The following is a 117214-nucleotide window of genomic DNA, read 5'->3' as shown; positions in this document are numbered from 1 at the left end:
ATGATCCAGAATCAGATCCGGAGGCTGAAATAAATTGAACAGGGGAAGCAACAACAGCAGGACGTCCGTCTCTGTGGTATGTACTGTATTTAGTGGCCTGTCAACATTTGTGTGTTTACTCGCAGTTTTTGAGGACATGATTCGGTTTATGGACTATTGTATGCGACTAAACCTTAGCAGTAGCAAGCAAAACGGTTTTGCACGTCAGACTAGTGTAACGTTATACATAGAACAACAATGGAGTATCGTTAGTGCATTTGCATATATAAGACGTGTTGCACGGACTAGTGGATCTGCTGCACCTTGAGAGCAGTGTTTATGGGCGGTGTGCATTTAGTCACGCGCGCGCACCTTTCCGGGAGAAGAGCCCATACGGCCCATACAAGGACCTTCCGCTCTATCGACGTCAAGCGGACCCATACTCGAAAAAAACTCTAGCTCTGATATTTCATATCACGGCACATGTATTGGGGTGTACGATATGATGATGTGATGTGGAGTAAGATTCATTCACATTAATAATTACATGACAATTTGTAAGATTCTTCTTCTTATTATTATGATTTTTATTCTTAATGACGCTTGTTATTTAGAAGAAGAATGTCGTTTTTATTGATTTTATTATTATTTAAAAGAAGAAGGTCATTTTTATTATTTTGTCAGTCTGAATTATTTTAGTCCCAGTCCGTGCGCAGCTGCCGGGCCAGACGGGCCTGAAACGTCAGATAAAGCGCACATGCTCGCGACTGTAGGAATCATTAGCCTACTTATCAAATGCTTTGGTAAAGTCACACAAATTAAACATTGACGTTCATGTTGCACAAAAATAAACACTGAATGTTGTTGTTGTGGTTTTTAACAGTGGGTCATATAGCATATCTTGTCTGTGCGTTTTGTGGTGTTAGGAACTGCTTTTCTGCGCATTTTCCCACTAACTCAAACGTGCGTACACCACCTCCTGAGCTGGCGTAGGATTTGAGCGTGCCGTACGCCAAATGGGATTTGGGTGTACGCAAGGAGTTTGGTTCTTACAGCTTAGACGTGTATTGAGAGATGCTAGACTTGTAAGTTTATACAGTTTTGTAAGGTACGTCGTAAGTTTATAACTCCACTGAAATCGCCGTAAGGTCGTAACGCCACTGAAATCTCCATGCTAAGCAAGCGTTCACAATAAAAAAAATAATCTGCAGTTTTACCCGTTTTTAAACGTATTACATATGAGAAATAATGTAATATTTCCCAGCTAAATTCTCAGCTGTAATATATCAATAATTGCGCACACAGCGCGATTCTACTAGCGGCAGTTAGAGTCTCGTAAACAAACCCACACACATTATGATTGATGTGTACCTTGTAAAATGTTTTATCATTCATGTAAAATGTGTACCTTGAATACAATCTAAGTCGGTTTGGATGAAAGTGTCTGCCAAATGCATAAATGTAAATGATTAATCATATAAAAAAAAGAAAAAAAAGACAAGATTATTGTGGGAATATTTTTGTATTTTCAAAATACTAATTACTTGTATTTTATTTAAATACATTTTTCACATCAGTATTTTACATTTCACGAATCAGTATTTGTAGTTTGTAACAAAATAGGTTTTGTTGTATCTCTGTACCTAGTACCTCTGATTACAACAATATCTATATACCTATCTATCTCCGTCCGTCCAAAACATTTATCCAACTTTATTGTAATGTTGTCCTTATCCACAGGAGTTGTTACTGACGATTCATACTGCATATTTCAGCCAGGTCAAAGGTAGAGAAGGTCATGAGGGCAGGTGACAGCAGGTGAGTGACATTCATGGTAAGAGGAAATATTGGATTCTATACATCTAAGTTACAGTGGTTAGGTAGCGTAATACGTTTAAATAATGTTTAATTATAGCTCAATACCAAACACACACACACACACACACACGTTTGTTTTTGTGAAATGTGGGGACATCCTATAGGCATGCAATGGTTTTTATACCGTATTTTCTATCTATTTTTCTATTTTCACTGCCCCTACCAGAAAATCTACCCATCATAGGAAACATTCTGCATTTTTACTTTCTCCAAAAAAATAAATAAAAAAAATTGTATGATTTATAAGCATTGGGACATGGCCAATGTCCTCATATTTTCACTCTCTTCTTGTCATACCCATGTCATTATATTATATTTCAAAAAACATTAAACTAGTTTATGCAACTGATTTGACAACTAGTTCAACATTTTTGTATGTAATGACTCAAGCAATGAAATGAGGGCTATACATTTTATATGGAATGACTATTCAGCATTCACAAGTATAGTTCATTTTGACTGACATGACATAAGCAAATGATAATGTTATAAAACACCTGAGTTGTATGAAAGCAATTGATGCATGTCCAAAAGTATTTGTATTTGTTGGAAGGAATGAGAAACTGCTACTATGATGTGCACAAATGACTGAATGTTGTGGAGGTTGAACTAACTGTTGTGCAAATGTAAATAGTGATGTAAGAAATGCACCAAAGCGACTGAGACGAACTGTAAAATAAAACTATTGTCTATTTTTAACAATAATGTGCAGTAATTTAGCTGCATATTACAATGTTGTCCCTAAATAATGGCAGTCTGTAGGGGTCAGTAAAGTGTCACAGCAAAACATATATGATAACTTCCAAAATGTCATTGCAGATGTTTGCAAAATATTTTAAATTAGCGTTTACTGTCATGAGTTGTTTAATGATAATACACACAAATCAGCCTCATTATATGCAGCCATTACTGTAATATGAGGCAGGGGGGAAAAAGAAGAAAAATACAGATATTGCTTTTATTAGAAAAATCGTCCTTTATTTGTATTTTCAACACACTTTACAGTACTGAACAGTGAAAGAAAAAAATATACTGGTATATATTTATATATTTGTGTTTTTATATATAGCTGTTTGCTTATTAAATGCATTTTATTCACAAAATGACAACTCAGTTCTCTCAGAAGAAAACCTTTCATAAAAATAATATAATATAAAATAACTTGGACACATTATACACATTACAGCAATATAATGTACAAATATTACAATCATTTTCCTGTGTTTTCTTTTTCATTTATATTATTACCATAACTTGTGAACAAGTAACATATTATTTAAAGCCCAGAGAATAATTTCATTGGAGAGTCTCATGAGGCATGACTTAAAAGTACGAAGAAAAACTATTCTCTGATTAAGCCACGTCATCGTTCTGACTGTCTCTTGGTCATTAACCTCACAGAAGTATTTAAAACCCCTATTAAAAGCCTTTACAGTGCAGATTATTGACACAGAGTAGCTGATGTTACTCAGAGCTTTAGCAGGAAATGGCATTGAGGACCAAAAAGACGACGTTTGGACTGGGCCATTTCAAGTGCTCCCTCTGTGCCATGCTATACCATTACCCTTGATATCAGCCAACACCTTCCATCAGAAAAAAATAAAGTGCTGGTAAAGACACGTTTTAGAAATAACTGATGATTAGTCTGTTTTCCAATACAATTCAAATATTCACATTTAAAGGTGAAGGGGGATAGACTAAAATCCCCCAAATGAATGGCAGGGGAGATGACAGGAGAAAGAAAGGGGAAGGTTGAGGGTGCTTATGAGATTCCACAATTCAACTACAGTTCATTACAACTAAAAGTGATTCATTGTGACAGTGATTGATTCTGAGAGATCTCAAATTTACAATTCAACATTACAGTATATACAAAACAAGCAGTGATTCGTCTACTATTTATATTAGATAGTAGTTTTGATTTTTAAACCGTCAAACCAGAATGATACAAAAATAAAAACTGTACACAAACTGTTCAAAGAAAACACTTGTTTTTTCCTTTTGATATCCAAAAAGAATGGCAGCAAGGAATTAATTTTAATAATTTCTTAATAAGAAACAATTGCTACAGTGTCGTGTTAAAATGGCAAATATTATTTGTTAGTGTAGTGCTCACAACATTAACGAAAAGCCACACAACAAAGCATTCTAAGGTAAGACAGGCAAATGTAATGGGAATGTTATTAGTTTGCACAAACCAGTCGCGTAACCCTGGGTTTTGTGAAAATGCATTTAATTTCCGAACATTTATACCATGACATCCTCTAGTACAGTTATCATACATGTACCGGTATGGCCGCAATTACTGCTCTGACAGACACAGACTTGTGTAAAGCTAAGCTACTGACCAGCAGAAACCAGCTTATCATTTTTCAACAAGGATGCTTGCAAACGCTGCCTCCCAATGTAGCAACAATTGGTTTATTCAACTGAAATTAAACCAAACTAAAAGGTTCTGAGATGAGAGAGAGGCAATATTGCAAATCTAACATCAACCTGAGAACTCTCTCGTTCCCTTACTTTCCGTCTCTCTCTTTCTCCCTTAAAAGTTGGTGAAAAGTCAAATAGACATCACAAAATATGCCGGACATAAAACACATTAGAGCAACAGTTTATTTTTGTGGTATGACCTGCTTTCTCTGTCTGTACTGTCTATAGTGACTTTGCCATGCAGAAAAAACTACCCTACACCTCCAGGTGGAGCTATTGTGTATTCACAGACATTTAGCAAGGCATATAGACATGGAACAAATAGTCTGTGATATAATGCCAACATATTATTATTTCACAATGTGACAGGTGGAAACCCTGCAGTTGACATTAAGGCAAATAAGCATCAAACTCAATATGCTGCATGTGGCTCCCTTTATCTCTCTCCAGCATCTAAACACCAATGTCTTTCTCTCTCAGATCCTTCTCTCACTATCGTCTCTTTTAGCCCACGATTAATGCTTCTCCAACTTATCAGCTAAGCACTCATTCCTTTGGCAAAACATAATGTAGTGTTTTGGTGTAGACAGAGAATGTATTCCCAGCGTGAGTGGGTGAAGGTGAGAGAGTATGTGTGAATATGTGCTGCAATTGAGGAGACTGTTACTTTTACAAATTTGGCAGGAATGGATGTAGCAAAACAAAAAAAAGAAGACAAAACATATGTTTCAAAGCGTCACATGGCTTTTCCTCGGAAAGTGACTATCATTAATTATTCACATGGAAAGTGAGGGCAGTCCATGAGCGGTGGTGACGGCGATAAATCCTAATCTAGGCCCTAAATGCCTCGGTTGGCTTAAAAGCAACTAAGGGAGACTAAAAGATGAGAGCAGAAGTTATCACAAAGACAACGCAAACACTCAGTGCCGGGCCGGCACAAACCATAATCGATGGAGATAGATTGCTTAAAATGAGAAAAGGACAATCAAAAATGAAGACAAAAGCAGACACTCCTGTCCCATTATGCATTGCTTCACAACAGCTCCAGAGTTGAAGCTGGTGGTTCAGAAAGGCACACAGCCATCTTGCACTGGTAGCACTCCTGGGTAAAGGGTAAGAGGGGGTGGGACCAACTAACAAATCGTTTTCGACATCCTTATCCCTCCACAGTTTTTTGGACCGCAGACGTTATCTCATTTCTCCCGGCAGATGCAACTGTGTTCTCGCTATGACAGAAATTGAAAAAAAGTCTCTCAGATTTCTCTCAATACGGGAATTCTGAGGATTTAAGTCCCTGTTAGAAAGCTTTAAAAGCTGATTATTGACACTGATGCTCCTTTTTGAGATGGCTTTTTCCCAAAGAGATTCCTTTCAGATCCAGGCCCCCTGAACACATACACAGACACACAGCCATGTGTTTGCATGTACTTTGTGGTATTGTTATTTTAGACTGAATTTCACGTCCGTCTGTGAATGTGTGTATGCGTATGTGTGAAAATTCCAGAGTGCTACACTGACGTAATGGCCCTTTACAAACCCCACCATAATTCTGTTTCTCCATCAAACTTCAACCTCACTGCTGGATGGACTCCAGCTCACACTCATAATCTACAGTTTCTGTGTTAAATACTTCTCTGATATCAATATTTTTTGTTCCCTTTTTGAAAAATAAAATAAAATGTCTTATTGGGTTGGTACACAAGACTTAATCTGTTTATGGTCTAGCTATCAGAAACAGAAGAGTCCTATGTGAACCGTAGAGCGTAGGGACAGAGTTTCTGAAGCATGGCCCCAACTTGGCCCTCTGGGCCAGACAACTGTTCCCCAAAGTCGTGCGTATTACGTGTCATCGGTAGGAGAGGACGACTTCTCCTCTTCTGTCTCCTCCACAGGGCTCTCATCAGACTGTCTCTCGTCCTCCTCCTCGACTACTGACTGAACCTGCAGTCGCCTCCGTCCCGACCTCTCTACCACTACCTCTGTCACCTCCTCCCCGTCCTCCATTTTTTCTTCTGCCTCGTCCTCCTCAGCTTCCACTGCCTCCTCATCTTCTTTGTTTGCCTCCTGACCATGGCTGCCTATGTGGTTATGACTGGGAGCAACGACCTGTCCTGTTTCTCCCTCCAGCGTTAGTTGAAACTGGAATCTGCTCGTGCATGATTCAAGCTCGTTATCTGGGCCGTCGGGCGGTGGTGACGGGCTCTGGGGAATGGTGCTTTGGTACCAGTCCCGGTTGTCCTCAAGGGTGTCCAAAATTTCCTGAGCATCAGGGTGGACTAAGTCCCCCCAGGTCTCCCACAAAGGATGCACAATATAATCGATAAAGCCCACCTAAATCAGCAAACCAAACATAGAGAGAGACTCTTTAGCAGCAGCTTATGTCAGGTTGAGAATTTATGTTTGTGTGGGTGTTTATATGTGTACCTGACTCTTTTCCACGGACGCAGTGTGTTTGTCACACATGGGGCTGATTTCCATCCCACGCTCTCGCTCTTTATCGCCCTGCCGGAAGAACTCCTCCATAATGCGCTCAGTCCACTGCCTGTACACTGCCAGTGGCTTTGTTGGGTTACTAAGGTCAGCACAGTGCACCATGTTCCTCAGGACCTACACACACACACACACACACACACACACACACACACACACACACACACACACACACACACACACACACACTTATGACTAAGACGTTTCTCTTTTTCTGTTCTACACTTGCAGACCCATGTCATTTTTGACATTATTGTTTAAACTGTTTTGTTGTAAAGAATATTATAAAGAAACACTTTTTTGGTAATCACCTGTATTCGGTCATTATAATGGTCCAGCATCAGCACTCCTGAACTGGTCACTTTCTTGGTCTCCACCATAGTCTTAAGATCGGCCAGTAAGCTCATATGCTTTGACATGTCTGTTGCTAGAACCTAAGAAGACAAGCAGCACCATTTGCACAGGATGTAAATGTGTGGAAATGAAATTGTAAAAAAATATATACATAGAAAAAAAACTGATTTTCAGTGCAGTGTGCTTCTTACCATGTCAATCACCAGCTTGCGCAGACTCTGCCGTTGCCTTTTGGTGAGGTTCTGAAAGATGTCACAGTTCTCCTCATGCAAAAGCTTGAAGCCTACAGCAAGGTGGTGGTTCTCCAGTACAGATTCATCGTTGTACATTAATGCCAGTTCTGAGTCTGTAAAACAGAGCAGATCAGGTTATCACTGGATTTCATGGTTCAGATTGCCCACTGGGCCCTGGCTAGTTTAAAAAAGTTTTTGGCCAATACGGAATACTGAAAAGTAGGGGTGTGATGAGACACTAGGGATGCAACAATACAGTTAGTCCACGATTCAATACATACCTCGGTTTTTAACCACGGTTTTTCGGTTCTGTTTGTTTAGTATTCTATTCTTAGGCGACAGGAACAGAAAAAGTTAAGGAGAAAATGTTTTTATTGCAATACTCTTTCTTTATTTCACTTAAAAGACTTGAAAACAAACCCTTACTTAAACTTAAAACTTTACTTAAAGGGTTGCTTCAGCGATTAGCATATGGCTTTGTATTAGTAGAAACCCTGGAGTATATTCAAATGATTGTGCTTTCTTCCCTCATATCCCTCCTTTGAACCTGCGCATGGGAGATGGGAGATCACACTCAGCTCGCCGGGACAGCTCAGCTCGCAGCTACAGGCACTCATATAAACGGAGCTATGGTGAGCAATGTAAGTCTTTTAACTTCTCAAAATAATTTCTATGAAAGTTAAGCTTGCAAAGACATGAACTGAAACGCGCCAGACTGAACTCGCATTGTGAATGTATGCCGCGAGTGTAGTCGCGATTACCTCAGCTCTCATCAAGAGAGCTCAGCTCATTTATCTGACTCCTGCAGTTAGTGCTCAGTGCTGTGATACAGGGCAGCGAAGCATTCTGGGAATTGTAGTCTTTCATCCCCATGCAGACAAAAATACATTTTCTGTCTTTTCTCAGTCTAGAAGACACCAAATTCAAAAATAATTTCACATTTCTACTACATTGATGACCCGGTTTAAATACAGATTCATCTTCCCAGCGTTGAAGTACCCCTTTAAAAAACCCTTGCACACATTCCCGGCGTATTGTATAATATAAAATAAATATATATAAAGATTTACAGTGGCAGCTCAGAGATGTACAGTAGCATTTAATTATGAATTTGAATGAATAAATGTAGGCTAAAATTAAAACGACATATCCTTCAACAACATTGATTAAAAGCTACTGTATTAAAGGTGTTTTTATTTTATTTATTAAAATCATTTTAGAGGTGAACTGCCCCTTTAAGGACAGCGTGTACGCTGCTGTCAATTGAAGACCTGCTCGCATCTCAAAGACACACACAATTTTACTTTCACTTTAGACATAACCGATTGTGTTTATATGTTAACCTTGTGTGTATTTCACAGTATTAGCACAGTAAGACTGTCCAGTAATCGCATGTGTTTGACAGACGTTTAGTGTGCGCGCTCAATGCAAAACTGAAATGTTTAACCGGCAAGGCTTTAAAACGCGGCTAACTTTAGAGCATATGACTGGTTATTTGCTCATATCAGCGCATAGACTCACAGGCACACTCAAACAGAGCCGAAATAAACTGAAAGAAATATTTCAAACGGAGAGAAATGGAAATAATTAATTAAATGCAAAAACGAAAAGAAAAAAATCGAAATTCACCAGCGGATATTGAACTGTGAATGCCATACCGAACGGTTCAATATTATATTGAGTATTGTGGCATCCCTATGAGACACTAATTTCACGAGACGAGACAAGATAAGATTTTTACATAGTATTTTTAAGAAATCCTCAGTGATGAATTCATGAATAGAAAAATAGTTTGCAGGTGCATTTGAAATGTTTTAACTAATCAGCTTGTAATGAATGTCATTTCATTTCTACTAATTATTGAGTATTAATTATCATACAGTAAAAGACAACAATCACAGTAAAGGTTTTGAAAAAAACTCAACTGACTGGCTTCTCTCCTGTATGATTGAACCTTGGAACTGTACTGAACATCTTCCCACAAATTGTTCATAGATGCATTCATAATGCATTCAAAGATATTAAATGCAAACAATAACCTTAATCAAAGTACTCAATATTCAAAGTGCAAAGAGAGACCAAATACTTATTGCTATATTTGATATTGAGCTAAGAGATGGTTACAACTTACAGTTTTTCTCAATTGCTAAAACACTAAACCCTATTGTCTGAACCAAATGCTCAGTTGCCTGAACCCACTGATTAAATCAATCACTCTTTTGGCAAAATCATAAGCACTTTTCACCTGTTTGGACACAACTTGCAGATTGATCTCATGAAATGGCGTATATATGACACGCCAATTCGTATGCCATTTTGGCGTGCTATCAATACACATAATCGCTTTTAAGCCATTTCGTTCTATCCCCCTATACTGCCCCTACCCCTTAACCTACCCGTCACAAAAAACATTCTGCATTTTTACGTTTCACAAAAACATTATTTAGTATGTTTGTAAATCCATTTACATTGTGGACACACAAACACACAAAAATGGTTCGTTTCGGCGTAGACATACACGCGGAATCACACGGCATAGATATACACGCTGAGATGATATTTCGTTTCAGTGTAGACATTCATACTGAATCACACGGCGTAGACATACACGCGCATAGCTCAAAATGCGTACAGATAACACGCCACTTGGATTTAGAAAGTGCCATGTATGTTTACGCAAAGTCAAAATGTCATGTTGCAACTTGCCAACACATTTTCATTGTGATGCAACCCTGCTGCATAATGGTGAGCACAGGTGACAAAAGTCAAACACAATTAAAGCACAGATGTCACCACTTGAACACAACAACTCAAAATTGATCACACTTCTGGCTAATGATGTGAAGGAACATATACAGTAAGCCAGTTCAGAGAGCACTGGTTTGTGAGGCCCTACAATGGATACAAATCTGAGAGGAGGAGTACTGTACACAAGTGGCAAACACATAAGATTTCTGTTTTGTCTTTTTGTACAAGTGCTAAATGCACAGTTTTTTTTTTTTTTTTTTTTTTTTTTTTTTGCAACAATCATTTAGCCTACGGTGAAGTTTGGTTTTGCAAGAAGACTTGCAAAGTCTTTAAACAAAAAAACAAAACTGTTTAAAACAAAACTGACAACAGTCATGTCTGGTGTAGACACAGTGTTAATTAATTAGTTAAACTAAAATAAAAGACACATGAAAATGGGGTGGCAGAGTAGACAATAAATGGAATGTTTGAGGAACTGCACGTGTCCTCAATTTCTCTTGAACCTTTATTTAAAGGGCATATTGCAGGTTACATTTTTTAAATTAATATATAACCTTTATGGAAATACAAAATTAAAAGTTAATGCAGGATATAAAGTGTTTTAAAAAGACATGAGAGCACAAATGTTGTAGATAAATTGACCGCTTTTTGACGTTTTTTTTTTTACATTGCATCATTTTGCATCACGAGAGGGAGTTGTTTGCTGGGCTCTGCGTTGCCTCAGTGCAGAGTAGTTTGTTATTCAGTAGGAATCTGTGTTTTCTGTATTTTTATAATTTTTAAATTATCATCGTCATGGTAAATTTGGTAAACTCTAGCCTGTCAGGACATAGAGTCCACAGATTTCCCAACAAGAAAAATTACGCTGATATCTTTGTGCCTGGGAGGAGACGGGACATCACTTCTGCATAGGGGTTGAAGGACTTCCGATTTTTTAAAGTCGACATTTATTTGATGAATTCCAAATTGACGTTGACTAGTTGCTGAGAGGCGAACATGGATTTTCTTGTAAACCGGACAGCTATGGCATATGGCACAGCACTGCCCATAAGGTTATTGGTCCTACATAACAGCTTTTGTATCAGTTCTTTTGTCTTATGGTCGTTATATTTCTCACATATTTCTGCTCGTTCTTAATAAGATACAGATAAAGTAGTACTACAAATATTACACGTATATGAATGCATTAGTGAGTGCTTGTGTGTGATTTTGAACTGGCTTTTTAAAAAAAGAAATACTGTTGTCTGAGGTCAATTAATGACATTTGTATGTTTTTTACATTAAAAAAACATCATTAGTAATAGGCTATTTTCTACACTGGTTTTGAGGCTCTCTTCTGAACGCTGGGTTTTGATGGGCGTGCCGCACTGGAGACTTGGAAGTAAACTTAGAAGTCAGTTCCCTTTATCGAGGGAACTCGCACTGCGTCATCGTAGATGACACATCGGGGAACGCCCTCGGCGTGACGCTGCTGAGTTCATATCAAAAAAGTCCAATCTTGATTGGTGTTGCGTAATGACGTAACGAGTGACGGCATACCCGGAGGTATAAAGGGACGCCGGCACAAGCAAACGCAGCTTCCTGCTTTCAGCGGTCGCGCTCTGTGTTCTGTCTGTCTATTTGGTGTTGTTTGTCCCGTAGGGCTTATTATATCATTAGATATGGCGAGCGAGCAGTTCAGACGGTGTGTGCCTCCCTGTCCGCGCTTTATTTCGGGCACGGACACACACCAGCTCTGTGTGCAGTGTCTCGGCGTGCAGCACGCCCGGGCCGCTCTCGAGGGAGCGGCTTGCGGCGAATGTGATAAGCTGCCGCTGAGAGTACTGCGCTCGCGGCTGGCGGTCTTTGACGAGGCCGGTCAGCCTCGCGAGCCTCGCGGTTCTGGTCCCGCTGTTGCCGAGGCAGAGCGGCGCCGCAGGTCGTGGGGCTCGCAGCTGGATCTGTCAGCGGGATTAGGGAATGTTGAGGCATCTCTCTCTTCCTCTGACGATTCAGAGGATCTTCCGCCACGTGTGGAAGCCCGCGCTGCGGCTTCTTCCCGCGAGGCGGAGGATCAGGTGCTCATGCTGTCCGATTCCGAGGGATCGTTGACAATGAGCACCGAAGCAGGCGCAGTGGGGCAGTCGCCACCCCACTCGCAGGCTATGGAGGAGCTCGTGAAGGTCTTGACTCGCGCTGTGGCCAAGCTGAGCTTAGATTGGCCACAAGAGGAAGTGCACGTCCAGCCGCCAAGCAAGCTGGACGAGCGCTTCTTCAAGCGTCGAGCCCAGCCTCCACGCCGGGGTCTGCCGTTTTTCCCCGACCTGCACAGTGAGCTGTGCAGGGCGTGGGAGAAACCCTTCTCAGCACGTTTGACTACGCCCCCTGCACTTGACTTCGCTAACGTGCTGGGAGCGTCTGAGAAGGGATATGTTGCGCTGCCGAGGGTAGAAGAGGCGCTCGCGGGCCACCTCTCTCCCGAGACAGCAGCTTCATTGAAGACCCCGGCATTGCCCTCGAAACCATGCTGAGAGACTTCGAAGCTGGTGGCGAGGGCATATAGTGCGGCTGGTCGCGCTGGTGGGTGCCTGCACACTCTTGCGGTTCTGCAGGCCTACCAAGCGGACGTGCTGAAGGAGCTCGATGAGGGCGAGGGTCCCTCTCCGGAGGATGTGACTGAGCTGAGGAAGGCAGCGGATTTGTCTCTTCGTGTCACCAAACAAGCGGCCCGTGATATCGGCCGCTCCATGGCGGGTTTGGTGTGCGCGGAGAGGCATCTCTGGCTGAACCTGTCGGGGATCAGGGAGAGAGACAGACACTTTCTCCTTGATTCCCCGGTTTCGCCTTCTGGCCTTTTCGGCGGCGCTGTGAGCACCGTCGTCGAGAGGTTTCAGGAGGTGAAAAAGCAGGCTGCCGCTCTCAGCCAGTTCATCCCTCGCCGCTGGGGCTCCTCCAGCAAGGCTGCCTCGAGCGGGCAGTCTCGGCCAGCAGAGGGCTCCTCGCACCGTGAGGTGCAGAAGCAGAGCGTCGCTTCTCGTGCCCCTCCTGAGGGAGCTTGGCAGAAGAAGCGACGCTCTCGCGGGAAGTCTTCAAAGCCGAAGACCGACCTGAGGGAGGTTATTCAGGCCAAGAAGGCTTCCAAGCGGTCCTAGCTGCGGCAGGACCGCTGAGAGCTGTCCCCCACGGGGCGGAGCGACCGAGGTCGTTCTCCCCCCGAGGCTCTCGGGAAATCGATGTTGTGCTCTCGCAGTCAAAAGGGCTCCGGACCACGTCGTTTCCCCATGTTCGCGCGCGGCTCTGGCCAGCACATATAAAATCTGCGGCAGAGCAGCGACTGCGTTCACACACCGAAAATCTGCCTCGATTAGTCCCTGCCGGTTATCCGCTTCAGGGGGTCGAGGCAGAGGTTCGGTTGATACCCCAGACCAGCCTCGAGAGGCTGGTCCCCTTATCAGAGTATCTCGGCGCATGGTCATGCCTTCCGAATATCTCTGTGTGGGCCCTGCGCACTGTAGAACGGGGATACAGACTGCAGTTCAGAGTTCCCCCCCCCGAAATTTGGGGGGATAGTCTGGACAGTGGTCGGTCCCGAGCAGGTGGGGGTAATGGGGCAGGAAGTACGCTCTCTGCTGGAAAAAGGGGCGATAGAAAGGGTCCCCCCGCCAGAAAGGGAGGTCGGGTTCTACAGCCGGTACTTCATAGTCCCCAAGAAGGATGGGGGGTTGCGTCCAATATTAGATCTCAGGCTTCTGAATCGGTCTCTGAGGAGATACAGGTTCAGGATGCTAACCATTCCTGTTATCGTGAGTCAGATCCAGTTCGAGGACTGGTTCGTCACGATAGATCTAAAGGACGCTTACTTCCATATTTCCATCCTTCCCAGTCACAGGAAGTTCCTGAGGTTCGCTTTCGGGGGCGAAGCGTTCCAATATCGGGTCCTTCCCTTTGGCCTAGCCTTGTCACCTCGCACCTTCACGAAGTGCATGGATGCAGCCCTGGCTCCGCTAAGACTCCAGGGCATCCGGGTACTGAATTATATCGACGACTGGTTGATCATGGCCAGGTCGTACGATATGGCAGTTCAGCATCGAGATGCTGTTCTAGCACACATGACGTGTTTGGGGTTGAGACTCAACGCGAAAAAGAGCACGTTGACGCCCTCCCAGAGAATTACGTTCCTGGGAATAGTGTGGGACTCGGTAACGATGCGGGCACACATGTCACCCGCACGTATCGAGACCATACGGGCGGAGGTCTCAAGTATAAGGTTGGGCCACAGCATCACTGTCAAACAGTTCCAGAGACTGGTGGGTCTCATGGCAGCAGCGTCCAGTGTGATTCCGCTCGGCCTGCTCCACATGAGACCGCTACAGTGGTGGCTGAGAACCAAGGGGTTTTCTCCGAAGGGGAATCCCTTTCGTATGATCAGGGTAATGCGCAAATGCATTCGTTCCCTGGTTATATGGAAGAAACCTTGGTTTCTGTCCCTGGGGCTAGTATTGGGAGCATCGTGTTGCCGGAAAACCGTTTCAACAGATGCATCCCTTACTGGTTGGGGCGCGGTCATGGAAGGCCGAGGGGCGAGAGGTCCTTGGACAGCCCAGCATGCTTCATGGCACATCAACTGCCTAGAGATGCTGGCTGTCTGGAAAGCTCTGAGGAGTGTTCTCGAGGACCTTCGCGGCCACCATGTCCTGATACGATCCGACAACACTGCCGTGGTATCGTATCTAAATCATCAGGGGGGTCTGAGATCGCGCCCTCTGTACAGACTGGCGCATCAGGTCCTCCTGTGGTCCCACGGGAAACTGTCTTCTCTCAGGGCAGTTTATATCCCGGGGGACCAGAACCAGGGAGCAGACATCCTGTCGAGGCAGGGGCTGAGGCCCGGGGAGTGGCGTCTCCATCCAGAGGTGGTGGAGGCCATATGCGAGAGGTTTGGCCGAATGGAAGTGGATTTGTTTGCGTCTCGAGAGACGACCCACTGTCCACTTTGGTTCTCCCTCAGGCATCCGGCTCCGTTGGGCCTGGATGCCATGTCACAGGCGTGGCCGAGGCTACGTCTGTACGCATTTCCCCCGATTGCTCTGCTCCCGGGAGTTCTGGAGCGGGTTCGCCGGGAAGGCATTCGCCTGCTTCTGATAGCACCCCGGTGGCCGACCAGGGTATGGTTCTCCGACATTATGGACCTGCTAGACGACCTTCCATGGCAGATTCCTCTGAGGAGGGATCTGTTGACTCAGGCGGGGGGCTCGATATTTCACCCCCAGCCAGAGTTATGGAACCTGTGGGCTTGGCCCCTGAGGGGGCAGAGCTCATAGAGGAAGGGCTGTCAGCAGGTGTCGTGGAGACTATACTCAGCTCCAGGGCTCCTTCCACCAGGAAGCTGTACAACTTGAAGTGGAGAGTGTTCTCCATATGGTGTAGAGACCGTGAAGTAGACCCAGTGAACTGCGCTGTGGCTTCAGTACTGGAGTTTCTGCAAGATCGGTTTTCCGCCGGGCTTACCCCGTCCACACTTAAGGTGTATGTGGCAGCGATAGGAGCTTTCCACGCACCATTAGGTGAAGGACCTCTGGGGAGGCACCATCTGGTTGTACGGTTCCTCCGAGGAGCGCGGAGGATGAGACCTGTGGCTCGTTCTAGGATCCCTGCGTGGGATCTGGCAGTGGTTCTCGAAGGGTTGGTTGAGGCCCCCTTCGAACCGCTGGAGTTGGCCTGGGCCAAGAACCTCACGCTTAAGGTAGCTTTTCTCTTAGCCATCACCTCTCTGAGGAGGGTGGGGGACCTTCAGGCATTGGCAGTAACACCCAATTGCTTGGAGTTTGCCCCAGGCAACGTGAAAGCTATCTTGCGGCCGACCCCGGGATACGTCCCCAAGGTACCGTCTAATGCGGTACGGTCGGTGGTTCTCCAGGCTTTTCATCCCCCGCCTCATGTGACGGCAGATGAGGGCAGGCTTCACCTCCTCTGCCCGGTGCGGGCATTGAGGATTTATTTGGAGAGGTCTGCCCAGTGGAGGAAGTCAGACCAGTTGTTAGTGTGCTTTGGTCCACCTAGGAAGGGGCTGCCTGCAGCGAAACAGACAATTAGTAACTGGATTGTCCAGGCAATAGCCACGGCCTATCAGGTGCGCAACTTGCCTTCACCTATAGCCGTGAGGGCTCATTCTACCAGGGGCATGGCCTCCTCGGTAGCCCTCCTTTCCGGAGCTTCTCTGCAAGAGATTTGCGAGGCGGCTGGGTGGGCCACACCGCATACCTTCGTGAGGTATTATAGTCTGCACCTCCCGGCGACGCCAGGCGCTAGGGTGCTCGCCCCCTGATTATGCACTCCGGTTCATGTCATGGGGTGCAAGATAGGCGAGGACTAGTGGGTACTCGTTCCCCGATGTGTCATCTACGATGACGCAGTGCGAGTTCCCTCGATAAAGGGAACGTCTCGGGTTATGAATATAACCCATGTTCCCTGAGAGGGAACGAGACACTGCGTCTCGTAGCCCCGCCTATCTACAGAGCGGCCCGCTTCATAGCAGTAAGCTGCGTTTGCTTGTGCCGGCATCCCTTTATACCTCCGGGTATGCCGTCACTCGTTACGTCATTACGCAACACCAATCAAGATTGGACTTTTTTGATATGAACTCAGCAGCGTCACGCCGAGGGCGTTCCCCGATGTGTCATCTACGATGACGCAGTGTCTCGTTCCCTCTCAGGGAACATGGGTTATATTCATAACCCGAGACGTTTTCTATACATACATGCACTAACATTTGTATAGAATTTATGTACAAATAGCTTATTTTGTTTACATTTTAAGTGTTTTTATGACAAAAATGCAATACCCCACCCATTGGTAACACTATATGGTATTTGGTACGAGGGCCCAGCAAGATGGTGTGTACCATCTTTATAAAAGATGTTTATAAAAGCTTTTCTTTGACTAACAAGAAAGTTTTCAGCTCTGAAACTTACTGGATATTATTAAATTACTATGACCTTTTATATATCAAAAGCTCAAGGGAAAGTTGATTTCTCAATTCATCACCCCTTTAATTTAACCTGCCAGTGTCTCTACTAATAGTGAAGCTGTGATATTTATAAATAAAAGTGAAAAGTGAATTCTATGAATTCTAGTTTTGAATAGTTATAAAGATATTTATGCCACAACTTTTCAGTTTCTAAACTATTTTATTGATAAATCACAGAACAGTGTTGACAATACATTTCTGTGCTATTGAAAGGTTTTGTGTGTCATTTTTAACTGTTGTAAACAGAGCATGCGTGTCAGGAAATTGCTTATCCTGCTGCGCCCTCTATAGGCCAGTTACTAGTCGACGTCAAGCTTAAAGCGTTATGGCAGAGCATTAAAGTCGACTAGTCGATTAGTCGAATAATCGGTGCAACCCCTACTTCTGCATCTGCTTCAAAAAAACTACGGGAAAAATGCTGTGGTGTGTAACGTTCACTTTAGACCGGAGGATTATCATCCTGGCGTTATGATTGAGTCACATGATGCTATAATAGAGTCAAAATGACGTTGTTCCTGGGAAGTTATTAGGTCATGCAAGACAATGCCAGGCTTCATTCTGCACATGCTATATAACAGAGCGGTTTTGTAGACTGTCTACACCTGCAGTCCATATCTGTCTCCTATTGAAAATAATGCCCATCATGAAAAGAAGAATCAGACATTCGTGCTATCCTAAACCAGTTCTCAGATGTCCAACTTATCAAAATGAACATCATATTGTTTTGACATGTATTTTTCTTTCATACATTTGTCAAATGATCCAGGGCTGCATTTCTCAAAAGCAATGTGAGCTAAATTGATCGTGGAAACCATTGGTGCAAACGGTTCTACAATCTACTTGAGCTTACAATGCTTTTGGGAAACACAGCCCAGGATGAAAAAAATAAAAATAAATGTAGACTTACTGGTGTTGATGAGGAACTGGTTGGAAACTCCAGGGTGGTCTACATCATGAATGGCAGCAGCGAACAATGCAGCCAGGATTTCAAGATCAGTGAAAACAGCCTGGTGGGAAGATGCAGTAGTTAAGTGGTCATTATGTATAGTTTCAGTGCTGACTTTGAAATCTGATTTCAGATTTTGAAACGTTTTGCTTCTGAATGGACACTGACTGTCCCATGTTAGCATATACTCACGTCCAGAGCTGGTGTGGAGAGCAGCACATGTGTTGACTGTGTGACATCAGCAGCATGCAGGCTGTTGTGATAGGCCACGTTGGCATGGTAGTGGTCTTCCAGTGTCATTACATAGGTGATAAACGTCTCCACTGGGATCCGAAATGTCTTCAATAGATCCCTTTCCTTTAAGGCATTAAAGAACGTAGACAGAACATACTGCATGGTCAATATAAAGGATGAAGAGGTTTGCCATTATAACTAGTAGGGCTGGGTAACGATACTGATTTGCTGATTTGGTTAGATTCGGATTGATAAGCTCTCATTTTGATTCCAGTTTCATTTTGATTTGACTGAAATTAGTTAGATATATTTTCGGTTTTAATGTCTATTATGCTCACATATAGTATGATCAAATACTGCTAATGTTTATAAAAGTGCAGTGTACAGATTTTTTTCCACATTACAAGTTTTTTGCATCACATTTATAACAGACTACAAACTCACAATCACAAATCTTCCAACTTAACAAAAAAAATTACATAAAAAAAAAAAAAACTATCTAGTTAAGTGAGTTAGTTCAGCAGAATGCTGTGGCATGTGAAAGATGGGAAGTAAAAACATATTTCCACATAGCCCCTGAAAATAGGCATTGAGTTTAAGATTTGGGGACTTTAAGAATCAATATTGTGATTGTCCAAATGGAGATAATAGAAAAATCAATATTTTTACCCATCCTTAATAATGAGTACACAAAACCACAGTGACATCTTTGCATCTGGAATTTTTCAGAAGAACAGAAACATTTCTATCAAAAAACAGCGACCACACACCTGGAAGATAGCAAACATGATGCAACTTAGAGGTCTGTTATTGGAGTACTCAGCCACATGAAAGATATTAAGGCCCCACTTGTTTAAATCATTCAGCTCCTGTAAAGATAGAGTAAATTCAATTTAAACTAATCGATTCTATAATCAAACTTTTTTAATAGCCATAGTAGTAATGGGGGAGGAAAGTATGAAGGTGTTGGGAAAGTATGAGTGGTGACTGTACCCTAGCCAGTGCATCCTCCTGCTCGGTTTTGACCCCAAAGCGGGGCATGGCTGCACTAGTGAGGCTAGAGCTGTGTGTAAGCTTCTTGACACCGCTGATGTGAGACATTGGTTTCTCTCGCTCCCGGAGCGTAGGAGAGGGAATCTCCACCTCATTCTGCTTGTCTGGGACACAACAAATGCATGAACTTTTAGTAGATGATAGCGGCTTTTCAAATCAGTAAGCATAGATGGTTTCAGAGCAGTGAATGTACTCTACTATAACCTACTGCAATGTTAAAACTTAGTTTCTGCACTTTTGAAAACAAAAACAAGGCTGAGATGTACAAAGCAGAGCCTGAGCAGACTCAGTTACCTAGGAAAGTAGTGGAGATGTATTCGGACACCTGGTTCCCAGAGCGGCTCATCTCAGACAGATGAGACAGTTCCCTGTTTAACATCCTCTTAAACTAGAGATCAGAAAAGGGAAAATAGGGATAGATAGACAGGGAAGAGAGGAGAGTTATAACTATATAGGAGATTGTAATAATGCAGAAAATGGGACATTTTTAGTCTATCTGAAAATAAATTAACATGTATTAGATCATCACATAGTAACATGTCAAAAGGCATAGTTTACCCCAAAATTAAATCACCAAGAATGTTGAGTTCCAAACAACATTAGGCCCCACTGACTTTCATTGTATTGACAAAAACATTTATCAAAATATGTTTCATGTTCCAAAGAAGCAATAATCGTACTGGTTTAAAACGACAGGCGGGTGAATAAATGAGGACAGAATTTACATTTTTGGGTGAACTGTTCTATTAAGGCTTATATTATTAGTTCTGATTGTTACTTTTGCCTTACTGCAAAACTCAACAAAGCATATAGGCATATGACATATGTTGAAAACATCTGAAGTATGTTTATCTTATATAGGTTATATAGAGCTTGTGCTTATAAAGCGTGCAGATATTTACATGCAAATAAACCTAAGGCATTTCTAGTGTTGTAGCTGTAACATTGTGTGGATAGAGGAAGGGCCTGTCTTTAATTAAATTCTAATTAAGTAATGGCCATCGGGGAGAACATTGTGGAATGATCTTTCACATCTCTGCAAACCATTGCTGAACAAAAAAAAGAAAAGAGAGCTTTGTAACAAAATTAGTTGTTTATAAAAACCAACCAAAATACGCATGTGCCTCAAATGACTGAAATTGTGCAACTTCAGCAGATAACACGAGACAACTACACTGTCACAGCACGACTCCGATAAGACCCCTGGTCTGTCCCACCAACTGGTCCTTCACACATTACAATCTCCATGGAAACCAGCAGGTTTCCTTAGCAACTGCCTCCTCACAGTCCCTCCTGCAGCATGATGGGAGTGAGGCGATGGGTTGGGTGACAATCTGAGAGAGTAGGCAGGTGTCTGTCTCTGACCTCCTCCAAGGTCAACACTCTCTGTATCACTCTCTATCTATTCTGTTCTCCTCCATTCTGTCTTTACCTCTCTCTTTAAACCCTCCTTTTCCTTTCCTGTCTCTTTTCATCTCTGTCCTCCACATTCTATCTTTTTTCTAATGCAATCACACTCTGCAGTCATATTTGTCCATTGATTTCCATTCATTGTCTTTCATGATGTGCATGTGATTCACCTCCTAGATTACATGGACGTGTATTTATTAGACCTATGCAAATGTATAATTTCTATTTCATGCATCATTATAGTTGTTGTTAAATCTTCTATTGCTTGCAAAATGTAATATGTTTTGATGACTGTCCCTGTCATCAGGTTAGAAGACACAATCTGGCATGAGAATGCAATAAAATAAATCACAAAATCTAATCGACAAGACAATAGGGCAAATAACTATATGTGTAAAGTGTAATTTTTAATTGTGTAATTTTTCTTAAACACAATAAGGGAAATATGTTAAAGGGTCATGAAACGCCAAAACCCTTTTTTTTTCATTTAAATTTTTTATGTGAAGATAGCCTGGTTCTACCAGATTCTCCTACATTTCATTTGTACAGAGTCTGGCCACTCTCCATTGACAAGTGTTAACTTCCTTGAAGGCGGGAACTCTGTTGAAGTTTAAAACTATTGGATCTGCCCTGAGCTACTCTAAATCTGCCATAACCAATCGCTAACATTTGGATGTGACGCAGGTTAATAATAGGAGTTACCAGATCAGTGGGCATGGCCATTAACAGAGGGACATTTTCATCTCTTGTTACCTGATTTGCCCACGTCACAGTGTGGGTAGGATTTAACGGTGAGGTTGGGTAAAGGAGATAATTTTTATTGTGTGATTTATAAACACATCAGTTTGAAAACACCCACAAATTTAGAAACTCCCACTCTTTCCTTCTCAGCCACTCACTCTGTTCACTGATTGTATCAGTTTAAATTTAAAAACCAGAGAGTATACGCAATCCCAGATGGAGTACTGAAGGAAAATAAAAATTGAGCGGAAGTATGTAGGATGGTGAAGCCAGGCAAATATATACAGGCTGCACATCACTGAAAACACTGAAGGAACTCATACATTTTATCAATTAGTGGAAAACGGGTATTTTTGCAATTTTGTTCAAAGAAACGTCTCGGAATCTGAGGTAGAAGCATACATCCAGAGTGTCGATTGTCTGCCGGGACTGGAGAGCACGATTCTACGTCATCCGGTTCTGAGCACTTCTCTTCATTTATTCATGAGAATGATCTCTTTCAAAACAATCACTGCACTGTAGCATGTATTAGAAGATTCAGTACATGCATTAGCATGTAGATTGCATTACAACAGATAATTCAGAAGTTTCAGTGCTGTTCCTTTACCTCTGCCTGTCCAGTGTTGCATTTGGACACATGTCGTAAGTGTATGATTCCTCAGCATGATAGCACAAAAGTGTTGTTTAATTTTCCCAACAACGCTGTCAGAGCTGGAGTTTGACTATACCAACACATGGAAAATATGACTGCAACAATATGTATTAGCATACGTAACAACATGCAGATTGTGCATTAGAACAGTTTCTGCGCAGAGTGCTGCGATTAGTTTAACAACACTTGCAACATGGATCATAAATATATACAGAGTGGAGTAAGCATGTTTTTCTGGATATATTTCATATACTCTAGTGTTCTAAACATGAAACAGCACCGTGTATGTGCATATATTTCATCATGTCTTCTTCAAATTAAATATATTTGCAAATAAGGACACTGATACAGCCATGTGTTTGATCATGAACGCGATGATCATGACACAATGGATTATTCTGATACACAGAAGGCAATGATTTAGACCGAACATTTAAATAACAATTGACAAAAAGGTAACTATGCTTTTATACTTTCTGTGTTGAAATGATGCGTGTCTTTGTTCAGAGACTGTATTGCTTTTGAATGTTATTGATATTATATTATGATATTGTTAGACCTTCTAAATGCTCTTTCTTATGCATATCAAGGTACCTTCAACTCTTTTTTTTGTGTTTCAACTTTTTTCGTGGTCATATTTTAATATTCACGTGTCTTTATGAGTGTTAAAGGTCTGGGTTATATTGGTTGTTGTTGTCTTCCCTCTTCCCACCTTCTACTGTCTACTCGGAGGTGTGAATGACCCTTCAAGTGAAATTTTTAATTGAGTCCAATTCATTTTCCTTTCACAGCTATAAGCTCCCTCACTGTAAACCTGAATCTTCCTGAATTTTCTGTCTGGGATCAATACACAATCTCACACATATAGAGTAGTTTATATAAAGCATAATTTACAAAATTCTCTTCCCTGTGCGATTACATTCTGTACCAAGGATCTGTTTGTACTGTGCTGAGTCATTATTAAAACATTTACAGAGTGCCAGCTGTTTTTAGCATGCATGCATTCTCTGGAGGACCATGATGATACCAGATCATGTGGAAAGGAAATCAGACCAAATTAATACAAATGTGTGTTACTAGGGGAGTCTGATACTATCTGTTGCCTTTATTTATTAAGACTGAGCATGATGAAAGGGTGAGCACAAAGACATGGCAACAACTTATTTATTTAAATCTTCAAAGGTAAATTTATTGTTGTATTATAGTTGTATCTACAATACTGTTTGGTAGTTCTTGGATTATGCTAATCCTAAATGCTGTGCTTCTGCATTTTAATGAGCTAATCTACATGTCCATTAAGCAACATAGATTAAAACACATCTTGCATTCAACAATATATATATATATACACACATTTTTTTTTATTGTTGAATGCAAGACGTGTTTTAATGAACTAAAATGAACTTTATCACAATATGCTATATATATATATATATATATATATATATATATATATATATATATATATAAAATTCATTATTTTCCATAATGTAATGATAAAAATTAAACTTTCATATATTTTTTCAGGTCTTTTATTGTTTTAATACTGATGATTTTGACATACAGCTCATGAAAACCCAAAATTCCTCTCTCAAAAAATGTGCATATCATGAAAAGGTTCCCTAAACGAGCTCTTAACCTAATCAACTGAATCAACTGATTAACTCTAAACATCTGCAAAAGATTCCTGAGGCTTTTAAAAACTCCCAGCCTGGTTCATTACTCAAAACCAAAATCATGGGTAGGACTGCCGACCTGACTGCTGTCCAGAAGGCCATCATTGACACCCTCAAGCGAGAGGGTAAGACACAGAAGGAAATTTCTGAACGAATAGGCTGTTCCCAGAGTGCTGTATCAAGGCACCTCAGTGGGAAGTCTGTGGAAAGGAAAGTGTGGCAAAAAACGCTGCACAACGAGAAGAGCTGACCGGACCCTGAGGAAGATTGGGTGGAGAAGGACCGATTCCAGACCTTAGAGGACCTGCGGAAGCAGTGGACTGAGTCTGGAGTAGAAACATCCAGAGCCACCGTGCACAGGCGTGTGCAGGAAATGGGCTACAGGTGCCGCATTCCCCAGGTCAAGCCACTTTTGGGCTACAGAGAAGCAGCACTGGACTGTTGCTCAGTGGTCCAAAGTACTTTTTTCGGATGAAAGCAAATTTTGCATGTCATTCGGAAATCAAGGTGCCAGACTCTGGAGGAAGACTGGGGAGAAGGAAATGCCAAAATGCCTGAAGTCCAGTGTCAAGTACCCACAGTCAGTGATGGTCTGGGGTGCCATGTCAGCTGCTGGTGTTGGTCCACTGTGTTTTATCAAGGGCAGGGTCAATGCAGCTAGCTATCAGGAGATTTTGGAGCACTTCATGCTTTCATCTGCTGAAAAGCTTTATGGAGATGAAGATTTCGTTTTTCAGCACGACCTGGCACCTGCTCACAGTGCCAAAACCACTGGTAAATGGTTTACTGACCATGGTATTACTGTGCTCAATTGGCCTGCCAACTCTCCTGACCTGAACCCCATAGAGAATCTGTGGGATACTGTGAAGAGAAAGTTGAGAGACTCAAGACCCAACGCTCTGGATGAGCTTAAGGCCGCTATCGAAGCATCCTGGGCCTCCATAACACCTCAGCAGTGCCACAGGCTGATCGCCTCCATGCCACGCCGCAGTGAAGCAGTCATTTCTGCAAAAGGATTCCCGACCAAGAATTGAGTGCATAACTGAACATAATTATTTGAAGGTTGACTTTTTTGTATTAAGAACACTTTTCTTTTATTGGTCGGATGAAATATGCTTTTTTTTTGTTGAGATTTTGGGTTTTCATGAGCTGTATGCCAAAATCATCAGTATTAAAACAATAAAAGACCTGAAATATTTCAGTTGGTCTGCAATGAATCTAAAATATATGAAAGTTTAATTTTTATCATTACATTATGGAAAATAATGAACTTTATCACAATATGCTATTGAGAAGAACCTGTATATAAATATACTCATGATAAAATGTGTGACTCTATACAAAAAAAAAAAAAAAAAAAAAAACTTAATAGAAATAAACATATAGTTCACCCAAAAAGGAAAATTCTGTAATTTATTACTCACCCTCATGTCGTTCCAAACTCTTAAGACCTTCGCTCATCTTCAGTACTAAAATAAAGATCTTTTTGATGAAATCCGAGAGTTCTGTGACCTCTCCATATACAGCAATTTAATAAACACTTTCAGGGCCCAGAAAGGCATTAAAGAGATTGTTAAAATATTCCATGTGACAGTGGTTCAACCTTAATTTAATTAAGCGACAAGAATACTTTTTGCGCAAAATCAAACAAAAATAATGACTTTATTTAACAATTTCATTCTGCCCTATGCCAGTCTCCTACGCAGTTTTGTAAATACAGTGCAGCTCCTGCGTATGCATCATGGTACTTGCGTGAACAGCATCGGCTGCCGTAGAACTGGAAAGTTCTGCACTGTTTACAACACTTTAAAACTCCTACTAGGAGACTGACACAAGCTAGAGCAAAAATCGCTATTTTTTTTAGTTTTTGTGCACAAAAAGTATTCTCGTATCTTCATAACATTAAGGTTAAATTACTGGCTTCACATGGACTATTTTAACAATGATTTTTCTGGACGTTGATAGTGTTAAAGGAACACCACTTTTTTTAAAAATAGGCTCATTTTCCAAGTCCCTTAGAGTTAAACAGTTGAGTTTCACCGTTTTTAAATCTATTCAGCCGATCCGTGTATCTCTTGGTAGCACTTTTAGCATAGCTTAGCATACATAATTGAATCGGATTAGACCATTAGCATCGCGCTCAAAAATGACCAAAGACTTTTTTTTTTCAAATATAATATTTTTCCTATTTAAAACTTGACTTTTCTGTAGTTACATTGTGTTCCAAGACCAACGGAAAAAGAGAAATTTTTAGACTGATTACTATTCTCTCATTCCTGTCTAATAATCAGGAAACTTTGCTGCCATTCTATGGGTGCAGTGGCGCAGTGATATTACGCAGAAAATAGTTCCTAGCTATATCGGTCTAAAAATAACACGCAACTTCATTATCCGTTGGACTTAGCACACAATGTAACTACAGAAGAGTCAAGTTTTAAATAGGAAAATATAGTGAAAGTCTTTGGTCATTTTTGAGCAATGCTTATGGTCTAATCCAATTCAATTATGTATGCTAAGCTAAGCTAAAAGTGCTACCGCCAGATACAGATCGGCTGAATGGATTCAAAAACGGTGAAACTCAACTGTTTAACTCTAAAGGACTTGGAAAATGAGCCTCTTTTTTAAAAAAAAGTGGAGTGTTCCTTTAATTAAATAGCTGTCTTTGAACTCTGAGCTCTCAGAGAATTCTCGTATTTCATCAAAAATATCCTAAAGTCCTCATGAAATCAAAACTGACCTTATTTATTTTGTTAGCACATATTACAGGTCTCAGGTGAACAATTAATCCGTGCAAGTTAATACACAGAAAAAAATGTGTTTGCTGTGGTAATCTTTAATCAAAATACGAAAAGTAACTTCCGGTCTGGAAATTGCTTTCCTTCTCCTATGATGTCAGTTTGGCAGCTTAGGTTTTAAAATGGGTAACCACTCCCCTCTACCATTCGTCTGCTTTGAGCCCGAGATGGAGAGGAGGAGCGCTGAAGTAAAACCCTGCCCTCTTTTCAATATTCCGTTTTACTTGGAAATTCGCCACAGCACTGAAGAAAACTCCCAGAATGCATTGCTTCGATGCCCAATGAGGTAGGGCTAGACGATATTGGAAAAAAATTACATTGCGATATTTTTTCCCCCAACAAGATATATTGTGATATTGAGAGCCATCAATCTAGGCTAAAGTCAATAATTACCATTCCGTGATATTAATAATTTCACTAATGAGCAAGCTTCATTACAAGTGACAAAAAGAAATGTTGGAAAGTATGTGCAAACATGAAACTAAACCTCCAGTAGGTGGCAGCAGGTGACCGTCTTAACAAGTGAGTCACTGAGTCGTTCATTCAAACGATTCATTCGAACGCTGAATCGTTCACGCTTGTTACTATGAGTAAGACGTGTCTGCTGTGTGTGAATGATTTTCGCTGCTGAAATAGAACAAAAACACTAAATATTGCATCTAAAATGTAAGTGACTAAGGGAATGCTAATTAGTTGTTTATGGAACTGTCATATGAAATCAGTGTCATTTTCAGTCGTGATGGTATTCAGGAAAACGCTCAAGTGTTGTAATTTCTCCTCGAGAGGCTGCACGAGCGTCAACAACGCGACCTTATTATCATCAGTTCATTATATATTATCCACAATTGATCGCCACTTACACTAAATTAATGCACAAACATTCTTGCATTTTGGTGATTCGCTAGTTATTTTTTGTTTTAATCAGGCTCTTGTCCGTCAGTCAAGTAATATTCTCTTACTCTTGTCCCTTCAAAACACCCACATGTCCCGGACAAGCGTTAATGTCGAGCCCTGCTTTGTATTCGTCGTAAAGATCTTTGTGGTGCCGTTTTAAGTGATCAGCCAAATTGGTGGTGTTTTCTTGTTTTGTGGCCACAAGACACTCCATGCAAAGTACTCTTTTAGCCAAAATAGTCCCAAAAATAGTTTTTTCTCTTCATCGCGCATTTTAGCAGTGAATGTTTGGCCGTGAGTGGTAAGCAGCGGCACAGCAAACCAATCACTGTGCAGGCTCGCGGAACCTGCATGTCACTCCAGCAACAAACTCGTGTTTACTGTGTGCTTCCGTTCTCTTAATACACCATGGGCTACTACCCTTCACATCGCATGTTCCGGCGATGTGACTATTGCACACGCGCACATCGCAATGTCGATGTTAAAACAGAATACAATGTTCAGCCCTACAATGAGGCCACTCCCAAAGCCACCGCTACTGGATTACTAGATCAATTTCTCACCGTGGAAATGCCCCTACCGTTCTGTTCATTTTCATAAAATCATTTAGTTCAGTTAGAGAACCGACATTAAAATTAAAAACTGAACGTGTCTGTTCAATATATTTGTGAGTGAGCCAAATAAGAGTCGCGGCACAAACGCAGCAGGAGTCAGATTATAATAATCACGAGAGTTGAGGTAAGTGCGACCGTGGCAGTCATTCACGACGTCTGTTCAGTCTGACACATTTTCAGTTCATGTCTTTGGAAGCTTACTTTTTTAGGAATTATTTTCCAAAGTTAAAACACTCACTTTGCTCCGCTCTGTTTACATGAATGCCTGCAGCTGCCCGAGCCGAGTGCTGTGAGTGCGATCCCACCCACCATGGACGGTTGAAAACATGCGGAAATAGCTCCTTCTACTGGCTGTAATCCTTAGCCTCTGGCCAAAAAAATCGTCCGATGATGCAAAATGATGATATTTGCTTCATCTGAGTTTTTTTTTTCTCCCAGAAATAAAATGAATAAATAAAATAAAATAAAATGGTCTCAGGGGGATATGAGGGGGTGGGAGCATGAATATTCGAATATACTCCCAGGTTTCTATTGATACAAAGCCATATGCAAAATCGCTGAAGTAACCCTTTAATTTTAGTTCTTAAGATGAACAAAGGTCTTATGGGTTTGGAACAAAATGAGGGTGAGGAATTAATGACCGAATTTTCATTTTTGGGTGAATTAACCTTTGAAGGTGTGTTGTTGCTGGATAGAATTAAAAACATTGGGACAAACACTGACTCTGCCATATTTCAACATCAAAACTTATTCATATCAACAGTAAACAAATCTTGCATAAAAGAACTATGCAGAAAAAAAGCTGGCCCTACTATACCAAATATTGAGCAAATGAAGCCTGTTCCCAGACCAAAGATAGAGCATTAGAGGGAAGGATAGAGGAAGTGGGAAGAGTGTGCTTGAGGCGTCCTGAGACACAAGCCCACCATACAGGTTCTGTCCATTTCTAGGCATTGAAACAACATAAGCCAAGTGCTACAGCGGCAGCCATTTTCTCCCCTGCTCTTAAAGTGTCACTGAATAAGTGCCTTAAGTTACAGCTCGGGTTTAAAATCACACTTGAGGTATGGAGACTGGTAAAAATTTGGATACAACAAACAACCACCATACAACAAACATTGGTCTTATCACATGTTTTCTGTTCCAGATGCATTGCAGTTCAATCACTTAAGAAACTTTTCTTTCTCTCCACATTTCTTTTTATCATTCTGCTGAGCAAACACTCTCTCTCCATTTTAGGACCTGAACAAGTTTGCTTACAGATATTTAGCAACTTTTTTTATTCATGCTGGCCCTACCTGGTCCCACCAGCCAATCAGCCATGGTTTGGAGCAGGTATCACAGAAAAGATCCATGAAGGGGGTCCTACGCTCAGTGGCCTGGCCACCCCCATCCAGCACCCCATCTGCAGCTGCCTCAAGCTCTAGCTCTGACCCTCTTCTCCCCTGCAGGGGGCTGTAGCTGGAGGAGTGGGCCAGTCGGTAGCCTCCGGGCACAGGTGAGGGGCAGGAAGAGGGCAGCGGGTCAATGGCCTCCACCACGCCCATGCTGAGTGTGACGGACGGCGTGGACCGCTGGCAGAGGCAAGAGGCGCGGAAGTGCACAGGGGCCGAAGCGCGGCGGGTGCCCCAGCGGCATGTGGTTGCAGTCAGGGTGTGGGCAGAAAGGCCACAGCCTAGAAGGCCAGGGTGCTCCAGAATGACGACTGCCCCCAAGAGGCGGGGAGCAAGGGGGGGTAAAAGTCCAGCGGCAAGCGCTCGCTAAGGCTGTCTCTCTACATGCAGTAAGCAGTGTGAGAACCAGGCCCTCCTGAAAACCACAAAGTGGGCTCCACGGTGATCTGCAGGTGAGTGTCCCCTGTGAACGGCCCGCTAGGAGCCGCCCAAATCCACAGGCCAAAGGAACTACATCTCATCCCAGCAGCTGAGTAGCGCTGACCCCGATCCAACAGGAGGAGGAGAAAGTGACGAGGGGTAGAACGGACAAAGATGGAGAATGAAAGAGACAGAACCGTCTGAAGGACACAGACAGGATGCGGAGGGTAGAAGAACACAGGAATTATAGGAGTTAAGGAGAAAGATGGAGATGAGCAAAAAGCTAACAGAGATTGACTGAGGGATGACAGGACGAGGAAGGAAAACAACAACACACAGGTAACAGAAAAAGCGGTTAGGAGGAGACAGAGGACAACAAAAATAAGCAGACACAGAAACACAAAAATGATGGGGCCTTTAGTCAAAAGCCAAACTAAAAAACAGCGGTGGTCTGGAAAAACATCCTTTCTCTCTCTCTCCCTGCGTTGACGCCCCTCCCCCACCGCAGAGCTCCAGGACCCGGGCCCAACGTTCCCAGCGAGTTGTGTTCAGACCACACCGTCCATGAAGCACAATACCAGTCCTGTCAGCATAAAGCAGCTCTCTTCAGCAGCCCCACTGTTTAATCCACACGCGGTGTCAGACTCTGCGATGCAGCTCAACCGATGCTCTGCCTCTCGCTCTGTTTCCCTGGATGCTGTAGACAGATCTCGCAAGCTAATCAGCCGCTGTGGCAGGAGGCGCGTGCTTGGGTGTGTGTGCTAGTGGCGTGTGCGCGTGTACATGCACCCTAAGAGCGCATGTGCGGCAGACGGCATGTAAGAGAGTAGAAAAATGGAGAAACGTCTGTACTACGTGTGTGTGTGTGTGTGTGAGAGAGAGAGAGAGAGAGAGAGAGAGAGAGAGGGAGAGAGAGATGTATTTAATAGTCTGACATAGAGGAAGAGAAAGAATCTAGGCTTTAGTGTTTTTCGCTAATCTCTGTATGAATGATTTTGCCCATATGCATATGGGAGTGAATGTGTGTGTGTTTGTGTCATCTACTTCAGCATACAAGTAAGCTTTGCCTCAATCTCCCAAGATCTTCAATTCACATGTGTTGTAATATACACACTCAAACACTGTCTACTTCTCATACTGATGTCTATCTTATCACCTATATAGCAAAACACATGAAACACCAGTGATATGGCACATGGAAACAACCATGCAAAAACTGCACAACCAAAGTCTTCATGGTACTGTCTCTTTAAATAGACAAGGTATGGAAGAGAGCAACCGATTTTTCATTGGCCAGCATCTAAATCACATGCCTCATGGCCACAGCGACGAGCCAATGGATAAACTGTCTGGGTAGACCTTGCTGCAGCTCGATAGCAACGAAGGTTACAGCAGAAACACTGGCATCAGGACCAAACTGCAGCCCCCTCCTCCCTCCTTCATGTCCTCCCCATCTACAAACCCTTTTTTTCCCTCCCTCTCTCCATCTCTCCTACACTTCTCAAACCAGAGCAGCGTGTATGACAAGGCTGTCAGAGTTGAACACAAAGGCTATTTGCATCTGTGTTTACGGATGATAATAAAAAATACATTAAAGAAAGGGAAATACATCACTCAGACGGGGCCAATCAGATGAACCGGCACACAAAACCTGCTCAAGAATCTTTCTTCGCATACACAGATGTAGTTCTTCATGTGTGATAATCCACAGAATGGTGGATCTTGAAACATTCTTGAGGAAATCTAATTTGTCACGTTACATGTTTCCTAAAATGTACAGGGTAGAAATTATATGAATGGAGAAAATACCTAGTGTGTATAGGCCACCAACTTATGGTAGAATGTATGTAGACAAAAGTGTTCTTTGAGAAGGTAGAAAGAAAGTCCTATGGTAGACAAACTAGACAGCAGAGATGCAACAGTAAGTGATTAAAGAAACACCTTGTTGGAGGCCATCTCGCTAACAGAGCGGTGGGTTTGAATGGTCTCCAGCTGGTCCAAACACCAGTCAAGTTCCTCCAGAGTCTCCCTGGCCAGTTGCTGGTATGTCTCATCTGCACAGGACATAAGACAGCCATCAGCATCACATCACAACAGCTTTGTCGCATGCATTTAACACTCACTGTGAGAAACTTTGTTTGTGAACAGCGGGGATGTTGTTTCCTGACAGGAGGACATAAAGCATTGTCTGAGGGATGTCTTCAAAAAAAAAAAAAAATTCCAAGCATGAATATTTCAAGAGCTTCATATGGAGAGATCAAATGCCTCATAAATAATGGATATTTTTACTCATAAGAATGAATAATCCTTTTTTTACAAACCAGATGAATAAGAAAAAGGGAAGAAGTCTGTAGTGATTAAATTGCTGAAATCAAATATAAAAATATCAAATAAAGCTTAATTTGCTCTAAAATGTACCAGCCCTTTAAATGTTGTTATATGTTGTTTAGGCATTTAACACTGCAATATAACACTTGTAAAAATCATAAGTATAGTCACTCACTGCACATACACGAATAATTAAGCACCAGTCACACTTAAAATAAGGCAAAAAGTATGTGGACAACCCTTTATAGTTAACGGGTTTAGCTATTACAGTAATTTCTGTACGGACAGATTTTTGTATTATAAGAGGGACATTTTCTGTTCCAAAATGACAATACCCCTCTTCCCCAAGCAAGGTTTATTTTTATAAAGTCTGGCATGGAAGAACTTGATTGGCCTGCACAAAGCCCAGGCAGACGTTGTCACCCAACGTCAGTGTCTGACCTCATTAATGCTCTTGTTGAACATTAAATTCAAAAGCATTAACCCCTGTTTTTGATGCTATCAGCTTACACTCTTCTAAGAAGGCATTTGATATAGATGTAGTAATCTGCATCTGTAAGGTCAGTGACCGGTTGCATAAACTGACTAGTTTTAAAAGTTAGTCATTGAATGTTTTTCTGCATAAACATAGCCACTATGCTAAGACTGTGCCTAAAGTTGTCTGACCAACTAGCAGTTAACCTTGGGGTAATCATTCTTTTAATCCACCTTTTTATGAAAATGTTTCAAATTTATACAAGCTTTGAAGCAAAAAATTAAATGATTAACTTTTAAGACTAGAGTAAGCAGTTTATGCAACCGCAGTGGCTTCAGTTAACCAAAAACCATGGCAAACTGATGACGTTATCAAATCTTACTCCCTTGATGTGATGACAAGTGTGAGTGTGCTGCGTCCAAAGATGAATCACATATAGCTTTGATCATAACCCAGCAAATTAGACAGTTATAGACCACTGTTATAAGAATTAAGGACTTTCGAGTACTTCACACAACATTTTGCAGCACTTCAAAGCTCAAAAAGTCAGAAAATTATCCAATTTGAAAGTTTTTTTTAACATATTTGTTCATTCTTCAAATATTGTCAGAATTTGTAAAACCCTTTGTCAAACAAAAAAAATTGTTTTGCGAAACACTTGACTTAGCAAAACACAGTGAAATAAACTTAAAATAAACACATGAAATTACCACTATAACCAGTAGATGGTGGCAAAGCATTTATTGGCTAGTAATCTGTTTTTGTAATTTTTTGGTCTACATTTAGTCTATACTTTTAGTTATGTATATTATATTGCATTTTTGTCTATATATATATATATATATATATATATATATATATATATATATATATATATATAAATATTATGCACTGCACCTTTAAGACAGTCTCAAACGAGAGGCTTTATTTCTGCAGCTGGCTCCAGGTAATGGGGCCTGGATTGCCATCACTTTTTTTTTTTTTAATTCATCACCCAAACTGTTAAAAAGGTGTTTAGATCTCAGGTCTGTGTATTCAATTTTTACACAGACTTATTAAAACATTTCTATATGGAAATTGCTTTGTGCAAAGGGATGATGTTGACTGCTGCAACAAAAGTTAAAAGCACACATTTTAGAAGTGTCCACATCCTTTAAGTCATATAACGCATATTAAAAGATCTGATGATGGCTTGTTAAAGTAATACTCTAAATATATTACAAACCCGATTCCATAAAAGTTGGGACACTGTACAAAATGTGAATAAAAAAGGAACGTGATTATTTACAAGTCTCATAAGCTTCTATTTTAATCACAATAGAATATAGATAACATATAAAATGTTGAAAGGGAGAAATATTGAAATGTCTTGCAAAATATTGGCTCATTTTGGATTTCATGAGAGCTACACATTCCAAAAAAGTTGGGACAGGTAGCAATAAGAGGCCAGGCAAGTTTAATGTACATATAAGGAACTGCTGGAGGACCAATTTGCAACGTATTAGGTCAATTGGCAACATGATTGGGTATGAAAAGAGCCTCTCAGAGTGGCAGTGTCTCTCAGAAGTCAAGATGGGCAGAGGATCAACCATTTTCAATTCCCAAAAAATAGGTACGTAATATCAGAAAGAGTTTCTTAGAGAAAAATTGCAAAAAGTTTGAAGTTATCATTATCTACAGTACATAATATAATCCAAAGATTCAGAGAATCTGGAACAATCTCTGTGCGTAAGGGTCAAGGCCAGAAAACCATACTGGATGCCCTTGATCTTCGGGCCCTTAGACGGCACTGCATCACATACAGGAATGCTACTGTAATGGAAATCACAACATGGGCTCAGGAATACTCCCAGAAAACGGTGAACACAATCCACCGTGCCATTCGTTGTTGCCGGCTAAAACTCTATAGGTCAAAAAAGCCATATCTAATCATGATCCAGAAGCGCAGACATTTTCTCTGGGCCAAGGCTCATTTAAAATGGACTGTGGCAAAGTGGAAAACAGTTCTGTGGTCAGACGAATCAAAATTTGAAGTTCTTTTTGGAAAACGGTGATGCCATGTAATCCGGACTAAAGAGGACAAGGACAACCCAAGTTGTTGTCAGCGTTCAGTTCAGAAGCCTGCATCTCTGATGGTGGTTTAGCATGAGTGCGTGTGGCATGGGCAGCTTATACATCTAGAAAGACTCCATCAGTGCTGAAAGGTATATCCAAGTTCTAGAACAACACTCAACAACAAGCTCCCATCCAGACATCGTCTCTTTCAGGGAAGACCTTGCATTTTCCAACATGACAATGCCAGACCACGTACTGCATTAATTACAACACCATGACTGCATAGAAGAAGGATCCGGGTACTGAAATGGCCAGCCTGCAGTCCAGATCTTTCACCCATAGAAAACATTACGGGCATCATAAAGAGGACAATGTGACAAAAAAGACCTAAGACAGTTGAACAACTAGAAGCCTGTATTAGACAAGAATTGGACAACATTTCTCTTCCTAAACTAGAGCAACTTGTCTCCTCAGTCCCCAGATGTTTGCAGACTGTTATAAAAAGAAGAGGGGATGCCAGACAGTGGTAAACATGGCCCTGTCCAAACTTTTTTGAGATGTGTTGATGTCATTACATTTTTTTTTTATTATTAATTTATTTTCACCCTAAAAGTATACATTTTCTCAGTTTAAATATTTGAAATGTCATCTATGTTGTTTCCTGAATAAAATATTGGCATTTGAAACTTCCACAGCATTGCATTCTGTTTTTATTCACAATTTGTACAGTGTCCCAAATTTATTGGAATCAGGTTTGTAAATAATTCAAATTTTATGTAAGTTCAACATGTGCTTCATTGTGTATATGCCTCAGAGTTTCTTATTTAAACTAGCAGCTGAGGGCTGTAATTTGGCTAGTTAAAGCATCTGGTTTGATTCCAGCCACTGTTTCCCATATGGCTCCACTATTTCTGATGCTGTAATGCATTTCACTGGCAACAATGTCTACAAAAGGAAGTGTATGCGTAATGTGAGAGACACTGTGTGGGAGAGTGCTAGTGTGGGAGATAGAAAGCTCACCAGTGACTAAGTTACAGTACAGTAAACATACCTGAGAGCGTTGCTGGGGGAACCGTGGGTTGGCTGGTCACTGGTGACCTCCTGTGGATAAAAATATAATTACAATCATGATAGTGGTAGAGGTCGCCCTCTAATGGTATAAATTCAATTAGCATTGCTCATGGCAGGAAAGCTGCACTTGTTATGAACCAAACAAATAAAGTTAAAGCTACACTGTGTAACTCTTTTAGTTTATTCTTAGCTAAAAACACTTAGTTCTTTCAAAAATGCATGTGCTCATTAATGTATATTTACTTCTTTCAAGTAATAAAGTATTCTCGTAAGTTTATAATACGGGTGAGGGGTTCGAATGCTGGTCCCCATGTTGCCCCTCCATCTTGAAAGTACATTAGCCAAAGAGGGACATACCCGTAAATTCAAGCTTCGCTTTTCACGGTTTAACACTTAATGGCACTCATTGACGAGGTCGAACTGGAAGCCATGTTAATCTTGGACTAAATCGGCCACCGTAGGAGTTAAAACAAAATCGGAATTGAGAGGAACAGAAACTATTATTCACTGGATTTACACCGCTCGATGGGGACAAATATCACACAGTGTAGCTTTAAATATATATTTAAAATATATATTATAAATATTATAAAATATTATATATATATTTTTGTGTGTGTGTGTGTTTGTGTTATATATTTTTTAACCAATGCTTGTACATTATCTTTATGTATTCATCATGAATAAAATGCAAAAATGCTTTACTGAAAAGGAAACACTGGTGGCCATAAGGGGGCAGAGTAAAAATATAGACATTGTTGCATCAAAGCTAAACACTGACTTGTTAGTGGGAGTCGTGACATTGGCGAGAATGGTGAAGTTGCTTCTGACAGTTCGTAGACTAGCCAACACCTGCGTTGAAGATGGAGAGAGAGAGAGAGAGAGAGAGAGAGAGAGAGAGAGAGAGAGAGAGAGAGAGAGAGAGAGAGAGAGAGAGAGAGAGAGAGAGAGAGAGAGAGAGCAGGTGAACAGCAGGATTTCACTCAACTCCAACTCAGCAAGTCATGACAAGCAATTAGCACTCATTATATACTGTTTGCCAGACACAACAGAGGCTTACCTGAGCAAAAGGGGTGACTATGAGATCTTCAGCATGACTGCAGAAAAAGAAAAGAGCAGTTCCAGTAAATAGGAAGAAAATAAAAATACTATACATTTTTGGTTAACGTTTACGAATGGTCTTTTATAGTATTGAGATGAAGCAAGGAATCACCCCCAGGTGTGAGGAAATAGATTTAGCCGTCATCAAAAAATGTCATTTTTATGGCCATAATCCAGATTTGGCAGCCATGGTGGTCACTGCTGCATGCTGAGAGCGTGAGCATTTCCGAGGGTGTAACAGTATTATAGTGAGATGGGTAAAGAGGGATTTAGTTGATGTGCTTAATGCTGCATGGTGATTCTGGGATAAAAGAACTTCCTCTGAGGCCTTTTAGAAATGAAAAGTGAAGACAGTAGTGCTTTGTGTTGAGGGAGACGGCTTACCCCTCGCTGTTGATAGAGGAGTTTCGTGACATGGTCTTAGGGGACATGTCGTAGTCAGAGTCAGAGCGGTAGAGAAAAGATTCCCTTCTCTGACTCTGAGGGAAGGAGGGATGGAGCACCAGCCCAGGACTCGCCTGCGAATCCATAGGGCTGCGGCCAGGAGAGGGCCCATTCTCCCCATCATAGCTGTGGAGAGAGAGAAACCAAAATTACATGGAGAGAAAATTAAATATGCTTGTCATTTACCTCAAACAATGCTTTGCCAGTGGCTGCATTAGATTTCCAGTATCTGGCCAACACAGCACACATAGAGATGTGGAACACAAACAATCATGAGTGCCTCTTACTCTAGAGATGTTTAAAGAGCTGATGGAGACTGTGTCACCCTGAACAACCATTAAAGGAAATCACCAGCCTAATCAGAGGAGAATCTTCAGCCACCACTTCACAATTTATATTTTACACTGTAAAAAATTATTTAGAAAAAAGTTACCTGGTTGCCTTAATATTTTGAGTTCACTGAAATTAAAATTTTGAGTTAATACAATGAACATTTTTTGAGATTCGACAACCTTTATTAAAATATTATTAAAAGATTTTGTACGCATTTGGGTAATTGTGTGTGTTTTATTTCTGGTGACGCAGTAAAACATGCCAAATAGTGCTATTTTCATGATTTAACAATTTTTTTATGTGGTTCAGATACAATAATATTTTGAGTTTCTATTTATTAAACTAATTTACTTAATTGTACTCAAATTTTTAATTTCAATAAACTCAAAATTTTAAGGTAACCAGGTTACTTACTTTTTTAAGTTAAACCAACAAAAAACAACAATGTTTTTTTTACAGTGTATGGACACTTTGTGGTATAAAGGAATAGCTCACGCAAAAATGTAAAATTTGTTATTATCTGCTCACCCTAATGTCATCGAAAATCCATATGATTTTTTTTTTCAATCTGTAAATTACATTTTTTCAATACAAGTGTAGTACATAGCTGTCGATCTCCAAAAACGACAAGAACTAAATAGCCCAAAGGACTTGAGTGTTTATTCCAAATATTGGGAACAGAATAATAATAATAATACTTTATTTCCTAATCTTCCCCTCCACAGAAGGTTTAATGTCACTGACACAAAATCGAAATTGCATTCCTGTAGCTCAAACAGCAACACCAAGCTCAAGGGTTTGATTCCCAGGGAATGAATGAACTGATAAAAATATATAAGGGAGAGCGTTGCACAACCTAATGCTTTTTGACTAAGTTTGTGTAAATCCACTTGTGGTTCAGATTATTTATATTTTCCCACATTCATTTCACATGTCTAGTACAATTATGTGGTTTTGTTTCATTGTTACAGTGTATACTTTTTTCTTGATTTACCCTGAAAGAATGGAAGTGAAATGTGACAACATGCCCCATAGGTGTTGTACAGTGTAACAAGTGAAGTGCACATTGTAACATGACAGCTTAAAAGGAATATTTCAAAAAATATATATGCCCAAGACAGATAACACTTCATTTTAAGGTTCAGTTATTAACTATTAACTAGTAATTTGCATGCATATTACAAGGATATTGGCTGTTTATTAGAACTTATAAAGCACATATTAATGCCTTATTCTTCATGACCTTATTCTACATCCCTTAATCCTACCCAATACCTAAACTTAAATGCTACAAAAACTACCTTACTAACTATTAATAAACAGTGAATTGGGAGTTTATTGAGGCAAATGTTGTAGTTAATAGTGAATGTGTGTTCCCCATACTCAAATGTTACCCTAAGACAATCTAAAATATGTTATAATTAAAATACGATTATTAACTTTTTAAAATAAAATAATGGCATTTTTTTACTTATTAAAAATATACTAACTTTTGACAACAAACCCCTAGCACAGCTATACAGTATAGTTCAAAGCATAATAATAATGCATCATTTCTAAACATTGACTCTTTAAACATTTATTCACCCTTTTCTAAAGGTTTCTCTATATAATTAATAAAAGTATGTAATATAATATCATATTTCTAATAGGGGGCGTATTGAAACACAGTATTACAACGCACCCCAGTCTTCTGCTGGTTAAATCAACATTAAAGAACCATCTCAACTGTTAAATAACAGATATAAGATAACAATAATATCAGATTTGTCTTATTTTAAATAAACACACACACACACACACACACAAAAACAGAGATCAAAAATAAACACAAGTAAGAAATTTACTTTTGCTATGGTTAAATAAATGTTTAGTGATATCTTCCAAAGATTATTTTAATTTCGGCGCACATTTTTTCTCCCTAAATGATGATATGGCAACTAGTAAATACACAAAGTTTCATCATCCTGGCATGGAAAGTTTTAAAACCATGTGTGTTACAACTAACCCCGCGTTAGGTTGTGCACCGCGCTCACCTACCTTGAATGCAATGTAAGTTTGGATAATGCATAAGTTGCAAAGATCTGGCTAATGCACACGTGTAATTTGGTTCTGGTAACTGAATGTGAAGTGTCAGTTCAAATATGCAAAATAGAGAAATTTAAGAGTTTGAACAAAATCTTTGAAAATTGTGATTTTTTTTTTTTTATTCTTTATGTTTCACAAAATAAATAAGTATATGAAACCACATGAGGGTGAGTAAATGAAGCTATAATTTAAATTTTGGGCAAACTACTCCTTTAAGCTTTACACTAAACGTGGACATCTGTGAAAGGACTAATCCGCACCGTTTTAGCATTAGTGGAAAAGTACTGGATACGGTGTCTGACCCCATCTGGGGTTATAATACGTACTGTATTTGTTCAGTTATCATGGCTCTGTGATAACGAATGAAAACTAGTCATCTGGAGAGCCTAATGACTGCAGAGCTGAAAGTGAGCATGAAACCTATTGCAGGTCATTCGCCAGTTGTAAACAAGATGTTTAATGCCACCAAATCCTACTTGCAATAGCAATATAATAATGGATAGGGAGAATGCCAGCAACAGTGCAAAGTACACAACTCATCCTTGTGCACCCGTCTGAGCGTCTGGATGCAAGGAACCTTTTAACTGGGATCGCCTGTGCTCCTGTACTCTGCGGTGGAGCCTGATATTTCTGAAAAAGCTGCCCATGGAGCTTGTCGCGGGTCATGGGCATTGTGCGAGAGGAGCCAGTCAGAAGAAAGTGAGGACTCTAGCACGGTTCCTCTGGTTCCAGGCTCCACTGAGTCATGCCGGGAATTATGGGTACACCACACCAGAGAAACCTCAAACCAAAGCTTACACTTCTGAAGTGAAGCGTCAGATCTAGGCGCCTGCCAAGACTTCAGTCTCTCTCTCGCGCTGTCAGTCACTCTTCCTCCCCCTCACTCCCTCGCTTCTCACAGACAAAATACTAAAACCCCTCTTCCCACACACAGCGCATAAGGCATCCAAGCTTGTCTCCTGCCCCTAACTGCAGAACTGAAGGTAGTTTTAGCCTGTGGCTATGGAGAGCTCCTGTTTTTTGTGCTGCTGTTGGTGAGCTGGATCTGGACTACGGCTAGGTTCAAGTTGGTTATTTATTCTGGTTATTTATTCTTTATCACACATACGTCAAGTGCAACAGCACTTGAAACGAGTCTGAGCTGGTTCTTTCTATCAGGTGCTGTCCCTTCTCTCTAGAGATCCTGTGTTATGTGAATCCACAGTAGACTACCAGCCTTCTCTACAAGCCCCTCAAGCCAAACACTGCCTCAGGCTCTTGACCTACACCTCGTCTTTCCTCTCCTTCTCTCTCTCTCTCTCTCTCTCTCTCTCTCTCTCTCTCTCTCTCTCTCTCTCTCTCTCTCTCTCTCTCTCTCTCTCTCTCTCTCTTCTTCCCTTCCTTTTACAGTTGCTTCTTGTGTTTCTCCTGTTCTCGCACTCCTTATCTCGCAGCTCACAGAATTCCTCTTGCAGCGATGAGAAGACCAAGTGACTTAAGTGACAGGAGAAGATGGAGTACGCGTGTTCTTGAAAAAGGGAGCGAGGAGTTCAGAAACATAAAGGAGAAGAGGAAGAGCAAGAGGGAGTGGGGTGACTCATGGCCTATCTAAATATTTACATGCCCTAGGTGCATATACAGCTTCTTCCAAAACCATTTTACTTTTCCAGCAACACCAATTACAGATGACAACACACGGTTGACCTTAAAGAGCCAACGTACCACTCCCTGTCACTATCTGCATAGCTACAGCAGTCAGGCTTTACTGCGCAGTAGAAATGGCAGCTTTCTGTAAATCCATTTCCTATTTTTATGGAGAACACGTTCCTTTTTTCAGCATTAACACAGCGCCTTTCGTTCAGAGTGTGTTGCTTTTCTTGCACTGTATTCATGCCTGTAGAAGGTAGTGTGTGTGTGTGTACACGCAAGAGAGTGAATGTGTGGGCGCACACGAATGCTCCTGCTTTTCTGTCTGCGCTTTACTTTAATGCCTCCTGTAGTCATGTGACATTTATGCCGCTCAGAGACTATCCACAAAGGAGTGAACAATAAGAAATGAGAAGCCTTGTCAACCAGTTTCCCCCTCTCCTCCCTTTTCTTGTGTTGAGATTCGAGCCCTTCTATTTCTCCTTCACCCTCATTCTATCTCCTTCTCTGGCTTTTTACCAGTCTCTATCTTCTGTCTCTCAAAGATCTCTGCCTTTCACTGCCTCCCTCTCTGTAATTTGTGTCTATGGCTGTGACTCAGCTCAGAATAAAAAAGCAAGCATAATGCATGCTGGGAAATTGGAGTTCTCATTTGTTTATAAAGACACACTCACTATACCATCATAGCCACAATCAAAGGGCGTTGTGTGTGTGTGTGTGCTGTGGAACTGCCATGTCAAGGGTATACCTTGTTGCTAACTCTCGGAAATGCAAAAGCAGCTCAAAGAATTGAAGGAATTATATATTTGTCTTTTTAATAATTATTATAAATAGCGCTTAGATTGAGTTACACAAGTGTGTGTGTAAATGTGCAAATGCAGTGTATTAATGTGCATAAATTAATTATGGAAAAAGCAGCAGCAATTATCTTGCTTCAGTACTCAATAAGGGTAGAAATGTATTATACTTTCATTGTATATAATGCACTCGGAAAATGCACACACAACACTTTTTTTGCACTCTGTGATTGCAGGATATGCCATTGGAAGCTCTCACTTTCATTCGGTGATAACAGAACCCCTGGAGAGTAGCACTCTGGACAACGACACGATGATCATAGGGGCACAGAGGAAAGGATTTGTGCCAGCTGGGTGAATCTTTCCTATAAATGATAACACATTAGTGTCAGCGCATCCCCATGCCTCTGATAACCAACTCTAGTGCATTGATTGGGCTCTTAATGAATCTTCTCGCTAAATGACTTTGGAGTAACTGTAAAAACCTGACAGTAATTCCAGGAGACAAGAAAAGCAATTACCGCTTTCAAATACAACGATGCTCAAACTGATGTGGCCCAAAGTCTAAAAATAAAGGAAATGGTTATATGGTAAAAGTCCAGAGGGAAGAATTTAAATTCATAAAAGCTCACGCTTGTGCCCCCTGAAGGCTTCACACAATGAGGATGTCTTGCTAATGTCCGAGAGGCTGCCTGAACGTGACAGCGCAATTAAATTAATTTGATAAATGTTGTACCATCCTCTATGCAGTTCAGGATAGTATGAGTGGAGGCATGATTCTTCCATTCACAGCTTTTCGGGGTGACAGTTTTGAAATTAATTGAATATAAATCTGGGCCTATGAGTAATGGAGCGTGTAATGCTCTAAAAATGTTGCTTTGAGTCACAAGGACTAAAAGACTACTCGCAAAATAAACGCATACGTAAAACTACCCCCCGTTTTCTTTTAAGATCACAATCATAAGCTATCCCCCCTTTTAATCACAAATCCATAGGTGAACCATCAACCCTTAATTTGCAGAGCTCGTCTCAAGTACAAACTGTGGCACTCAGTCCCCATTTGCTGATACAAATTGTTCCGGTAGCTGATTCTCAACAGTCTCACTTGCAGAGCAATAATAAAGGGATTTGATTATGTTCCATTAATACTCTGGTTTAAAAGGCTTTGAAGTTAAGAAGCTGATTGAATTAATTAAAACTCGGTATACAGTATGGGAGGGAGGATTTACAGGCTCACTCCATCCATTGACCCTCTTATTGATTCCTTACTACTAGTAAACACAAAACCTGGGCCCTGGAAACTCTGATTTACAAGCTCCCAACGCACACCGCTGCAGTCCATCAACAGAGCAGAGTGAATTCTTTAAGTGGGAAGAGCAATTAAAAAAAAACAAAAAACAAAAAAAAACACCTTCATTCTCTCCCTTTCAGTTAATGATTATCGCCTCCCCCGACCCCCAACCACCACCACTTGCCCACTCCCAGCATGGCAGCCTGAATGGAGAGTGACAGTTATTTCCTGCCTCCACTTTCTCTGCTGCCAAGTGCAGATGCTTGTTGCCTGTGCACCAAGTGCACACCAACGCCCCCGATGACTGCCACCCCCTCCTTGCCCGGGCATTTAGCACCTGCTTGATTGCTGCATGCAGGGAGGGGGTTCGATGAGGGGCGAGATGTTGGGAAGTAGGGGGCAATCATAAAATCAGTGGTGACTGTATATGATGCTGTCACATCGCTGGCTCTTTAATCAGCAGCTGATACCTTGTGATAGAGCTTTTATTGTGGCGCTCTATCCCTTTGGCAGTGCTTTACAGCGAACTGTGTCTCATCAGTCCCGGCTCTGACTCACAGAGATATTTAAGGGAGCGTGTGGAACACTCTTCTCTTCCAGCCGCTATAGAGTCTTAGTGAAACCTGCAGGGCTCCTGATGTTCCCCCACATGACATTCCATTGGTCTACTTCCCTCGAGACAGGTGAGTGGTTGGCTCCCAGAGGTCAGGTAAACATGGAAGCTGAAAGCCGGCTGTGATCTGCACCGGAGGCTGTGCCCTGTGTCACAGTCCTGCATAAACACGCAGGCAGGGCTGAAAGAGGCAGGCTGGCCACACTGCGCTTCCTGGCGTGAAGTCATCTTGCCGGACACCGTGCTCCAGTCAGATAAGAGAGCTGGGGATTACAGCAGATTATCTGACAGACAGGATCAGAAGCACCCCATTGAAAGTGTCCCAACAGTGAGAGCTCTACCATTACAGACAAGCCAGGCATCTGCCCTCAGGAAAAGGCTTTAAAGCCTTGATACCATTGATTCAGCTGTACCGTCATTTCTGTGAGAGCCATTGAGAAGATTGCTTTTACTATCTATATTATGGCTGGATGCCTTTTCAAATTCCATATAAGCCTCAGCTTTACACATGGAGTGACTCTTCTGTGGTGCGCAAAGTCAGAGTCCCGTAAAGACATGATAGGCTGCCACAAACTTGTTTTACTATCATCCTGCTCACTGTCTATTTCCAATTTCCCTGAGCCAAACTGCATCAGTTATCCGTGCTCTTGTTTGTCTTTTGATTGATATCTCTATTTTCATGCAAATCCTCATGGGATACCTATCAGTTCATATTAACCAAATGATCTCATCACACTCCTAACTTCAAGAATAATACCCGTCTTTGCTATAAATACACCCCAGAAAATTGTCGGCATTTACACTCCCTCATGTCATTCCAAGTGTCACTTTCTTTCTTCCACAGAAGACAAAAAGAGAAGACTGTGCTTATGACTGAAGCTTTCAAGCTTTAAAAAGGACAAAAAAACAAACAAACATTATCATAACAATTGTCCATACATCTTGTACAGTATAGTCCTAGACTTCTGAGATTGAGAAGGGAGCTTTGTGTGGAAAAGTCTTAATTTACTTAAATGCTCCTCGGTGCATTCATGAAGAAAAGTGACGTCTGATTAATAAACTATAGGCCCTGATAGAGAGACAGAGCGACACGCATCATAATCTGAAAGCCACACCCACCGGGGGGAAAACATATCAACCGTCTCCATTGACTTTCTATTGCTGGAAGCGGCATCTTTGTTATTTCTGACTTATAACATAAAAACGAACAATGTCTAAAAGCTGATATGTGACAAGGTGTACAGAAAAGAAGCTAAAAAACCCAGACCCAAAAACCCAGAAGTGTGTATAAGCTGCTGACCCAAAAAACTAACATTTAAAGACATAAAAGTGAATGAGACAGAGCACGACAAGTTTATACTGAGACCTACGCCCCCTGGAGGGGAAAGTAATCAGCGACAGGAAATATAACATATAAAACTGACATTTGGATATTTGACAAAATGTTTACTGCACATGTAGGCATACTGAGACATACTGATTGTCAGGATCCCAAAATTGACCCGTTCTTTCTGCTGAAGCTTCATTTCTTATTGCCTTTATCCACTTTTATCTCCTTAAACGCTCGTTTTTTGGGGTCGACACCTTATAAAAATGTAGTTGTGTTTTTTAGCTTGTTTGCTGCACACCTTGTCACATATAAGCTTTTAGACACTGTTCTGTTTTTTGTAATAAGTCCGAAATGACAAGGAGGCAGCTTCACACAATACAAAGTCAATGGAGAACTTTGGATTGTCCCGCCCTCCCCTGTTGTAGGCGTGGCCTAAATACGCTCTGCCTCTATACTTTAAGCGGAACTGAAGAATGATCTAATGTGATGACATTTAGGATAAAATCAGGCCAAAACGAACTTCGTCTGGAGCTGACAAGAATGAACTTTTGTCAGGATCCTGTCCTGACAGTCTTGTCTGTTTTGTCCTTGTTTAATATTTCTTTGTTTGTCATGTGCTTGAGCACATGGCTGTGTCTTTCTTTGTGTGTACCATGTCTTACACTTGCTCTGCCTCTTTTTTGCTGTTACCACGCCCCCTTTGCTTAGTCCAGTCTACTCCTCATTTCACTAATTGTGCTCACCTGATCCTCATGTGCTCTGGTCCCTTTATGACCTTGTCCCAAATGGCACCCTACAATCTCACGGTCTTCCTATGAGTCCGCACTTTCACAACGTAATGTCATTTTGACAGCCGGGAAAAAGTCTGCTGCGTATCCCGCACCAGTGCGCATCGAATATTGATAGCATATTGAACTCAAAGGGGGCGCTCGCCAGCACCCTTCTGAGAACTAAAATTACCAATGGGACACCCTACAGTCTTGTGGACTTAATGGACATGCGCACGCAGCGGCCATTGTCAGTCCACAAGACCGAAAGTGCACATGAAGTGTTGCAATTTGGACAGGGCCTGAATTGTGCTCCTTTCCCATATGTCTTTGCTGGTTCATTGTAATGATGCAAAGTCTGATTCATTTCCGCGAAACGGGTACTTTTCGGATAGTTCAGCTCAACGAACCAGTTCAAAAGCCTCATAGGTACCTGACGTCATTATGCAATGATGTCACTATGCATTGTTTTTTTATGCATTTCTCAGTGTCATGTTATATCAAGGAAATATTCAAATGAAGTAATCTGTCAATGAATATTGAAAGAATTAAGGCTATTTTATCAGAGTTCTTTTGCCTTCACGTGGGATTTGACTGAAAATTGCGTAACTACAGTACACGTTACAGGCACTGATCAACAAACGCGGATATGTTACATGTCTAAACTACAGTAAAATGTATTTAAATCTCTTGACAGATTAGTTTTTGCAAGGTTAATAAAATGTTATTTAATAACAGTTGTCATAAGCATATTTCCAGTAGCCTACATGCCTCACACTTGCAGTCAGTCAGTGCTAGATTTAGTTTTCCTTGTCTGATTTGATCCTTTTTGATAAATTCTACTTTTTCCCTTTGTTCCTGTTTTTACTCTAGTCTGGTTCTAGTCTTTATTTTTTGATCTAGTCAAGGATCAGGGTAGAAGACCTCTGGTCTATAGTCTTGTTAATAAATCTCATCAATGGCTACATTTACATGCGCACCAGTGATGTGACTGTGACTATGTGACTTACTTAATCGCAGTAAAATGTTTACATGACATGAGCAGAACTTAGAACTTAGACCTTCTGGATATTATTTAGCGCCGTGATGAACTTCACAATGCCGGGTTTCCTGTTGCCGTCACATTCTTGGCGCCATCTAGATAAAGATACAGAGCAGAGACTACGCAGAAAGTTGTGTTGACAAAGTTTAATGATTTGGAGAAACAAAAACTTCAGAATAATGCCACAAAGTTCATTCATGAAGTTGTGTGAACAACACTGCCTGTTTAATGTGATTAAATTGGCAGTATGCCACATAGTTTAATGTAACTATGTTTATACGATTATGAGCTTAATTTCATTAATTTGGTCAAAGTATTGTGTTTACATGGGGTACAGTTTAATCACAATATTGTCAAAATCCTAGTATAATCGCATTATGAGGGGGCATGTAAACGTAGTCATTGTTCATTCTGCACCTGGGTCCTCCCTCATTCCGAAACCCAGACATCTTTCTACTACCATGTAGTAGGTGTGCAGGTGTGCATGAAGGCTTCACCTTCTTTCACATGGAAATCTTTTTCAGTTTTTTTCCTGTTAAGTCTGTCGAAGTCAGACATCAGTGAAAACATGAAAGCACTGGAGAGCTGCATGAAGCTGTACTTCAGATTTTACAGTTGTACCGTTGTACTGTACAGTTTGTCATGTTTAATATGGTAAAGCAGCTTGATTTTAAGCAATCTATTGTAGATAGCAAAGCTTGTGCAAACAAATCCAAGTGGATGTGATCAGATGCTTTTCTTATGCTTTATTAAATGCTTGCTGTTTTCTCATTTTTGTTGTGATTATTTTGTCATCAAGAGGAATGCGTGCATTACATATTCACCGCCGCTCTTGGTAGTGTGGGTGGCGTTGGATGTTTGCTATCGGTATATCGCTGCTCTCATATTTCGAATTTTGTTTTACCCCAAAGCGAAGAATGAAAAACAACTTTGCCATGGGTATATCGGGGCTTCAGTTGTTTGAGTCAGACCCTTTAAATGAATTAGTTGATCTGGTTCACAAAACCAGTCTGCATAATCGATTTGCTTTACTGAAGATTATTAGTGAATAACAGTGTGAACTTCTCATGATTTTTATGATGATTTTGCATATCTTTTCGAAGCTCTAAAGTTCCAGTCGCCGTATATTGTAATGGAATGGAAAATATGTTCCAGTCCCGCAATCTTTTGTGTTCCAGGGAACAAATAAAGTCTTACAAGTTTCTTTTTCAAAAAGAATGCCTAAAATATAATCCTTGTTGTGAACAGCATTCATGTAATGTACACACTAAATTATTCCGTCTGGCACCCTGCAGCACTCTCCTCTCAATCCCATCCTGCAGTGTCACCAGCTGTGACCTCATCACAGCAAAATTCACCCAGCGAACCCCACTGCCATGCCACAGTAACCAGCATTGACCAACCTTAATTAGTGGTGTTGGCAATGGCCAAGCCAAGAGGACAGCAGCCTGCCAGCTCCCAGCTCAAATACTCAAATCTGACTAATTCCTACTGAGTACAGCCATCAGCACCCTGAAAGGCTCTCTCTCCCCCCGCTATGTTCGTTCCTCTCATTCCCTAGTGTGGCTCAGCTCGTTAACCTTTTATATGTAAATCATTCCTGTGCATCTAGGGGCCATGTGGAGTAATGGGAAACTATTAAAAATCTGGTTTTCCAGCATGCAATTCTTGTAACAAGCTTTAGTGAGCTGAAATGTCAAGAGGAAGCCCCAAACAAGTGTTTGGTTTAATGAGGGTTGCTTCTGATCAGCATCCGTCTGCTTTCAATACTTGAGCACTTCTATCCTTACTGGTTTCCGGTGGAGGATACTTTGCTTCACTGCACTGTAAAAAATTATTTAGAAAAAAAGTTATCTGGTTGCCTTAAAATTTTGAGTTCATTGAAATTAAAATTTTGAGTTAATACAATTAACATTTTTTGAGATTCGACAAACTTTACTAAAATATTATTAAAAGATTTTGTAAGCATATTGGGTAATTGTGTGTGTTTTATTTCTGGTGACGCAGTGAAACATGCCAAATAGTGCTCTTTTTCGTGATTTATCAATTTTTTTATGTGGTTCAAATACAAAAATATTTTGAGTTTCTATTTATTAAACTAATTTCCTTCATTGTATCAACTCACATTTTAAATTTCAATAAACTCAAAATTTTAAGGCAACCAGGTTACTTACTTTTTTAAGTTAAACCAACAAAAACCAACCAATTTTTTTTTACAGTGTGCACATCATAGGTCTAATATATGAAAGGACTGAAAGGAAGACATAAAAAGGACTGTTTACAATCGAAAGAGTTTTATTCTCAGACACAACAGCTGATCTGAAAAATGTGTTGTCCTGAGCTTTGTTTACATCTTATGACAGCAAAAATAGACCCTTAGGTAAGCTGCGTTGCTTCATTTCACTGCATGACGACATATTGATTTGTTAATAGCACCAATCAAACATCATTTCCTGATGTAATGACCAAGACAAAGAAGTTACTGAGGGAAGCAATTCCATAATCGAGAGAGCAGTGCTCTGTCTACCAAAGGCCCTTCAGAGACACCATTACAGACTTCGCAACTGAACTGGAAATACAATTAACACCATAATCCATGTAATGAGCCAATCAGGGATATTGACACCAGCTCGGATCCAGTAAAAGCATCCATGTGTTTGAGACAGCAGATAGACCCTCATGCTGCATACACCAAATCTGTAATGTACAAACCAGCTACCAGAGCTGCACCCCCGCCCTGATCTCCTAGTGCAGCCCACACACAGAGGGGTATTTTTAGCGTATCACCCTGTCTCTGAGATGGAAAGCATAACTCCCCCTCTGCAGGCTGGGGCTGCTGGGGCTCTGTTATTTTAATCCAGACTGGAGAGAGAGAAAGAGAGATACAGAAAAAGAGGGAGGGAGTGAGTCATCAAGAGCTACCTTTGTGTCAGCGTAGAGTTGTCTTCTCCGCCACCATCATCTCTCCATCTCTCTCTCTCTCTCTCTCTCTCTCTCTCTCTCTCTCTCTCTCTCTCTCTCTCTCTCTCTCTCTCTCTCTCTCTCTCTCTCTCTCTCTCTCTCTCTCTATCTATCTATCTATCCATCTATCTATCTATCTATTCAGATTCATATAATTGCTATCTATCTATCTATCTATCTATCTATCTATCTATCTATCTATCTATCTATCTATCTATCTATCTATCTATCTATCTATCTATCTATCTATCTATCTATCTATCTATCTATTCAGATTCATATAATTGCTATCTATCTATCTATCTATCTATCTATCTATCTATCTATCTATCTATCTATCTATCTATCTATCTATCTATCTATCTATCTATCTATCTATCTATCTATCTATCTATCTATCTATCTATCTATCTATTCAGATTCATATAATTGCTATCTATCTATCTATCTATCTATCTATCTATCTATCTATCTATCTATCTATCTATCTATCTATCTATCTATCTATCTATCTATCTATCTATCTATCTGTCTGTCTGTCTGTCTGTCTGTCTGTCTGTCTGTCTGTCTGTCTGTCTGTCTGTCTGTCTAGTAATGTATTTACATGATTTAATTGTGTACGTCAGTCCCACATGAATCAATAAAGTTAAACACACTTCATTTGTTCATGTAACTTCAACTTCATAGAATGAATACATTTTAAAGCCCTATTCGGACTGGATTAGTTTAACATGGGGACGTGGGGGTAAAGTAATTATAACCAGAGGTTCTTGGTGATTTTAGTCCCGTCCGAATGTGCCATCTCGGTAATCATTACGGACAATGTCAGTAAAGATTACCGAGACTTTTACCTTCTGGAAAAAGGTCCGGAAAAATTACCTCAGGTAATACTAATTCCGTTCGAATAGACCTGCTGTAAAAATGTATGGTAAAATTCCGTCATTGCCTGTTTAAAAGTTAAAAAAAGAGCACATTTTGCGACCTTGGAGGCGCTTGAAGCATTCGGTTGCGTTGTAGGTGGTGGGACAAATCTGTGGAAAATGTCCAGTATTTTCCGCATATCATTTAAAGCAAAAAGATGATCAAAAGCACTTATTAGAGGCACAACACATTTTAGCTCTAGGTAAGTGTCTATTACCAACATAATCCAATCAGAATCGTTAGACTGGACCTAACTGTTTATTAAAACACACATATATATTGGAGACGGAGTTCAGACTGGCACCCAGGTTGTGTGTTTGCTCACGTTATAACGGTAACGTCATACGCACATGACGTCAAGGAGGTGCGTAAAGCGAGTTACTCCTCCCACTTCTGCTAGTTTTACTGAGATGTCTTATCCCGTGCGAATTGGCCATTGGTATTACAGACGTCCTGAGGTAAAATGACTTTACCCCCATGTCCCCATGTTAAACTAATCCAGTCCGAATAGGGCTTAAGTGACACAATTAAGTAGCCTAGAAATCTAGACGCACCCTAGCGGCAGCAAATGTAATCTGCCCGCAAGTGTCATCTAGGAACTCTCAATACACTTCTGAGCTGTATTCCCCTCACTCTGGACGGGCCAATCACATCGTGTATAAAGCCGGTGGGCGGGGCCATAATGACGACGGCCGAGTTGCGTTTGCGTGCTCCTAGTAAACACAGAAACTGGCGAACGGCGGTCTTTCGAATCAGCTTTGACCGCGTCTCTGGAAGACTTGGAGTTAAGCTTTTCTCTGAGAAAAGAACAAAGAACGGCACTGAAGTCATTCTTAAAAAGGGAAGATGTGTTTGGGGTTTTGCTGACTGGATACGGCGAATGTTTAATCTATCAACAAGCTCTGTTTCACCTTCGTTGCTCTGGTTGGTTGTAGCGCTATCCTATCGCGTGCAGAGGGAGTTTGAAAGACAACCGTTTATCCCGCCCCTCAGATTGAGCCCCGTCTACGGTGAGTTTCCAGACCAAACATCTTGATGTGGGTCTGGCTTGTCAGGCTAACAATTAAGTAGTCTCAAGGTGAATATTGAATACATTATTGAATATTAAACACAAGTCTTCCCTTTCTCATCTTACTCAAATACATAAAATAACACTTTTACATATAAAATAACAACATTTACTCCCTTTTGATTTAGCCATATGCAAAGCATGCTGGGAACTAACAAGCCCCGCCCAGTTTCAGTTAGTGCAACACAAATCACTCGTCTGACGTCTGAGGGAGTCGCCTGTCAATTGCATCATATCTGCGTTATCCTCGGTTTCCAGTTATATTGGGCAGAAACACTTTACTCGGCCCCACTTTATATTAGGTGGCCTTAAGTACTATGTACTTACATCAAAAAAACAAGTACAATGTTACTGTTACAAACATAGTGTGTAGGTCAAACTCACGAAGGTGCAGGAGAACTTGCCTTGGAACAGGAAACTTTTAATAGCAACAACTCAGGAACATACAAACACACCACTTGACATGAACATCGACGGACAAACACTGAGGGGAAACTGAGAACTAAATACACAGGGGCAAATGAGGTAATTGACAAGACACAGGTTATGGGCATAACTAATTAGACAGACTGGGGAGAAACTTGTGGAGCAAATTGTATTGCAAAGCACTTTTGCTGATATCGAGGTGGGATACGGGAGAGTTATGGACGTTAATTACAGACGTAATTACATGCAGGTATTTTTAAAATGTAAGTACAATGTAAAAACATGTACGTACACAATAAGTGCATTGTATCAAAAGATTAATTAAAATCTTAGTACATAGTAGTAGTTAAGGCCACCTAATATAAAGTGGGTCCCATAACTCTTTGCTGTGTGCAACAAGTGTCACAGCAGCTGCTGAGCAAACACAGAGTAACATCATAAAATCATTTTAAACACACTTTAATATATTGAATATGATAAATAGAGCTGTGTTACCTCATACTCATGACCGGAAAAGTGGAAATAGCGCCGGCGTCTATGTCACTTCATAATAAAAGTCCACCTGCTTGCGAGCCGTGTGTTTGAGTAACAATCGCTCCAGCGGCCTTGCTCAGCTCCCTCAACATTTGGTCCTGCTCTGCTTCACACTACAGTAACGTTAAATAATCACATTCATGAACATGATTTCTGCCTGAGTCCTATCTCGATTCTTTTCCACTGGCTGTGAGGTGAAAATCACGTCCCAATATGCTGTGCTCAAACTTGGCGCCATCAATCTACACCGTTGTTTTGAATAGGCGCCCTCTAGCGGACAGAAAAGTTACATAGTGTAGCTTTAAGTAAACTTCAATTTGACTCATATGTCAGCAGATTACACACAATCAAATTAAGTTAGGAGAAAATAGCAATTAAGCAAAAATTGCTTTAGCTGATTTTAATTAAGCAATTTGAACAAGTATATTTTTTTGAACATTTTTTTTAGTGGATGTGAGTATTGTACTAAAATGTTTATTATATCACATTACACTGTTCGTGATCCACTTTAATCTAAATTAATCTGTGCACAGGATTCCATGAACAGATGGCCTGGAGAACCCCATTCAAGCTGTGCTTCACTTGGAGTCTATGGCAGAGACCTATTGCTTTTAATGGAGTAAAGATCACTGTTCATTGGACAAGAGGCTGGGTACTTCCTGTGCCTGTAGTCCGAGTTAATAAGAGCACAGTGAATACTGTTTTGCATTGAAGAAAAAAATTAATGAAAAAAAAAATCACTTTTTTTTTTCTTGCCTAAAAGCTCACACATGCAACACACTGGGCGCTAATTGAAATGGTGATGAATTGAAATGGTGATGAAGGGCTAACAGAGTTCAACTTCATAGTTGAAGGGCTACACCATAGTTCTCAGTCCTTGTCCTCGAGGATCCCCAAAACTAAAGCCCTTTTCTCAAAGAATTAGTTTTATGGACCTCTGTAATTTAGAAATTACTCCCCCACATCTGAATTTTGCATGGCACATCCGCACAGGATAAGCAAAGCCTGTGATTATACTCCAAATTACTGACTTATCTCCCGGATATGATGTCAAGACTGGTAATTTTTTTCCATTATAGATATATAGCTGTATGATAAACAGTCATATGTTTCGATATTGTTTTGATTGTTTTATAGTAATACTAATTATTTTGTTCAATTAGAGAACAGACGCTAGAATTAAAAACTGAAGTGAGCACAGATCAGCGGCAGGAGTCAGATTTCATTTATCATGAGAAGCTGGCAGTATAGATTCAGTTTCAAAGCTAAATGTAAAAGTGTCCATTTAAGCTAGCTTGTCATTGTCATTATGTTTTTCATTAAGGATAGTATTGATATTAATATTAAACACACCATTCAAGTAATTTGGTAGGCTCATTCTTAAGTGAAAGTAGGCTATAATCCGTGCGGGAAATTATAACCTTGCGCATTATGAATTATGAATTATATACGATCCGCCTAATCTTGGCCAAATCACAGAGATGCAGATTCACACGGGACTACTGTTATCAGAGTACCTTGGTGTTCGGTGAAATATTGTTACTTTACAAATTACAAACATAGCCTATTCGCACGGGATTAAGATCACAGAGAACATCTGCAATTATTACAAATAACCAGGTCCCCAGATAATACTAATCCCGTGCTAATAAGGTTTAAATCTTCTTCTGATTTCCATTTGTGCTCTTTGCAAGGTATAAATTTAAAGTTCTTCTTTTCCCTGTTTGTGCCTGGCAATTTATTAATGAGATTTTATCTAATATGGCAACCTTCACAATCGATTTGTCACACAAAATTTATAAAGACAGACATACTGATATGATACCAGAGTATGAAAAACATATCATGAATGCTCACTGGTAATGAGGGAAAATGAAATGACAAGTTTAATCGTAGGAAACAGGATAAGGATGTGAGCATTGTTTTCATTTGGTAATTGTTTTTTTGTTTTTATTATTATTCACTGAAGCATTTTTCAAATCAATCTTCAGGTTACAGTGTTTGACCTTGCAGAACAGCCCTGATAAGACAGATGAGCAGCCAACAGTGGAAAGCAATAAGATTCAAACAGAAGCTTATGAAGGTACATTCCCTCCAACATAGATATTACACCTATATTTCTTTTGATTAATTAAGTTATCCTGAGTGGATAATAATTATGCTCATTGATAGAAAAGGCAAAAACAGTCATTAGTGGGAGAGAGGAGAAATCTATTCCATAGAGCATTTTGTTTAAACCGCATGAACTGCATTCACCCTGAGGCTATACGCTACTTGCCATGTATCATTTTTAGAGACTGCAAAGCTAAAAAGGTTAAAAAGATTTGAGATATAAAAATATTATATTAGGTTAGACTGGGGGAAGTGTCAGGCTCTTTTTCACAATACCGAGAGAGCGTCGGACGTCTGTCTATCTGTGAATACGCCGTGTCACTCCAGCTGTGATGCCCCTTCTAAAATCAATTTTCTCTGAATGTTTGCAGCCTTGACCTCTATCAGGAAACAGGCATCAGACGTGGCTGACACTGACTTGCTTTTACTAGAAAGAACAGCTCAGACTCTGGCTCAGCGACGTGAGGCTTTCTTATCGAATTCCACTGGCTTTTATTTATAGTGTTTTCTGTTTTCATATACTTTTATAGTTCCTGTGATTTGATTGTGCTTGACGTTGGGCTACTTTGAGGCAATGACCTGCATCACGTTGAGAAAGAGCTTTATGTGAGAGTTTGTCATTTTATCTTCAATGAGAAAAGTGCCTGGATTATTTTAGACACTTGGGTCGAGGGCTGGTAATGCTGAACGATCCATTTAGGTTGTGCATCTAGACTTTTGCACTAAAAATGGGCTATTCATAGACAGCTTCTTTGTTTCTGCAGCTGCATTTGTCTTAACTGGTCCTCTCTCTCTCTCTCTCTCTCGCTCTCTCTCATGAACAAAATCATTCTCTTTCCGCTTCTCTTGCCTCTTCTCATCTCTTAGCACTCCATCTTTCACAATCTATTCTGTCACTCCTCAGTACACAGAAAGTAAATCTCTCTCTCTCTCTCTGTCCACATCTGATCACCCTCTGAGGAATGGACTTCAATCAGTGCTCACTCAAGCAATACATTAATGCACGTAGACATCATGTTTCAACTGATATTTATGATGGTAATAGGAGGCGAGACATATAGGAAGCATTATGGTTACTGACTGCACACTGGGAGCAGTTACTGGCAGTGGATTGAGTGGCCGGGGCAGCTGAAGGTGTTATTGGTAGAGAGAGATGAAAAAGGGCAGAGGAATAAGGCAGTAGAAAAGCTTTACATGCGATTGTAGAAACACTACCGTAACACACACAAGCTATTTAAATTTGAGAGCAATAAAAAGAAGAAGAAGAAAAATTGCAGAAAAACCTCCCAAAACAAGCAGAATGGGTCCCAGACTATTTAAAATCTGAAACTTGTTATTAAGGAATGTGCCTAATTTTTTAAAAGTTGTTTAAAAAGACGAATAATCATCTTTTGGATGGCATCCAAAATAAGTTCCATATAAAAAGAGAAAATAATTAAATGAGATGAAGTACCTTTTGTTAAAGCTGCAGTAGGGAGGTTTTAGAAAATGTTGACTTGCGTGGAAATTTAAAGAAGCACAGCTCACAGGTCACTCCCCCTTGCTCTCTGCTGTGCTACAGCCCTCACTTCACAGCTCCTCCCCATCACAGCTCCTCCCCCTTCACAGTCCCTCCCCCTTCACAGCTCCTCCCGTCACAGCTCCTCCCCCTTCACAGCTTCTCCCCATCACAGCTCCTCCCGTCACAGCTCCTCCCCCTTCACAGCTTCTCCCACCACAGCTCCTCCCCATCACAGCTCCTCCCATCACAGCTCCTCCCCATCACAGCTCCTCCCCATCATAGCTCCTCCCCCATCACAACAGAGCATGCTGTGAATGCGCACTGATGATGGTAGTAAGCAAGCAGCAGGGCCACTGGCAGATAAACAGTTTTGGTACATTCACTGGTACAGACGAAACATCATCAATATGATTTACATTGACTATGGCCTGCCCATACTTTGACTACAAACCTGGTCCTCAAAACATTACGTATTTTGCAATACATGTAATGTAACTATATGACGTTGCACTATAAGATAACGGTAACTAACTTGCAATAGTATGCAAGTAATTATTCTATCAATATGTAATGCTAAATAAGGTTAGCTAGTACATTATTTCAGCAACATGACAAGCCAGTGAATTAGTAGGTTTCAGTTGCTTTGCACAGTGTGTGACATTTTATCTGTATGTTAGTTTTGACACAGTTGTGTACGTCTTAAAAAATGAAACAAATCAAGCAGGGATACTTACTTGTCAAGCAGAAATGTGGCTAACTCTGCACCGGTTTTTAATCCTTTCAGGACACGTAAAGTACTCCCTACCTCGCAAAAGCCGCTCAGATATTTACCCTAGTTTTATTTCGGGGTCTATTGAAATCTTTATTTTTGTCTTTTTTTATCATCAGCATCTGTCTTTTTACGTTTACTTTATTTTATGAACAGGTGCCACTCGAGGAATTGGCAATTTGGATTGTTTGTCCGGCCTAAGCAAAGCTGCGACACACCGGTAATCTTGAATTTGAACCAAGCGGCAACCTCCCACTATCTCTCTTGAAGCCAATACGGAAGAAATGTAAACTTCAATTCCTTGACTGGCCACTAGGGACAGGCTCCAGAAGGGAGCAGAATCTCATTGAGCCCCATGTTAATATTCCCAACTTTACAGCAGAAAAAAACAGCCTGGTACAAATTGTGATTTTGGTCTATTCGGCTAATTTTGCCCTTCATGACAACTGTGAGGGGGTCGATTTAAAAAAAAAAACTAATTTGTTTCCATTATATAAAGCCTTAATATTCTGCATAATTATGGGTGTGGTTACTTTGAGTGACAGGTGGATAGCCATTTATCCGCCGTTTATAGTCATTGTGTCACCTAAGCTCCGCCCACATCCCGCCTCTTTGCCCATTTTCTGTTATCCGGGAGTGACAAGATGGAAATGGTCAGCTCGTCTCTACTTTACACTTCAGAGCGGCTTATCAGAATCTTATGGAAAAATCCTATGGATTTTTACAGTCTATGATTTGAACGCCTGTTCGCGCTGTGCATGAGAGCGCACAAGAGGTGTGTGATCAGCACGCACACAATCTTATTCGACACTGCTAAGACACTCTTCCTGGCTCTGATGGTTGTTTCTGACCGTGAGCGGTGAATTTCTGCAAATGGCAATAGGACCACTGGGAGGAGCCCTTTTTTTCCACAGATTATCTGTCTCATATTCTACTGTCAGGATATAATGACAGGTTTAACAAATATGTAAAAAATACATTTTTACAAAAGTTACCTACTGCAGATTTAAATATTTAATTAACAAGACAGTCAAAAAAAAAATCTATTATTTAAAATTTAAGCCATTGTTATATTTTTAGTAATTACGCCCAAAAGATAATTTAAAGTCCTTATTTTGTTGACTGAGGTAAAAAGTAAAATAAATAAATAAATAATTAACTTAGGCTACAACAGCCACTGCTTTTCAGAAGCTTCTTCTGAATTAGTATTTATATTTATAGACAAGTTTGGTTACCAACACTCTTCATATATCTTTTATGTTCTGCAAAAAATAGAATAATATACAGGTTTGAAACGACACAAGGATAAATGTAAATAATAAAAACATATTGGGCAAACTATCCCCAAAAAAGGAAATAATATTTTTGAAGTTTCTACTCTAAATTATAAACTTGCCAAAATGCCAGTGGTGGCAGTTCTCATTTTGGATCTCATTAGATCTACACATTCCAAAAAAGTTTGGACAGGGCCATGTTTGCCACTGTCTGGCATCCCCTCTTCCTTTTATAACAGTCTGCAAACATCTGGGGACTGAGGGGACAAGTTGCTCTAGTTTAGGAATAGAAATGTTGTCCAATTCTTGTCTAATACAGGCTTCTAGTTGTTCAACTGTCTTAGGTCTTCTTTGTCGAAGATCACGGGCATCCAGTATGGTTTTCTGGCCTTGACCCTCATGCACAGAGATTGTTCCAGATTCTCTGAATCTTTTGATAATATTATGCACTGTTGATGATGATAACTTCAAACTCTTGGCAATTTTTCTCTGAAAAACTCCTTTCTGATATTGCTCCACTATTTTTCGCCACAGCATTGGGGGAATTAGTGATCCTCTGTCCAAAAACAACCCCATATAAAGTAACTAACTCTAATTAACAAAAATAAAACATTACTTGAGCTTTCATGTAATACTTACTGTAATGTTATCATATCCCATATCCGATTAAACTATTGAAGTGAAAACCTACAATATTAATGCATTTACTGTCCAGGCAGCACCGGTTCAAGTCGAACACATCTATTGGCTCTCTTAATGAATCTCGTTATGAATGGGCCATTGATTAATTCAGAAACACACAACAGTTCTTCTCTAGATTAAGTAATATTTCTGTTGGAAAAACTGGGCAAAAACAGACAATACTGTTTGTAAAATATATCACAATATTAACACTTTATGTATTGAACTGTCATTTAAAATCAATATCACAGTAATCATACAGGCCAATACATGAGACAAAAACTATTTTACCCTTAATCTTGAAACCCAAACAGTAGCTTGTCTGTTTAATCAGACCACACAGGCCAGCCTTCGCTCTTCACATGCATCAATGAGCCTTGGCCGTCCATGTCCTTGTGACCCCTAGTAAGCACCGTGGTTCCCCACTGTTCCTTCATTGGGCCACTTTTGATAGATACTGACCACTGCAGAGCAGATACACCCCACAAGAGCTGCAGTTTCGGAGATGCTCTGACTCAGTCGTCTAGTCATCACAATTTGGCCCTTGTCAAACTCACTCAAAGCCATACACTTACCCATTTTTCCTGCTTCTAACACATCAACTTTGAGGACAAAATGTTCACTTGCTGCCTGTGTCAATTGGTGTCTCCTCTGAATGTGCCTCACCGGCACGTCATCCTCAATAAACCCGTCTCCGGCGCCATGACTCCGATCCTTCAAATATCCGTATTCTTGTGTAATCAATGCGTCATGCAAAAAGTCTCTTGCGTGATACCCAGAAATGTTGAATATTCTGATCCAATATGATTTCTGACCTGTAAGGTTGCCAGAATAATAAGCATACACTGTTTGTTAATAGGCCAGAGGAAAACTGGCACCCCGACTGAGTCTGGTTTTTCCCAAGGTTTATTTTTTTCCAATATGCCCTGATGGAGTTTTGGTTTCTTGCCACTGTTGCCTTCGGCTGGGCTTGCTCAGTTGGGGACACAAAAATTTAAAAGTAAGTTTTTCAACTAAATAGCCGAATAAAATTAATTTATTAGGTCTTAATTAATTGTATAAACTATAATACTGATGTCACACCCTCACTACCATCAGACACTGCCACACCCACTTGTTCCCCATCACCGGCATTCTGATCACCTGTTCACCGATCCACCCGTGACTACCTGTCCTTCATTGAAACCTTCACCTGTACCATCTTCGTCTTTATTATCATCGTCCTCTTCGTCATCTTCGTCTTCACCATCATCCTTGTCTTCACCTTCATCGTCCTTCGTCTGAGTGTCACCATCCACCTAAGTGTCCGTAACCTCTGATAATAAACTTTGCACTTGCACTAATCCCTCTGTGTCCTCATCTGTGTCTGACAACTGATCTGCCAACATTGTCACAATATGATAAATTAAAATAAGCTGATAACCATTTTCACCAGAATGACTGTACAGACAAATCAAATTTAGTTGTAATATTTTCCTGTTTAACACTGTGAAGCTGCTTTGAAACAATTTTCATTGTAAAAGCACTATATAAATAAAGTTGACTTAACTTGACTTGACTTATTAATCCCCACCACGAACTGGTGGGTCAGGTGGCCTTCTGGTAGTTTCTTGCTAAATGATTAAATGTTCTTATTTAGAGTATAATTTCATATTTCCACATTAATACAAATTAACATAGAAAGGTATAATCCCATTTTGAAATGTCTATTAGATTGTTGTACAAAATAAAGACTTTAAATTATCTTTTGGAAGGAATTTCTACACCAAATTTGATGTGCAATTAATTTGCGATTAATTAATTGCCACATTGTGTAACAAAATTTGAATCGTTTGAAAGCCCTATAGTTGTTCTTACTTAGACTTTTTGATTAACTTTACTTAATGTCCAATAATTTGTTGAACTTACTTAAACTATTTGCATGCTAATGCATTTGTTACTCAAAAAAACCCAAGTAAACATTACTTGACTGTTTTGAGTACCATTTGGCCAAAGCAAAAAAAAACAAAAAAAAAAACAACAACAACAACTTATGACCAAAAGGTTGAGGTGGGGCAATTTTTAATAGACTTTTCACTAATTTCCTCCACTTCTGCAGTCATTGTTCTTCTTAGTTGCATTCACTAATTTTCAAGTCATCTAGAATGTTATTGACAATACAACTAAATACTTTGGAAAAGCGTCAAATAAGCTGACTACATAAATTTATGTTGATTTCCTAAAATGTCTCACCATTATGGTGATAGGTTTTCCTTTGGTTGGGCACTTTTTTTTTCACTCACCTAAAAGATTATTAGGAACACCATACTAATACTGTGTTTGACCCCCTTTCGCCTTCAGAAATGCCTGAATTCTCTGCGGCATTGATTCAACAAGGTACTGAAAGCATTCTTTAGAAATGTTGGCCCATATTGTTAATATCTTGCAGTTGATGGAGATGCTCTATTGGGTTGAGATCTGGTGACTGTGGGGGCCATTTTAGTTCAGTGAACTCATTGTCATGTTCAAGAAACCAATTTGAAATGATTCAAGCTTTGTGACATGGTGCATTATCCTGCTGGAAGTAGCCATCAGAGGATGGGCATATGGTGGTCATAAAAGGATGGACATGGTCAGAAACAATGCTTAGGTAGGCCTTGGCATTAAAACAATGCCAAATTGGTAGGCCACTTAAGGGGCCTAAAGTGTGCCAAGAAAACATCCTCCACACCAGTACACCACCACCAGCCTGCACAGTGGTAGCAAGACATGATGGACCGGTTACAGTTGACCATGCTAAAGTCACACACAGACTTCAAGATTCAGCATGCAAAACAGAACAATGGTAAAAAAAAAAAAATTACACTTAATAAGACCATTATAAATGTATTGCCTGTTGTTATTGGGATTATTCTAACAAAACACATCAAATAAAATGGTAAAATAAAGCCAAAATTAACAAAACAAAGCAATTCATTTATTTGTGCTGCAATGCATTCTGGGAGTACACTTCCTCAGATCACAAATATAATTATGTAGAAACAACTTAAATGGTTTAAGTAAAACAACTTGATGCAATTAAGCTTACTTAATTGAGTGTCAAGTGCATTCATGCTAGGTGAACTACTAAAAATATGTTCACTTTAATTGAAGAAAACGTGGAAACCGATTGCACATAGTTTTTTAAGTCGGCATAGCTGAAAATGACAGATTAAAACTATGTTGAGTATAATAGTATTTAAGATGTTTGCAGAACATAATATAACACTGTTAGTTAATGGAACTACTTGAGTATTCTTACGATTAAATCTTAAGTAAAATGTGTAAATAACTAGAGTATGCTAACTAGAATTGGCATTAAACTAACTTGATATGTATTACTTAATTCACTTGAGTGGTGTTAGCTTTCGTTACTTTTAGCTGAATATTAAATTAACTTTAGTTTACCCTGTAAGTTTTTTTTTATTTTTAGTTTTTCAAATCATGTTATAAGAGTTCATATTGCCTACCCCTAGCAGTAAAAGCATTAAAAGCCTGTAGAGCACCAACAGCGAGCACCCCTAGTGAGCTTCAGCCGTGCTTTAAGAGCGTCTGCTCTTGGAGGCTCTTACAGCGTATGGCAGAGAGCATGTATGGGCTGCCGACCAGCAGTATGGTCAAACAGACTGGTTGTCTCCCACTCTGTCCCCAGACACATGCAAATAGTCAGTGAACACTCGCACATACAGGCACTGCTCACAAACACATACGCTGACACATGCTTGCAGCACCAGTATTAGTCTTGTTCATGTCATAACAACTGGCTAATTTTGGTTAGAGATAAATCTAACTAAAAAAAAACATCAGACATATAAACTACAAGCTGATTGCAGCCATTAGAGTAAAACATGTTTTATGGTACTGTGGTGTTAAGCACATTGCCCTGATAAACAGATCAGAATAAGAAAAAAAACGGCATACCCTGAGCAGAGCTGTGGTGAACAGGATTTGCAGGAACAGTAAAACACCTTATCAGATCCATAAACATTAATACTACAAAAACAAAATGCAGGCATGTGGAGTGCATGTGGCTTACTGAAAAAAAGAAAAAAGAAAAAAAATGTTTTGGTTAGTTTACTTACTATTCTGTAATTCAAGCAACTTACTATATTTAAAGTTGTAATGTGGATATTTTCGTCTGTATTTTGACCTTCATCAAAGTGGAGCTAATTTTAAAAATAAATAAAAATAAATGTAGGGCAGGGACTTTTTTTGATGATTGGACGGAGGCAGATCTGAATGTGAGCTTGCTGTGATTTGTAAGAAAGATGTAGAGTTTATGAGGATGAAATTATTGGAGAAGTCATGCAAACAAGTCTGCCATTTCATTAAAACATTGAGTTGTCATTTTGTTTAAAAAGGATGAGCTCAAAAAGATATGCAATTAAATAAATTTAGAAAATAGATAGAAGAAACACAAACAAATACTATTGTATTTATGCATAATATTAATGTATTTATGATTAGTTTAATATATCTAGATGAAATAATTTAGAATCATGAATAATTGGAATAATTTGCAAAAACCTATTTTTTTAAGTTGACAAAACCTAAGAAATTGTGTTAAAATGTACTTATTCTAAATAGGTAATTGCTACTTTCAAGCAATGGCAACTTGCCATTTGAAGTTCACACCAACAACTTAAAACATAACCATTAAAAAACCCAGATGAACTGAATGCTAAAACAACCATGCAAACTCTCGTTTTCATTTTTTAAGCTGAACTAACCCATGCACACTTCTCTTTTTCCAAAGCAAGATACAGAAGTGATGCTCAATTCACACTCAATGTTGAAGCTGGTTGGATTTAATCTCATTATAGTGGGAGCCTGAGGCCTTCTATCCTATTTATAGCATTCACAAAGAGGCGGGCTGGATCCATGAGGTCATGCTGCTGTGGCCTCATGAGTGATAAAACATGGACCAATCACAGCTGGGGCCAGCTTCGAATTTGATTTGGTCAAATGGAAGATTGCCATGAATCCGTTATGACAGCGGCCATCACTGGCACCACTGCTCCCTCTCATCTACCCTTATCTACCCTCTTCACTCTCTCTTTCACCCGTTTCTCTCTTCCAGTCTCACCCCCATCTTTCTTTCCCTCTGTGCACTTTCCCTGTTTCTCTCCTGTCCTCGGTCCACCTGTCTCTCTCCACAGAATGCCTAGACTCTTGTGTCGACTCCCATCACGACAACTGGATTTAAGCATAGACGACGACAAGTGCCCTAATCTGTCACGGGCGATAAGCATCTCAAGAGCAGAAGGAGAGGGGGCGGGGTGAGCCAGCGTGGTGTGTCAACATCACATTCCACTGCGTTCCGTTCATTTACGGTGTTTACCGTTTGCACGACGTTCCTTGTTTAGTGCAAGCATAACATGGGATACAGAAAAATACAGCTTAAAAAAAAGTGTCCAATAGCCCTCTCAGACCGTATACAGCCTGACTAAATGCTCGGATCACAAACACACACACATATATTTTTGTGACATATGGGGACATTCCATAGGCATAATGGTTTTTATACTGTACAAACTGTATTTTCTATCCCCTTACACTGCCCCTGCCACTAAACCTACCCATCACAGGAAACATTCTGCATTTTTACTTTCGCCTTTTAAAGCCTTTTGAAAAGTGAGGACATGGACATTTTTTCACCATCTCCTTGTAATACCTGTGTCATACCCATGTCATTGGGGTGTCATACCCCCCCCCCCCCCCCCCTACACACACACAGGCAGACACGTAAACAAGTGTAGAGGGGACAGAAGAAGCTGTAAAAGTAGGGCAAGTGAAAGAGCCAACTGCGATAATCTGAATTTAAGAGGGAGAAAAAAAGCTCTCGATGTGCTGCTCAGTGTTGGTGGTAATGAATTACCCTCGTTGGAGTTATCGCTGGCTCTTGGCCCGCTCCCTGCATCACAGGAAATTTCAATTCCTGCTCTTTTGCAGATGTCCAGACCCCTGCTGCCAATCACAGAGCAGCAGAGCGTAGCGCTGCCAGGGAAATATCTAACCCCACAAGCCTGTCCAGAACCAACACACCGAGATCTCGGATCTGAGGATAATAGATTCAGTCCCACCATGGAAGACAGGCCCGGGGCATATGGGGAATCTCAGGCCTTTAAATGCCACGAGAGGCCAGGAATTTTGTCCCATGACTGTTGCACTTCCAGGCAAGGTTTCCAGATCAGATGAGCTGCATACCTGAATCAGTCTCACAGAGGTCAAAAGATGGTCCCAGAGGACCGAAGCAGTGTCCATTATAGTAACTTAGCACTGTGATGTAATAAATAGATCAGTTGGACGTTTGTCAATAGCTGCAGTGCACCGGCATCAATAATGTAAGAGTACATTCTAAGTTTGTTGTGTATTATCTGCTGTGGTTTCAGTAAGAAACAATTAAGTGCAGAGTGCTTAAGAGTGCTGGTGCTATAAGGCAGGCATGTGTTTTGACAAAAGCTGAGAGACATTTTAAACATCACGGCAAGTACCACTTTTAAGATCCCTGGTACCACCCTGAATCTATATATTTTGAACAAAATGTTGGTTGTCTGCAGGTTACGTAATACGAGTGACTCAGAAACAGCAGTTTCCAGTCCAGTTCACACATGACCAGACCACAGCCGACTCCAACAGAGCAGGCCAACGCATCCTCCCGCTCTTTCTTTCTCTCAAAGGATATTCAATTTGTAAGCTAAACCGTGTGCAAACTCACAATCACGACATACCAATTCAGCAGGCATGAAAATACTGCTTAATAAATTCATAGAGGAAGCATTAATTATATTTATCTGTAAGCTGATTCATTGGACCAGGCGATAATGTTGTCTAAATGACTAATGTTTAACATGGAGATGTATATTTGCAAGCTAATCTATTATAGGTTAGTAAAAGCAAATGCAATATTGTTTTGGATCATGGTTCAGTGTGACAGTCAGTGCCATATTCTGCTGATACCGGAGCCATCTGTCCTTCCCTAGTGAGTAGGATTGCCACTTGCTCATAATTATCCAGTGGGTTGAAGACAGTCTATCTATGGGTTACAAATCCCTGGTGACATTGTATATCAGGTTGGACAACAGGAAACCATTCCTCAAACGTAACAGGTGGATCACATACATATTAACCGAGGAACGCTCTTCATATCTCTCAAACCCCAGGTGTGGTAATGCACTTGGCTCGGCTCTGATTTGTTTGCTGTCCTCGATTTGAACTAAACTCTCCCTGGTGTGCTTTCTGCTGCCCAACCTACATTATCTCACCCGTCTATTACTCTGACAACTGTCGTTTGATGTCTCTGGTGTCGTTGTGTGCGCTGTGCACATGCAAATGAGAGTGTGTAAATGCATATGCGGGATCTGTGCTGCTGACAACTCGGTGACACAAGTGTGTCTCTCTCAGAACTGCCACCCGTTGAGACGAGAGTCCACGGCGCTCGCGCACACACATTCAGACATGCTTACATACTCAGAGAGGGTCCAGGATCCCTTGACGGATGTCACTACACAGCTTATCATCAAAATGTGAGAATGGGAAAGAAGGCTGCTGCTGTGGAGCAGGTTGATTCAGGTTGTCTGTCTGATAACACATGAAATTCAGGACTCCTCACACCTCCACGCATATCTGACATGCTCCTTGCGGAATACCGCCGCACTAATGCTAAACAACAGACAAAACGAGGACTGTGAGAACTGACCCCTTTGCAGTCAACCAAATGCAGCATGGGAATTTAAAATGGCTCTTCACATTACTCTGTCAGATAAACATCTTATTATGGGTTTTTTGTTCATATTACCATATGAAAGCGAGGGTGGGGGAGGGGTGTTTATGAGCCAATTATATTATGATTAGACTTGACTGTTTTACATACACACCAAATGTATTTACACAACTATCACAATTGAATTTGACTTTTCTTTTCATTTATATGAACATTTTATTTTCACTGTAAACCCACCCGATTTGTTTTCTAAGCAATCTAAAAAGAGGAACAGGAAATATTTCAGTACAGGCTAGAATAAATAAAGAGAAAATTATTTAACAGAGCAAAAATACCCAAAATAACATCACTGTCTCCATCAGAGATAGCAGATCATCTTTTGCCAAGATTTGCGATACAGCCACTGTGTATTAGTGCTGGGTGGTATTAATAGTTACTATTTCAAGTTTTCAGTCAGAAATTAGAAGCAGCTTTGTTTGCATCATGTATCATGCACTTCTTTTCGATGATCTTTTGATTTATGTCTAGCCAGTATATTCACACTGCCTGTGCCCCCCGAAAAAAAAAGTCTGTTTGGACTTTAACAGCCAAATGCATTAGAGTCTATGATTGGATCATTATTGCAGTGATTTATGTTTCTAGCTTGTTATATGTTTGGCAATATGTTTGATAGAGTGTGTTATCCTAGAAATCTAGAGTCACCCTAGTGGCAGCAAATATAACCGGCCGCGAGTGTCATCTAGCAACTCTCAATACCATTCTGAGCTGTAAAAACCCAACTCTGGTCAGGCCAATCACATTGTGTATAGAGTCGGTGGGCGGGGCTTAACATAATGACGGCCGAGTTGCACTTGCATGTTACTAGTAAACACAGAAGCTGGCGAACAGCGGTCTTTCGTATCGGCTTTAACCGCGACTCTTAAAGACTTGGAGTTAAGCTTTTCTCTGGGAAAAGAACAAAGAACGGCACTGAAGTCATTCTTAGAAAAATGGAAGATGTGTTCTGAGTTTTGCCGACCTGATACAGTGAATGTTTAATCTATCAACGAGCTCCGCTTCACGTTGCTCTGGTTGGTGTAGCCCTATCCTATCGCGTGCAGAGGGAGTTTGAAAGACAACCGTTTATCCTGCCCCTCAGATTGAGCCCTGTCAATGGTGAGTTTCCAGACCAAACATCTTGTGGGTCAGGCTAGGAGTGTGTAGATTTTCATTTCGCAAACAACCATGTAGGAAGACACATCATGACCATATTCCAGGATGACAATTCATCAGCCATGAAGGATCATTTTCACATATGAATCAGCACCTCGTGTTCCAGATCTTAAATTCATTGAAAGTCTCTGAAATGTGCTGGAGGAAACTTTACAGAGTGCAGGACTCTTGCATTGTCAATACACGTCTCTTGACCAAAAATTATTTCTATCCAGAGAGATGCATTATTTTGTGGTCATGCGACTTTTTGGGGGGCTGGGTAGTGTAATTTTTAATATAATTTATGTATTAGAGGTGGGAGCAAAAGAAATATATCCATTGATGCATAGCGATTCTTTCTCTAAAGATTCGGGATCGATTCTGATTCTGAGCAAATGCCCCTGCGTGTGCTTTAGAAACACCTGTATTCTGCTTGCTTCCAATTCCTTATACAGACACACCACTCAAACCTTCCATAAAATAATGTTTCATAATGTTTAAAAAGGTTGAAGCGAATTACAAGGACATTGTCAGGCTTCATTGCACAGGGTATGTGTAAGGGGTAGAAAAATGTAATATATAAGTTGTTCCACCCCCCATTAATATGTACACATTTCGTAAAGTTTTATTTTTTTTCCTTTCCACAAAAGGGGTATTGTTCTATTAAGACCTGAGTTAATATATAACATCTTTGTGGCACTACGCCACCACACCACTAGATGGCGCATTTTGCGCACATGAAAGACGCGAGAGAGTTACTTCCCCCAGTTCAGCGCGTTCAGTAATAAACTGACTGCCGCTGTGGAAAGACATCAAACCTGTCCTCTCGTGTTTTTTTCACAGGTATGAACATCACTCAATAAAAGGTTAATTTCATTGAACTTGGGTAAATGAACAAGTGTTATGCATAGAGTTTAAGTCAGTTGGAAAGTGTATTTAATCTAGAAAAAGAGTTTTAATTTACAAAAGATTATAAAAGACAGCTAAAATGAGTTTAATCGTATTTCATGCATGGTTTATATTGATTGACATTAGAAAAGTGTTTATCATTAAGTGTTTTATATTGTTTATCATTAAGTGTTTTAGATTTGTTGTTTGTTAACTTGTCTTTCACCAAATGCACTTTAAGAGTGTCAAAGTTTTGAAATGTTAAATCCTTTTAAATAGAAAAGAGATTTAAAGAGAAATTATCAGTAATATACTGACTGCCGCTGTGGAAAGACATCAAACCTGTCCTCTCGTGTTTTTATCACAGTGTAATCACCGATCCACAGTGCACACTGCCTGTGTATCATTTGCTGCCTGCCCAGATATCCCCTAGGTCTGAGGCCGGTAACAATTGGGGGCTCGTCCGGGATCCAGCACATCTCGTTGGGAAGGTCGTCATAGTAACCGTGGAATCCTGTGACCAGTGTTTCAGGGAAGACTGCCACGTCAAGTGTCATCCAGAGAACAGTTGCCAAAGGTGATGCATCAAGATGACTACCTTAAGCCAACGCATGGTGCTGGTCTTCAAGATCCAGAAGAAACTTTCAGATTTGAGTGTTAGTCAGCTGCAGACTGTTGCCAGTTCCATAGATGATGGCCAAGAAACGTATCGTGTTGCTGATTTAAGTGAACCTGAACTGTATGACCTAATCGTTCACTACATCAGAAGTGAGAAGCTAAAAGCTGCTGAAGATGAGGGCATGACTCAACTTCTCTCCTTTTCGACCTGCTCAATGATGTGCAATCACCACCAGACACCCAAGCCACTGTATCTGGTACTGTTGCACCTGACTTGGCTGTGAATTCACCAACACACCACCGTCATTGCACTCCATCTGATGATGATGGAGAAGATCGTCTACCAACATCTCCTATGGACAGAGTTATTCATACACCAACATTACACATGGATAGAGACACTCGCACACAACCACTACACGTGGACAAAGACATTCACTTTCTGGGCGGAGACAACGATGCACTTACCAGGGAAGTCACTTCATCAGCGCCTGGTATACATTCTTACATCGGCACTGCGCCTTTGGGTAGGATGAACTCATCTAACGTCTCTGATCATGTTATAAGATTGTCTGATGTTTCAGCTTTGTTACCACGTAGAGAATTTAAGTTACATGGTGGTCAAATCTGTTATGCAGGGTGTGACATGTCTTTCAATTGTCTCTGTAAGCAAATGGATGAAGGGTTGCAGGAGGGTTTCAGTGAGTCTGAGATTATCAGAGCTGTCCTTAAAATAACAAAATCCGGTACATTCAAAGAAATGTTGGTTAGTAAGGATGATCTCACTATTGATAGGTTGAAGAGATTTCTGCGCTCTCACATTAGAGACAAAAATGTAACTGAACTTTTTCAAGAACTAGCGAGCGCTAGACAAAATGACAAAGAAAGCCCACAACAATTTCTTTACAGAATAATGGGTCTAAAGCAGCGTGCTCTTTTTGAGTCACAAAAACCTGGTGTAGGTTTCAGCTATAACAAAGAGCTTGTTCAGGGCACTTTCCTTCACACACTTTACCAGGGGTTAAATGAAAGAAACAGCCATGTTAGACATGATCTTAAAACTTTTCTCTCAGACATGCAGGTTAGTGATGACTTACTCTTGGAACAAATAACAAAATCGACAACTGATGAAGAGGGGCGATTAAAGAGACTGGGTTCAGTAGGTAGACACAGACCAGTTACTGTAAACTTAGCTCAGAACCCCCAAAGTGAACCAAACACCCCGTCAAAAGTTGATGCTGAGTTACAAGCCAACCGTGATGCTATCAAAGAACTAAGTGCTCAAGTGTCCTCTCTAACCAAGCATCTAGCCCAAATGTTCACCCCCACTGAGACTGCGAACTTGAAAGATGGCCGCTCGCCTACTGATCGCACCCAACCACCATTATCTGAGACAAGAGGTAAATGCAAAGACTGTGTACAAAGAAACCATGCAAACTGCATTCACTGCTTTGTTTGTGGCCAGGCAGGACATCGCGCCATTGGCTGTCTCCAACGGAAGTTGTCGGGAAACGAGAAGAGGTCGCTGGAGAGGGGCAGTCAGTGATCCTAAGCAGTGATGGGACCCGAGAAAAGGTCATGTAACAATCAGAGTGCCACTACTTATCAGTCGCGACTGTAATTACCCTCTTTTAGGTAGTAACGTCATAGCAGAGATCATTAAAGAAAATGCCAATCAGAAAGAAATATTTGATGTTTCCATTATTCTGGAAGAAGCTTTAGGTGTCAGTGCATCCACTGTAGAATCATTAGTTTTGGCTCTCCAGAAAGTTACTTTTACTGAGACGCCACAGCACCATGTTCGCATTGGTAAGAAAGGCATACCTGCTGGACAGATCCGGGAAGTTAAGTGTCGGATTCGAGGGTGGTCCGGTAATGGAACCATGCTGTTTCAGCCTAGTGTTGAAAATGACTGCATTGAGGGTTTAGAGCTGTTCCCAGCATTAGTGGATGTTCCCGGTGGACTGTCAAAATGTGTCAAAATTCCAGTCCAGAACCCTACTAAACATGCGATTTACTTGCTACAGAGGACAATTCTTGGAAATCTCGAAGATATTGTTGATCTCAAACCCATCCAGCAGCCCATTGCTAGCCCCAAGTCCAGGTGCCAAGATCCTCCCCGAACATATCTCGGCTCAGTTAAGGACTAATGACCTAAAAAAATCTGAGAAAGACAGGAACCCTTCGGTGCATCCACTTAAAGATAAATGGCACCCTCCAGTCGACTTATCACATCTGGCGGAGGAGGAACAGAAATTAGTCAGAGAAATGCTATTTGATCAGTCTGATGTATTTGCTAGGGATGAGACAGACATTGGCTGCATTCCTGACTTACAGCTCAGAATATGCTTAAATGATGATACACCAGTCCAAAAGTCCTACAACGCCATCCCAAAACCTTTGTATAGAGAGGTTAAGGAATATGTTCAAAAACTTCTTGATCATGGGTGGATTCGGAAGTCTACATCCCCTTACTCCTCCCCCGTGGTCTGTATTAGAAAAAAGATCAGAGTCTTCAACTTTATGTTGACTTTCGCGGACTAAACAGTAAAACTGACCGCCATCCTCTGCCACGTATACAGGATCTATTAGATAACTTGGGAGGTTACTCGTGGTTTTCCATACTAGACCAAGGCAGTGCATATCACCAGGGCTTTGTTGAAGAGAACTTCAGACACCTGACAGCTTTCAGCACGCCTTGGGGATTGTATGAGTGGATCCGCCTTCCCTTTGGCCTGACTAACGCACCAGCAGCTTTCCAAAGGTGCATGGAAGGTGTGTTAAATGGTCTGAGGGATGAATGCTGTTTTCCATACTTAGATGATGTTCTCTGTTTTTCCAAAACCTTTCAGGACCATGTCAAAGACTTGCAGAGGGTTTTCTGCCGCTTACGGGAGCATGGCGTGAAATTGCGTCCAAATGTGAATTGTTTAAACATCAGGTGAGATATGTGGGGCGTCTAGTTTCAAGTGAGGGTGTTCAAGTTGATCCCAAAGATCTGGAAGCAGTGCTGCAATGGAAGGAACGAGAACCAAAGAATGTGGGAGAAGTTAGAGCTTTATTGGGCTTTTTGGGCTACTATCGATCGTTCATTCAGGATTTTTCTAGAATAGCCCGCCCACTGTTCAAGCTTCAATAGAATCCTTTTGAGTCTGAAGAGAGACATGTCAAGACTGGGCTGACCAAACAGAGTGTTAAAAAGGGTCAGTTGCCATCTAAAACACCTGTTCAGTGGACCCCTGAACACAGCGCTGTTGTTGCTCACCTTGTCGATATGTTGACTTCCTCTCCTATCCTGGCATGCCCAGACTTTGATTTACCTTTTGTTCTTCACACTGATGCATCCAACGAAGGTCTGGGGGCGGTACTCAATCAGGAACAGGGGGGTAAATTGCGTGTAATTGCCTATGGCTCAAGAACACTCACGCCTGCTGAGAAGAATTATCATCTTCATTCCAACAAGCTTGAGTTCCTTGCCCTAAAGTGGGCCATCTGTGATAAATTTCGTGACTATCTATACTATGCCCCCACGTTCACCGTATTCACAGATAATAACCCACTTACCTATATTTTGAGTACTGCCAAATTGAGTGCTGTTGGGCATCGATGGGTGGGTGAGTTAGCCGACTTTTACTTTACCATAAAATACAGGCCAGGCAAAACTAACACAGACGCTGACACCCTATCACGGTTCCCAGAGAAGCTTCAGGACCACATCAGAGAATACTCTGAGTCTTTACCTCCAGATGTTATTTCTGCCATATGGCAGGGAGATAAAGTAAAGAGAGAAAAAAGAAGTACCATGGGTTGCGGCCCTTCAGCTGGGTTCCAGTGATGATGTTTTTCCTGTCAGTCCAACTGTGATTCCTCCCGAAGACATTCAAGCTGCACAAAAAGAAGACACTTCCATCTGCGACATAATTACAATGAAAGAGAAAGGATGGAACCCTAATAACAAAGACAAGGGACAAATGCATCCAACCACACGACGACTGATACATGAATGGAACAAACTTAGACTTGATAAGGGAATATTGTACAGACAGACAGGACAACGTAGGCAGCTGGTTCTTCCTAACTCCCTCAGGTCTCTCGTGCTCAGACACCTTCATGATGACATGGGGCATGTTGGAGCTGACAAAGTTATCCATCTGGCAAGGCAAAGATTTTATTGGCCTTTTATGCAGCGTGACATAGAAGATTATGTCATCTGTCAATGCCCATGCATCAAGCAAAAGCGACCTACTGTTCCTGAAAAGGCACCAATGCGCTCAATTACAACCAATGTCCCATTTGAGCTACTGTCTGTTGATTATTTGCACCTTGAACCAAGTAAAGGAGGCTATGAGTATATCTTGGTTCTAGTAGACCACTTTACTCGTTTGGCCAGGCCTACCCTACACGGAACAAATCGGGCAAAACAGCTGCCGAAAAGATTTTCTCTGACTTTATACCACGCTTTGGGTATCCACAAAAGCTTCATCATGATCAGGGTCGGGATTTCGAGAATAACTTGTTCCAACGACTTCTGCCACTGGCTGGCATTACACATTCTCGAACGACCACTTATCATCCACAGGGGAACCCCGTGGAGCATCTGAATAGAACATTGCTTCAAATGCTCCGAACACTGGCAGAGGAAAAGAAATCAGAGTGGAAAGAACATTTACCACACATAGCCCATGCATACAATTGTTCAAAGCACGAGGCTACAGGCTATTCCCCATATTTGCTACTCTTTGGGAGAGCCCCCCGTTTGCCCATTGATTTGCTCTTTAACCTTGAATCTGAGTCACAGACTGAAACCCATCAGGAATATGCACAGAAGTGGGCTTCCCGAATGCAGGAGGCATATAAAATTGCTTCTGAAAATAGTAAAAGGAGTTCTGCAAAAGGAAAAAAATACTATGATCGTGGTGTCAGAGGAATCGTGCTTCAACCAGGTGATCGTGTTCTTGTCTGGGAGAACAAAGTTCACCTTGTCGTCGAGAGGATGGGAGACAGCCCTGTATATCGAATTCAAGCTGAGACTGGGGACCGCACTCTTCGTGTACTGCACCGCAATCTCCTTTTGCCTGTGAACGATCTGCCTCTTGAACATGATGGTCAGGATAATCAGACACAGAAATGACAAAGACCGAAACAACCCTGTATGAACACCCGGTATCGAATGTCTGACAACCCTGAGAATGAAGCGAGTGATTCTGGGGACGAGGAAGGATATGCATGTAATCCCAGATTAATACCAGTGTATGAAAGAAAAAGAGTAATTCCCAAGCAGTCTCAGGGTGAGCCACACTGTCATCTTCATGTAGCAGTACCAGAGTTTCACCCGATACACTACAGAGCAGAGCAAGATACATATGACCTTGAGACATATGAGCAGCACCCTCGGTTTGTGACACCGGTTCCGGCACAAGCTCTGACAGACATGTTGCCACTTGTGGAACCTCAGGAACAATTGAATGGCTTCAGGGTTAGAAGTGATGAGGATACTGACCTGGGAGCACAGCAGGGTGCACAGCCAGTAAATGATGAGGACGTCATCCTGCGCAGGTCTGCACGTGCAGTAAAGCCAAAGGAAGTGTTTACATACAATCAGATGGGCCAACCTTAATACCAGACCTGGAGACCAAGAGCCAATGCAATGCATGCTTGTGTTCTTTACCCAGCCCAGACTTACCCTGTACTACCTGACATTCACCACTACCCAGTTCCAGTAGTATATGGGCATTCTAAAAAGAAAAGTAAAGTCATTAAAGTGTAGAAGACGCATTTCATTTTACAACATGCACACATAAAACACATTCATTAAGAAACTACCTCAGTTTTAGATGTACGGAGACATCTCTAAAAGCAGGGGAGAGTGTAAGGGGTTGAGAAAATGTAATATATAAGTTGTTCCACCCCCCATTAATATGTACAAATTTCGTAAAGTTTTATTTTTTTCCTTTCCACAAAAGGGGTATTGTTCTATTAAGACCTGAGTTAATATATAACATCTTTGTGGCACTACGCCACCACACCACTAGATGGCGCATTTTGCGCACATGAAAGACGCGAGAGAGTTACTTCCCCCAGTTCAGCGCGTTCAGTAATAAACTGACTGCCGCTGTGGAAAGACATCGAACCTGTCCTCTCGTGTTTTTTTCACAGGTATGAACATCACTCAATAAAAGGTTAATTTCATTGAACTTGGGTAAATTAACAAGTGTTATGCATAGAGTTTAAGTGAGTTGGAAAGTGTAGTTAATCTAGAAAAAGAGTTTTAATTTACAAAAGATTATAAAAGACAGCTAAAATGAGTTTAATCATATTTCATGCATGGTTTATATTGATTGACATTAGAAAAGTGTTTATCATTAAGTGTTTTATATTGTTTATCATTAAGTGTTTTATATTTGTTGTTTGTTAACTTGTCTTTCACCAAATGCACTTTAAGAGTGTCAAAGTTTTGAAATGTTAAATCCTTTTAAATAGAAAAGAGATTTAAAGAGAAATTATCAGTAATATACTGACTGCCGCTGTGGAAAGACATCAAACCTGTCCTCTCGTGTTTTTATCACAGTGTAATCACCGATCCACAGTGCACACTGCCTGTGTATCATTTGCTGCCTGCCCAGATATCCCCTAGGTCTGAGGCCGGTAACATATGCAGTGAGAAATGCAAACTTGGTGTTACACTTACAGTGTACTGTCTCGCCTACCAGTATTTTCTTTACAAATGCTCTACGAAGGCATTGTTTATGTCATTTGGAATGCAGTGGGCTCATATTTTAAAAATATGAATCTCACTGACAGAAGGGTGCTTTTAACTTCAAATGCGCACATGCACATTGTGAAGAGTTCTTATATATTTATAAGTGATTAAATGTACTTGCGTCTCAGATTGCGTTTATGACATGAAATTAAAGTAAACACAGTCAGTAATGTCTTAAAGGGTTAGTTCACCCAAAAATGAAAATTCTGCCATTACCCTCATGTCGTTTGACACCCGTAAGACCCGTTTTTTTTTTTTTTGCACAAAAACTGTTGTAACAACATCTTTAGGGGCTTTTTTTGGTTCTTGAGAGATGAAATGACATTGGTGTCAATGGAGGCCTTTCTGAGCCATCAGATTTCAACAAAAATATCTTCATATGTGTTCCGAAGATGAACGGAGGTCTTACGTGTGTCAAATGACAAGAGGGTGACTAATAACAGTTACACTTTTGGGTGAACTAACCCTTTAAGGGATTAAACAGACAGGAAAAACCATAGATATGTGTACATATCTATGGGAAAAACCACATCTTATATTTCAAAAGAGATCATTACTGGTGTTTATTTTGAGACAAACATTGCCAGTGTCATATTTAAAGATATGCCAGTGCAAGTTACTTTCAGTTAAAACAGTTCAAGCATGCATTTTAGTCTGTGACTAAGTTCAAGCCTTATCTATGAAACCGGGAGCAACTGTGCGTAAATAAAGTCAATCTGCATCAATGTAAAAGCAGGTGTTCAGCAGCTATGTGAATCTACACCATCAGCATCTAGCACATTTACTTCAGACCTAAATAATGCTGAATTCAATCCTCTAATCATATCCGTTACAGTGGCTGCTGTGTACTGTGGAAAAGCTCCTGGTTTCACTCCTCCAGGCTTTAGGAGGAGAGGTATGGGCAGGTCAAAAGAGGGTGAGCAGGGTGCAGCCTGTTGGTGCACGAAGAAAAACAGATGTCGCTAACTGTGATCACGTGCCCAAACCTGAGGGCCAACGTTATCTATCCATGAAGCTGGATGCTTAATTCATGCTCATTAAAGCACTTGACTAAGCTACAGTAATGTGAAGGTTAGAAGAGCTAGGAGCACAAAATGTCTCTCATATGGGAAACAAAAGTCTTAAAGGAACATTCCAGGCTGAACACAACCTAACATAGGAAGTACACGTTAAATGATAATCCTGGCACTCACCCACATGTCGTTCTTCCGAGAAAAGGCTGCTGATTAAAATGAATGTGGACTGGAGATTTCAAGATTTTTATGTCGCATGGAAGAAATTCATATGGATTTGGAACCACATGAGGTTGAGTGAATGAAATTGAATTTTTGCTGAACTATTAGCATAAACTAACAGCATCTGTGGCATCATATTGTGGCATCATATCACCAGAGCAAATAATATTGAATTGTCCCTGTCAAAATGCAACAGCAATCAACTTACAATGGAAGTCAATGGGGAAATTCTACAGTACCAGAATAAACATGAAACTGATATAATTAGAACACCATTCCAAAACTATAGCAATATGATTTAAACATTATACATACATATATACATTAGTTTGACAATTCAGTATGCAGTCTAACTATGTTCATATTCATAATCATGTAAATACAGTGATAACTTTCGTATTATATCTAGACATGGATACCAGAAAGGGATGCAACAAACTATAGAGCTGTTTCTTTTTTTCTTTTTTTTATTCTTTTAAATGGTTTAACAAAAACTCAAACTTTCTTCAAATATTTCTGCCTTTAGACCCGTTGAGTATGATTTCCACTGTTTTCTCAGATTGACACTTTAAAAGTGACAATATTCAGACAAATATTTTTTTTTTTTAAATGGCAAGCAACATACATTTATACATCTACATTCCATAATAGTAGAATTTGACCAGTGTCAGATGATAAATAGTGATGCAAATGGATAGTTTCCTCCAGGTATTAAAGCCCTATTATGTTCTCGGTTTCACCCCATTTCTCCACATCTGGAGTGGAGCAAGGATATTTGAAGAGGGTCTCATGCTGCAACGATGGAAAAACGCCATTGAACATTTTCAGGGGCTTTAACTTGTTAATGATCGTGTAGATTTCAGATCAGCCACACTAATTACACAGAGCAGAGATGGAGTTGAGGGAAACCGCTGACATCTTGAGAGCAGGCGGACATGCCTGGGTGAGAATTGAAAGGTTGGTGCTATACTGTAAAGTGTTGTAGGGCAATGATGGATGGCACTGAGAATGCAAGGGCATCATGAAAGGCAGTAGTATCATTTACAGGGCTGTACCCGCAGGGAATGGGGAAAATAATAAGTGACGACAGAAAGTCTAATGGCGGGCAGTTCAGCCACTGGGGAAATGGAAGAGAGAGGGAGAATTAGATGAGTTTGCCAGTGCTCTGAGGATCTCTGCGGACATGCACGGTAGTGGGAAGAAATGATACATTTAAAGATAGGCCAGCAGTGTGATTAACTCAGCGGTGAGCATGAGCAGAGTGCGTGAGACTGAGAGACAACACAAGTGGCATACAAGGCCCTGAGAAGAAAGAAGTACAATAGGGAGCACAAAAGGCGACTGGAGAAAGCAAGGGATATGGAGCGAAAATCAGACAAATAAGATGATAAGGAGGAGAGAGAGAAAAGCAGTCTGAAACGGCTGAGTTCGAAGTCAGTAATTACCACGCACAAAGAATCATACGGACTGCGTGATGTGGAGGGAGGACAATGAAAAGAGGATACACCGGCTGGTGAACACACACATATGCTCAGAGCCAAAGATATGAGTGAGACACTCATCTGTCAAAAGAGGAAGGAGGGGCCAAAGACACCAGACAATAACAGAGGCTCAAGTGTCTGCGGGTTTCAATAAATCAGCAAGGGATCATCAGGCCAACAAAGATGACATTTGAAAGAAACAGAAAAAACACTCAAACACAGGATGCAGAGCATGTTGAGTGCTTTGAAGTATGGAAATTCAGCATCAAGAGGGGGGAATGGACAAATAAATGTGGAGCCTAGGCAAGCCATAGATAGGAGGAAAGACGAATTTGCGAAAAGGAAAACTGAAAGAAAAAATAAAAAAAGTAAAATGTCGTTTTTTTTTCACATAAGAAAAGGAAAAGCACATGCCTCATGGCGTGAGATGAACACTATTAACAACAGTTTGTATGGACCTGCTGACTGGTTGGCCTGCAGCACAAAATATATTTACACAGTGTGTTACATCTGAAACACCAATGCAATTGTTGAGGTAATTAATAACAGGTGTATCTAATTAAGTACTTAACAAGGTTGGCAGCGTTCCAACAGACTGTCAAATAAACACTGTGTCGTTTGTCTACAGTTCCAACGGTAGGCGCAACAATGCAGACCAGAGGCAATAGCAGATAAGAGGGAATAATCAAAAACCAGCCGGTGACCAAAAAACAATAAACACTCTTAAACAACAACTAGGAACATTGTGACTTGCGATCTGTGACATTTCACCAGTGGTCTCTGAGAGATGGCAGCTTACTGAAAATATAAATCCACTACACATTTAGCAGCAGCATATTTTGCCTTAGCATATTAAAATGCTTTACTGTGCATCTAGGAATGAAATGTTATTTTGCCTTTTTGGGCAAAATGTATCTATTTTACACAAGCACAAAATGTAACCATAGCAACAGAACTGCAGGATGAGCTGTTCTTCTGTTCATTGTCGGTCATTCTTTCCTTGGTGGTAACTTCCCAGAGTGCACTGGGGTAGGGGACACGTTCAACAATGCCACTTTCCTCCCAAGGTAAGGCTGCAGTAAGTTTCACAAATTCATTTTATGTGAAAGAAATAAAAGCTGCCAAACAGCCTTTATCAAACAGAACTTCATGGCGTAATATTAGGTTTTAATTACAGAAAGTGACAAAATACGAGTGACAGTTCAATATTTCAGGGGGAGTTAAAAAGGCAACAAAAAAAAATTGGAAAAAAGTACAACAAGCTACAGTTGTGAGGGAGTAAATAGAAGGATGTGATTACACTGAATAGTTCATCGAAAATACTGCCACTGACAGAAAAGAAACCGTGAGTAAAGCTGAATGATCAATCATCAGCATTCAGCACAGAATGTGTTTGAAACTCTATTTGTAGCCATGGAGCTTCTAATAAATCAGTCACCATGCTTTCTCTACAAATGGGTGCATGAAAAAGTAATGCACAATTGTAAAGGTCTAAAAAATACCTGAGAGGTTGAAGATCATGATTGCTTCTCTAGTTGGTGTGCTCGGTCACATTGAACTCGGCTCTGATGATTGAACTGAGAGCAGATATATCCTCTATGGGGTTACTTTTTATTTTACTTAAAGTCTTCTAGAAACTCATATAAGATAAGACTGTTCCTACAAACGTCTACCTGGAAATGGCTTGGACCATATTCTCCAACAGTGTTTATTTAAAGGAACATTCCAGGTTTAATATAATTTTAAGTTCAGTGGACAGCACTCGTGAGTCGTGGCAAAATACACTCTAACATTTGATGGGTTATTTTTGTTACCAAGACGGGGCTACCTTTGTCTTCAGCCCAGACAAAATGTTGCAAAACGTTTTTTAAACGGAAATGGTGGTGCGTGGATCACCCTGTTCTGATGTCCAAGAGTTGCAACAATGGCAGCTCAGAAGGCCATTCTTTGTGTTCATTTTGAAAAAAAAATTGTAGCCTGTTGAAATCGGTATAAATACATGATTAATTGTGTCCTAGAATGATAAATTGAATTAATCTTGCCATAGTGAAATAATAAGAGTTCAGTGCATGGACATCACATAATGTCTCAAACACCATTGCCTCCTCCTCCAAGCAGTAAGTAATTGTATCCACTTATTGCCTGTCTAAACAATTTCTGTATAAATTGAAAGTTTCTTAGGGAGACTGCATTGTCTAGATAATGTAAGATGCTAGTACAGTAACAACAGGAAACCATACAAGTACCATACAAAACTAAATAGTGTGTCTAATGGCAAAGGGTAATATTATTTTGTATTACGAAATACAACCGTAGATACGCATGTTGCTTACAGATCGTTCACTCGATCCTTCTAGCTAACATCACCTTCTTCACCATATAAGTTAAAACGACAGTCATTTGTCAAGGCTTCTATTCATTTTGTCAAAAATATATATTTATATATAAATGCATGCTTGTATTTCAGAGTGACTAACGTTAGATAAACATGCAATATCATTGACGGAAAAAAAGTTTACAATGTAGTTTAAAAAATAAAAACTTGATCAAAAAGCACGGGTTTTGGTTTAGTCGGGGGGGAAAGCAAAGCGTTTGAATGTTGCCAGATTTTAATCATTTAAATCCTCCAATCAGAGCTTTTTTGTGAAAAGAACACGTATACTCTCCGGTGTTTTACCTAAACATATGCAATCTGGCAACCATACGCTCTCTCGCGCGCGCGGATGATCTGAACACACCAATAAGCAAGTAAGCTACATTTTAGTAATCTCAATTTGTGATGTTCTGCCTAAAGTGTCATTCTGTCGGTTTGTGTACTGTCAGGACTCACAAGCTGCTTTGCTGAACAACTGAACTTTTGTGAGCTGCTGAAATAAGCCAATCAGAGCAGAGCTCAACATTAATATTCATGACCCTTCCAAATAAGGCAAAAACAGAGCATTACATCCTAAGGACAATTTCTAGGGTTGTAAATGGACCTGTAAAACTGTATCTGCACAATTTTTGCTCTTAAATAAGCCGCATACCCTCTATGTAGATATCAGAGAACAATTTAACATATTTTTTCAACTCATTCTAGGGCACCTTTAATAATGCAAAACCAGGACACCGACTGTGCGTCGCCAATGACATCATATCCACATTGCCTTTGATTTCCAGGAAACACCAAAGATGTTTTATTGTGTTTTATTAGACAGGTGAGCAACTGTTTTGATACATTTAGCGACAGAAAACTACAGTCTTGTTTTTTTGTTTTCTTAATTTACAGCGAGTGTCTCATAGTAGCTGCCGAACAGATGACAGATTCTTTACACCGGCTGTAAAGTTGAAAAGAGTGGCAAAAACCAAACTTTTTTTAGACATGTTATCGTAAAGGCCTTTGAGTTTCTATGTGCATATGATATGGCTTTTTTATTTTATTTTTTAAATGAAACGGTAAAATGTGTTCAGTTGGTAAATGCTGAAAACACGCGGGCTAACATTAACATGATTTTAATGTGAAAACAGGATTAACACGATTTTAATGTAATGTTTCTATTATTTTTTTAAATCAAAATTACACCACAATTTCTGTCCACATGACTTGCACTGAACCCTGATATTCCTTTTAAGGGTCATACAAGTCTTTCAGGAAGGGCATGAACTTCCTCTTTCTCAAGAGCATCACACTGCAAAACATGAGGCATTAATGTATCATTGGGCATGCAGCTGTGTATGAGGTTGATCTAAGTTTAGCCCCAGGCTCATAGGAACAGATGACATGAAGGGGGTCCTCTGGACTCAACACAGTATATTACTTAAGCTCAATAAATGTGCATTTGAGGCAAGACGCCATGCATAGAGCTCCCATTAAAGGACTGCCAGGGACATCTTTTTAAAAAGGATGAAAATAAAAATGTGTCCTTGTGACGAAGACCCCCTCACCACCACCACCACCCACCTCTGTGATGTGACCATACATGCAAATTGCTCATTATCATCTGCGTCTTCCTCCAAAGCCTGCAGCAACTCATGCACCAACACACCCGCACAGAAACACATAATCATACATGTTATCCATAAGTAAAAAGGCTGTTAAAATAGGCTTATTATAAAAACATAAGAAAACATGACATTTTTTTTCATCGTCAATACGTCAACAGAAATGCGGGTAAGAATAAGCCGTCAAAATTAGTAAATGTTTTTACATTCAAAACAAAATTTCTGTTTTGCTTACACTAATTATGACCTTTACCCAACAAAACATGAGTTATTAAGCCTAATCAATTTAAACACTCATTCCACACAACCCATTCATGCACACATACTGGAAGACCTATTAAGACCTATGCCTTTGCTGGCAGATCCTCTTGCAAAATGTGAAGAGAGTGAGAGGAGAAAGAGACCAGATAGACATGGACATCTCACTCTGCTTCTCGTGACATCACCAGAGCCACATGCACACACAGGCAGCTTTCTCTGTCTCTCGCTCTCTATTTCTCGCACTGTGCTGTCCGCCTACAGTAGAAGAAGGACAGTAAAGAGCCAGCGCTGCTGCACTAATTCTTGGACTGGCTGTGAGCGTGTCCTCGGGAAGGGAATACAAATCAGGCTTTACTATACAGTCAGGCCGAGCTGGCCGGTCTCCCAGGAGCCTGCCGTGCAGGCCGTCTGTGGCCTAGGCAAAAGTTGACAGGAAGGAAACCAGGCCTTCGACTCTCGGCCTCCCCTGGGGTTCATGGCCCTCACAGAAGCAGATTACTACTGTAATAATCACCCAATCTGGTGAGGCGCCACTCAAAGGGATGCCACATTTTACCTCTTCCAGCACTAACAACAGACTGTATGTGCATCCACGTAAAAGCACAGCAAGCAACACCCACACTCGTCCTTAAGGGTAAAAGCAGTGTATTGTACGCTACACCAAATCATGCAAACCCACAAAATTGACATGAATGTGAGACTGACAATGTGTTTCTCTGTATGAAACTAATTCAAGTTGATTATTATAACAGTGCTACACAGCCAGTTCTGTGGCAGTGCAAGTCAAAATCCTAAGATTACAGTGCTCTTGTTCTTTCTGCTTGCTTTGGCTTTTTTATTTTTTATTTTATTAAACTCTTAAATATATAAAGGCTCCCAAAGGTTATGCAGGGAGTCTCCATTCAGTGAACAGCTCTTAAAAGAAATATTTTTCTTAGTGTGTAGAAAATTTTAATAACCTAAAGAAACTTTTTCCACTATAACCCTTTACACTTTTGTTTCACCATTTTGGTTCTTAACGTGGAGAACATTTTAATGAAGAAGAGAGAGAGAGAGTGTATCACAAACCTGTACACAAAGAACATGCTATATGTAACCAACATGATACTGAAGAGCTTGATTAGCCCATGCTAATTTTGTGACGTGCGCATATGGTGCCTGCACGTGCCAAAAGCATATGTCATCATGAGTCATGACCCTAAATTATTGTAATACTTTCAGCTTTTTGAACCGCCACACTTAATCATTCATACTAGACTTTATGACATCCACACCATGGGGGCTAGGGCTCTCCAAAAAACCTACGACATGCGCGTCTTCCACACTTTTATTCCAGCTCCTTAGCATTATTAGTAAGCTTATTCCATCAGCTGCTCATATCTGGTTTGAGGTTACTTCGGCGGGTCACGTTCGAGGCGTTTCAAACTCACGCTCTCTGAGAGATGCCGAAGCCGTTACGCATAACGCATCATCAAGGATGCCCACGCGTCCCGCCTCTCCACACAAAGCACCATTAACCCTTCCAGCATCATTATCATCAGTATTGGGCGTCCAACACACAGAAATAGCTCGTTTGTTCACGCGTAATTAGTCACTCGACTTTCTTACCGCTTACTCCCAGCGCAGTTGCTTATGGACGCACTGGTGGTTCCGTGGAACGACGATGGCCAGGACATGCGGGACTTCTTGAGCCCCGGCCGGTCACTCGTGTCCATGGCATTCGAGCGCTCTATCTGTCGGTGGTGATGTCGGTCGGTGTCAGAGTAGCCGCGATGTTTGATTTTGATGGGGGTCCGTGGCTGTCTCCACAGATGCTGGGGAGGCTTGAGGGTCGCCTGTCCCTCCCGGGGAACCGGCAGCGAAAGAGACAGGCTCTTTTTAGAGCAAGGTGGAGGTTCCATCATAGTGCAAAATGAACAGATGTACCAAACGCAATGTGTTAAGAGGAATAAAAACGATATGGCTATGTATTCTTGCACATTAAGAAATCAACCCGTCTATTGTCCGTAACTGACTAGTCTCCATGTCTAACACCGGAATGTATTAAAAGCGGGTCCAAAGGCAATAAAGATTCAGTGCTTTTGTGAGAACTAATCACAGTGTTCAGATAACAGGTGATGGCGCAGTGTCGTCCTTTATTCTTGTCATCTCCGCGATCGTGTCGATGTTAAATCCAAAAAGTTCCTGTATATCAGAAAGGCTCCACTTTAAAACCTGACGAGGCGTCGTAGCATCCGCGCGGTCGCCGGTGAAGCTCTTTCCCCGAAGTTTCTCATTGCGCGACGGGTCACTTATGTTCAGTGCGGATTTATTGCTTTGATCAACCCTCCAGACTGGAATTCCTGCCGCGATTATTGCTGCTAAAGACCGCACATGTCTCTCCAGGCTCTGGTGTCTCCAAGTGGAGCCATGCGAACTCTGCGACGAGGAGCAATGTTGTACATCTGGAACTAACGGCGACTAAAACTCAAGCTCGCTGTCAGGAGAATCACCTTCCACCTCCATTAAAACCTCGCCGCGAACAGTTTCATTACGCGAATCATGTTGAATTTTGCCTGGAGAACAGCGCGCGTGGGATGATGGATGTATGCGAGATCCATGCACGCGGCTCTTTCGCGTCCCCGCTTTCTTCTTTCTTGAAGCATTCGCTCAATTCTGCGAAATCATGATTGTAAATCAAAGTTCACCGATCTTCGAGCTGCACTTTAGTTAGTTTTGCCGTCTTATCTCGCTCGTATCACTCAGTTGTCGACAGATGTTAAATGGCATTTGAGAAACACTCAACCGCCACACTCACCACCACCACCACCACCTCTCTCTCTCTCTCTCTCTCTCTCTCTCTCTCTCTCTCTCTCTCTCTCTCTCTCTCTGTTTAAGAGCCCGCGCCTCGATGCAGTTTTCTCGTTCAATTAGGCGAGATGGACCCAAACAGCTCCAGTCGTCAGTAGTTTTCCCCCTCTATGAATTGATTTAGCATAATTCCATTAAGTAAACATCGATTTTACCAGCACTGTGCGGTGCTTTTGGAAAGGACAAATCACCTTAATTATGTTCATCCATTTTAAATGAAATTAATATATAATGTGCTTGGACTAATGATTAGAACAGAATTAAACAGAGTAGGATTGGTACAGTAGGCCTAACTGGAGTCTTGTGTAAAGTGATAATTTATACAAGCATTTTTAACCTATCAGTTATATGTGGCAATGGTTCTCTTGAGGTTTTCACCATAATCAGCATGGGTAGAAACCAGCACAGCACAATACTGGGATGCTGATAAATCCACTGAGGACTACAACTCCTGTAGAAATCTATCTATCCGGATTCCCATTCATCTCAATGACAGTTGCTCAACTGGTGCAGAATCCCCAGATGTACATGATTTCATATACCATCTTTTTTTCCTCATGGGTGCTCAATTCTGCTGCCAGGTTATTTTGAGCCAACCATCTGATCCTAAATGCCATGTGACTAATTACGGCGGCAGACAAGGAGAAACGTTGATAAGGGCCCTCCAAAAATCAGTAGCGAAACATCTACTCATGTAGCCTATAATAAAACATTAAATCTTAATTGAAATGATTTGAAAATAAGAAAAATCATTTAATCAGAATACACGGCTACTTTTCATGCTAATCAGCCAAACCTTGAACACTTAAAAACCACAAATGGTTAGCTTCCACATTAGCACAATTAAATGACTGAATTCATATTTTCCGTTTGGTAATCAATCAGGCTAATGGCATAGCAATATTAAGGAAAAGGGAGTTGTTGTTTTTTTTAATTGCAAATGATAGTAACAGGATTGTTGCAACATGTTGCATTCTCTTTAATCCTCTTGTTGCAGGGCAATTTTCCGTGATTAGATATTTAACCTTCGCTTTCATGCCCACCCTTTGGGTTTCAAATCAAAGTCACATTTTCTGGCCTAAAGACAAAATCTCTAGTTATGTTTAGTTAATCCAGTGATTCCCATCCCATGTCCTGGAGGCCAACCTACAAAGCACATTTAGATGAGTCCCTTATCTGACGCAACGTTTTCAGGTCTTGGGAGTAGACTAGTTTTAGCTCTACCCCCTGAGGATGCAAGGGAAGGTTGCACCTGCATTATAAATAAGCATTGTGTTAAATAGCACTAAAAGTGGTTGGCTCGTAATCAAAGGGGACCACTTTTAGTGCTATAGCAGATCTCTTTAAAGGGGCTATACAGAACCTTTGTCAAATGGTGCTATGTAGAACCATACGAAGTACATTTATTCAAAGACTATAGCCAATCTCTATGTCTTATATTTCTCTCATCCTCTAATTGACCTTTCGGTAAGCCCCGTCCCCCTTAGTTACTGTTGCTAACTCGGACATATAAAAAGCGAGTTGCTAATTCGAATGTGAATTCGGTAATCAATCCCGGGACGTGGTTGCTTTCACACAGAAGGCGACCCGGCAATGTTCCGGGAATATTGCGGCTCCGACGTGCAGTGTGAAAGGGGCTTAACTGACAGCTGTCCATTTAAAAACCTTATCCCAAGTTGTTTTGTTTTTGGACACAGAATGTAGTGATGGTTTATAAAGTTTATTGTGTCCTTTTTCCCATGAGAAGTGTGAATTAACATCTCATTCACAAACTCTATCTCTCTTTGTTGCATCATTAACATACACAGCTAATTACACAAAAACAACTAACAAACCTTATGCTTTTTATGGGTGTGCTAATAAACTGTAAACGTTGTATATGGAAAACAACTCCTATAAAGTTCTACTTTTTAAGCTCTCCCCTCCTTTAAAGGATAAGTTCACTTCAAAAGGAAAATGTCCTGGTAATATCTCATCCAAGATGTTCATGTCTTTTTTTCTTCACTCAAAAGGAAATTAACTTTTTTAAGCAAAACATTAAGGATTTTCCACCATATAATGGACAACAATGGCAACCAACAGTTGAAAGTCCAAATCAATTCAGTTTCAAAGCGCTTCGAAGGGCTTTAAAGGGCTCTGCACTATCCCAGCTGAGGAATAGGGTCTTATCAAGTAAAACAGTCTGTTCTTTTCAAGGAAAAATAATTATGTTTATACTTTTTAACCATGAATGCGCAAATTAAATGTTATTCACAGCATATGATGTCATCATTTCGGAAAGATCAAGTCCGTGGCAAACATGGATGTACCGACTTCAGATTTTCCAATGTTTCTCTATGGCGCTGAAACCTAAAGATGTCTGAGTTCCGGTCCCCATGCAACTAATACTCAATTGTCACAGCCGAATGCGTCATAGGTCAATTGTATTCCTCCCTCCATATCATTTTTAACTGCAACTGACAGCGCTCAGTAATTGTTGCATCATATCAACGCCCTCTTAGATTTTAGATGTCCACTCTCTTGCATTTGCTAAGAATGGGAATTTACAACAATAAGAAAGGCTGTTATAATTTTTATGCTTTTCTGAGGTTAAAAAGTCTTGTGTGTGTAACGGAGGCCAGCTAGCAGTTGCTGCGCGAGTACGCTCTAGCGACTGACACTCTAGGTTGCGGCCTTTAGCCTCCTTGTTAGATCGTCCGACTCTTAGCGGAGCGGGCGGTTTCGAATGGGAGGGGTTACATGTGGGGGCCTTGGAATATTTCTCTATAGGGGGCCATTGGGGGCAAAAAGGTTGAGAACCACGTTATTTTCAGGAAATGTACTGTATTTTAATGTTGTTTTAATCTTTTTCCCATCAAACTAAGAGGCAGTGGTGCTATTTAGCACCTTAAAACCCACCGTTTCTTTATACAATATAGGTGCTATATAGCACCTCAACCACCCCAAAGAACCACTGAAGAAGAAAAAATTGTATGTGTGCATCCTTGCTCATCCTTTAAGGAAGCTTCCTCACTTTTCGTTCCTCGCCTCCTCGTGGTGCAATTAGAGAATTCAGATGTCCTCTGAGATGGTCGAAGGGTTTCCGGGTCATGGGCTGGAAGAGGAGAAGACATTAAAGCTGCATCATGAAATGGCGTATTGATCATTTGCACTAAAACTTAAGATGACGCATTACCTCAAGTTTCATGCCAAGTAGGCCTCTTCTTCCTAGCCATGATGACCACGTCCATATTCTCCTCTTTCCGTTCTTTGTCTTTTTTTTACCACACATAAAAACTACAATTGCCAAATTGCGATTAATCTTGATCCATTTGTTAACCACTAGCGCATTCTGATGACGTTTTATTCTTCTACACTAACTTGCATCGTAGCCTACGATTCAATAGGTGTCATCATCATCATCCTCATACATGTTATACCCAAGTTTATTAGATCCATGTGTGATTTGTGATGATCTTAGAATTGCTTAAATAGCACAACCTGTAGCAGGCATAAAACATGTACTTGAGTCTTCCAGAAACAGGGTTGGGTTGAGTTAATCTTTAGTTATCTCTAGTTACTGAGCAACCTTTGACTGTATTCACATAATTCTCAAAAGCCCTTAAATATATGTTGCTCTTCTAGACATCGCATGTGCCTGTCTCATCTGTTTCTCATTTCCGCTGTATACTTGACAGCGCCGATATTGATACTTCACTCATAATTAGATTGCACTCACTCATGTATCGCTGTGACGAAAGCCTTTTGCTTTTGCCTGCATTGATCCTGTTTACATTAACTCACTGCTGTGATAATGGACGTTTCATTCAGTTGGGCTTCTTTAAAGGTCAAGCATCTCCGCACCACTGGGTACACAAAGCACAGCATTAGTTTTATACATTAGCATATCCAATAGACAGACGGTGAAATATGCAAGTGCCTGCGAGGGTGTCTGTTGGACTTCAATATCGACTGAATATTGGTTTTCATCACACTGACTTCACCGTTGACGATAAATACTGCTGAAAACTGAATTACTCCAGACAGCTTAAACAAAGAGCTCCAGGCATTTACATTCCCAATGCACATTTTAACGGAAATGTCATGCACTTTCAATTTATGCTGCTTATTCTGGATCACGTAGACCAATTCACAGCTCCTTTCACCCCATAACTTGACTGAAATATCACGGCTTACAGTCTGATACAGGGGCAGAAATGTGTCTTAGTCAAAATAATAAGGCCAGTGTGCAGATCTGGTATGGAGCATCTTCAGTGAGCAGTTTGTCTGCTCCTATTTTCACTTTCCACTTTATGAGCGTATGATACTTTTCAGCCCACTCAGAAGCACACATGTATAGACGAGTGCTGAAACATGAAAAGCGATTTCTCAGTGTAATGCCAAGAAAAGCTTTTCGTCTGGCCGATGTCCCAAACTGTAGTCTTAGCATGAGGGTATAAGAGCCTTGTTGCTTTTGGGCGAAGGCCATTATATATTAATTTGATCCTCTGAGGAATTAGCTAATGAATGCAATGTAAGTGCAATTCTGTAAGTGCGGTCATGCATCCGGCACCTGTATCACAGAACCGAAAATATGAAATGCACTTTGGCTTAAATGATGTGTATCCACCTCCTACACTAGGATGTGTGGTATGTTTTGTCGCTTGGCTACTGAAGAAGCCGAATATTAGTCCAGAACGAGGAATGCCTATTTTCAGCTCTTCTGCAGCTCTGCCCAAGGAGGGAGCAATTTGTTCATCTTGTTTTCTAGTCTATTACCTGAGGAAGGAATCTGTCCACTTCCTTAAACACTAATAGATCGACTGTGTGTGCATGGTGTGAGAAGAAATGTGGACAGAGAACAGTGTTAATCATATCAGCAAAATTAGTGACGAACACGGTCATTAACAAAGGGTTCACGTTTTGACAACAATAAAGTGCATATTGATTATAATTAAATCTTTTTGATTAAAGGATACTGTCGACATAATTATCACAAGAAACAAATCACCACAAGATATTAACAAATACACTACCATTCAGAGGTCTGGGGTTGGTAAGATTTTTAAAGGGGCATGTATGGGGGTAATATTGTAGCATTATTCCAAACAAATATATTGTTGTTATGTTATCCACAAATAAATGTAAAGCGATTCACAAAAAATAAATCATTTCATAAATAAATACAATCACATTTGTGAATAACAAAAAAATCCACACATATATTTTGATGTCACAAACACAGCGATTCAACAAATGAATGAAACTTATGCCAGGCAGAGTTGTGTGTTTGTGACATCAAAATATATGTGTGGATTTTTTGTTATTCACAAATGTCAATGTATTTATTTGTGAATCTAATTATTTTTTGTGAAACTCCTGCATATATTTGTGGATCTCATTCTATTGATTTGTGAAATGATTTATTTTTTGTGAATCGCTTTACATTTGTCGATAATAATATATTTGTTTGGAATAATGCTACAATATTACCTCCATAGTCATGAACTGGCTTTTTAATATTTTTACACTGTTGTCTGAGGTCAACGTTGATGTGGTTTTTACATTTAAAAACATTATAATGAATAAGTAATAGGCTATTTTCTACCCTGGCTTTGAGCCTAGTTCCTGAAACGCTTGGTTTTTATGGCCGTGCGCATTGAATACTTGGAAGTAGTTGCCCGCTGCTGTGATTGGATAATTGGATTTGCATATTATAATGAGTTGAAAATGTCCAAAATGGAAAAATGGCAACCAGAATGATTCACCCATACATGTTTGACCCAGTGTCTGATCCCAAATCGCAGGACAATTAACCAACAACACCTCAAATACAAAGGATACTCCAGCATGTGACAGCAGAGTAAGTTATTGTTAATTATGTTACACATAATCAGTAGATACCAAAGATTTGTAACAATGCAATACTATCACAGATTTTTTTTTTTACTCACATAAGTTTGTTAAACCATTCCTGTTGGATCCAATATAGAATGCAATCTCTTGTTTAAAAAAGAATCTGCAGTGAAATGAAGCGAACAAACACACAATGTCTAAAGGCTGGGATACACTGCACGATTTTATCAATCCTATAATATTACAAATCACACTGTGCGACATGGATCTATTAAACTTAGGTATGAGGCTCGGTGGAATACTTGATTCTGATCGGTCAGTAGCGCATTCCAGTTGTATATTATTCCCAGATAACAACCGCCAAAGTGGGCCAGTTCTGCTTCATGCGTTTTGTTCACGGCTGACATGCGGCGTTGCTATGGCTTGATTGCGGCCTAAATCTTGCAAACGGGAGCGGACCGCCCAAGTGCCATCATTCCACGTGGGTAGTGGGCCAGATGAAAGTGTAAAGTGTGGGCCGGATCTGGGCCAGAGCAATTTTGCTATCTGCGACAGCGCTCATCCGGGTACAAAGTTATCTTGACTGGTACTACTTATTTGCTTAATGTGTGACTCCGCTGTCGTCGACTGCCTGGCCTCATCTTGTGACTGAAAAACACTTAAAGGAATAGTTTACTCACCCTCATCTTGTTCCAAATCTGTATACGTTTCTTTGTTCTGCTGAACACAAAAGAAGATATTTGGAAGAAAGTTTGTAACAAAGCAGATAGAGCAACCATTCACTACTATAGTAGGGAAAATAATACTATGGTAGTCAATGGTTGCTCTATCTGCTTTGTTACAAACATTCTTCCAAATATCATCTTTTGTGTTCAGCAGAACAAAGAAAATTGGAAAAACATGAGGGTGAGTAAATTTTTAGGTGAACCTCCATGGGTTAAAATGGAAAACTGGAAAACGATGAAAGTTTTAAATATGGATATTTTTCTTACACAAACGCATTCGCTTCAGAAGGCCTTTATTAACCACCCAGAGCCATGTGGAGCATGTTATTTGACGGACAGATGCATTTTTTTATGGACCTCAAAAACAAGGCTGCCTACAACTGCTGCTATTAAAAACCATGGATTAGCCAGGACTTTCTTATTATAACTCAGTTTTTATTAATCTGAAAGAAGAAAGTCATATATGAGTAAATTATGGGCTACTTTTTATTTTTGGGTGAACTATCCCTTTCGCATTCATTTCAACATATATGGTAAAAACATATTTTCAGCAATAGATAAAGGCTTAAAGCAGTTTGGAACCGTTTTTCTTTGCGGAAGCTTTGCGGAAGAGCTAATAAAATATTTAAACTCAAGACAATATTTTGTGTCTAATTTACTTGAGACAAGAAACCGTGTAATAAAGCGGGATAATGTACATCCAGCTGGTTGTTATCACAGAAAAAAAACCTTCAGAGTGACGACTCTGTATTCTGTGATAACAACCAACTGGATGTACATTATCCCTTTCACAAAATGTCATCAGCATGCACTAGTGGTAAACAAAAAGACCATAATGAATCACACTCTGGCAGTTATAGTTTTTATGTGTTTTTAAAAAAGAGGACAGTTTTAAAGGGATAGTTCACCCAAAAATGAAAGTTTGATGTTTATCTTTACCTCCAGGACATCCAAGATGTAGTTGTTTTAGAATTAGAATTAGACCCCATTGACATGCATAATACAAACAATGGAGTTAAAAATCTTAATTTGTGTTCTACTGAAGAAAGGCTTTACCCACATGAGCTGTAACTTCATAAAAAGTTTACTTCATTAAAGTTTAACTTTATTAAAGTTCAACTGCATTCCTAATATTTGAAACAAAGGAAGCTTATGTAGTGACTGTTCTTCCACAAACGGGCACTGCACAATATATTCTTCTATGGCATGTTTATTGCTTGGTAGCTTGATCCGGTTTAGCACCACATCGGCCTTTGTTATTTATTTATTTATTATATGTCATGTGCAGATCAGTGGGCAGATCTACAGGATCAGGCATTCTTCTTCTTCGTGTGAGGCGGTGTTTCGCTTCTCACTGACGTCACAGGGAGGCAAATTTACAGATCTCTCTTTTGATGAGCCAGCTGTCAATAAAAGCTTTTCTTTGACTAACAAGGAAGATTTCAGCTCCACAACTTACAGGATATTCTTATATGACAATTAACTTTTATATATCAAAAGCTCAAGGAAAAATTCATGACCCCATTAAAATGTTTTTGAAAGCAAGCTCTTATACTGCATCAAGGCTACATTTATTTATTCAAAAGCTATTTTTTCATTTTATAATAACTTTTTTCTGAAATGTAATTTATTCCCGTGTCATCAAAGCTGAGCATCTTCAGTGTCACATGAATCTTCAGAATATGATGCTTTACTGTATTGCTCAAGAAACATTTGCTATTATGTTGACAACTTTCATTCTGCTTAATATTTGTGTGGAAACCATGATACATTTCTTTCAGGATTTTTTTTGATGATGATGATGAATGGAAAATCAGCATTTATTTACAGCATTTATTTGAAATCATATTTTTTGTAACAGTATACATTAACATTTTGTTCTTTATTTGATCATTTGAATGCACCCTTGCTGATTGAATTTATTATTTCTTTGAAGAAAAAAAAAGTCACAAAAAATTCTTACTCACCACAACAGTGTTGTGTTAAAATAATAGTTACAATCCGGTCCCTATAATGGAATATTGACTAAATGTACATTTTTTATTTTTTCAAGACAAAATCTATGACAACCCCCCGTAAAATTACTCTGAAAAAGATTGATTTAGAAATCTAGGCACTTAGCAGCAGATAATTCAAAGACATTAATGGTACGTTTCTGGAAAAGGCGAACACATGAGAACAATGTGGCTTTCTGGAAGAATAAACTAAGTACTCTCCAACCGCCTAATTGCACTTTAAGTGAGTTGCAGAACTGAGGAGTGTCAAGATGGGCCCGGAGATAGGGTTGAGTGTCATTTACAGCACACAGCCGGCTAGGGTGCCCTCACACTTGTAGTTCACCATGCACCATTACCATCCACTCTCATTACCAAGCGCCCATCATCTCACATGCCGGCAATATCGATGGCATTACTGTTAGCCGCAAGATGTGATTTTCCATTCCAGCTATGGGAGGAAGACGATGCATGTCAAGCCTCACTAGACGATGATTCATATGACTGCTTACCCCAGAGAACCGAGATGTTCCAGAATATTCTGGCACAGTGAGAGTTAATGCTATGCAATCACCTCCTGCATGTTTTATTATCCTCGCCTTTCTTCTGTTCAGCATTTTGGGAAATCACAGGTTTCTACAGCAGAGTCAACACCAAGAGTGCAGGGGGACTGTGTGGGTGGAAAAATGAAAGGCAGAATTCTAAATGCATCTGACATATCGTCCACTCCGCCGCTATGCCTGCCTTTAGAGCGCTCAAAGGTAGACAACTAGCAGAGCTTCTCCATCCAGAAATGACAGACCTTTATAGAAAATGGAAATTAGAGCATGAGTGCATGTACGTCAGAACATAACACAGATCAGTTGTAGTTCCGTTCTCTATTAACATCTGCAGCGGCATGGAAGAAGCAGAGAAAGTCCTCCAGTTAGACTGAGCTTATTAAAACAATCAGCAGTCCATTCTTCTTTTTAATCTGCTCAAGTTCCATAAAAGCACGTGAACCAATGAGGTTCATTCTCACGTTACGCAGCACGTTTGAGCTTCCACAAGAACCAATGAGGTTCATTCTCACGTTACGCAGCACTTTTGAGCTTCCACAAGAACCAATGAGGTTCATTCTCACCTTACGCAGCACTTTTGAGCTTCCACAACAACCAATGAGGTTCATTCTCACGTTACGCAGCACTTTTGAGCTTCCACAAGAACCAGTGATGTTCAATCTCACGTTACGCAGCACTTTTGAGCTTCCACAAGAACCAATGAGGTTGATTCTCACGTTACGTTGCACTTTTGAGCTTCCACAAGAACCAATGAGGTTGATTCTCACCTTACGTTGCACTTTTGAGCTTCCACAAGAACCAATGAGGTTCATTCTCACGTTACGCAGCACTTTTGAGCTTCCACAAGAACCAGTGATGTTCAATCTCACGTTACGCAGAACTTTTGAGCTTCCACAAGAACCAATGAGGTTCATTCTCATGTTACGCAGCACTTTTGAGCTTCCACAAGAACCAATGAGGTTCATTCTCATGTTATGCAGCACTTTTGAGCTTCCACAAGAACCAATGAGGTTCATTCTCATGTTACGCAGCACTTTTGAGCTTCCACAAGAACCAATGAGGTTCATTCTCACCTTACGCAGCACTTTTGAGCTTCCACAAGAACCAATGAGGTTCATTCTCATGTTACGCAGCACTTTTGAGCTTCCACAAGAACCAATGAGGTTCATTCTCATGTTACGCAGCACTTTTGAGCTTCCACAAGAACCAATGAGGTTCATTCTCATGTTACGCAGCACTTTTGAGCTTCCACAAGAACCAATGAGGTTCATTCTCATGTTACGCAGCACTTTTGAGCTTCCACAAGAACCAATGAGGTTCATTCTCATGTTACGCAGCACTTTTGAGCTTCCACAAGAACCAATGAGGTTCATTCTCATGTTACGCAGCACTTTTGAGCTTCCACAAGAACCAATGAGGTTCATTCTCATGTTACGCAGCACTTTTGAGCTTCCACAAGAACCTATGATGTTCATTCTCGCGTTACGCAGCACTTTTGCGCTTCCACAAGAACCAATAAGGTTCATTCTTGTGCAGGTTCAATTGAGCTTCTGTTTATGTTTGCTAATCAATGTTTAAATGTGAATATAAGTTAAATCTAAACTATATTTGTTCATATATTAATCGGTCGTGTCTCTTCAGAACATTTTAATTAAACGCACAATTCATATTGATTAGCTTTATGAATTTTTTGAAGCATCAAAGTGGTATTTGTGTAGCTCTCAATGGAGGGAGAGAAAGCTCTTTATTTGTGTAAAGACAAAGATCTTTATTTGTGTTGCGAAGATGAACGAAAGTCTTGCGGGTTTGGAACAACATAAGGATGAGTAATTACTGACAGATTTTGTTTTTTCTTTTGTGAACTATCCCTTTAAGACAGATTTAAACTAAATGAGTTGCAGCAGATTTCCATTTCATATGCTTTACATCAGTCCATGCTTCAGAAGTAGGTCTACTGATGTCCATACTTTTTATTTATTGATATGTGACACTGAAAACTAGACACAAACAGGAACAACACACTTTTACACGCAACCCCACTGAAGATACAAAATCAAAAAATAAAGGAATATACAAAATAGTAACACTTACTGTGGTTTCCTGGTAACGAGCAGTAGAAGGGTCAGGAGCACGTGCATATCTGAATTCACATTTCGCCATTCTTTTGGCACCAACGCGTCCAGGTTAAATAAATCAGGAAGAGTCACATGACATTCAACTTAGAACAAACTGAGTAGGCTACAACAAAGTGCAATGCCAACAAAATAATGAAATTGGCAGACATAAACATAAATATACACATTTAAATTATTAAGTAATGAAAATAAAAATAAACATTAACCCCTGAAAATCACCAATGTATAACCTACCAGTGTCAGCTACACTGGAAGAAAGATAAAATTAAGCATTATTTTCTTTTTCTGCACAAGATTAATACAAGTGTGTCAGTGTTTAATGTTCTGTTATGAAGGGATTTATAGGGGTTACGACTGTGATGAAGAGTAGCGCATGTGTTCAGGGACAGGATGGGCTGCAAAGCATAATGACTATATGTTGTATGTTGTAGAACTGTGTCCATACACGTATATAACAGTCTCTTTGCTAGTTTTATTAACAAGCTAGCTGGCAGTAGTTCAATAAAAAAATATGTTAGTTATTATATTAAATAAAATGATACGAGCTTCCTTTACAATATTTTGTTATTATTTTTCGTTTGTGTAGTTCAGTGTTGGGAAAGTTATGAAAAGTAATTACTGACTACTAATTTAACTAAAATACATCTTCAACAGTATAATAACATTACTATACTAATTATTCTCCCAAAAACGTATTGCATTACTAATTAGTTTCTAAATCCCATATCAACCTCGGCCAGTTGAACAGTACAATGATAGACATAAAAACTGATCTTTTAATTCTTTCAAATAAATAATATAAAATTGCATTAATTGTTCTTGAAGTGACCGGAGAATTTAATGGGAGATAAACATACATTTTAACATCACATTTTGATGTTAAATCCAGTTGTTTAATATTGAATTGTTCTATAATCAAATGCAAATAGGTCAAAAGTAGCTGTTATCTAATTAACAAAAATGTTGTTTTGCTATCTTATTACGGCTTGCAGTGTACTTTGGCCTTTTTAGATGCCCTTTGGTTTCTTGAGTGCATTTATTCTGCTCATTTAGTAAGGCTTGGCATCCTCCAATCTTCACCATAGTGCCAAGTGGGCAGGAGCACAGGATTAGCACTGGTCAGCCAATCACAGCAGCCTTTTAACCTAATTACTGGGACAGGCTGAGTCTCAAAGAGATGCTTTTGTCCTTCTGCAGTGGTCTTATGGGTTGAAGGGCACAGAAACAAAGAATGCTGTATTTTTGAAAAGAGAGAGAAAGGTAAACAGGGCTCAGAACAGTGTGCAATAAAGAAGGAAATATCTTCCATCACCTCATCAACAAAGTTGTTATGTCAAACATTCCAAACCTAAACAGAATTTGAGATGGGTACCTTGACATCAACCCCAGACAAAAGGGAGTGGAAAATGTTGACATTTTCATTTTCTTATTTCTAAATGATAATGTCAAGCCACCCTATGAGTATGTCCTTCTCCCTGAAAAGTCCATTTAATGTCTCCCGGTACAGCAGTGTGAGGTATTGACATTTCTGTACTCTATGGAGATATAAATCACAGATTGTTTGTTTATTGATGAGTAATCCTAATCTTCAAATCTTAACCTTTGGTGCTGACAGAGTGGGTGCAGAGTGACTTTTTCAGGCAGCCAGGACCAACAGGGACAGCTTTTTTCACCAGCCAAATCCGACTGTATAACTCCATGGGGCTTTCACTCACGTCAGTGGAGGAATCCTGCAAAGCGCACAATAGTGTTGACGCGCCGTATCAATATGTGTGGCATTCAATTATTAACCCTACATTCGTTCCCTCATGCATTAGTAAAAAAACAACGCTATAATTCAGACACACTTGCCATGTGTGTGCAATAATAATGACGTATAATCAAATATACATTTCCGTTTTCTTTCTTCTGTGTTTTTATACTAGATTTGGTAGGGGACAAAAATATCTCAGGACAAAAAGTGAATTCCATTTTCATTTCTGAATGCTTAGACATGGTAAATTAGCACAGAAAACACTTTCTGTAATCCAGGCTCTGCTTTTTTGTCGACGGCACCACAAGAATGGGCAGTCACAAGCCCTTGACTGCCGTGACTTGAATGCAGTTTAAGCAGATATTACAGTGACAGTGTCGAGGAAGGGCTTTTTTTATTGTGTTGTATAAAGCAACAGGACTATTGTCATATTGAGGTCCACAAAAGAGATGGAGGACACCTAACTTTGCATTAGCCTAAAGATGATCCTTTGAGCTCTCTCCAGTTTTAGGATGCATTTAAAGCATATACAGTTTGGAAAAAAAGTATTTAGACAGCCACCAATTGTGCAAGTTCTCCCACTTAAAAAGATGAGAGAGGCCTGTTATTAAAATCACATTGTCTGGTTTTTAAATAATTTATTTTCAAATATATAATTATGGTAGAAAATAAGTACTTGGTCAATAACAAAAGTTAATCTCAAAACTTTGTTATATACCCATTGTTGGCAATAACAGAGGTCAAACGTTTTCTGTAAGGGTGCTTGCACACCTGCCTCATTTAGTTCGGTTGAATCGTACTAGAGGTCATTTCCCTCTTTGGTGCGGTTCTTTTGCTCAGGTCTGAAAGCAGCAATCGCACTCGGGTGCGCACCAAAAACGGACCAAAAAAGCATACCGAGACCTCCTTGAAGAGCGCTTCCGGTCCTTGGACTGGGGCGACGCCGGCCGGCCCTTCGCGATGTCCCCTTGTCCTCTTCCTTCCTTACCTACGAACTTGTTACACAAAGCAATCAGTGTAGTGTGAAAAGGAACCAAAAAAAGTGAAAAATGCAACAATGTATAATTGTTTGCCCTTGGTTCGGACCAAATTAATCGAACTAGAAATGTGAAAGCACCCCAATATTTTCGGAAGATGAGCATGTCAGAGTTAAGAATAATTAATGCACGCCTCCGCTTGAAGTGATGAGCGATGCGCGCTCGCCGTTTGCAATGCATTAGAATGTTGTTTACACACAATGTAGTAGATTATGGCCAGGGATTAAACCAGCCCTCGCAGTCGTCTCTCCATAGTGTTATTATAGTTTGCTGGCTTTGCCTCTTCTTTTGGAATTTCCCCCACATGTAAATTCTGACCAATCGAAAAGCAGTTTAGGAAATACGCCATGGCCAATGAGTTATGTGGATGTTGTCACGTGCCTGCGTTTTGGTTCGTTTCAACTGGTTCGGACCAAAGTGAGGCAAGGGGGGCGTGGTTCAGCGAGGTCTGCAGCGGGAGAGAGAGCCGCGGGACGAGCAGTAAGTGAGTGGGTTGGACGCAGATTGATAACACCTGTATATCGTTTCAGTAATGGGCGTGGAGAGAGTATAAAACGCCTGGAGAAACGGAAGCAGGAGAGAGAGAGATGGACTGCTGACTCTCTCCCCACAGTGACACTGAGATACCGGAAGTGCCGCGAACCCGGAAGTGAACTGAGTTATTGAATGAAAGTCACACACTTTCGTTTTGCTTTAGTCATAGTGGACTACGCAACACGATACCCAGAGGCAGTGGCCCTCTGCAACATTTCCGCGAAAAGGAAAGTTTCGACTTATCTCCCGGGTGGGGGTTCCGAAGGAAATCCTCACTGACCAAGGCACGGCGTTTATGTCACGTACACTACGCAAACTATACGGGTTGTTGGGCATTAAATCGATTCGAACTAGCGTCTATCACCCACAAATGGACGGCTTGGTCGAACGATTTAATCGCACTCTTAAAACCATGATCCGTAAGTTCGTTCAGGAAGACGCCAAAAATTGGGACAGGTGGTTAGAGCCCTTGTTATTCGCTGTGCGGGAGGTCCGGCAAGCCTCCACGGGGTTTTCCCCCTTTGAGCTTCTCTACGGACGCCAGCCTCGGGGGGTGCTGGATGTCCTGCGAGAAACTTGGGAGGAAGGACCGTCCTCGGCTAAAAACGAAATTCAGTATGTGCTGGACTTGCGAACAAAACTCCACACATTGGGGCGGCTATCAAGGGAGAGTTTGTTGCAAGCCCAGGACCGCCAGAGCCGGCTGTATAACAGGGGAACTAGGCTGCGCAAATTCACGCCGGGAGAGAAGGTACTTGTATTACTACCAACGTCGAGCTCGAAATTGATGGCTAAGTGGCAGGGACCGTTTTTTTTTTTTTTTTTTTTACAAACAAACTATAACAATACAATAGACACATGTATTACACATAATATTAGAATATTATCTTGATAGGAAATAACATTAACAACAGATATAAAGGCTGAGTGTTTTTGCATACAGGTTGATTCTAGATATGAATGAAATGGCAAAAATAAAGTAAGGAAAAAATTTCCCCCCACAGCCAATTCTCAACATACCACTCTCGCCCTATGTATGAGTGTGAATAACTAAATTATGGGCTTGTCAGATGTACTGCATTAAAAGAAGTGGATATGCAGGGTGAGTATCTACCCAGATCCCCCCTTCCTGCACAACGCACTCCCCCTATGTATTAGTGGATATATGCTTTCTCTGTGCATTAAAAGAAGTGAGGTGTACAGTGAAACACCTGCTATGGCATCCACATGTACATCTCACATACCCTATTTTGATTTTTATTCTTGTTATTGGCAGAAATATGATGTTTGCAGCCTAATGTGTAGAGCATTTAAAAGAGAGTAAGGCGTGTTGAGTGCTACCAGAGTGTGGCGCGCGCATGCCTGAGTGGGGAGGGGGGCCCCAAGGGGGCCCTAGAACCCACAGATACCCCACCGGACCGGCCGACACCAAACCAACATGGCAACCCCACAGGACCGGGCCGTCCGAGCCATCCATGGGGCCCAGGCACAATAGAGACGAGTAGAGAGAAGTAGAGAGAGAGAGAGAGAAGTAGAGAGAGAGAGAGAGAGAGAGAGAGAGAGAGAGAGAGAGAGAGAGAGAGAGAGAGAGAGAGAGAAAGAGAGAGAGAAAGAGAGAGAGAGAGAGAGAGAGAGAGAGAGAGAGAGGGGAGGGGGGTAAATAATAAAGTTATTAGAAAAAATAAAAAAATAAAAATAGAAGATAGAAGGGGAGGGGGAGATTATATTCATATTTAATTAATAATAATTAATAATAATAACAACAATATTATTATTATTATTACTATTATTATTATTATTATTATTATTATTATTATTATTATTATTATTATCATTATTATCATCACCATCAATGATGATTGTTCCAGCTACCATCCTCTGCCCTAGTGTTTGTGGCTATTGACATGTGAATATGAAGAAATGTGTGGATCTGACGTTGTGATTTGGATCTCAGGGAGAGAGTGTCAGGACTGTAAGTAGGTGATGAAGGGTGACCAAAGGGAGGGTGAATCTTGAGTATTGATTAATTTTGGAGATGATATAGTGTCCATTGATATATAATCTGTTAACAAGTTTTTCCAGTGAGTAATATGTATATTGTTCCTTGATTTCCAGTTCATGAGTATTGTTTTCTTGGCGATAGTCAATGCTAGCAGTGTTTTATTGCACGAGGTGCTTAAGTTGATTGTGGTAGTATCACCAAGAATACACAGGGAAGGGGTTGCTGGGATGTGACAGCCAAAGATAGAAGAGAGTGATTCTGTGACACTTACCCAAAAACGGCTGACTGGAGTGCATTGCCAGACAGCATGAATGTATGTGTCTGGGTTATTTTGCATGCAGTGAGAACATAAATCAGAACCAAACCCCATTTTAGACAATTTCTGTGCAGTGAAGTGAAATCTGTGAAGTACCTTGTATTGTATTAGTTGTAGATTACTATTTTTTGTCATTAGGTAGATGTTTTTACAGATTTGGGTCCAGAAGTCGGCACCGGGAGTAATGGACAAGTCTGCTTCCCATTTGTGACATGGCAGGCTTGATGTTTTTTCTGAATGAAATATAATTTTGTACATTTTGGAGAGAATTTTTTTGGGTGAGGGAATGTTGATCAGCTCCAAAATTGGCGGAGGGATGTCCAGGTTAGCGGTTTGAATAATAATTTTTGCTTGAATAGATGATTTAATTTGTAGGTATTCTAAGAAGTGTTTACTCTCGATGCCATGCTTCTGGACCAAGTAAGAGAATGAAACCAGATTTTTGTCTTGAATGATGTGGTAGGGACCGTTTAAGGTCGCACGACAAGTCGGGGATCTCGATTATGAGGTAATACGGTCCGATAGGAGCGAGGCTCGTCAGATTTATCACCTCAACCTATTAAAAAAAGAATAATTCGAACCAAATTAATCGAACTAGAAATGTAAAAGCACCCCAAGTCGTTTTTTTAACACATTATTGCTGGTAATTTGGCCCATACCTCCACTAGGCCACTCCAGGACCTTGAAATGCTTCTTATGAGCCACTCCTTCGTTGCCCGGGCAGCAGTGTTGCCACAGTTACTTTGAAAAAGTAATCTGATTACTGATTACTGATTACTCCTTTAAAAAGTAACTTAGTTACTTTACAGATTACTTGATTTTAAAAGTAACTAAGTTAGATTACAAGTTACTTTATTAGTTACATTCAGCAGTTGCCGAGAACACCCCTGCCGCCTCAAAATAGAAATGACAACCGTTTTTGGCAACACACTTTATTGCATTTATGCCCGAGCCTGACGGTCCGACTTTTTACGCCCCTTTTTTTAGGCTTCTACTTAGTTTTATATTTATTTTAATAATTAAAATGAACAATGAGATGTGCTGGTGGAAACAACATGAGACCATGATAGCTTGCGCCACTGTCAAGACATGGCTCGCGCAGGGATAAAGAGTTTCTTCAGTGCAGCTGCTAGAGTTATGGCCTTTTTACAACTGGTTCCTTCATTCGTTTTCTCTGACCAGGTAGGCCTATCTATCTGATTGCGAAATGACCAGGAGTAGGCCTAAATGCCTTCCGAGAGTCTTTCGAGACGTATTTAATTCCGATCATTCAAACAAACCAATTCAGAAGGTGCATGAAAGCATTTCAAACTAAACCGGACAAATGTAAATATATCTGGTTGTTTAAACCACATGTGTAAATTTTACTCCTGGCAAATAATTAAAAAATAAATGTGTGAGAGCGTGTTATGTTGTAGTCAGATAGATATGATGGTGCTTGCCACATCGCTGCAAATGAGTAGGCTAAAGCAAGCCAACGCATATGGCCGTAAATGAAACTTTAAAATAAGTCACACAAAACACAATCATCTTCAATATAAATTAATGAGACTAAATGATCTTACCAGTGCTTAGGTCGGTCTCTCTCATATTGCGATCTTTGAATTTGAAATGAGCTGCTGAATAAAATGCTGGAATCTTTTGCTTTGATGTGAACTCCGTTAAATGAGAATATACTGCGGGAATTGAAGATCGGATTTATATTAATTTTGCTGAAGTGTAAGGTAGGCTTTAAGACAACCTGCATGTACTTTTTTTCTTTTTTAGATTGTGTAGCCCGTTTTTTTTTTTTTTTTTGAGCGCCGTTGCGAGCAGTAGGATAGCCTATCAGCCTGCCTCAGCTCGTCAAAAATGCCTTTGTGGTGGTATAATAACTAGCCTGCTTTTTTTTAATGTCAAAGTAGTTATATTTCGTTTAGTTTCTTTATTAAGTTCATTTAGAAAAATGTTTAGAGCAATTTTTTGTTTGTTAAATTAAAGTTTAAATTTTTTATGTGACGACCCAGTGAGTTAACCGCATGTTTAATAGCCTAGTCGCTCAAACCAACTCTTGAATTGTCTTGCCTATATAAACTTTAATTTAACAAACAAAAAAATGCTCTGAACATTTTTCCAGATTAGGTTAATAAAGAAACGAAACGAAAAATAACTACTTTGACGTTAAAAACAAAACTGAACTATTTTAATGGCTGCAACAATGTAAAAAAATAAAATAAAAAATAAATAAAAAACAGGCTCCAGCCGAACTCGGGCTGAGAATTTTGATAAGCTGTCGGTTTTTACTAAGGAAAATGACTAAAAAAGTAACTCACAGTGACTTGGATAAGTAACTTTAATCTGATTACTGGTTTGGAAATAGTAACGTGTTAGATTACTCGTTACTGGGAAAAAGTAGTCAGATTAGAGTAACGCGTTACTATGTAACGCGTTACTGGCATCACTGCCGGGCAGTGTGTTTGGGATCATTGTCATGCTGAAAGACCCAGCCACGTTTAATCTTTAATGCCCTTGCTGATAGAAGAAGGTTTTTACTCAAAATTTCACAATACATGGCCCCATTCATTCTTTTCTTTACATGGATCAGGTGCCCTGGTCCCTTTGCAGAATAAAAGCCCCAAAGCATGATGTTTAAGCAGGAGGACACGGCTGGCACTGCAGGATTTGAGTCTCTGGAGGCATAGTGTGTTACTGATGGTAGCCTTTGTTACTTTGGTTCTAGCTCTCTGCAGGAATTCAATAGGTCCCCCATGTTGTTCTGGGATCTTTGCTTACTGTTCTTGTGATCATTTTGACCCCAAAGGGTGAAATCTTGTGTAAAGCTCCAGATTGATGGAGATTATCAGTGGTCTTGTATGTCTTCCATTTTCTAATAATTGCTCCCACAGTGGATTTCTTCACACCAAGCTTACCTATTGCAGATTCAGTCTTCCCAGACTGATGCAGGTCTATAATTTCGTTTCTGGTGTCCTTTGACAGCTCTTTGGTCTTGGCCATAGTGGAGTTTGGAATCTGACTGTTTTAGGTTGTGGATAAAAATACTTATTTTTCACCATAATTTGCAAAAAAAAAATTTTTTTAAAAATCAGACAGTGTGATTCTCTCATAGTTGAAGTGTACCTATGATGGAAATTACAGGCCTCTCTCATCTTTTTAAGTGGGATAACTTGCACAATTGGTGGCTAACTAAATACTTTTTTGCCCCACTGTAATCACATGCTCTTTTTTATATTATCATAAGATTCTGATTGGTGTAATAAGTTTTGCTACTTTTGAAAATTTGATGTTTATCTGTTTACCCCCAGGGCATCCAAGATGTAGTTGTGTTTGTTTCTTCAGTAGAACACAAATAAAGATTTGTAACTCTAACCGTTGCTCGCATAATGCATGTCAATGGGGTCTAATTGAAGAAACAAAAGTCCCAACATCTTGGATGCCTTTGGGGGAAGCAGATAAAAAAAACTAACTTTCATTTCTTGGTGAACTATCCCTTTAATGTTTACTTTTGTATAAATGTGTACCATTTAAGTTTGCATTAACAATTATTTATGTGTTTATATTTTATGAATGAGAACATGTTTAAGAATGATTTTGCAGAAATCATTGACAATACTGAAATGTGTGTGAAAATTCTTTTTTAGAACTAAATTAATTGTTTAGGAAATTGTGCCAACTTAAACAGTCGAAAATGAGAAAAACTGTAAATCTAAAATACTAAAGATATTCCAAGTAAATGTATGCGTTTTGACAATTTAGTTAATGAGAGACAAATCCAATAACAGAATTGTATCCAAAAAGATCGATCTAAACTCATTCTATAAATTATATATTTTTTCTTTGTAAACAGTAATGAATGTAAAATATACATTATATATTAGGAACATACATTTTGGCAGTGAGTTGGATCTTTTAAATCTTCACAAGGTTGTAAAGACAGGACTTATAATACATATTGTAAAAGCAACATTCTTGCGCTACTAAATCTGCAAACATGTCTGAGTCCATCTGAGTCTGAAACTACTTGACACCACTACTTGACTGCTTTGACAAAGCTGGAGGCCACAGTGGTTTGACCTTCAAAGCAGATATTTTGTGAGAGAGGTCTTTGCTGGGAGAAAGATGAGTTCAGCTTCAGTCCAATCAAGAGTAAGCTTGAGGGTACAGTAAGCGTCTAGTTTGAAATGTCAGAGAGGTGCAGTGAACAAATAAATGTCCAAAAGAGTATGAAATGTGATGGAAGAACTTATGATTGGGCACTTCTAGATGTTGAGGAGTAGGACTCTAAGCACTCATTTCTGAGAAGCCCAGCAGTGAGGCTACAGGGGGGTTGTGAGGAGAGCGAGTCTTTCCTGCTGATGGAGCCAAACGAATTGTCCAGTTCAGTTGACAACACTCCGAAAAATTCACAAGTTGTAGCAGTTGAGTCATCTTGAATGCGAAGGTGGAGGAGGAATGAAAAAAGGAATGCGATAAACGGCCAGACATATGGAAGTGGAGCAGGTGTAGTTAATTTTTGTTTCTTTAAGACAGGATCGAGTTGTTTTTATAACTTCCAGAGGGAGGTTAATGGACACATGTAAGGTCTGCTGGGAGCAATCACCAAGCCAAAATGCATGCAGAATATTTGCTCAAATGATCATGAGTTATTCACTGAGACTTTCAGAAGACTGAATGGTGCGATTAGGTATTTCCATTACAGTAGCATAAGGAGAACAGATCCATGGTCTAGTGGTTAAAGCTCATGTTCTGACACAGTTGAGGAATAGTTCAGCCAGAAACAGCATTCCTTAATGCAAGATTTGAAGTCTTGATCTGGAGACTACATAAACGTGGCCTTCCAGAGTCTCACAAATTCAAGCCTGAATCTCGGCTTATAGACCGCAGAGAACACTCTGAAGAACATCCACAAACTACAGTCAAACAAGAAAGCATTTCAGCTACGTCAGCATCTCCACTAGCCATTCAGTTCAGTTCTGTTGTATTTATGTAGCTAGGCATTTTGGCTACATAGGCATATTGTAAAAATGGGATTCGGTTGTATTTGTACAGCTCAGCATTTGAAAAGTGGTTGCTACAAATTCAGCACTTTATCTGTCTGGCTCTCTGACTGGATCTTGACTCTAACTACTTGACACAACAAGGGAGAGAAACTGTACAGACTTCATGGATTTGTGTGTGTGTTGTGGCATCAACAGGTTTGAACATGAACAAGATTCATATTGTAAAAGTAAAAACGAATGTAACAGGAAATCAATGACAAGGCAAATCCAAGTCTGATCAGTTCCTTCAGTAAAGTGTTTTGGTATTAGAGGACTTTGAAAATAGTCCATATGGATTCTGTGCTTAATAACTGGGTTATTCCAATCGTATGGCTCATATATGCACATTACATGTTGCATGGAAGAACTTTTGGAAGAAAAAGAAAAAATCATATGGATTAGAATCCTGCATGATTTTCCAGTCCCATTCCTTTATATTTTTTGGTTACAATCCAGCAGCAGCAAAAAAGGTCACAAAAACAACAAAAAACCCATCACCTAAGCTTGAGCCAAGATGTCATCAGAGAAAGTGTTTGCAGATGAAGTGTCACATATTGTGGTATCTTTAGGGCTTATCCAACTCAAAGGCACCCACAACGTGACATTGTTTTGGCATAGAACAATACGACATTACTCACAGTGGATTATCAGCACCAAAAGCCTCCAGGAGAAATGAATAAAAGCATAAGAGAATAGACATAGTTTGACAGGTATCTTTAACAGTGGTTAGCTCTTGATGCAGACTGCATAATCACTGATAGTCCATCCTCAAAGTAGAAACAATACTCTATTGTCTCTTTCTGACATAGCTTTTGCTTACTCTAGCACAGATGCACTTCATAAAACTGACATTTAAAGCAGCACTAGGTAACTTTTCAACCTTTATAATATATTTTTTAAGACTCTTGTGATGATAAATCGACTTACAATAGGTTGAATGACACGTCTGCCATAGCCTGATGGGGTCTGTATCGTTTTTAATCGTACTTTTAAACTTCGGGTTTCGGGTAGTAACCCGAGAACAAAAAGAACTACAAAATTCGACTGCTTTACGGCATATACGTCACTTCCACCAACACACACACTTCCTTAAATTCGGACGTGCGAGCCCAACTTGTTCGTCGGATAATATAGTCATGTCCGAAGCAGCAGAGACAAATAAGAAAGAAAAGGTTTTGTTGGAGGAAAGCAATAAGAGGAAACGAGAAAGTGATGAGATTAAAGGCAGGACGAGGATCAACATGTGACCAGCGTTTGCTCGTCGGCGTGAGCTGAAGGAGGCGTGCCCGACCGATGCTGTCCTGCTTGTTACGGTGAGCTACCACTCAAACATTGAACTGAAGTATCATATAGATTCTGTAAAACGGTAACCAATAGACTACTATAATGACGCTGGCTTGTAAACGTGAGCATCGTGATTATTTGGCGTTTGAAAAAAATAAAACCCATGAAATTATATTCATATGACATGCTGAAGCATCTGCCACTGACTGTAACTACCTGGGATGAAGACATTTCACACGCGACGCCAGAAGAACTCTGAACTCCTCTTGCAGTGTTCCGGGGAACTGTTAGTTTTTATGAAGTTATTTGGCCCGCACCGCACCACTGTATATATTTTTACAACCCGCCCCGCACCCTGCGACCATTAAATAGACATACGGGGTCCGTGGGATATGAGACGACCCGCGCATCACTAGTTCAGGGCTATCAGGGTTGTCATGTCAACAAATGCACGCGCGATGGCATCCCCTGTTGTAGGATGACAGCTCTTACGACAGTAGTCGAGGACATAATTTTTTCCAAACTGTAGGGGGACCCCGAGAGCAAAAGTAGCCAAGTGCGGCTTTAAGCTGTCTCCATTTAATTTAGTAGTTTTCCCTCTTTGTCGCCATCTCTGTTTGAAATCTGTAATTGCAGTTATTCACGGAATTATCAACTTTACGTGAGTTGTGCACAGCGCGGAGGAATCCAATGTTTTGAGGAGAATGTGGGGCTGTCAGTCACCGCGCTAGTGTGGATATACTGTCATTCTGAATCACAAAATCTATTGTTTGTAAGTATGACCAACACAACAATGAACAAGTAAGTAGCTAACATCCACTTTTGTTCTGACCAACCAAGGGGAATAAAGTATTGCTATAAATCGCAATGATTAAATCTAAGGATAGCTTATCATATCAGGTCAAAATACGCAAATTATACTTTGTTTTCAAATTGTTTCACTATCACAAATTGTATCAAATCACTATTGCGTGACTACATTTAATGTGTATTAGGGCTGTAGTTCAGTTTCCATTTCTGTGCAGTCTCTAAACGTAGGGGAGAGTGGGGTAATGTGAGACATCGGGTAGAGACCCCCTTGTGGTCATATGACCATTATGTTTTCAAGCCCCTTCAATTTTCCCTTGGCCATGAAGGAGATGACCTCATGGTGTTGTGGTCAGCATGTTATTTTCACAAAAATATATTTTTTGCATGTAAAAGTACATTTTCTTGCAGTCAACTGTTGTGCCAAAGCAAATAGATTCAGGTAGAACTTATATCATACATGTTGATGAACTATATAAAACCATGTGATGATGCTAACTGAAGATTAGCCTGAATTGCTAAGAGATGATGGTGGGGTAAAGTGAGACATGAGGCACACGTTAGGTTTAGTCTTAAACATATATTAGTGTAATATTACATTACATTTTATGTCCTGTGTTCTGATGCCTGAACGGGAGGGTGTTTATGTGGTAATTTTACCTAGGAAACTCATATTTACGATAATTCCGATAGCAGGTGAAGGCAGCATAAGTCCCAGGCTGTTCTAGCGGGTTCTGATTGTGCTTTGCTCTGACCCCCAGACACTATAGCTAGCTATAAGGGTCCAGTGTTCTGACCATAGACAGTAAAAGAAATGGACAGAGCTATCCCATTGACTTCAACGGCGGAAATTGAGGTCAGTATAGGAGCACTCACTTCCTGATGGCTGAGCGAACTGCGCAGGCTCAGACTGAGCTTGACAACGTAGATGTGACGTGAGCCTCCTGTCTGACAGCTGTAGGTCTTCTAGTAGTTGTGGAAAGTGAAATCTGAATCACGTTGTTTAAATATTTTCTCCCGTTGCTTTTGGCTCACTATGGGCTTCTCTCCATTCTTCTCCCTTGACTTTATCAGACTTTATGTCTCCACGTCCTCCTGACTGTCTCATAGACAGTAAAAGATTGCCTGCGAGCGTCTCCTCAGGTCTATACGGTAATTTCTCAACTGTGCGACAGAGTCGCGTTGGTTATGACGCAATAGTTAGCCTATTTTTACAAAAACAGCTTCTGCGGGGCGATAGTGTAAGATACAAGGTAACGGAGCCTTTTATGCATTGTCGTGTTTCTTTAGAAATAAACAATGGACAAATGGAGTCTTTAAATGCCTCAGATGTAAAGTTATTCACTGTCAAAGTGACTCAAAAATGAATGGGAGTCAATGGGATGCTAACAGCAGGTGATGGCTTGGTTAGCAATGGCAGCCCCTATGGGTGGAACGCTTTCCGAGCGCTAGATTACCCCCTTGGTTCTGACCCCCAGGCTGTGTTCTAATCTAACTGGCTCTGTTATTTGAATGTTAATTAAAACATTTTGAATTAAATTATGTTGTATTTGATTTTGTTCAGAGTTACTTTCAAGTGTTTAGAATTTTTTTTTTTTTTTTTGCTTAATTGACCAATCCCCATGATTTTGTTACTGCCCAACATTAGTTCTGGAATGTGTGTTGGTCAAGCTAGCTGTAAGGATTCAAAAACTGTTACAACATGTGCCGTTATGATTGTTTCAGAGTAGAAAAAGTAAGTGGTTCACTTTACCCCCTTGATGTATCTGATCTGTCTCAGTTTACCCCTAAGCTGGTAAAGTGAGACACAATACCACTTTTTTTTTTAAAACAATCACATTTTCATTGACCTTTATCCTGAACACATTCTGATATTTTCCATTTCTAGGAAACATCCTGAATTAATGGGAAATGTGTCAATTTTACTGATATATAATTTTAGCTTGCTTAGAGGGGAGCAAATGTAAAAACTGTCTCACTTTACTACCTACCAACAAATCAATGTGGAGAGGTGAATTGCTCCCTCTCATAGCTAGCACAAAATAATTTATATTAACCATAGCGCACATAAAGCAAAACGAGAAAGGCACAACAAAAAAACTCTGTAACTATACGAATTAAGCAAACAAGTGTGCTACTGTAAAGCAAAAAGGCCTGGTTGTCTCTTTTTTTCTGTAGCCACTCCGAAGTGCTAAAATGTATAATTTTAATTATATCAAGTGTACAAGTATCCAAGTGCCATGACTAAAGGCTATAAATCTCCACATCCAACATACTCACATGCAAGACACCAGTATTACTGGAATTAAACACATTATTACAAGCTTACCATTGCAAATCGAGCTGTAAGCAGATAGTTTTGAATACTGTCTAGTTATGTTGCTCAAATGTATTTTGGATAATTTTTAATTTTAATCTGTCCTAGTCTAGGATAGGCCTAAGCCTTGTCTGTGAAAGGGGATAAATGTGAGGTTATTTTAAAAGTTAAATTTATTGCTAGGAAGAATGACTTAATAAAATTTGGCTGTGCAGTAGAAACATACATAAAAATATGCTGTTGCATCCCACTGGACAAAAACGGTTGATCCAACTATCAACGGGCAGGAATACATAATACATAAAAACACCTTTATGCAGTGTTGTAACACCTTTGGTGTTCCCGGCAAAAATTACCAGCCTTAAAAAAAATGTATCATAAATCACCCAGTATGATATAATCACCAAATATTGGATTCAATCTTTGTCAGCTTGTTTTTTTTCCATTAGGACATGGTTTGGATTTCCTTTTGGAGGATTCATTGATTTGAGCTTCATTGATCTGAATATAAAGTTAATCTCTGTGAAAAAGAAAGCCTGTAATGCAAAATAGTTTGTTTGTGTACATGAATGTGTGTGCATGTGTACGAGCACAGGTCTAAGGCCTTTATGTTCGCAAGCACATGAACATACATGATCATGATGAACATGCTCCTGAACACTGAAGGCAAAAGTGTACATTGTTGTTTCACGTGTATGCACAGCCTTCCAAATACTACTACTTTTGACTTGTATGCACACACAGGTGTCAACATCATGTACAACCCATACAAATACTGAAAAAAAAAAAAAAAAAAAATATATATATATATATATATATATATATATATATATATATATATATATATATATATATATATATATATATATATATATATATATATATATATATATATATATATATATAGATGCACTGGTGCAACAAAAATGGTTTCAAAAATCTGCCGTGTTCAGTGCGCAAATTTTTAAGTTTATCTTGATCGTTATATCTTTGTGAGTACAGTCTATAGAAAAAAACGAACCGGATTGGTCCTTGCAACACGGAGGTATTACAGTTAATGCCCAGAGCCCCCCCTCAGCTAAAATGGCAGCTATGGGGACATACACGTAAAGGGTGTCTTTGTGCCTCTTAACAGACCTGCTAATAACAATTGAAGTTACTTTGGGCATGCCATGGATGAAACAAAACCATCTTCTGAGTGCATGACACTTAAATAAAAATATTCATAAAATATTAAATATTATTAAAATATTAATTCATTTATTAATTCACTTGTTATGGTTTATGTTTGATATTCATTTTATGATCATTTAACTTAAAGAGGGGGGTGAAATGCTGTTTCATGCATCCTGAGCTTTTTACACTGTTAAAGACTTGGATTCCCATCCTAAACATAGACAAAGTTTCAAAAACTAATGTTGGACGTTTGATGGAGTATTTCTGTGTCAAAAATACTCCTTCCGGTTTCTCACAAGTTTTGGAGAGTTTTTTTTGAGTATGGGTCGGCTTGATGTTAATAAGAGCGGAAGGTCCTTGTATGGGCCGTACGGGCTCTTCTCCCGGTAGGGTGCGCGCGCGCGTGACTAGAGCGAGAGAGGAAATGCACGGCCGTAAATACTCTCAGGTGCAGATCCAGTCGTCGTTATAGTCCGTGCCGCGCTCTACTTTATTCCTATGGGTGACATCAAGCGACTTCAACGCTTCAGCACAGCATTCCGGGAAGGCAGCGCTGCATTTGAACCGATTTGAACGCAGAAATGACGGGAAGCTTCACAACATGGCTTTAGTCGCGTCGCAAAAGTGGATCTCCACCGTTCACTGCTGTCAGGACTTCACCAAATCATACCAAAGAAGTGTGTTTTTGACGGAGCGGTCCCAGCGATAAAGGTTCGGTCCTGCTTTGGAAGCAGCCGGTGAGTAAAACTGCTTCAAATGTCTCTGCTTTTGGCTATCGTCGCGTGAGTAAACATCAGTAAACGACACGATCGCGTGCTTCGTCATTCAAATGCGCTAACGGTTACTCCATTGTTGTTCTCCGTATAACGTTACACTAGTCTGACGTGCAAAACCGTTTTGCTTGTTACTGCTAAGGTTTAGTTGCATACAATAGTCCATAAACCGAATCATGTCCTCATAAACTGCGAGTAAACACACACAAATGTTGACAGGCCATGTTTGAGCACAGAACCTTGGGACAGCCGGTGGAAAAGAATCAAGATAGGACTCAGGAGAAATGACAGAAATCATGTTCATGAATGTGATTATTAACGTTACTGTAGTATGAAGCAGAGCAGGACCAAATGTTGAGGGAGCTGAGCGAGGCCACCGGAGCGATTGTTGCGCAATCACAAGCCGCTGGACTTTTATTATGACGGGACACAGTCACTAGTGCCATTTGCACTTTTCCGTTCATGAGTAATGGAAGTACCGTTCAAGGTAACGCAGCTCTGTTTATCATTTTAGATACATTTAAGTGTGTTGAAAATTATGTTATGACGTTACTCTGTACGTTCGCTCAGTGGCTGTTGTGACACTTGTTCACACTGCAAAGAGTAAAACGCTTCTGCAGAATAAAACTGAGGGGAACACAGATATGATGCAATTGGCAGGCGACTCCCTCAGACGCTATGCTCAGACGTCCCGGCTCCTTGGTTAAAATAGCAATTTTCTCACAATTTACAAATAGTTGGAAACGTTGGAGATACTGTAAGTATTCAAGTAAACAAAATATAACACTGGTCCGGTGGTTTTTGGATATTTTACTGCAAAAATACTACATAGTGCACCTTTAAGTCAGGATTATGCCTTAGTTCAGTTAGGACATTTAAAGCGTTAGTTCACCCAAAAATGAAAATTCTGTTAATAATTACTTACCCTAATGTCGTTCGACACCCGTAAGACCTCCGTTCAGCTTCGGAACACAATTTAAGATTTTCTATTTAGGCGGAGAGCTTTCTGTAAGTGTGTGCACACTATACTGTCCATGTCCAGAAAGATAATAAAAACAATCAAAGTAGTCCATATGTGACATCAGTTGGTTAATTAGAATCTCTTGAAGCATAAAAAAACCCCAAAAAAAACATTTTGGTCCAAAAGTAACAAAAACTGCAACTTTATTCAACATTGTATTCTCTTCCATGTTTGTTTTCAATAACGTGAAATTGCTGAAATAACGTGACATTAGCGTCCAAATCTTCAAATCTTTGTTGGCGGATTGGAAACAAACCTGGAAGAGAAGACAATGCTGAATAAAGTTGCAGTTGTTATTTTTGGACCAAAAAGTAATTTATTTATTTTTTTGATGCTTCAAGAGATTCTTATTAACCAACTGATGTCACATATGGACTACTTTGATGACGTTTTTATTCCCTTTCTGGAAAGGGACAGTACAGGGAGTGCAGAATTATTAGGCAAGTTGTATTTTTGAGGATTAATTTTATTATTGAACAACAACCATGTTCTCGATGAACACAAAAAACTCATTAATATCAAAGCTGAATATTTTTGTAAGTTTTAGTTTTAGCTATTTTAGGGGGATATCTGTGTGTGCAGGTGACTATTACTGAGCATAATTATTAGGCAACTTAACAAAAAACAAATTTATACCCATTTCAATTATTTATTTTTACCAGTGAAACCAATATAACATCTCAACATTCACAAATATACATTTCTGACATTCAAAAACCCAAACAAAAACAAATCAGTGACCAATATAGCCACCTTTCTTTGCAAGGACACTCAAAAGCCTGCCATCCATGGATTCTGTCAGTGTTTTGATCTGTTCACCATCAACATTGCGTGCAGCAGCAACCACAGCCTCCCAGACACTGTTCAGAGAGGTGTACTGTTTTCCCTCCGTGTAAATCACACATTTGATGATGGACCACAGGTTCTCAATGGGGTTCAGATCAGGTGAACAAGGAGGCCATTAGATTTTCTTCTTTTATACCCTTTCTTGCCAGCCACGCTGTGGAGTACTTGGATGCGTGTGATTGAGCATTGTCCTGCATGAAAATCATGTTTTTCTTGAAGGATGCAGACTTCTTCCTGTACCACTGCTTGAAGAAGGTGTCTTCCAGAAACTGGCAGTAGGACTGGGAGTTGAGCTTGACTCCATTCTCAACCCGAAAAGGCCCCACAAGCTCATCTTTGATGATACCAGCCCAAACCAGTACTCCACCTCCACCTTGCTGGCGTCTGAGTCGGACTGGAGCTCTCTGCCCTTTACCAATCCAGCCACGGGCCCATCCATCTGGCCCATCAAGACTCGCTCTCATTTCATCAGTCCATAAAACCTTAGAAAAATCAGTCTTG

General features: G+C 40.3%; 1 protein-coding gene across 2 annotated transcripts; it reads right to left on the bottom strand.

The window, feature by feature from the left end:
- Positions 1 to 2809: 2809 nt before the first annotated feature.
- Positions 2810 to 86503, bottom strand: pde4a (phosphodiesterase 4A, cAMP-specific). 2 transcript variants are annotated; one of them, XM_067420728.1, is made up of 15 exons: positions 85321 to 86503; positions 37362 to 37547; positions 36937 to 36973; positions 36658 to 36728; positions 35857 to 35906; positions 31889 to 32001; positions 19646 to 19739; positions 19292 to 19455; positions 19069 to 19167; positions 18257 to 18421; positions 18026 to 18125; positions 7323 to 7477; positions 7089 to 7211; positions 6712 to 6894; positions 2810 to 6618 (listed from the first exon to the last, which is right to left on the bottom strand). In XM_067420728.1, exons 1-15 carry the CDS (start codon positions 85614 to 85616, stop codon positions 6127 to 6129), a joined length of 2328 nt encoding a protein of 775 aa, XP_067276829.1. In that variant the 5' UTR covers positions 85617 to 86503; the 3' UTR covers positions 2810 to 6126. The 2 variants fall into 2 exon arrangements, with proteins under 2 accessions (XP_067276829.1, XP_067276839.1); XM_067420738.1 differs by lacking the exons at positions 31889 to 32001; positions 35857 to 35906; positions 36658 to 36728; ... (1 more) ...; positions 37362 to 37547; positions 85321 to 86503 and adding an exon at positions 29432 to 30776.
- Between the last annotated feature and the right edge of the window lie 30711 nt (positions 86504 to 117214).

This window comes from Pseudorasbora parva, chromosome 2, assembly GCF_024679245.1.
Source record: "Pseudorasbora parva isolate DD20220531a chromosome 2, ASM2467924v1, whole genome shotgun sequence".
In the NCBI taxonomy this organism is placed as follows: Eukaryota; Metazoa; Chordata; class Actinopteri; order Cypriniformes; family Gobionidae; genus Pseudorasbora; species Pseudorasbora parva.
Note: the sequence above shows the minus strand (reverse complement) of the source record. Positions and strands in the feature narration are given on the sequence as shown.

Coding starts and splice junctions, on each gene's coding strand:
- pde4a (XM_067420728.1), bottom strand. CDS start 85,616: ATGATGGAACCTCCACCTTGCTCTAAAAAGAGCCTGTCTCTTTCGCTG. Junction 18,126..18,256: donor TCTCCACACCAGCTCTGGAC/GTGAGTATATGC, acceptor TCTTCCCACCAG/GCTGTTTTCACTGATCTTGA. Junction 6,619..6,711: donor CGTCCGTGGAAAAGAGTCAG/GTACACATATAA, acceptor TTGCTGATTTAG/GTGGGCTTTATCGATTATAT.